General features: G+C 34.6%; 9 protein-coding genes across 28 annotated transcripts; 6 read left to right on the forward strand and 3 right to left on the reverse strand.

Annotated features, from left to right (window-relative positions):
• Positions 1-8,430: 8,430 nt before the first annotated feature.
• Positions 8,431-9,149, forward strand: LOC140805335 (uncharacterized). The gene is made up of 3 exons (XM_073161613.1): positions 8,431-8,710; positions 8,795-9,035; positions 9,119-9,149. The coding sequence occupies exons 1-3, from the start codon at positions 8,431-8,433 to the stop codon at positions 9,147-9,149; spliced, it is 552 nt and encodes a 183-aa protein (XP_073017714.1).
• A 44-nt stretch (positions 9,150-9,193) lies between these two features.
• On the forward strand, positions 9,194-10,314 carry LOC140805336 (uncharacterized). The gene is made up of 2 exons (XM_073161614.1): positions 9,194-9,820; positions 10,060-10,314. Exons 1-2 carry the CDS (start codon positions 9,194-9,196, stop codon positions 10,312-10,314), a joined length of 882 nt encoding a protein of 293 aa, XP_073017715.1.
• A 6,680-nt stretch (positions 10,315-16,994) lies between these two features.
• Positions 16,995-19,074, reverse strand: LOC140805782 (protein FATTY ACID EXPORT 5-like). The gene is made up of 3 exons (XM_073162088.1): positions 18,738-19,074; positions 18,115-18,202; positions 16,995-17,234 (listed from the first exon to the last, which is right to left on the reverse strand). Exons 1-3 carry the CDS (start codon positions 18,934-18,936, stop codon positions 17,162-17,164), a joined length of 360 nt encoding a protein of 119 aa, XP_073018189.1. The 5' UTR covers positions 18,937-19,074; the 3' UTR covers positions 16,995-17,161.
• Positions 19,075-19,915: 841 nt separating this feature from the next.
• On the reverse strand, positions 19,916-25,482 carry LOC140804938 (uncharacterized). 6 transcript variants are annotated; one of them, XM_073161094.1, is made up of 5 exons: positions 25,308-25,482; positions 22,197-22,262; positions 21,965-22,108; positions 20,423-21,472; positions 19,916-20,327 (listed from the first exon to the last, which is right to left on the reverse strand). In XM_073161094.1, exons 2-5 carry the CDS (start codon positions 22,197-22,199, stop codon positions 20,199-20,201), a joined length of 1,326 nt encoding a protein of 441 aa, XP_073017195.1. In that variant the 5' UTR covers positions 22,200-22,262; positions 25,308-25,482; the 3' UTR covers positions 19,916-20,198. The 6 variants fall into 6 exon arrangements, with proteins under 6 accessions (XP_073017195.1, XP_073017197.1, XP_073017201.1 ...); XM_073161096.1 differs by having other exon boundaries at positions 19,916-20,318; positions 25,308-25,480; XM_073161100.1 differs by lacking the exon at positions 22,197-22,262 and having other exon boundaries at positions 21,965-22,031; positions 25,308-25,479.
• A 10,905-nt stretch (positions 25,483-36,387) lies between these two features.
• On the forward strand, positions 36,388-39,805 carry LOC140804533 (uncharacterized). Its single transcript, XM_073160572.1, has 3 exons — positions 36,388-37,000; positions 37,449-37,577; positions 38,018-39,805. The coding sequence occupies exons 1-3, from the start codon at positions 36,608-36,610 to the stop codon at positions 39,515-39,517; spliced, it is 2,022 nt and encodes a 673-aa protein (XP_073016673.1). The 5' UTR covers positions 36,388-36,607; the 3' UTR covers positions 39,518-39,805.
• Positions 39,806-40,721: 916 nt separating this feature from the next.
• On the reverse strand, positions 40,722-46,540 carry LOC140804212 (uncharacterized). Of its 4 annotated transcripts, XR_012112111.1 has the most exons (11): positions 45,881-46,540; positions 45,296-45,341; positions 45,098-45,179; positions 44,955-45,000; positions 44,777-44,875; positions 43,936-44,004; positions 43,524-43,857; positions 43,097-43,245; positions 41,586-43,020; positions 41,385-41,489; positions 40,723-40,912 (listed from the first exon to the last, which is right to left on the reverse strand). XR_012112111.1 is itself a non-coding variant. In XM_073160069.1 (9 exons), the coding sequence occupies exons 1-9, from the start codon at positions 46,310-46,312 to the stop codon at positions 41,650-41,652; spliced, it is 2,628 nt and encodes an 875-aa protein (XP_073016170.1). In that variant the 5' UTR covers positions 46,313-46,540; the 3' UTR covers positions 41,049-41,649. The 4 variants fall into 4 exon arrangements, 1 of the variants encoding a protein (XP_073016170.1); XR_012112110.1 differs by having other exon boundaries at positions 40,722-40,912; positions 41,385-43,020; XR_012112109.1 differs by lacking the exon at positions 40,723-40,912 and having other exon boundaries at positions 41,049-41,489.
• A 9,827-nt stretch (positions 46,541-56,367) lies between these two features.
• Positions 56,368-73,860, forward strand: LOC140804472 (uridine kinase-like protein 3). Of its 2 annotated transcripts, XM_073160509.1 has the most exons (15): positions 56,368-56,505; positions 57,344-57,508; positions 58,821-58,912; positions 59,831-59,900; positions 61,149-61,264; positions 61,350-61,446; positions 61,576-61,655; positions 65,139-65,333; positions 65,508-65,591; positions 65,667-65,727; positions 72,442-72,502; positions 72,631-72,724; positions 72,822-72,894; positions 73,187-73,269; positions 73,462-73,860. In XM_073160509.1, exons 2-15 carry the CDS (start codon positions 57,358-57,360, stop codon positions 73,609-73,611), a joined length of 1,407 nt encoding a protein of 468 aa, XP_073016610.1. In that variant the 5' UTR covers positions 56,368-56,505; positions 57,344-57,357; the 3' UTR covers positions 73,612-73,860. The 2 variants fall into 2 exon arrangements, with proteins under 2 accessions (XP_073016610.1, XP_073016611.1); XM_073160510.1 differs by lacking the exon at positions 56,368-56,505 and having other exon boundaries at positions 57,368-57,508; positions 58,821-58,943.
• A 7,319-nt stretch (positions 73,861-81,179) lies between these two features.
• Positions 81,180-93,947, forward strand: LOC140804189 (uncharacterized). 11 transcript variants are annotated; one of them, XM_073160042.1, is made up of 7 exons: positions 81,180-81,641; positions 81,780-85,126; positions 85,251-85,322; positions 85,423-85,552; positions 88,563-88,834; positions 93,047-93,149; positions 93,719-93,947. In XM_073160042.1, exons 1-2 carry the CDS (start codon positions 81,473-81,475, stop codon positions 85,031-85,033), a joined length of 3,423 nt encoding a protein of 1,140 aa, XP_073016143.1. In that variant the 5' UTR covers positions 81,180-81,472; the 3' UTR covers positions 85,034-85,126; positions 85,251-85,322; positions 85,423-85,552; positions 88,563-88,834; positions 93,047-93,149; positions 93,719-93,947. The 11 variants fall into 11 exon arrangements, with proteins under 11 accessions (XP_073016143.1, XP_073016144.1, XP_073016135.1 ...); XM_073160043.1 differs by having other exon boundaries at positions 85,428-85,552; XM_073160034.1 differs by having other exon boundaries at positions 85,263-85,322; positions 88,533-88,834.
• A 13,822-nt stretch (positions 93,948-107,769) lies between these two features.
• Positions 107,770-108,474, forward strand: LOC140805337 (uncharacterized). The gene is made up of 3 exons (XM_073161615.1): positions 107,770-107,792; positions 107,853-107,957; positions 108,021-108,474. The coding sequence occupies exons 1-3, from the start codon at positions 107,770-107,772 to the stop codon at positions 108,472-108,474; spliced, it is 582 nt and encodes a 193-aa protein (XP_073017716.1).
• Positions 108,475-120,841: the final 12,367 nt, after the last annotated feature.

Below are 120,841 nucleotides of genomic sequence, written 5' to 3' on the forward strand. Positions count from 1 at the left end.
ATTAACAGTAATAGAAGCAACTCTAATTCTATCCACATCGATTAACAGTAATAGAAGAGCTACTAATCTATCCACATCGATACAATACTGATTAACAGTAATAGAAAAAGCCACCATCCTATCCACATCGATAGCCAAACATCCAGTGACAGTCTTTGGCACAACCGCCAATACACCATCTTATGACATCGTGCAATGTGCCCGTGGTGATCCCACCACTAACGGCACTTCTGTCATAAGATTACTCTTCTAATACATGTAATCTATAACTCAAGAAAACAAGTATATCAATCAATCAATGCAAGTATCAATGCAACAAAGTAAAGTATGTGATTTAGGGAAACCCAAGTCTAAACCGACTCAAGTCCATCTCCCAATACCACATTGACTTATACCTTTCTTTCGTCGGTTTCTAGCTCATTCGAAGTCCTGAACTCACAATCTGTCTGGTACTGACAATATCAATAATCTCATATCAATATACTAGTCAATTCCATAACAATCTGATCAATCTGGATTTAATTCAAAATCAACGGTATAACGGTACAATTTTAATCTCCCCGTCAATACCAATACACCAGATAACAGGTACAAGCTACAACGCATATCCAATACAATCCGTAATCCAATCACAATTCAAATCTGTCCGGTATAAATCAATATACCCTAAAATTCATAACAATTCCATAATCAGTCCGTTTCTTAATCTGACTTCGATTCTATGATGTCTAACATGTCAAGAACATCATACATGAATCCTATTCAATTCTGACAATAGCATAATTTCAAAGCATGTCAAAACGTAGAAAAACTTACGCCACGTTGTAGCCTACGTCGATAGGATTGCAGTACTGAAGTCTGATTACAATTCAGACGGACGGATTTCTCAGAAAAGGCGTACGGATTTTCAACACCTAAACAAGAACTTTTCTCGATTTCCTCCCTTCGATTAAAATGAATTCTGAAGGAAGATAAGTATATATATTCCCACGTTGCATGCAATGATACGTGTTCCTTTTTCAAATCTTTTGGGCGGCGCTCGGGCGGTAATAAACTACCGCTCGAGCGCGGCAGTTTCTGTCCGAGTTCTTTTCGGATCATACATTGGCGCTCGGGCGGTCATAAATTACCGCCCGGGCGCCATCTCTTCTGCCCGAAGCATTCCCCTACAGAACATTGGCGCTCGGGCGGTCGTAATCTACCGCTCGGGCGCCACTACTTATGTCCAAAACTTACACCAGTTATATGAACTCTTATTTCGTGTCCCGATTAATCCTTTCGTAATCATATCAAATTATAAATCAATAATTACCGATTACTAGGATTAAATTTCCGGGCATTACAATGTTGATCAGAACCCAACCATGGTATTTGGCTAAAATGTTTTGTTGATAAATTTGGCTATATATATATAATATAGTTGTTCATATTTTGTTCATATTAAATTATATAAAGTTGTTTATAATTTTAAATGAATATATCAAGTAAAATTGTGAATATAAAATTATTTAATGAAAAGTTTTTACTTATAAATATTCATATAAATATGGATAATTAAGTTAAATAATAATTATAAGGTGACGTAAGAAAATATGATCCGAAGCAGAAGCATATTCATGTAAGGACTCAAGTCGGTCACGTCCCCCACCTAAATTGTTAATTTTTTTAGTTTATATTAAATGTTTAGTTAGCTTTAAATTTTTTTAGTTTATATTAATTATGTTGGGCCACGGCCCTCCTAATCTTAGTACTAATCAAATGTTTAATGGGCTTTCAATTAAAATACTAAAGAAATGAATTGGGCCATCAATGAATTGAGAATCTCTTTGTAAAAGCCTATGTATTATTAAAACTGATGGGGGCAAAAAAAAAAAGAAGAGAAACTCGGCCTCATCAAAACTATAGCTCGGAGCGCCGTCTTCTTTCATCACAGGGAAGTAGGGTTTAGGAAGAAAATTTACTCATCTCCTATTTTCCTCTAATTTCTACTGTTTTAAGGTAAGCACAATTACTCTTTTGATTTGTTGTATTATTTTCGAAACTTGATGTATATGTTGGCAAATATTTTAGAAAGGATAACAAGTGAATTTGATAATGTTAAGTTTTGGTGTTCATGAAATATAATTTATTAATGTTGGTTTGATGATCCTAAGAACTGAATTGCTACTCGTTAATTTCAGTAATCAAGTTCATGAAATTTCAGAATGTTTACGGGAGGAGTTCCAATGTAATTTGACAACTTAGTATGACTTATAAGTAGAAAGGTTATTTAAATTTATGGTTAAGACTTAGCTAATGACATACACAATTGCCGATTTAATTAAATGGGAACATGGATATTTAGTGCTAATTCAATTTCAGTATGTGGTCTTGTTTAGAATTTGACTAAAGGTATATAATGAAAATGTCCAAATTCAGGCTTTGTCATTTATAGTCTTTTATAAATCGAATTATGATGTCTTGAGGGGAAAGGGTTTTGGTCCAAGTAGGTATTAAATTTAATCTTAAAACTTAATAATAGCAACCTAACATTGAGGTTTGGATAGAATGCTTCGGGGAGCTAGCTTCTCAATATTTAGGATGTTGTATTGTATGGATTTAAACAGTAATATATAGTTGTGCGGGAACTTTTGTTATTTACCAAACACCTAATCTAATAACCTTGGTTTTACCAAATCGAATTATAATGTCTTGAGGTTTGTTTGTTTATATTTTTTTATACACTTTGTTTATTATATTTTGTCGAGATTTTGAAGTTTAGCAGTGAGTATTGATATATATTATTGCAGATATTTTATTTATGGTGTTAGTATATTTAAATGACTAGATTTTATTTATTGTGTCAGGTGTGATTTTATTCATAAATGAGAAAATCTGTTACAATCGATAAATTCTTTCAAAGGAGGAGATATAATTGTTGGGGAAATACACCGAAGCGATGCCGACCGAGATGATAATATAGTACCCAAACTTGCGGAATAAAATAACTAACAAGAACACAAAGATTTGCGTGGTTCACCCAATATAGGCTACGTCCACGGAGCACTGCAACTATTATAACCGGAAGAAATTTTACAACAAGTGTATACAACAATACACTCAATATCTCACACTCCCAAACCCTGAGTATAACCGAGAAAATATTTTCTCTAACTCACACAAGAGAATACCCGCACTCAAGAAAAAAATACACTCTTTTTTCTATGCACTCTCTATTTATCAAAGCTAAAAAGCTTTTGATTTTGGGATACTAAAAACATATAAGGAAGGCTCAATGTATAACAAATTTTCCTCGTTCATTTTTAGAAACTTTCGATGTGGGATTCGTGATTTCTGAATATTTTATTTTGACGTGGGCCCCACCTTATTAAAATCTCACCTAACAATTCTCCCACTTGAAGACTTGATTTCAATCATGACTTCACATCATCATTGCAGCAGCTCATATCTCTCCATTTATACTTGCAGTCCGACTGAAGTTGAACACAACTTCAGTTTGTCAATGGTTACTGTCTTTGTGAGCATATCGGCTGGATTTTTACTTCCAGGAATCTTCTCAAGCATCAAGACTCCATCTTCCAGCACTGATCTGATGAAATGGTACCTTACCTGTATATGTTTTGTCCTAGCATGATAAACAGGATTTTTTGCTAAGTGAATAGCACTCTGACTGTCACAGTGTAATGTGTTATCTTCAAGCTTCTGACCCAATTCCTCCAGAAATGATCTCAACCATATCATTTCCTTGCTAGCTTCTGTAACTGCAACATACTCAGCCTCAGTAGTCGAAAGCGCAACAATCTTTTGCAGCTTAGACACCCAGCTTACAACTGTACCACCTAATGTGAACACATATCCAGTAGTACTTTTCCTGCCATCCAGGTCACCACCCATATCGGCATCGACAAAACCCTGTAAGCCCAATTTTGACCTCCTGAAGCATAAAGAACAACTAGCAGTACCTTTCAAATACCTGAGAATCCACTTAACTGCTTCCCAGTGTTGCTTTCCTGGATTACTCATAAACCTGCTCACGACTCCCACTGCATGTGCTATGTCTGGTCTTGTACATACCATTGCATACATGAGGCTTCCGACAGCAGAAGCATAAGGAACCTTATTCATATAAGCCTTCTCCTGCTCCGTCGATGGTGATTGTGCTTTGGTTAGTTTGAAATGGCTAGCCAAAGGAGTACTCACAGATTTAGCTTCATCCATATTAAATCTGCTAACCACCTTTTTTACGTACTCTTCTTGAGATAACTTCAAGAATCCATTCACCCGGTCTCTAAAGATCCTCATTCCAAGGATTTGCTTTGCAGCACCCAAATCCTTCATGGCAAATTCCTTTGATAAATCTTTCTTGAGTTTATCAATTTCTTCCGGACAAGCTCCAGCTATCAGCATATCATCTACATATAGCAGTAGTATGATATAAGAACCGTCAAACTTTTCACATAACAGCAGTGATCAGCTTGACACCTTAAGAAACCATTTTCACTCATGAATCCATCAAACTTCTTGTACCACTGTCTTGGAGCTTGTTTGAGACCGTACAAGCTCTTCTGAAGTTTGCACACCATTCTCTCTTTTCCCCGTACTTCAAAGCCCTGTGGCTGCTTCATATAAATTTCTTCATCTAGGTCACCATGAAGAAACGCAGTCTTTACATCCAACTGCTCCAAATGTAAGTCTTCCTTCGCCACTAGTCCAAGTATTGTCCTGATAGTGGTTAATTTAACCACCGGAGAGAAAATTTCGGTGTAATCAATTCCTTCCCGTTGTTGGAAGCCTTTTACAACAAGTCTTGCCTTGTACCGCTTGCTACCATCATGCTCTTCTTTTAACCGGTACACCCACTTGTTATGTAACGCTTTTTTGCCTTGTGGAAGTTCTGTCAACTCCCACGTCTGATTGGATGACAGTGAATCCATCTCATCTTCCATGGCCAACTCCCACTTGACTGAATCATCATTTTTCATTGCCTCTTCATAGGTCTCCGGTTCACCTTTGTCTGTCAGCAAAATATAATGAAGTGCAGGGGAGTATCTCTCAGGTGGTCTAATGGTTCTCAAAGATCTCCTGAGTTCAATCACCGGAGTTTGTGGGTCATCATCTTGTGCAGTTTCTTCTTCATCTTCCTGGTTACTGGTTTTCGATTCATTAACAGGAATATATGTCAATGGCACTTCATCGATTTTCTTGACTTCAGGACATTCATCTCCAGCTCCAATGTCTGACTTGTCCTTGTACAGAAGTTGCTCATTAAATATTACATCCCTGCTCCGAATGATCTTCCGATTTTGGTCATCCCAGAAACGATAACCAAATTCATTATCTCCATAACCAATAAAGAAACACTTCTTTGATTTAGGATCAAGTTTTGTTCTGCTTGCTGAATCAATATGAACATAGGATAGACATCCAAACACTTTCAAGAAAGAAAGATTTACTTCTTTGCCGTTCCATACCTCTTCGGGTATTCTGCAGTCAAGCGGTATCGAAGGTCCTCTTTTGATCAGATATGCTGCAGTGTTAACAGCATCAGCCCAGAATGATTTTGGCAATCCAGAATGCAATCTCATGCTCCTTGCGCGTTCATTCAAGGTCCTGTTCATTCTTTCAGCTACACCATTCTGTTGAGGTGTACCAGGAATGGTTTTCTCCATCTTGATCCCGTTCTGTGCACAATATTTCTTGAACTCATCATCTTCATATTCTCCACCATTATCAGACCGTAAGCACTTCACCTTCAAGTTGGTCTCATTTTCCACCATGGATTTCCACCTTTTAAAGGTCTCGTAAACATCAGATTTATTTTTCAGAAAATAAACCCAAACTTTTCTACTCGAATCGTCAATGAATGTGACATAGTATCTCGAGCCTCCAAGGGATGTCACAGGAGATGGCCCCCATACATCAGTATGAACTAGCTCCAACTTTGCTGCTTTCGGTTCTCTACCGCCTTTTGAAAAGCTCACCTTCTTCTGCTTTCCAAAGATACAGCTTTCACATAGTTGGTGTTCAACAGTCTTTAATTCTGGTAGCTTTCTTTTTGACACCAACATCTTCATTCCCTTCTCACTCATATGTCCAAGTCTATAATGCCATAGACTTGAATTGGCTCCAGCATCAACACCTGCTAATGTGTCTCTGCAACTGGAAGTCATATACATTGTTCCAGTTTTCTTTCCTCGAGCAACAATCATGGCTCTTTTGTTCACTTTCCAGGAACCATCACCGAATGTCACATTGTGGCCTTCATCATCAAGCTGTCCCACCGAGATCAGATTGCGTGTCAATTTTGGTACATGCCTGACTTTGTTGATTTTCCAGACAGATCCATTTGACATCTTCATCAATACATCACCCATACCAACAATTTCCAAGGGTTTTCCATCAGCCAGGAAAACTTTTCCGTAATCGCCAACGATGTAATTGTCGAACACATCGCGATCACCAGTGGTATGAAACGAAGCTCCCGAATCCATAACCCAAGAATCAACAGGGCTTTCCATGGATAATAGCAGAGCATCATGTACTTCCTCAGTTACTGCATTGGCATTATTCTTCGTTGATCTGCAGTTCTTTTTCAGGTGACCAGTCTCACCACAGCTCCAGCACTTCAAATTCTTTTCAAATTTACTTTTGTCTTTACCATTTCTTGACTTGGACCTTCCGCGCCATCGGTTAGAATTCTTTTCGCTACTCCTGCCCCTTCCTCTGTTCTCGATATTTAGAGCAGATCTCGATGATGTTCCTTCACCCGAATCCATCCTGCGAACTTCTTCAGCAAGAATTTGATCCCTGACATCATTGAATTGTAGCTTTCTTTTTCCAACAGAGTTGCTAACCGCTGCCCGCATTGGTTCCCAATTATTTGGTAAAGACGCCAAAAGAATAAGAGCACGAATCTCATCATCAAAATTAAATTCAACCGATGTTAACTGAGAAACAATCGTGTTGAACTCATTGATATGTTTAGCCACCGAAGCACCTTCTCCCATCTTCAAGTTGAATAACTTCTTCATGAGATGCACTTTGTTGTTAGCTGATGTCTTTTCGTACATGTCCGATAAAATGGACATCATCTCTTCTGTGGTTTTTGCCTCCGTCACGTTATGTGCTACATTCTTTGTTAGGGTCAATCGTATGACACCTAAAACCTGTCGGTCAACGAGCTCCCAGTCATCATCCTCCATCTTTTCCGGTTTCTTTCCTGATAGAGTTTGATGCAGCTTCTTACTGTACAGATAATCTCTTATCTGTAACCGCCAGAACGAAAAATCTGTTCCATCGAACTTGTTGATACCCGGTCCTGATCCATCATCTCCGGCCATCACTTCTCTAGCCTTAGCAAAAAATCTAAAAAATCTTTTCTGATGTAGAAGATCAGACAAAGCTGCAACCACAGAGCATACTCAGAATTTTAAAGAATTTTTTCACAACAAGGCTCTGATACCAGTTGTTGGGGAAATACACCGAAGCGATGCCGACCGAGATGATAATATAGTACCCAAACTTGCGGAATAAAATAACCAACAAGAACACAAAGATTTACGTGGTTCACCCAATATAGGCTACGTCCACGGAGCACTGCAACTATTATAACCGGAAGAAATTTTACAATAAGTGTATACAACAATACACTCAATATCTCACACTCCCAAACCCTGAGTATAACCGAGAAAATATTTTCTCTAACTCACACAAGAGAATACCCGCACTCAAGAAAAAAATACACTCTTTTTTCTATGCACTCTCTATTTATCAAAGCTAAAAAGCTTTTGATTTTGGGATACTAAAAACATATAAGGAAGACTCAATTTAGAACAAATTTTCCTCGTTCATTTTTAGAAACTTTCGATGTGGGATTCGTGATTTCTGAATATTTTATTTTGACGTGGGCCCCACCTTATTAAAATCCCACCTAACAATAATCAACTAGATCCTCCCATTTCTACAGTCCCATCTATACCATCAGATGATAATCTTCCACCAGAGATTCATTCTCAAAAGTTAAGAAAGGTTGAAAGTGCAGGGGTTGATCTTTACTTCTTAGAGCGTGATCCAGGATTACGTCGACAAATATGGGAATACTCTCCCAACGAGCAAGAAGAAATTCGTCGGGCTTATCTAAATCTGAAAGCATATCAGCCTATACTTTCAGAATATCCACTAAATAAAAACAATCTTCATCTCCGCAGGTTTCAATCATCCTGGTATGAGCTTTTTCCTTCGTTGGAGTATTCTCCAGTAAAAGATAAAGATTTCTGTTTTCCTTACTTTATCTTTAACAAGCCATCAGGATGTCTTAATCAAAATGCATTTACTGTTGTTGGATTTGATAATTGGAAGAAGGCTCGAAGTGGAAAAACATGCTCTTTCCAATGTCATATTGGGAAAGATAATGTATCTTCACTTCATCGTATGGCTGAAAAAGTATGTGAGGATTTAATGAACCAACCTCAACATATACCAAGATTTTTCAACAAAATTAGCTCAGAAGCAGTTGCAAGGAATCGCCTTCAATTGAAAGTTGGTATATATGTAGTTCGGTTGCTTGCGCTTCAGGACGTTCCTTTCAGAGGTCATGATGAGAGCCCTAATGCATCTAATCGTGGAAACTTTCTTGAATTTCTCGATGTGTGGTGGCCTTGTATAACGATGAGCTTTCAGATGCAATACATAAAGATCCGAAAAATGCCAAGTATACATGTCATGATATTCAAAAGTAAATACTTCACATGTTCTCAGTGAGAGTGAAAAAATGTAATTCGTGAAGAAATTGCAGAAAGCAAGTATTGCATAGTGATCGATGAAGCCCGTGATGAGTCAAAAAGAGAACAAATGTCTATAGTGTTGAGGTTCGTGGACAAAAATGGATGCATACAAGAACGTTTTTTTGGGCTTGTTCATGTGTCAGATACGACAGATTTGAAATTAAAGAATGCTATATATTCTTATTTGAGTCATTACAATTTGGATGTCCAAAATATTAGAGGTCAAGGTTACGATGGTGCTAGCAATATGAGGTGAGTTCAATGGATTGCAAGCTTTGATTCTGAAAGATTGTAAGAGTGCTTATTATGTTCATTGTTTTGCCCATCGATTGCAGTTGGCTCTTGTTGCGGCAGCAAAAAATGTAACTCACATTCATCAGTTTTTTGATAAATTAACTTTCATAGTTAATATGGTTGGTGCTTCGTGCAAGCGTAATGATGAATTGAAAGAAGCTCAGGCATATGACATTGCTTATTTGATTTCTATTAATGAACTCGAGACAGGGCGTGGACTTAATCAGATATGTAATTTACAACGAGCAACTGATATGCGTTGGAGTTCTCATTTTAGATCATTATCGAGCTTGATCAAGATGTTTAGTGCAGCATGTACTATATTGCTCAAAGTTATGGAAGATGGACTTCCTTCCCAAAGAACAGAAGCAATGTCTGTTTATGATGAAATGAATTCATTTGATTTTGTATTCATATTGCATCTAATGAACGAGATTATGGAGATCACAGATGTGCTTTGTCAGACATTGCAAAGTAAGTCTCAAGATATTTTGAATGCAATGGAGCTAGTTTCATCTACAAAAACATTAATTCAAGAGCTAAGGAATGACAGATGGGATGATTTTCTTGAAAAAGTGAAGTCTTTTTGTGTGGCTCGTAACATTGATGTTCCTGATTTTAGTGCTCAGTATGTTGATAGGCGAGGTCGAGCCCGTCGTCATCAAGGCAATTTCACCATTGAGCATCATTATAGGGTGAACTTTTTTTATGCCACTATAGATTCACAACTGCAAGAAATTAATGTGCGTTTAGTGAAGATGCGATGGAATTACTCATGTTTAGTTCTGCTTTAAATCCTCAAAATACAATTGATTCATTGAGATATATGGATATATACAAACTGGTTGAAAAGTTTTATCCACAAGATTTTACTAGTGAAGAAAAAGAACGGTTAGAGATGCAGTTGAAGCACTATGAGCATAATGTAGTCAAAGGGTCACACTACAAAAGTCTTTCAACCATTTCCGAGTTGTGTCAATAGTTAGTGAAGACTAAGAAAGCTGCTACATATGACCTTGTTTTTAGAGTGATCGTGCTTGTGCTGACTCTTCCAGTTTCTGCCGTTACTACAGAACGGTCATTCTCAGCTATGAATATCGTCAAAACTAGGCTTCGGAGCAAAATGGAGGATAATTTTCTCTCGGATGTATTGATGATATTTATTGAAAGAGAAATTGCTAAAAATATTTGTATAGATACTATTATTGAAGACTTTGAAAATTTTAAGGAACGTTGAGTTCCTTTTAGTTAGAAATTTTCTTGTTAAAAATGTACTATTTATGTTTAGTTGAATATAACTGATGGAATTTTTGTCTTTCTTCTTTTAATATTTTGTCTGTATTTTGAAGCGGCCCCCACATAGGGATGGCAAGTTTCCCCACGGGTTTGGGGCCCCGCGGGGAAAACCCGAAACGGGGATGGAGATCCCCGATTTTTTCGGGTTTGGGTTCGGGGATGGGGATTTTTTTAAATCCCCGATGTATTTCGGGGCGGGTATGGGATTACTATCCCCATCTCCGAAATCCCCGAACCCGCCCCAAAAATAATATCAATAATAAAATAATAGTATTATTAACATTAATAATATAATAATAATAATATTTTTTAAAATATTAATAATCTTATTATTATTAATATTGATATTAATATTAATATTATCTCTAATAATAGATAATAATAACTTTGGTTTGAGAGAATCTCTGAATTCGTCATCGTCTTGCCATATTAATATTTTTGAAACGGGGATGGGGACGGGGATGGGAAGTTGATCCCCGAAGTTTCGGGTTTGGGGATTCCCCGAACCCGAAAAAGCGGGGATCGGGGCAGGGATGGGGGTGGGGATGGAATTCGGGGATGGGGATGGTAATGGCAAACCCGCCCCCGCCCCGGCCTATTGTCATCCCTACCCCCACAGTATAGAAACTAGATCCGCCCCTGATCCGAAGGAATTCTTCATAGATCGGTTTAAAATGAATTGACTTGCCACTGGTCTCCCTGAGAACTTTGCTCTGTCTAGGAGTTAGGAATTTAAAAGGCCTTAGCCCTACCTATTTTTCCCGAGAGCACTCTTGGAAAGTGTTGATTGTATCACTAAATAATTATTATATAAATTATTAAGTAAAGCCAAAATTTTGTTCAGTGAATTGTATAATTTTAAATAATTGAGGAATAGCCCCATCATCCTTAATTATAAAAAAAAATTATGCATTAAATGATCCAATTAATTGTAATCAATTATATGAACATAATAAATTTACCCTACAGAGATTTTTTTATATTTATATAACTAATTAGGTTAAATATCAAAATTATATTTTTCTTAATTTATCCAAAAGAGTTCACGAAAAAATATTTTAATAGTTTTATCATAAAGTTTCAGAAAAATCTTATTGAATTAAAATTTTAACTAACATGTAAATTTGATGTTACTAGATTTTTAAAACATGATATTACCTCAAAATTTTAAAAAATAATAAGCATATTATATTTTTATGCAGTTATGCAACCTGCGAGTTTTTCTGATATTAAATATGACATTCCCGAACTGAAGAGCGATAATTATAAAATATGAAAAGAAAAAAATTCTTCTTCAATGGGGGTGGATGGATATTGATTATGCTATACAAAAAGACGAACCACCTGCTATTGCTGAAAACATCATTCCAGATGATGTTGATCTTTATGAAAAATGAGAGCGATGTAATCGACTCTGTAATGTTCATAAAGATCAAAATCTCTGTTGGCATGCGTGGTTCCGTCGATCAGCATATATGTGAAAGAATTACTGAAGGCTATAGATGAACAGTTTCAGTCTTCAGACAAGGCACTCACCAGCATCCTAATTATAAAATTCTCTTAATTAAGTCTCACCGGTATGAGAGCTGTGCGAGAGCACATCATGAAAATACGAGACATATCAGCTCGACTCAGAACGCTTGAAGTAAAAATGTCTGAAACTCTCATGTACTACATTTTATGCACTCTTCCAAAACAATATGAACCCTTCAAAATTTCATACAACGTACATAAAGATAAGTGGTCAATAAATGAATTATTTACCATGTGTGTTCAAGAAGAAAGAAGGTTGCTAATTGAAACGAGACATAATATTTTTATGACTGCACAAAGAAAGTATAAGAAGCAAGCCAAATTCAAGAGAAAAGGGAAAAGAATAATTCCACCACAACCTGACATGAAAAAATAATCCAAGTGTTTCTTCTGTAAAAAGACGAAACACATAAAGATAGATTGCAATAAATTTAAAGATTGGCTTGAAAAAAAAGGTATTCATATTTCATTTGTTTGTATGAATCTAATATGGTTGATATGATTTATAACATATGGTGGATTGATTTTGGTTCTACAATCCATGTTACAAATACCTTGCAGGATATGCAAAGTCTAAGAAAACATCTAGGAAATTAACGGAACATCTATTCAGGAAACAGGATGTTTTCGCATGTGAAAGGTATTGGGACTTGCTGCCTTATATTGGATAGTCATTTTATATTAAAATTGAAAAAGAAATTTTAAGTTTCTAGTTTTTCTAGGAATTTAATTTGAGTTTCAAATCTTGTGCCCCTTGGTTATTCATTTCAGTTTTTGGACAAATCAATAAATTTATTTTATAAATCAAATATTATTCGAAATGATATAATGATTAATGGTCTTTTCTCTATTTCTTTACAAAATAATAACATTATTATGCATATTCAGCGAGGTATTAAAATATGTGTGATAAATGAATATTCTTCTATATTATGGCACCAGAGATTGGCACACATCTCCATAGAGAGGACTAAAAGATTAGTGAATGATGAATTACTTAGTACTTTAGATTTTACTAATTTTGAGACTTGTATGGACTGCATAAAGGAAATCAAACCAATAAGTCTAAAAAGAATGCCAAGATGAGTATATAATTATTAGAGATCATACATTTAGATATTTGTTGTCCAGATATGGATAAACAAAGTACGAAATACTTTATCTATTTCATTGATGATTACTCACGATACATGTATATTTACATGCTTCATAACAACATGCTTCATAACAAAAACGAAGCACTTGAAGCCTTTAATGTTTTCAAAGCTGAAGTGGAAAAGCAATGTAAAAACAAATTAAGATCATGAGAACCGATAGAAGTAGAGAATATTACGGTAGATACACTGAAAATGGAAAGTCACCTGGTCAGTTTGCGAAATTTCTTCAAGAGCATGAGATTGTTGCCCAATATACTATGTCTGGTTCTCGGGACCAAAATGACATAGCTAAGAGAAGAAACCGAACATTATTGGACATGGTGGGGAGCATGTTTAGTAGCTCCAAACTTTCTAAATCCTTGTGGACTGAAGCTCTTAAGAAATTTGTGTATATATCAAATCGAGTTCCAACTAAGACTGTCCCAAAGACGTCATTTGAATAATTTAAAGATTGGAAACTGAGCTTACAAAATATACGCGTTTGGGGTTGTCCTTCAGAAATAAGAGTTTACAACCCACATGAAAAAAATTGGACCCAAGAACTATAAGTTGATATTTCAACGGGTATACAGAAAAATCCAAATGGTACAGATTCTATTGTTCATCTTACAACACTAAAATTCTGGAATCAAAAAATGCAAAATTTCTTGAGAATGACTTGATTAGTGGGAGTGATAATTCAAATGACATAGTTTTTTAGAAATATCACATTAATTCACAATCATCTTATTCAAATGATAGATTTGTCATTATTCACACCCCTCAAAACCAAGCGGGTGTTAGTCAACCGGTTATTGAAGTTCCACAAATCGCTGATAAAAATCCAGTAGATCGAGTCGTTAATGAAGAGCCACAAGAAATTGTTGATCAACCAAACAACCTAAGGATATCTACTAGAATAAGAAGATCAGTTATATCTAATGATTATATTGTATATTTACAATAACATTTTTACATGTCATGAGTTGTAATGAGCCAAAAATAAGGTTTAATGTTATGAAAGAAGAGATGAATTTTATGGTATTAATGAAGTCTAGGATCTTGTTTAGTTACCTGATGGTGTAAAATTCATTGGATGTAAATGAGTCTTCAAAACAAAGAAAAACTCATTAGGCAACATTGAAAGATATAAAACAAGACTCGTAGCTAAAGAATTCACTCATCAGAAAGAAATTGACTATAAAGAGACTTTTTCTCTTATATCTAAGAAAGATTTTATCAATATCATTCTTGCATTAGTTGCAAATTTTGACTTAGATTTACAACAAATGGATGTGAAAACAGTTTTCCTCAACGGAGAACTAGAGAAAGAGGTTTATATGAAATAACCTAAAGGATTCTCTTATAGTAATAGCGAGCACTTGGTATGTAAGCTCAAGAAATCTATATATTGATTGAAACAAGCATCCTGTCAATGGTATTTAAAATTTCATGATATTATCTCTTCATTCCAATTCGTAAAGAACCCCATGGATCAATGTATATACCAGAAGGTCAGTGGGAGTAAGATTTGTTTCTTTATTCTATATGTGGATGATATATTACTTGCAACTAACGACAAATGTTTGTTATATGAGGTGAAACAATTTCTCTCTAAAAACTTTGATATGAAATATGATGCATCTTATGTCATTGACATTAAGATATATAGAGACCGAATTAGATGTATTTTAGGTATGTCTCAAGAAAACTATATCAACAAAATTTAAGAGAGATATCGGATGAAAAATTGTTCACCAAGTATAGCTCTCATTGTGAAAGGAGATAAGTTCAATTTAAGTCAGTGCCCAAAGAATGATTTAGAGCGGAACCAATGAAAAACAATCTTTATGCTTTTGCTGTCAGAAGCTTGATGTATGTTCATGTTTGCACTAGACCTAACATTGCATTTGCTGTTGGGAAGATATCATAGTAATCCAAGTTTAGACCACTGGAAAGCTGCAAAGAAAGTGATGAAGTACCTTCAAGGGACCAAAGATTATATGCTTATGTTCAGATGAACTGAGAATTTGTAAATAATTGGCTACTCTGATTCAGACTACGCTAGCTGCATTGATTCGCGAAAGTGCACTTCAGGATATATTTTCATGCTAGCTAGTGGAGCTGTATCTTGGAGAAGTTCCAAGCAAACATTGACGGCTACTTCCACTATAGAAGATGAGTTCGTATCTTATTTTGAGGCAACCTTACATGGTGTAAGGTTGAAGAGTTTCAATTCGAGACTTAGAATTATGGATTATATATCTAGGCCATTAAGAATATACCGTGACAATTCAGCTGCTGTTTTTATGGTTAAAAATAACAAAGTGGTAGTCGATGCATGAAACATCGACATTGAGTATTTTGTCATACGAGAACGTATTAAAAATAAGAAATTAATTATCGAGCACATTAGCACTGAAATGATGATTGCAGATCCTTTGACTAAAAGCATGCCACCATCGAAATTTAAAGATCATACAGAAAGAATAGGACTTTGTTCCATTATGTAATTTTGTTGTAAGAACAAACTAATGGAACTATGATATGATATTTTCTCATATTTATTATGTACACATTAATTGATTCGAGAAATATCAATAAAATTTGATCTCGAATAAACATAAGTTTTATTCATTAAGTTATATAGATTTGAGAGAAATAAATCATTGTGATACATAGAAGGTCATACTCGTTTTAAGATGACATATCGTCATGATTAATGTATTTTGTTTCTTCTATGGAAAATAAGATATGAGCTAAGTGGGGGAATGTAAGAAAAACAGTGGTACATATCAATTCAAAATGAGAATTATTAAAAGTGTCGACAATGGCGATGATCATTACCTACATCTTTTGAAAAAATATGTGTACGTCGCCTCAAATTTAGAAAATTGCGACACGCATTCTCACTCTCTTTTTGACAATCAAGCTCCCGCGATCACTTTTTGATGGTATGAGACATATAAATATCAGCGATTAAGGTCTCTAAACACACATCTCATAAGAACAAAAATGCATCATCTACAGAGAGTTTGAGTGCTTAGAATGCTTCAATAGGAGGAAAATCGAAAATTTACAAATTATTCGATGGCCCGAGGTACGCTCGATCCGCTTCTGCATATTATTTATCATGTTCATAGATGTGTAGAAGCATGATTTTGTTGAAAAAACTAATACACCCTATACTCAAGCGAGCTCGACTAAAGATATTCTTTGGAATTTGAGTTCAATCTGAATGAATATTTTTACTAGTTTGAGTTTCTCGAGTATCAATTGTGATTCGTCTATTTTTTTTTAATACTATTTGATTGATAAAACATACAGTTGATTTCTAATAATTATGAATAAAATATTAATTAAAATCATATTTTAAATATTAAGGAATTATATAAGGTTAATTCAAACTAGAGATTTTAACATTTAAAATAAAGGATCTTATTCCACATAGTCGCAATCCCTCTTTTTTATATAAAAAAAAAAATGGCCTCGTTATATTTTTTTATTGAGAAATGTAATAAATTTTAAAAAACAATATATGTAAAATTTATATTTCAAACCAGCACATTTCATTTTCAAAAAAAAAAAAAATCAATTTCCTAAAAATATGCCTAAATATAACCTAGTGGCATTTTTAATAAACAATCATATTAACCTCAAGATTGGCCATTTTTTTTTAAAAAAAAATATCATAGTTCCTCGAATTTAATAGAATTGTTATATTTTAAAAAAAAAAATTGTAATATTTTATTTAAAAAAAAAACCCCAAGACTAGCCGATTATATTAAAAAAAATTATTGTCACTTGTTTAAAAAAATATCGCCACTTTCTCCATATTAATGTTTTAAGCTATTACTCAACTGAGTCGACTCGCAGTTTCAGCAAAAGAAATGAGCTTTAGCATTTTTTATTTATTTTAAATATTAACTTCATTTAATCCGATAATAGCATATAACAATAATAAGCATTACATGGTAGAAGCTGCAATAATCATAATTCTCATGCTTGTATGAATACAATACATCTCATCAAATTATCGTGAGTCCAAAGCCAAAATTCTAACATGTCTGTATGGATACATACAGTACGAAATTGTATGGGACTTACTTATCGGTAGACTCAGTCAGATTTCGGAGGGATATGGTTGCCACCATTTGCAATCTTGTACAGATAAAATCCAGTCATGAGAAAACTGCAAACAAGAAACCAATGGTTAACAATTCTGCTTGTCTAGTTAAATCGAAATGCTTTCTACTGTATATTTAGTTAGTATCAGATAAGTTGCAAAGACAAATGCGGGAGACGAGGGTTGACCCATTATGTAGAACGATAAAGAAAGAACGTTGCAAATGGTATCCAGTGGAGGCGATACTTCGGCACATTCTAAAGGAAATGAGAGTAGGGTTGAACTCCGAAAAGGTTTGAGAACAGAACAAGGTCTCGTCCCAACATTTTGGATAAGAAAAGAGTTCTAAATATTTACAAATACATTTCCATCCATAGTATTCGGACAAATGAGAATTGCTCTGCAAGTCGAGGGGCAGCCGTAACGGAAGACTATAACTAGAAATTATCCAGCAAAGAATTGCTTAGGTCATTAGGTGTGTGAGCTTTGATTCTATTTTTAACGCAGCCCACTCTCTCTCTGCTGGGTATCAGTTAGCCAAGAAACACAAACATCCAGAATACCATGAATAAATCAACTCAACAACGTAGGCATGCCATAGCAAATTATAAAGCAACAAGATACAGCCAACTGCCAAGGCTGGCTAGCAAGGGTGATTTCCCCAATAAATTTTTTCTTGTAATCGAGTATATTTTAAAATATAAAACGTAGCCCTCGTTGTCTGCAACATAAGAAATACTTGGTTAAGTGCAAGTTTCTCACCAACTGGCTCATCACTTTCTTAGAAAGGGAATGGGCTGACATAACACTCAGCCTCTTCGAGTTCATCTATAAACTAGCTCAGATAATCGTAGACGCTATTTTGTGAAACTCAAATACACTAACAATATGCACAAAGATTTTCAAATCAATACAAGTTGCAACTGCACATTTGAGTTTACTTCACCTGATCCCAGCAACCATACCAGCCGGCATTATCTTCGAAGTTTGCAGATACCTCTGGGTCATAACCCACGTTAGCAAGGCAGCAATAGCTGTTCCAAGAAACGTCAAAATGAATGAATCAATACGCAATGCAAAACCATACAAAGATTGAACTCAAAAAATGACAAATATCAATATTTCTTTCCTGGTTAATTAAGCATTTTCAATATGGTGATAAGAAGACTTCATATCAAAAAAGGGATATTTCTCAAAGTCGGATCATGAAGAGATTCCAAATTTAAGTCCATTCATTTTAATATGAGGCCCGTTAATTTGTTATCAGATTTGTAGAACAATGGAAAATAACTTTGATACATATTTTCTTAATTTGAAATTAGAATCAGATTAGTACATAAACTATTGTTAATGATCGAGTTGGCCATTATATTATGGTTAATTATGATTACGATACATTAATAGTAAAATTATCAAATGGATTCATAAATTATTGAAAATAATTAAATCCATACATATAATAATTAATTATTTATCCTCGTTTCAATATTTCACTTAAATTCAATTCATATACCAATTTTATTTTTGATCTAAATAAATAAAACAAGTATCGATTAGAAAGAAGAATACCCGTCTCCAGAATCAACGCAAAGTAGGAATTTTTGCGCTTGTGGTAGGCTTGGAGGCTGAGAAACCCGGCGAGGACGAGCAGCAAACCGGTGCCGGCGCCACCAGCCAGCGACGCAATGCTGCCTTTCTTCGCGTATCCAATTACGCCACCTACCACCAAAAGTAGCCCATACGGGATCGTGAAGCAAAAATCCAGCATTTTCCTGAACTGGGTTTATGAGAAATTTAGGGTTTTCCAAATTTTTGAGATCAAATTTAAAAGATGGAGGAAATGAAGAAAGATCTTGAAAGTTTCAATGGTGACGGCTTGCTTGTTGAGTCGGTCCATTTGTTCATGCTATCAACTCCGTTTGACCGTAATTTTTTTAGTGTATTTTTTATTTTAATCTCGATCAACAATTTTTTTTAAAAAAAATACTTTAATATTTAAAATATATTCGAAAAGTTCAATTTTTTTTAAAAAAAATCGTTGACTAAAATTATCTCATAAATTTTCCCTAATTTGTTCATATAGAAGTTGACACAATGAAATTTTCATAGGAATTTAGTTACTACTAAGCTTGTCTAGGATATTATTGGGCATCAAAAATAATAAAAGAAACATGCATTTATTTACCACCCTAATCGGGTGTACAAATAATAACACGTTGTCAAACACATGAAATGGGAGTTGAAATTGCCCTATTTAAGATCGAGTCAAAAACTTGTTCGACACGATCTCACGGATCATATTTGTAAAATGGATCTCTTATTTGGGTAATCCATGAAAAAATATTATTTTTTATGCTAAGAGTATTACTTTTTATTATGAATATCAGTAGGGTTGACCCGTCTCTTAAAAGACCTACTCTAAGATAGATAAGCCAAACAAACAATACGATATCAAACGGAATGTCATGTGATTAGACCAATCGATTGAGGCGACTCGGCAGCATGCTTTGCAAAGGCAGGGGCAGACTTGAAAATTAATCATAAGATATTTAGAAAACCAAAATTTATATTTTAAAGAAATTCAATATAAATTTTGAATTTTTGAAAATTTATGAGCCCCGACTATTCTACTCATCATCTATTGAATCTGCCTCTCCTCAAGAATGCTTGCCTGACAAAATAATCACAACGCAAAAACATGTAACAAAAGTATAAATAAATGAAGCATACCAAGCAAGAAAACGAAATGAGGAGAATCTGAAAGACAGAATAAAAGTAAGAACCGGATTTTAAGACAACAAAGTCTCAGCAAAGTGCACCTATAATGTAAATGAACATTAAATTGCTTTTGACTGCAGATAAACAGAGCATACTCCTAAATCCTTTTGCTAGTGAGAAGGGTTCCCACATGTTCGCCGATATATGAACCACGAGAAAAGTAAACATACTCATTCAGCTGTCTAGACTCTAGAATGCCGTTCCACTCGTTCAAACACATATTTGTTGCTGTACGATCAGAAAGATTTCCGATCATGGAATGATTGTTTTGTTTTCTAAATCCATTTGAGCGGCATAAGTTTCTGGAAACTCAATCTCAGGTATGGAAGTTGGTTCTGCTGCAATGTGCACCTCGTTCTCTTTCATATTTTCCTGTTCAGCCTAGAGCAGGTTATGTAATCAAAGAAAGACGCGAGAAATCACCACTTGTATTGTGTTAAACAAAGATATTTGCATAAGTTAAGGTTTCTTCTTACCTTTAAAAGCTCCGTCATCTTCCCGGTTTCGTAATCGAAAAAAGGTTTTGCACCAGACACAGTTTGTAAGGACTCAGATGAAAAGGGATCAATGGTATTTCCCAAGTCTTGTTTTGAAATGCCATCTAAATCCTCTGATAAGCAATTTGATGTTTCCTTACTGTTCTCTGTCTGAGTATCCGATGTTTGCGAAGAGCCTGATGTATCGGTATCTATTGATTTCATTGGTTGGTCACCTTTTTCTAGTCCGCTGTCATAGATGCTGGGGGCACCTTCTTTAACAGAACTGGTGTTAATCTGCTCGCTAACTATGGACACTTGGTGGCCGTGATGAGGCGGTGTGGCCATGAACATCTGGCTAACTGGTATAGATCGGTCCGGTGGTAACATGGCTAAAGGTTCGACCATATGCACATCATTGTCTCCAAATTCCAACACGTGACCAGATTGGGGTGTGTTTAAAGGTATTTGATCGGAAGGTGATATCTCATTCGAAAAATCGCCAGGTTGAAGTAAAATAGGAACCACAGTGCCTTTCACATCGACTGGAGGAACACGAGGAGCAATTTTTGGCGATGAATATTTGTGTTTTAGAGGAACTATTGCACCTGGTTGAATAGGAAGTTTCTCGCACCGTGACCAACCTCGTTTTTCAGTGGGCATGCGGACTTCATTTCTCCTGATCATTTTCATATGCGGGGCCACATCGTTAGCTGCTGTGACTGGAATAAAATGTCCAGGTTTGAAAACAACACCCCTTAAATTTGTATCTGAGTTACCAATTCGAACAGTAAGCAAATAACCAGCATCAAATGTAGCCTCAACAACGCCACTCACTGGCTGGCCAACCATTATATCAACTCCATTGGTTTGATCAGCTCTCTGAGAAAGGTATTCTTTCGTTCCTACAAAACCAGGTGGTGTGTGAGCAGCTTTAGCATGCTTTGAACTGGGATCTTTACGTGGACGACCACGTTTCCGCTTGGCAGGAAGGACTGAAGGGCCAGCAGAGCTCTCCCCTTGATTAAGTTGATTCATTTTGGGAAATAGCTGCAAAGTTTATTTATTTCCTAGTCAATTCAAATAAAGAAAACTCTTTAAGTAATAGCTAGCGGTCAGGCCTCAAACGTAAAGAGACACTTCATTGTAGGTAAGAAAATAACAATTCGTGCATTCTTTCATGATTAATGATGATAACAAGCAACAAACATAACTTAAATAACCAAAGGATATATTAATATGGAACCGTGTCTAGGCACTTTGTTACCATGAAATTTATCACTTAATTAATTCTTGTGCTACTTCTTCAAGGCAAGAAATTCATATGCTCAACTTAAAGACTGAACGTTATGTTAAACAAGGTTATCATCTCAATCTTTCTTCCTTAATATGGTGCTCCTAGAAACTTATTTTAGGTATATTCTCTCTTGGCATTAATTTCGTCTAGATTTTTTTCCTCTATTATAGAAGGTCCTAGAAATTCTCATATTCATCGACATACTTTCCACTTTCAGCCGTGATGGAGAGAATAAAAATACTCACACAATTTGGACCCTTCAGCAGATTTATACGGCAGAAAAACTGATACCAAACAATGAGTACAACAAGACTGCAGATACCAAACACACAAATCCCAATATCAGCTCGGTGGAAGTGTTGGTAATCAAGAGTTAGTCCTACCAGCCACTGCAATTCCATGCACTCACGTGAACAACTTTTTTTAATCATCTTTTATATAACATCATGTTTGAATATATAAAGTAACCATACATACCATCTAAACAAAAAAATATACTCATTCTCGACTTCACTATGAATTTGGCGGTTGACATTTCAGACTCTGGTCTTGGAGAAAACATTGAGATCAATAAGTTCATTACTAAACAAATAGCTGCAAATAATAGAGCCAACAAAAGGATTAAAAAAACTATAGTTTTGTGAGTTTATGAATAAGCGCTTTAAAACAAGTGTTGCTACCAGCACAGGAAAAAAATGAATCATGAAACTTTACACTTAAGTATGTTATAACATGGGGTGGCAAGAATTGCAGCCCAGTAAGGAATTGGGTCATTCAGGTAGCTTATTTTATTCAAAAGTTTGAACAGCCAAGAGGTTTTGGATTTATATTTATAAGTCTTGGCTTGGGTTTAGAAATTACAACCCCTCAGAAATTCATTATCCAAGATGCATCTATATTTGATATGGATCAATTCGAATACAGTGCTTGAGAAGGACTTTCTTTCACTCTTTCTTATGAGAAAGATTATAAATTTAAGCCTCTTCCCTAATTTCTTAATGGAACAAATTCCCAGATATTTTCCTAAATTTCTCTCCATGATTTTTTCGAGAATCACCAAAGGAAATGTATAAACCTGAGTGTAAGAAATGTAGATAGCTCCTGTAATCTGCAATAGCGAGAAATACTCAAGTTTTAAAGGGATCGTTAACGAGCTTATTCAGACGTGGTGTATGATGCTAATAAATATATTAACCTACTATTCCTTAAATTCTAACATGAGGGATTGAACAATTTAGTGTTATGTTTTATTCATCACGTAGTTATTTTCATTTGAACACTTAATAATATAGCTTAATAAATCAACTAAGTCTACATGATTAAAGATTATTTATTTCCAAAAAAACAACATTGAACAAGCTCTGAAAAATCCAGCTATGTGCCAGCACTGAGTGCCATTCATGTCATCGTCCAACCACTGACTCACTTTTAACAAGATTAAGAAACAGATAAAATAAGGGGGCAATGGGGCATGCAATATGAAGACAATGATATGGAAGAAGACCAATAACACCAATTAAAATCCTCCTTTCCAAAGGCTGGTTGAGAGCATCACACCATCAGGCATCAACATTATTTGATAATCTATCATAAGGTGGAGAAAGATTATAGATATAAGCATCTCTCCAAAGTATACAATTATACATACTACAATGTTTAAACTTCAAAATTGTAAAACATTGATGTAAACGACCTCTCCCATTCCTCAAAATATGGCAGATTTTCAAAGTCATTGCTAACTGTTTCTAGTAATGAAATAGAACAGTTTACATACCTTATAAATAAACAAATCGAGTAACTGAAGGCAAACCAGCACATTAAATAAATACGGAAGAGTATACCTTGACGAGCGTCTACAAATATTTCTTCGAGAGAATAGGAAGTAAAATCAAAGAAACTAACAGAAGAAATTTGGGGATCTGAAACAAGGATTATGAAAATATTGCCATGAATAGAATGACAAAATCACAGTGAGGGCACAGTGGCACACACATTTATAACTTGAAGAGACAGACTTTTGAATTAAATTTTTCACCAGCTCGAGCGATAAAAGATGCTTTTGACACTAGAAAACAACTACTATTATGAGTAGGTCAAAAGAAAAATTAATGTGATGACGTCTCAAATAACAGATGTTGAGTGCCATATCAAATTTTTAGCCACATAGTATTTCACCGTCCTTGAAAAAATAACAGATGCTCAATGTTGTGTTTTTATTTATTTTATTATCAATTTATTTTGTTAGTGCATGCTAAATACACAAAAAGTTTGTCATTGAATTATTTTTGAAGCAAGTCAATTAGCTTTGAGAAACATAAAGAAAATGATAAGAAAAAAACAAAAATTAGTACAGAAAAATAAGACAATAAAAAGTCTTCCTTAACAAGAAAACAGAAACTCAACGGACACATTCGTTAATACCAAACTTAAGCCATTATGCATATTTCCATGAAACACTTACGAAAATCCATATTATATTTAATAAAATCTCGATTAGATTTTGGGAATCTCGCAATGGATTTGAGATAATTCATCCACTGGACATAGAAAGCTTGTGACAAGTAACAAAAAAATGAGGTGGTTTATTAAAACTTGTTATTGATATTGCAAATTTCATTTTTGAACAATATTGCACTTTCATTTTAACTTATAAACATTGATATTTAATAGAATATGATTGTGAGTAACAGGACGACGATCGAAGGGTAGTAGCAAAGCATATAGATTAGCTTCCAGAATTCTGAAACATTAGAAGGGAAAGGACTCGATGTAAACAATTTATCCAATCGGATCGAGTCATTGACACATGCCGGGAAATTCAGCCTGTTTCCAACATTTTCACTCGTGCATTTCAAAATAAATATCAATTAATTAGCCAAATGGCAAAGCAAATGATATTCCAAGCTTAGATCCCAAGTTCGAGTTGCACCAAGACCAGGTGCACATGCGGCTGAACAATTAAACTAGAATATGCCAAGCAATTGTGCTTTTTCACCTGATTTAATATCATTTTACTATATGACAATACCATGTAAGAGACTGTAAGTTATATCAAATTGTGTAATCAAACTTAACCTTCGTTAATTAGAAAATGTCAATGGATATGAAGCAGCGATTTGCGAATTCACGATTCACAATTAAACTAATATCCACATTGCATTAGTATCTGCACCTCATTGCAATAAATAAAACTGATAAAGAATTAGAAAGAAATAATCAAACGAATCAGACACCAAAAAAAGTAACATGACTCTAAAATTACACGTCAACTCTATAATAGTTATAAGCATCAAAATCCACTCTTTCCATTTTACGATTAGCCATCTTCACACAAAAGCATACCAGAAAAAATCTCACAAAACCATGCAACAACTAAAATCAATAAGAAACAAAAAAATTAAATCAACTAAACTAAACCAGCAACGTCGACCACATCTGATATAATTTTCACAGAACAGAAAAATTATCACCCGTGTAAAACAACGAAATTTCATACAACTGATAAAATATTGTTGTGCAAAAAAAAAAATTTAAAAAGAAACCAATTTTGAACAAAATAAATTATGCAGGCTGGTGAAATGGCAGTACCTCTGAGAAGCATTTGGAATTATTTCTTCTGAGTGAAAAATCTGAAATCCAGACTGAAATTCTGCCCGTTAAACCCTAGCGAGGGATTGAATTCAAAGTTTTTGGGGGCTTAGAGAGTATTAATTATAATTTGGCAGAAGATTATTTTTTTATTACGAGCGTAATGAACAAAGCTTTTTTTGGAGCTCGGCTTATTAAAATGACCTGACTGTGACAGAAGTAAAGCACAGACGAATTGTAATGTGAAACGTGTCTTCAATGAGCCGGGTTTATTTTTCATCTGGCCCAACTATATAGAAAATGGGCTTTGTAACAGATTAGCCGAATGGAAAATATTTCGGTAGCCCAGCCCAGTATAAATTTAACAAAACAATAAATGAATTGTAATTTTAATTTTGGAGAAGTAAAAATATATATTCCTAAATATTTAAACTAAGTTTATTTATTTTTTCTATGAAGTTTGAGTTATTTGTTTTTAAATTTTGTTGCAATTAAATTAAATTACCGATTAAAGAAGTTGTACTTTGATTAATTAATTTTATTGAATAAATGAACTACTTTTTATTGCTCGGAATTTTATTTTTTTTTTAGTTTTGTTGGAATGAAATGATTTTTTTGCTGGTTCGCCATTGTCGAAATGTGGAATTTGAGATGTTGTAAAGTTTAAAATATTGTAGATATAGGAGTGGTCTCATGTGTGACCGTCTCACAGATCTTAATCTGTGATACGGGTCAACCCTACTGATATTCACAATAAAAAGTAATACTCTTAGCATAAAAAGTAATACTTTTTCAAGGATGACTCAAATAAGATATCTATCTCACAAATACAACCGGTGAGACCGCTCACACAAGTTTTTGCCTATATACAGTGTCACTATCAGTTATAGTTTTTGATAAATTATGTCTATTATATATATATATATAAACAAGATTTCATTACTAACCTTCGGAATCAAATAACTTTACATAAATGAAAGATACAAATCAAAAAGGATTTCAGATTTCTGGGTAATGGTTAAATGGATTTGGATTTGGATCTGGGAATGAGTAGTTTAGAGAGAGAGAGAGAGTGGTAAAAATTTTCAGTAGAGAGAGAGAGAGTGAGTGGTAAAAAATTTCGGTGTCTTCACACTGAGGTATTATCCCCTTTTTATATACTTTTTTGGGGGTATTTTCGGATTTTTTTTAAACATTTAAAAATGTACATATCAATACAAATACGAATACAATGTCATACAATCTAATACAAACATTTATACACCACTATTTCCAAATATTGGTCCTTGGTCATCTGGTCCAAGGAGGCCATCTTCTTCCAGGTTAAGCGAATCATCAGAGGATTCTGCTTGAAGGTCCTGGTAAAAATTTCATTAGTATAGCTTGCATTTCTTCAGGAGTTTTGGTAGCTGCAAGCATTGCCGTCATTTGGGATTTTTGTGTCAGGAATTCTGTCTGTTGTCTTAGTGGAATCCTGTAAAGCGGTTTTTGAGTTGGACTCTTGTATTTTTATTATCGGTGATCCAAGCTTGGACATTGGTAGTTGTAAGGCTTGGAGGAATTTTAAATTTATCTCACCATTTGAGTCTAAATCTTCTCTTAATTTATAAAAAATTTTCGTCTGAAAATTCAACAGTCCAGGAAAGGGAACCAAAGGAAGATAAAATTTCATGCAAAAAAGGGCAAGTGGATGGAATCGTTTTTCTTCTGCTATTGGGGCATATTGGGTTCTAAAAAGATTAAAGGAATTTTGGACAGGGTGTTTGAGGATCTCATAGGTTGGGAATTTTTTGGGATTGTAAATCTTAGTATCAAAATAGAATAACCAGGTGTGCTTGTGTTTCTGGTTTTGAATTAACAAGGAATTGTACCAGGCCTGTTGATAGTCCTAGTAATTAAAAGGTATTTCAAAAAATTATGCTTCTTTATATTTTTCTGGAAATAGTATAGGTTTTGAAAAATCATAACCCCAGTCAATTGGAGCAATGACTTTTAGGATTTTGCAGGTAGAATAAGCAGGATCATCATGGCTTTGGTCTAAGAAGAAGTTTTTGAACAATGCGGAGTCAGTAGTTTCCAGAATTGCTTGGTAGAAATAAGGGGTTTTATTTCGTTCCAAGGTTTATAATATTGTCCTTTTCCAAAGTATTTTTGAAGTGTTTTAAAGGGATCTTTTCATGAAATCCTAGTTCAACATGTATTATATTTTGCCAATTATATTTTTCAAAGTAATCCGAAAGAGGGTTTAATGGTGGTTGTGTGAGAACAAGCTGGGAATTTGTAGTGTGATAAGAGGTTTTTGAGGAATTATCGGAAAACGAAACAGTTTGGAAGGAACCTTTGGTAAGAGTTTCTTTATAGGGTTTCTTGTCGGAGCTTTCACTTACCTGGGTTTTGGCAAAGGCATTTTTTATTTCAGGTGTTTGGAGAAAGGATTCAAGGATTTTAAGTCTTTTCTCCAAATCATCACTTACATGTGGTTTTGATTGTGCAGTATCTTTAAGTTCCTCTTCTTCTTTTTTTGTAACGATGTCATACCAGGTTTTGGTTTTTGCTAGTTCGGCAGGAGTTTGAACAGGCTTTTTATCTTTTTTGGGTGGCATTTCTGTTTTGGAGAAATTCTTTCGTGAGGAAATCAGGTAAAGAATTTGTATCTCCTTTTATGAATTCGATTTCGAAATCAAATATACTAAGAATAGCTTGTCATCTTGCAAAAATTTGTTTTGAGGCAAGATTTTAGACATCTTTTTGTAAAATTTCTTTTGCACTCTTACAATCTATTATTAGTAAAAAAAAATTTGTTTAAAAGGTCACTCTGGAATTTTTGGATGCATAAAACAATACTCAAATTTCTTTCTTTATAGATGAATAATTTTTCTGGGTATCACTCCAATGGACAGATGTGTACTGTACTATCACTCTTTGTTTTCTTGTTTTTGTTTTAATATTCCTCCATATCCTAAATCTGACACATCTGTTTCTACGATTTTTTGTAGGTTGGGATCTGTGATATAAAGATATGAGATTTCTAACACTTGCTTCTTGATGTTTTTTACAATTTCTGTGTATTTTTCTGTCCATGGTTTTGGGTTTTTTCGGAGTCTATCATGTAGGAATTTTGTTATTATATTGATATTTGGACAAAAATCTAGAATATAATTTAGATTTCCTAAGAATCTTTGTAGTTGGATTTTATTTTGTCTGGAAATTTATTTGTGAATTCTAAAGATCTCTCAATGGGAGTTATGGTACCACGAGATATGTAATGACCTAAAAATCTTATCCTAGTTTGAAAACAACTTATTTTTTATTTTGATACAACTAGACCATTTTGTTTTGTGATATAAAGAAATGTTTTTAGATGTTTAAAATGATCATCGACATTATTAGAGAATATTAATACATCATCAATATAAACAATGCAGAATTTTGAATAATCATTATATATTTCATTCATAATACTTTGGAATTCAGAAGGGGCATTTTTAAGTTTAAAAGGCATTACATTCCATTCATATTGTCCAAAGGGGGACAGTAAAAACAGTTTTATATTTATCCTTTTGAGAAATTTGTATTTGCCAAAATCCAGATTTCATATCAAATTTAGAAAACATATAAGCATTGTGGAGTTTTTGTAATAAGTTTTTTTTATTTGGTAATGGATATCTGATCCATTTTAATGTTTTATTTAATTGTTTGTAATTAATTACTAATCTGCGCGTTCCTTTTTCAATTTCTGAATTTTTATTAACATAAAAGACAGCACAACTCCAAGGAGGTCTAGATTTAGAAATTAACTTTTTTTTTTCTAAATCTTGAATTTCTTTTTTACAATGTTCTTCTAATTCAAAATTCATTTGGATTGGTCTAGCCTTAGTTGGTATTTGCCTATCATTGAAATCTTCTTCATAAGGAAGATCAACAATATGTTGTTTTCTATTCCAAAATGTATTGAGAATTTCTGAACAAACTTCTGTTTCTAATATTTTTTTGACTTTTTGAATTTTATTTTGAATTTCTTTTGTTTCTAGTTGGTTGTATATTCTTTTTAAAGAAACATTTTTTTTAAGATTTTTTAATTGAAAAGTCTTCCCTTGGATTATTGTATTAATATTATTTTCATAAATTGAACATGTTTTTATTAAGTTAAGGTTTCTAGTTCGGGGTTTTTCTAAAAGTTCAAATTTTAATTTTTTATGATTGAATTTAAAAGAAATATAGTCATTGTTTACTTTATACGGAGTAATTAAACTTATAAAAGGAGTTCCTAATATTACAGTGTGATGAATATCATTTACCAAAACAAAAGTGGTTTTTATGAAAATACTATTATTTATTATAGATGCGTCTGTTTTTGTATTTACATTTAATCTTGAATTATTTGCAGCTGAAAGTTTTTCTTGTGTTTTTTGTTGGAATTCAGTAGGTACTATTCCTGATTTGATACAGTTTAAGTCTGCACCAGTATCAAATAAGGCTGTTGTATCCATTTTGAAATTTTCTGAAAACGTTAGATTTATTTTTAATATGTATTTTCTAGAAGTTATTTCTCTTAAAACGAAAAGAAAATCTTCAGGAATTTTTTCAAGATTTTTAACTTTTTGGGTTTCATCGTTTTCTGTTTCTGAAGAATTTTCAATGTTTATATTTTGTAGAATTAATTTTATTGCTTCAGAATTTTGAATATGTTTTTCTCTTAATTCTCTTATTTCTAATTTTATTTCTTTTATATCTTTTTGTAAGTCTTGGATTGTGATCCTTTTTTCTTTTTTCTTTTTCTAATATTTCAGTTAAGTCGTAAGTATGTTTTGAAGTCCTTGGAAACTTTTTATTTTCTTCTTTGTCATTTAGAGATTTTAGAATTTTTTCTAGATATTCTTTTTGGATTGTTGGGTCATTAATATTTTTCAATATATCTAAGAGAAGTGATTGATCTTTGGTGAGCATATTAATTTGTTTTTCAGATTCACTACCGGTTATGATTTGTTCATCTACTCATGATTCATCAATCTTGGTAGAGTTTTCAGTTTATGAATTTTTTTCAGAAGAATCAATCAAGAGATTAGAAATTTTATTTAATATTTCTTTTTCTAGTTCTAATCATTTAATTTCCTATTTAACCTACAATAATTTGCTGTATGACCTTTTTTATGGCATCTATAACATTCAATATCTTTGAAGGATTTTTTGAATTCTTGCTTGTTATTTTTAAATTTCCTAAATGGTTTTCTTTTTGGTTTTTTGTAAAATTCTTCTTTTGGGTTAAAATTGTCTTTTTGATTTCTTCTAAAGTTTTTCTTATAGGGTTTTTTATATATTTTTTGACAATTTTCTGAGCATTTTGATGAGGATGGTTTATTAGTATTTATATCAAATTGATTACAAAAAGTTCCCAATTCTTATTTTGTTTTTTCATTTCTCATTTTAGGTGTTTTTGTAACTTTAAATCTTGGCATATTTTTAACCCTTCTTTTGGGTTAGACTAATTAATTGACCATAAATGTATTCATTATAGGCTATATTTGTTTACCGCTGTTTTCTCTAATTTTATTTCGTACTTTATCTCTTAGAGGAGTTGGTAATCCTGCAAAGAATTTTTCTTTCCAAAAAGTTTGATTAGAATCTTCTCTAAACATTATTCTAGTTAAAAAATTATTTTTATACCATTGAAAATTACTTAATTTTTTACATTTTAGATTTGATAGGAGTTCTGCATTTTTATCTTTTAGATGTGAAGGATCTCCAATAAAATGTAAAGAAATTATTAATATTAAAGTTGCTACCGCATCTTGTTGTGGATTACTATTTTCATCTAGAATTGGTATTCCTTCTTCATATGTTTTTATAGAGTTTAAAATATCTTCTTGTTGTTGATTTGTGAGATAGTAATCCCACCAAACTTTTATTTGACCTGAGAATCTGCTATGAGAAGTTCAACAATAGTTTTATCAGTCCCCACTTTGGGTTTTATAGGCATTTGCAGTCATAGTCATTTGTTGTAATAAATTCAAGATGTTATATTCTGTCATTCCATCTATGTTCCAATTGTAGACTGAAGATGTCTTAAAACTTGGTTGGGTTAATGGTTTTAATACTCCTAAATTAGGAGCAGGAATAATTTGTAGGGATTTGTCCCAGATTATTTGTTGATATTTGTAGAATTTTGGAATTGTTCTATGGTTTCACCAATATCAGAATCTTGACTTAAAGTATTTATTCTAGGGATGGATGAAGGTGTATCCGGAACAGTCCGATTCATTGTTTCATTAGAAATACTAGTTGTTGCCATTATTCTATTTAATTGATCTTGAAAGATTTTTTTATAAATTGAGACTTATTATCTTGAATATTTTTTACACTAGGTTTAGATATTTGGTAAGGTTTAAAAACGGGATTTTTAAGTTTAGTATCATTATTTTCAAGGTTTATTATTGGTTGTTTTTGTAAATGTTTTTTTAATTTATCTAATTGTTTTCCTATGGTATTTAAATTCACATTTGTGAAATTATTTTGTGTTATAATATTTTTTATGTTGATCTTATCATTTTCTCCTGAATTTTTTTTATTGGAATAACTTATATTTGATGATTTTCCATATTTATTTTTATTCTTTGTAAAGGAGGATGATTAGATTGGATTATCCTATTATCAGTAATTGTTTGTCATTCTTGTGTTTTATTTTTTATTGTAACAGGATTTACACTTTTAGAAAATGGATATTCCAATGAATTTTGAGAAGCATATATTTCAAACCAGTCAAAAAATAGAATATGTATTTTATTTGTATCTACAAATTCATAGAATTTTTCTTGAATAGATTTTCTAAAATCTATAAAGTGTTGGAAAAACCATAATCTTTTTTCCAAGTTATGTTTGGCATACAAATCATCATGCAAATTTTTTTTATTTATTTGAAAGTCTTTTTCTATAACATTTAATTAATTAGTAATATTTTCTGTGATTGCAGAAAATGTTAGATTTGTTGGTTCTTGATATGATTCTGGAGTATGAAATTGTTTTTGAGAGCTTTCTTCTTTTATTTTTGTATAGATTGGTCTAGAAATTTCAGAGGCGTAGTCTACATTTCTTAAAACTAAATTAGGTAAATCTAAGGTAGAATATCTATTGTGTTTTATAGGGAATGTTTATAACTGAAGGAATTTGTGATATTCTTCCTAAATTTATGGTATCAGCAATAGAAGAATCATCATATCTATTGCCACTACCAGATTTTCTATTAAATGAGAGTTTGACTTTTCCATTTGCATATTGAGTTATTTCTTTTAATTGGGTGTTTGTTTCTATGTGTCCTATAGGCTCTGGGTTAACAGCACCTTCTAAGATTCATTCTTCAGGTAGTGTTATATCTTTTCATTGAATTGGTTTTGGAATTATAGTATTGGATTTTTCTAAATCTGTTTGTAGTAAAAGGGTTTCACCTTTTTACTATGAAATTTTACTTTTGTAGCAAAGGCCGAATTCATAGCCTTGTAATGAATTCTAAAAATAACAGCAACCGGTATTGATCTTTTAAGCATATTATAATTATGAGTTTTTATTTGTAAAACAAAGGATTTTAAAATGTTTTTATCGTTTAAGGATACTGAGAAGTTTGGATAGCAATCAAAAGAGATTGGTCCAGTACACAGACTGGATTCAACATAACTTAATAATGAATTTTCGAAATTTGTGAATCTGGCATCTCTTAAAATAGTACGAATGGAAGTATTTAATCCCTCTTTAGTTAAGAGTTTTATTCCTACTTGAACCAATCTTATGTGAATGTATTTATAGTTTTTATCTCTATATTTTCGTAAAGAGTTTTGAGATAATAAATTGATTGTTTCAAAAGGCTTTGTAAGTTGTATATATCTTTCTTCTGTTTTAATTGTGAAATCAGATTTAAATATTTGGAATCTGGAGTATTTGTAAATCTGATCCTTATTTATTATAAGAATTTCCCAGTTATCGATGGATTTATAAAAATCTTCTATAATTATTTATTCGGTGTTAATTATTTTATTATTGTCATAAGAAGATGTAGCAGCAGAGTTTAGAGAAATAGATCTAGAGAAAATTGAATCCATAATTAAAAATTTTATTTTTGAAATTTATTTTCTCTCTACAATCCTAAGCAATTCTTAAGTGTTACGGCCTTGAAGGACTTACTACCCATACTTTCTTAGGCAAAAACAGTCAAGAGAACCTAAATTTCTAAAAAAAAACAAATCTATAATCACATACCCCCTGGCTCTGATAGCATACAGGAACAGGAAATTAACACCAAAAAAATTATTCTAACAATAAAGCAACTTAAAACAACGATGATTCTCTATAGAAGGAAAACCACGAATATAGAAATTTAAATATGCAATAAAGTAAACTCAGATGGTTTCTCTATTGAGGAGATCCACAAATTGCAGAAAGTAAATTGCAGATATTAAAATTCTTTAAGACCAGGTTCCTCCCGTTTCTATATATATATATATATATATATATAAAGGAACTATTTATTTATTTGTATATATAATAATAAAATAGAAGATGAAACAATAATTGAAATACCAGAAGATGCACCGGCGGTATCAAATGGATCCAATGAATGTATTTAATTTATTGCATGTGGTAGCCAATGCATGTACCATATATCCTAAAATTCTTGGATGCTCTGTTTTATTTATTTAAATAATGTTTCTTTTACCACTATATAATAAATTATATATTAATTTGCAACTTAGGACTAGTTTCTACCAAATTCATTAATTAATTTTTAATTATCTCATAAATAATTTAATGAATGAATAAATTAATAAGAACTCCCAATATTATGGAAAATATTAAAAGAGTATTAGTTTAGTGAAACCATAAAATAATACATATTAGTAATCATGTACATAATTTATATAAATATAATTAAATTTTTTTAATAATATTTTTTGGTGCTAAGTATTTTTTATTCAAAAAAAATTAAGATTGTAGTAAAATCGAGACGACTAGAGATAATTTTTTAATATATTTTTATAATTAATTATTTAATCATGATATTTTTTTGTTAATTTTAAATTTATATTGCTTTGTAATAATTTTTTTAATGTGATATAATCTTTTTTTTTTTGGTTGCTATACTATGGACATTGGACGGTCATTCTTCTCATTTATTATAAAATTAAATAATAATATAATTTTTTTATTATCCGGATGTGGTATAGTCTTCTTTGGACGTTGTTTTCTCATTTTTTTAAAATAATTATTTGGAATTATCAGTTTTTTTTTTTTTTTTGACAAAAGGATTATTATATTTTTTTGTAATTAGTAAATTATTCGTTTATTATTTCATAATATTTTTTAAATAGCCAAAATTAAGGATACATTATTTATTTATTTATTTCAGTTATTTTATAAATATATTTCTATTTCATTTCACATGTGTTTCCATGGACTGCATTTTCAAACTTTAAAATCCCTTACTAAAATCAAATCAAATTATGTGACTTGGATTGATTTTAAAATCATTCGAATCGTAAAAAATATTTTGGTTCAAGTTTTGAATTAAAATAAATCAAACAAACCCAACATTAATTTTTTAAATATATATAATAATATTTTTTAAATTTATTGTGAGTTTTCTTGGATATATGTATGTTTTATTTGATTTTTTGTTTGTATTCTATTATTAGTGACAATTATAACAATCCAGTTACACTGAAAATTTATTTATTGCAAATTTTAGTCCAAATAAACACAACCACCCTAAATGTTTAAGATTTTTTATAAGTCTTAAAATTTTGTAACATACATAAATATTTTAATATATAGTTTTTACTTATAATCATTTTAATTCACGATCAAATAAAATATTTATTTCACTTCTATGATGCTAATTTTCCAAATTGCGATATCATATGCATCAATTCACCGGGAAACTTAAAACTCAAATTAGTCATACAAACCAAACCAAAATTCACGAATTTAGGATGGATTGGCTGTAAAAGTTTCATGGTTTGGTTTGGTTTGGTTTGGATTGAAATTTTGTAGACGGATAAAATATGATTTGGTTCGAATTTTAATCTATAATCGAACTAAACTGTAGTTGAATAACTTACTAACTTTCTTTATTTAAATGTAACTTCTCGTAACCACACTTTTTCAATTTTTTGTTTCAAATTAAAATTCGAGAATATACATTGTCTTAGGGCACCCACAATAGTCGGTATTGAGGGTGTCATGTCATCCAAATATTTTTCACCACCAAATATTCACAATTTGTGTCCTCTTGATTTGTGTCCAAAGTAAATAACCGATTATAAATTTGTAACCGGTTATTCATATATATTTTTTTTCATTTTTTAAATATCTTTTAATTAAACTTTCTAATTTTAATAATCATTTTAATACTTTTTTAATATTCAAAAATATTTTTAATATTTTTTATAAAATTGTAAGTTATTTTATTTAAATGAAAATAAACTATTAATTAAAGTGACAGTGAGACTCATAAATATTTAATTGGTGAGATATTTGATTGTGAAATGTGAGATATTTGAGTAGTGAAATATTTGAGTGATGATGTGGACTATAGGACCCACAAATATTTGGAGAAAATACATTTACTACTCTGGATGACCTTATTGTGTAGAGAAAATATCATATATATTTTTAAATATCAAGTAAAAGATTCTGTTTCTTCCAAATTTAGATCAATAAATTAAGGCAAAAATTTGTTTGAGATGGTCTCACAGGTCGTATTTTGTGAGACTGATATCTTATTTGACTAATCAATGAAAAAGTATTACTTTTTATTGTGAATATCCGTAAGGTTGACCCGTATAAAGATTCGTGATACCGTCTCACAAGATACCTACTCAATATTTTTTTATAAGTTCAAAAAATTCAATTAGTTTAATTTTCTATAATTGTGGTTTGATCTTATAATAATTGTGGTCACTTTGTAAATATATCTACGATTTTTTTTTTTTTAAATAAATAATTGATCAAAAATTTAAAAACAAATTAGCAAATTTTCTCTATTATTATTATTATTATTATTATTACCTTATTAATGGTGCAGTACGACATCGTTCCTAAACAAACGCAATCCAAGGTTTAGATTGATTCCGATGCAGTAATGACTGGAACGTTGACCGTACAAATCGTCTCTCACGCAACGTATACTTCCCCCACCCCTCGATTCTCTTCCCCAGAGACATCTCCGGCCCCCCACCTCCAGTCTTGCGCTTCACACATGATTAAATGTGAAAGTGAAGCCAGACTGTAATGGCGGAGCCTAGACAGGGAAAACTATGAAGATCACCGTTGGAAGAGCAAATACCCAAGAAACCCATCTTCCGGGACAATCTGTAAGCCACCCGCCGCCGCCAGATGTTTCCCAGAAGTTTACTTTTACACGCAAGCAGCCTCGCCGGAAATCGAGGATTCCCGGCGTCGGCGTGTTGTTGAGGAGGGAGGTCGGGGTTTCGTCGGTCAAACGGAGTAGTCGCCCGGAGACTCCTTTGCTTAAATGGAAGGTTGATGAAGGGAATGAGAAGAGTGAGTCGGTGGAGAACGAGAAGTCGTCGCCTAAAGTTGGCCGCAGGGCTGGGGAGGTAGTGTCGGCGAGGAAGCTCGCGGCCGGGCTGTGGAGGCTGCATTTACCCGAGTCTCAGATCAATGGCGGCCGAAGCTCAGGGCTTCAGGTAGTGTTCCTCGGTAAAGATTGGATTTTTCATGTTTTTTCTTAAATTCGATTCAATTGTTTTGAGCTCAAGTTCTTTCAAATGAATGAATGGGCGGATCATGCGGAGGGCGAGCTCCGTTGCTCATACTTATCTGAGAAAAAGATTGAAACTTCATATATAATTCTTAAAAATCAGTATTTCTATTCCCAAATTTTATCATGTTGCCCCTTGGTCCGTGCCGTAGAGGCAACCGTGCATTACAGTTCAGGAATTACTGAATGCATTTGGGATTTCGTGTTTAACTTGTTTTGGATGGGATCGAGGTTGTCATAAACAATTTATCAGTGTTAATGCGAACACAAATGTGGAAGAAGATTATGAACCATTTTCATGAGTTTGGTCACTGTAAACTTTGTTATATAATTACTTCTCATTTCTAATTTTGCTATTTATTTCTCAATCGAAGTCAGGAGATGTCGAGTTTAAGTCCGCAAAACGTGATCATCACCTTGCTAAAGATCATGCTTCTCCTCGAAAAGAGTTGGTGCATAGTCTGCATTCTGTGTCTGGCCAAAGAACTGGACTATTGCACAAGGTATACCATACTGTTTTTTCTATGAGTTTCTTTGCCATTGTTACTTTCACATGTGATTACGGATCGAAACTTAGAAGTAATAGAATGAAAATAAAATAGCTAATTTCCATCAATTTCTCCGGGAAAAAAAAACATTGATATATTTTATTTCAAGCCATAAAGTTTCATTGCAAGATACATGGCTTATTACATGATTTCAAATCTTCTGATATTCTTGGTACTATAATTTTAACTATTAGCTATTAGTTATATCAAATTAATATATATATATATATATATGGCACATACCGAACCACGAATCAATACAATTAACTAATAAAGAAGTTTCACAATGCATCACCACTGTATTGAATTGTGAACTTTTGATATTTTCACGAATGTTCTTTTTCCTTTTATTTTTGGTGTTGGCTTACCTCTATTTCAATCCTTCCTTTTTTTAGTTCGAGCCATCATATCAATATTCCAACTCTGAAATGGAGGGTGTTACGAAGTGGGATCCTATTGGTTCGAAAACGTCCAATGCATCAATGCAGGTATTTGACCAACCAAGGCACCACGACCAACAAGCAAGTGCCGCCTTGTCCACCCTCAAGACCGAACTTGAGCGAGCAAGAGCTCGAATCAATGAACTTGAAACAGAGCGTCGATCTTCCAAAAAGAAACTTGAACAGTTTTTGCGCAAACTCAGTGAAGAAAGAGCTGCATGGCGAAGTAGAGAACATGAAAAAATTCGTGCTATTATAGAGGATATGAAAGCTGATTTAAGCGTAGAGAAAAAAAATCGCCAGAGGCTGGAGATGGTCAATTCTAAGCTGGTCAATGGATTGTCGGATGCCAAGCTATTAGCAAAGAGATATAAGCATGCATATGAAAAAGAACAAGAGGCGAGGGAATTAATAGAGGAGGTATGCAATGAACTTGCTAAAGAAATTGGAGATGATAGGGCAGAAGTGGAAACGGCGAAAATGGAGTCATTGAAACTCCAAGAGGAAGTTGAAGAAGAGAGGAAGATGTTGCAGATGGCTGAGGTTTGGCGTGAAGAACGAGTGCAAATGAAGTTAGTTGATGCTAAAGTAATGCTCGAAGAGAAGTATTCTTATATGAACGCTCTTGTCACAGATATTGAGTTGTTTTTGAATTCGAGAAGTACAACATTTGATAGGGAGGAGTTGACGAGGGCGGAGTTCCTTCGACAGGCGGCCAAATCTGTCGATATACAAGATACCAGGGAATTGACGTACGAGCCCGCGAATCCTGATGATTTTCTCTGTGTATTTGAAGATGTTAATTTTAGCAAATCCGACAACAGGGAGGAGGCTGAACCATGTGTTGGATACAGTCCAGCCAGCCGTGCACGAGAGCCTTCTGACATATCTATGGATCAGAACAGTGAACGTGAAGAAGACGCTAGTGAGTGGGAAACTGTAAGCCATGCTGAGGATCAGGGCTCAAGCTATTCACCTGGTGGAAGTGATCCTTCTGTGACCAAAAACTTTCGGGGCAGCAACGTCTCAAGAAATAGAGGGGAGTGGGAAAAAGACGGAGGAGAGGAAACGCCAATCAGGGAAATAAGCAAAGTTGGTCAGATGCCACCACGAAATTTGAAGAAGGTTTCATCTATTTCTAAGCTATGGAGATCATACCCGAGTAACGGTGATAATTACAATATTGTGTCAATTGATGGAATTAAGGGAAGGCTTTTGAATGGGACTAATATGTCTCCCGATCATGGTTCGGGAAAAAGTGTGACTTATCCCACGGATTTGACTGGACAATGCAGCTCGCCTGACTCGGGGGTTCCACAGGCAAATCGAGGGACGAAAGGATGTATTGAGTGGCCACGTGGCGCACAGAAGAGTAGTTTGAAGTCCCGACTTTTGGAAGCGAGGATGGAATGCCCAAAGATCCAGTTGCGCCAGGTTTTGAAACAGAAGTTTTAGAGGCAACAAGCACCCATTCTGCTCTCCCTTTGCTGTCTGGATCATCTTGAAACTCATGACAAACCTTGTAGATACACGCTTATAACCAGGCTTGGCAAATGCTTCATCCATAAACTACGTGGAGCCAAGTCGTGTATGGTGTCGAATTCAATGTTGCCGCAACAGAGGTGGCCGGAAAACGTGTTAACATTTCAATTCCTTATGACATTATTGAGATTCGTCTGTATTTGTAATATGAATTTTAGAGAGCCACTTCAAATGAAACATTTCTTCTCGGTCCCTAAATAACATTGTTGTCTGCTATAGCTAACAACCATGTTTGTTAAAACGGTGAAAGACTACTTTGCGGGATAAAACACATCACTGCCCTCGACAGATTTGTGCCTCCCTCACTTGTATGTTACACAATCCAAAAAAACAATCAGCCCAGTTGAGTAAAAGAAAATGGGGAAAGACCCAGGATGTCGGACTGCTCTGGCAAATCACGAGTAATCAAATATTCAATTTCTGTTAAATTGAATATGTCAAGCTTTGAAAATATTGTAAATGGATCATAACAAAAACCTCTGAATATTCTTTGTCGACTTGACTTTTTTTTCGACTTGGGTTGTGAGTCTTGAGACTATGCAAGAAGAGTTGGATTAGTTTAAATAAAAAGACCAGAATTCAGTATTCAGTCCCAAAAACAAAGCACTAATTTAGGACACCATTGCCGAATTATAATATCAATAACTCAGTTCGAAATATTTGAGGTGTTCTAATATTATTTTTGGCAGCACAAATCTTTATCTTCTCTGTGCAGAGAGTTTTCAAAGCTGATGTAGACCAGATTTCACATCAGTTCGTAAAAATTTGACAAAATGAATTATAGATAAACGTTCAAAACAGTTTAATTGTTCATTAAAGTTCAATGTTATGTAAAATAATGCATTTTGAGGTGGTACTACTAGTGTTCACAGCAAGGATGGTTTGAATATTTTCAGTAATCCTAGCTTCAAAATGAAATCACTATCTTGTTTTTATTCGTCAGTCAACAAACCAAACTACTCATACTTTAGCTAGAGCAATTGGTTCTTGAACTGATTGGAAAGGCCGAGTTATACCTTCGCCTTCCTTTTTTTTCTCAGGTATTGTATCTGATCTTATGTAATGATATTTATGATTATGTTTAAAAAAAAAAAAGACTTGTTAGTAAAGACCTAGGACAATCTGTAATGCGATAAGAGCTGATAATAGTATAGTTGTCGAAGTCGAAATGAAACAAGAAACGCCCTTCGAAGTACAGAACATTTGCTCCAAAAAAAAAAAGAGTACAGAAGAACAATTAGGAAAGTTCTTTTCTAAATCAACCAAATTCTTCATCAGTCTATCGATCCCCTCCTGCTTGTTTCTTGTCTGAAAATGGATCGTAAAGCCAAAATTTAACATATCTTATACGTCAAACTACGCGACGCGTTCAGTTATCATGCAATATGCGTAGATAATTTTAGAACAAAGAAATATCTAAAACATGCCTATTCTACTCCATACGAACAATACAATACTCGTATTAATTCAATTATCTTGCACCTTTCCACAAAGAACTCTTGAACATGAAACCAAGTTTTCGACTAAGTTCTTGAAATGACAAATCTAAAAAAATAACAAGTAATGAACAACTCGATGGATCACAAGCTGCAGAAACAACATTCTCAGCATAAAATAACTTCACTCTCTGAGGAACATTGCTATTGCATAATGTGCAAAAATCCACCACTTATCCTCCGCTTCACATTGCTGCTTCCAACAAATATTTGCTACACCGCAAATACATGTTTTACATCTTCAACCTACTCTAATGCAACACAAACAACAAGAATCGCCATACCAGTCAAAAATCCACGTATTATGACAGACGCTCTTCATGTCACTTGGTGGTTAGTCTACAAGCCCAGATATATTTGCCATCCCCAAATCTCATTGGGCTCCTACCCTGCGAGAGAATAGCATATGGAAACATGTTATCATTCACTCTGGACATGACTCTGAATGCCATTTCAAAAAAATTATAAGTTGGTAACCATGTTACTTCGAAAAATGTAAGCTGTGAAACAAATAGAACAGCCTTCTTTTGGAGTCGAAATGTCAGTGTCTCAGAGTTGCAAAGCCAAATCAGGCTGCTGCGACTCAACCAGGCCACCTGAAGAGGGATTTTTTCCAGGAGACCCTGGTGACTGAAAACCAACGTTTAAATCCGGGGGAAGGGATTCCAACATCTGTTTTGAGTTAGGAGGAAAAGGTGGAAAGGCCATGGGTTGGTTTTGAAAGTTCACATCATTTCCAACTCTCATAGGTTGTGGGCCGCCTCGAGATACAAAAACATTGAATGGAAAATTGTTTCTATCTGGCCGATGGTGGATTACAGAAGCTGGGGACTCTTCGCGAAATCGTGATCCTTGAGAATGCATATCACGGGTAGAAATGTTGAGGAAATTAGCATGTTGGTTCTTGAAAGTATTAGTGTTTTCACCAATTGGTCTAAATCCACCGGCTCCAACAGACCTCAGTGCATGAGAGACAGCTGTGATAGTGTTATTCAAATTATCTTTATTCGGATCTGGAGATAAAATGCTAGGAGCATCGGTGGAAGGTTGATAAAACGATTTTTGTTGATTTTGAGCCTTTTCAGCCAGCATTCTCATCAGATGAACAGGGTCACTAAGACCCTGTCCTTGTTCCTGGGAGTAATACCCAACTCCTTTTGCCAAATTAGAGGATGAACTCGCAATTGTATTGCTATTGATCCTATCAACTTTGCCATTACGCAATCCTCCAACAGCAACTTCTTTAATATCAGGCTGCTTAACAGATCCAGAAGATGTGAAGTTGATGTTTCTTGAAGTGAAGACTGACCTCGTAACTTCCACTTCTGAACCCTTCGAAACATGCCCTTGACCCATAAAATCAACTACATTTTTATTGAATATAGGTGGTCCATTGAATTCAACCTGTTTCTCAGATTCGCCAGCATTCTTGGATTTTGATTTTTCATGGTGGTGATTAAGATTAGAAGTACCAGGTTTGCTACAAGGATCTAAAAAGAAAGATGCTTTCACTTCTGATACATTCTCCCTATCTGGTTGTGCCTTCATTGGAAAAGTGATAGGAGCAGAAGCTGATCTGATTTTGGTAGGACCAACAGACTGCGGATTCTTCTCTATGAAAGGCATAGTTCCCTGGATTTCCTTGGAAGAAATTGAAACAGTAGGTATCTTCTCAAACTTCCTAGTATCAGCAGGTAATTTTTTCGTGAAAAAAGGTGGCTCCTTCAAAACGCAATTTTCCAGCATTAATACAGGAGTTGAAAGTGGCTCATACTCTCCCACCCAACCCCGCCCGTACTTTACTTCTTGAGGCAGTGCTTGTTCAATTCTCTTGGAAGAAATTTTCCAGGCAACAGGTCCGAGAGCAGCAGCAAAACGAGCCAGGCTTCTAGCATACGAATGCTCAGCATAAGCCCCAACCTGAGGAAAACTGCAACCATTGAGAAAGATGATCCCAAATAAGAAACAGCAAGATACACATTCCAAAATTATGTACCGGAACCAGCTGCTTGCTTTCTCCATCAAAAGTTGAGAATAGAGATTCCGAGCAGGCCAAAGGATGAGTTAAAGAAATGTCATAAGTCGCACGACGGTTTTCTTCATGTGCTGACAATTTTCTACCAGGTTTAGACAGTGAACTGTTTCCTGCACAGAGATGGCTAACAAGTTAAACGTACTAAATACCCACTAAAAAATTCATTTTGCTGTCAGTGAAACCACAACAAGCACATATGAAAGGAAAAAAGTCTGTTTCCTCGAGAATTTAGTACGTGAAAGAAAGGGTTTTCAACAGTGCATTACTGAACCATAGAAAATCAGTTAGAAACGCTTTTTTTAAAAAAATAATCAATTGAAAAAATTGAAAGATATGTGAGTTTTGAGTTAACCAGCCAAACTCTGTCCTAACAGGAGGCAAGGAATACCTGGCAGTAATGCTTCTCCCTTGTCAAGATTGTTGTGATTTAAGAAAGAGTTTCTCTCGACAAGTCGATCAACACTGCAAGGTCTTGAAGATCCAACAGCTAGGATCGCATTTGAGACTGGGTGGATATCTACCGCAGCCCCAAGAGTGACTCCATATGAGAAATCAGAGCCGAGAGAGTCTTGCACAGTCTGGCTAACTGGGTTTTTTACTTGCCTATTTAGAATGGAGCTAGATCTTATATTCTGCTCACACTTGCTCTCCTTTTCTGAACTGCGACTATCCAAACATAACTCAAAAAATTTCCTTTTCGCCAGCTCATGCATGACGCGTGCCTTTTGCAAATGAATAAATAAATCAACAATCGCTCAAACAAATCGGAATAGCGAAGAAGGAAAGTGCAGGCTTTTTACCTGCTTGTAGTATATGGTATCGGGTGCATTGTATTGCATTGCATTTGAGCATATGAGATAAACATCACTCTGCACGACCGCATGCACGAAATTTGCACAGGAAAAAAAGGATATAATCAGTGGCTCTCCATGTCAACCAATTCAACCTCAACAGGTTAAACATCAAAAATAGCATTTTATAGTTCTTGCCAGACATGATATTAGCTTACGGTATTCAAAATTACAGATACCAAATTGCACAAGAGGTGTTTTGAGTCAATATTTCACAAAAAGTGTTTTGAGCACACTTCATAAATAAGACAATGAACATGTGCCAGCAATGAAAGAATATTATCATTCAAATCATTTAAGTACCTTGAAATTTTAATTCACCTACATCTTTTCTATAGTTTTTTTTTAATATGCACCAGGATCTATCATTGCCATTACTCAATGAATCCAGCCATACACGGGAAAATGAATATTATGTCTGAAAATGTTGCCAATTTTTTAAGCTAAAATATAGTGAAGCTCGACCCTGATTCCATAATATATATCAACATAACTATGCATGCAGGTAAGATATCAGAACAAAAACATTTGAATGAAGATTTTACAACAGCGGAACAATTAAATACACTAACATGACAAAGTCAAGCATTGGTACAGGTAGAAGAAGTCAAACACTAATGCAGCAAACCCCAAAAACTACCATGATTTACAAGAAACTAAAAAATGAAAATTAATATATATATATATATATATATATATATATATATATATATATATAAAGTACTTCACCATACATCATATATTGGACAGTACCAAGGACCAAGCCCAAACTGAGAGAAACTAAACTAACCTCAATTTGTTCCAAAGTTGTATATAACCCGTTACTCAGCTTGTTCCTCACAGTACCAAAGTCCATAGGATTCTTTATCACTCCGTGATAATCGGGAAGCTATAAAAAGCACCAACAAACCACTTGAGAAATTTTAACCTTGACAAGCTAAATTTAAGGCACACATTATTGCTATTACCTCTTCAGGATCAACAGGTTCTGCAAAGACACCATAAATATCTTTCCTGCGCAAAAACGAAACAAAACACTTCAAAATTTAAATTTTAAAAAGAAAATCCATTCGCATGGAACCTAATCAGTCAATTTATATACAACACGTACCTTTGAATTATGTTCAAAATCAACTCCAATGTCTTCTTGTCAGGCAACGGTAGCCCAGATGGAGCAGCCCTTGTCTGTGGCCCTGAACCATAATAATCATTTAAATTCAACAAATATCCGACCTATAGCATCAAAAAACTAAAATATGGGAACTCATTAAAAGCCATCATTAATTTTTTTAAAAAAAAAAAAACAGGCCTGGAGCCAAGATTTTGGCTTTGAATTCTGACTTCCTTTCCCGGACCTGTCAAAACCAAAGAACTCATTCAAACTTTCAAAAATAACACGAAACCCAAAAATAACGAGAGATTCAAAATCAAAAACAAACTTATAAATGACTACTCCATTTATACACAACCCCATTCCACCTCACTCGGTAATCTAGGAGAAACGAACAGAGACGGCGTGTTTATGTGGCATGCGTGTGTGTATGAGTGCACTTCTATCACATTGGATGTGTGTGAGTGTGACGCTGCAAGAAAGAAAGGTGTGAATGAGAGAGATGGTTGCGTAATTAAATTCCGTGGGGGTTAGTTTATTTTGACAGTTACATATCTATACATATACACGCAAAGAAAAACAACTATGCCCCTCATTCGCCAACAAACACGCGGCTATACATACACCCACACCTCAATCTATAGACCCTTCTCTCATAACATACTATAAATATATGCCCATAAATATAACAAAATCACTTCCCAGTAGTTTCAGTAGATTTGTTTTCTTTTTACTTTATTACCATTTTCGCAAGTTTCCATTCAAGAATGAAATGATGGTCACCTCTACACGGTCGTCGTTACAGTCATCCCCGTAGCTGGCTTCACCATTTTCGTCATCAGTCCCCTCGTTCATTTTTCGCTTTTTAGACGGAAGGTCAACGTCGGAAGAGAACGACGATGACGGGCTCGCAGGGTGGTTCACGCGCCGCCCAGGGCGACCCGGCTTAGGACCTGCTGACTCTGGTTGGGCGCCACCGCCAGTGCCCTTGCCTTCCACCTTGAGCAATAGCTTGAGCTCCTTCTCTCTCCTCTGCTGGTCCTCGTCATCCTCGAAGAGCCCTAATTCGTCGAAGTAATCGTCAAGCTCGAACATGTACTTCACACTCCGACGGCGGTTGCTCCGCCTGGGCTCCCTTTGCGACGGGGGCGTGCCGCGGCCTGCAGGATCTACCTTTGCTGGCCTACCTTTCTTCTTCCTCACGATATGGCCCATCTCTTTCGGGATTTTTGCTACTTTGCACCTTTCTCTCTCTACACCAAACCCTCGGCTTCTCTCCCCTCCCCGGATGATATCTGATTTGCTTCGGGTGCCTTAGAAAAGTTTTCCTTCGGCTAACATCGACCGTGCCTAGGTCAGTACCTGAGGCTTGGGTGTTCTTTTATAGTGGGGTCTGGTCCCATCCGTAATGAATTTTGCACGGCCTCACTTGTCAATCATTAATAATATCAAACGACCCACTGTGATTTATACTATTTATTTTGTACATGTGTGTTTATTTTATTTTATCATTATCGATAGACTAAAATGAAATTTGACAAATTATAAATGTGTTAAATTGATATTTAAATTGTTAAAATAATAAAAAAAATGTGTGTTGAAATATAAAAAAAAACAAAAAACAAAAGTGTAATATTAGTATCATATAAAGATAAAGTTGGAAGAAAAAGTTGGTGTCCTTCCTAGGTGATTACTATCATATCATCACTTTTAATAAAATAAAATAGATAATTATAAGTAAATTATATAAAAAAATGTTATTGGATACTTTTGTAAAAATAATTGGCGTCACAAAATCGAAATACTAAAAATATCAGCATTTATATATAGTATAAATTTACATTTGACTAGTTGGTAAGATAGGATTATTTTACTCGGCAATCGCCATATTTAAGGGTGAGATGAAGTTCGTGATGATATCAGATAATTTTATCTCATGTTCTTAAAATGGTGAAAACATGTTGCTATTGAAATATTAATTTTTTGTTTAATTAAATAATTTATATTTTTTTAAAAAATGTACATAATTAAAAAAAATTATAATTTGCACATAATTAAATTTTAAATCTTATAAGCAATCTAAAAAATATGCATAAATAAAAATGATACATAATTAAAAAGTAGACTATATATTAGAGAATATTAATTAAATTGTACCGTAGATGTGTAAAAAGAATACTGAAGATTATGTGTGTAAAATGAAGGAAGAATGTGATATGTTGATGGACAAATCAACACATTATTTTGTGAGACGGATATTTGGTTGTTATCGTATAACACGCATAAATAAATCAACACATATGGTTAATATTGAAGTTTTCTTTATCCTGAAAATTAACTTAGGACGAAGATTATTTAGTTCATGTATTATGTATACAGCTTTGAAAAACTTAGTATAACTTATGGGAGACATGTAACACATCAATCTCACACCCATGAATGAAAAACGTAAAGTTAACAAGAGCGACTCATTGTGAAGATCAATATATGATGATGAGTTTGAGCTATGATATTATGTTAAAATTGAAATTTGAGATGAAAATCCACCTCGAAAGTTAGTTCAAGGAGAAGAAGATTGTTCGAATCCATATATAAAAAGACTTAATTTTTTTGTGAGACGGATATTTGGTTGTTATCGTACATTGATTTTCATCGGAAGCTCGATATTCATCTGCCATTGGAGGCCGAGGATTACAGCTGGCACTTCATAGCCACTGTACATGTACCAGCGAAAATCGGAATTCATAAATGTGCCCCTTTTGTGTATTTTGGGTGACAAAGTCAATGTACTTTTTATATCTGGTAAACCCAAAAAAGGACAGGAATTGCAGTTCATGGATACCCGGATTCAATTTCGAGGGACTTAAATTGTAATTGTTGTGATGTTGTTGGATTGAGATCGAAAGGTTTAAAACTGATTGTTGCTCCAATTCAGCACCATTTTTAACGCTGGATTGGAGCAAATCTACAATTTTCTCTACATGTAATTTTTTTAAATTGTTTTTTTAAATTTTATTATTTGATATTTTAATTAAATAATAAATGTTATAGTGTTCTTTGTTTTTTTGTAATTTTAAATAAATATTAAATTAATTTACTTTATAAATTTTGAATTTTAATTATAAAATTTTCGTAATTAGTATCTAAATTAATTAAATTTAACTGTTATTAGGAAATATATTAATATTGAAATAAAAAGATATTACGAGAATATTCTTTTGTGACGCAGAACGTAGAGTAGAAAAATTGATGATGATTTTTATGTGTCATATGTATAACACAAAATATGGTATAAATTGTAGTGTAATAAGTTGAAGATAGCTTAATCAATAGTCATCACACTTGCATATGATAATTTCAACTCAATACAAATATCACAACGGAAAGTTTTAATTAGTTTCTTTGTGTATCAAGCTCATCTAAGCCACACATCGAATATGAGCATCAACAATTTACATATAAAGATGTATGAAACTTGGCGTCAATAATACTATAAAAAACAAAGTCTGAAAGCTGGTTGTACGACATAAAAGTATTGTGAAATAAATTGATTGCGTGTTTCAGAGTTAAGTGTTAGTGATTCAACACCTAACACAACATACAATGAAATATTTTAATATACAAAACTTTAAGTAAATAAATAAGACACAAAGAATTATGTAGAAATGAACATAGTTGTGCGGTACCTCGGAACAAAAGGTTCACAAGAAAAATATGTCAGTTTACAAAATCAATACTAGTGAATAAAGAAAAGCTAGCTTCCTTAACAAAGTGAGGGAGTAAAGTGTATCCAAAACGCTTATCAAACTAAATAATCAAAACTATGAATGCAACATTTGTGAAGCCTAAATTATGCTTAATATACAACATTAATCAATACAGTAATTAGATGTTGTGTATGAATGTAACACCTTTGACTCAATCAAATAAATATATGAACTTTTATGCGTAAGCATAACTAAAATTGGAGAAAATATATATTTTAAAAATTTTTGGCAGAGTTTACCTAAAATTTAAACTCATCAACTTGCCAAAATCGAAGCTCTTTAAACTAACAATCCAACTTAACCATTAAAATAATACACAAAATAAACCATAAGCATTTAGTAAAAGAACCAGTACCCATCTAAAACTTCATACAATCTTTCTATACATGTTTAAAGTTTTAATAAAAGATATCATATACATGCATAACAAAATATCTCTTGTATCTGTCCAAAATCTTTCTATATAGCAAAGATCATTCATCTCCAAAATTTGGCATATATAATTTCCATCTGCTGCAACAACTCCGCCAAAACTAATCTTTAGGACCTGCATCCCATAAACATAATTTGAATGAGTTTATAAAACTCAGCAAGTAGATATCATACTAACAAATACATATATCATAGCAAAATCAAAGAATCCATAATATTTCTTTTAAACTTTATATACCATCATTCAATAAAACCATAGATAACAATCTATCATAAGATGTCATTAATTTGTTTTCTTTGTCTGTATTGGCAATGATAGTTATCGGTCATTGGTATACATGTACTTTTCAGTCAAATCAGTCATCTACATGTTCTTTCGCTGATCAACATCAATCGTGTGAGTTTAGAATTACCAAAGGTAACACTACTATATCATTTAACTATCAAGCCGTAATAATATTCATCGAAACTATTCATCAAACACATTATGCACATATTAAAACATTAAGCTCCTTTTATATTTCAATGATATAGAAACTATTTCCTTTCCTTTTCAATCAATACATAGATACATAAACATATTACTTTTGAATAATTTAAAAGGAGCTAATCATTTAAAATCATTTCAATAAATACATAGTTCATGAAATGCATTCAATAACGATGTCTACTTATAACCAACGATAAGAATGATAAACTTAATCATTTGATGACGCTCCTACAAAGTCAAATCCAAGATATAATCTATCATTACATAAATAACAACATTCATTTAACATTTAACTCATAAAACCTCAACTTCTTGAATTCTAACTCAAAATCCAAAATAAACAAGAATGAATTTCTTACCTTAAACCCTTCAATCCTTAAAGATAAATTTCCTAGCTTGGATTGCAAGATTGTTCCTTGAGATGAAGAGATTAGAAGAAGAAAGAAGGAGAAATTGAAGGAACCCTAGGTTTTAAACCGATGGAGAGAAGTGGGAAGAGAAGAAAATGACTAAAAATGAAAACGATGTGTAAGGACCGTGTATCATATTATCGTAAATCTTATGTTGATTATCGATAATTCATGAAATTTTTATGTGATGACGTGAAGAATGACACATGTTATGATTTTCGGTATAATTATCTGAGTATTAGTCCAAATGAAATGAAACCAATTTTATTGGAAATCTAATACATAGATCTACAAATTTCATGTTGATTATTTTTGTTAATTTGGACCCTAGGATGTTGGACAGAACAGTTTGCGCTCATCCGCGATAATTTACAGCCCGAGCACGGCACAACTAGCACTCGGGGGCAGAAGGTCTCGCGCTCGGGCGCGAGATGTTACTGCCCGAGCGCGAGTTCGGTGGAGATGATAAGAACGAGTTGCTATTACGTTTTCTTTCATTTTCCTTCTGAAGTTTCGAGAGAGAAACGAGATAACTCGATTTATATCGTACGAAATCACCTTGAAACACTGTCTAAACGCGAAACAAATTATATATTCGGAATCCTCGCGTTGAGGGCTTTCTTTTGAGGTAAGTTTCTTCTAGTTTCAGCACCTTTATTTATCGAAGTTCTGGAATATCATGCATTTGAAGCCGATTATCATATATGTAGTGGAATAACCGACAAGAAACTAATTTTTGAAGTCAGAATTGAATTTTGTTCTGATTTCGATTTGATATGAATTTTCAAAGTTTCAAAAGATATTTGAAACTTATATCGTTGATTTTTAACGATGTTATTGATTGAAGTGAATATGTTATTGATGTAGATAGAGTATTATACTGATATCTTCAAGCTACATCAACTGGAACGAAGAATTGAGGTATGTTGCGACCGAGTAACATACGACATTTATCTGTATCATATGATTTATATTTGATTGATGTGATTGAGAATACATGTCTATATGCATTATTTGTTGAGATGATATGGCATACATGACATACACGTTGAGCTATGATCCTTAGATACCTTGATATGATTAGATTTGATTATGGGGTTTGTGAACATGATGCTATGTTTGACATTATGTGGCACTTAAAACATAGTCATTAGTGGCCCCGATGATTGATTGAGATTTGAGATTTGATAGCGCTTTGTCGTAGTTATCATACGAGTATCCTTGATTGAGGCCGTTGTGCCAGCTCTAGCATTGGTTTGATATCGATTCGATTGATTCTGATATATGATATGTGGATGCGCATTTGACCTGATACCTCCACGACATACATGCATTGTATATCATATATCATTGTTTAGATACTTGTCGTAACACCCTTACCCCATGTCATTAAAATATAAATGCAATAATGCAGAAGCCTTATAAAAGATTCGGAGAAAAATAATAATTAATAAAATTTTGGCAAAGTTTACCCATAAATATAAACTTACCAAATATTCTCAAGCAAACAAAATAAATATTACCATAATCAATCTTTCCAAAAGACACATATATTCTCAAAACCTCCACTAAACACATAGACCCCATCTCCAAAATTACCAAGTGTTTGACAAAAGTTAAGACGCAATTTTCTTGTTCAAAACATGAACCGAATTACAATACTCAAAACCATTTTAAAATTGCCACATTTAATCAAAACATCATTCTCCAAACTTTTGGCACATTCACCTTCCATGCCTCGACACTTCTATCGATATTCCTTTTTATCTGCATCACATGGCATAACTGGAATGAGTTTACAAAACTCAGTAAGTGGAACTTTCAATAACAAATACATAAACAATAGTGTAAGGAATGAAATCATCACAATTGGACCATAGGAAATGCCATCGGTCAATGGAATATATAGATAACAATTATAAGATGGCATTCTATCAACCATTTCTTTCATTTTCCTTGTATGGCATTGATAAGTCATCCGTCGATGGTATACATGTACATTTCATTCAAAATTAGTCACTGTACATGCTAAATGTTGATCAGCTTCCTTTATGTAGGTTTAGAAGTGCTAGAAGCACCACCACTACCATATAAATATCAAGCCATAAAAAGAACCATTTAATCATTTTATCAAACATGTGGTGTGCATGAATTAGAACTAGCTCTTTTCTTAGCATTTGACATCAAAATTTCTTTCTTTTTCTTCCAATCAACGAACCATTACATAGCAAGTATATAATCAATGGATTAAAGGAGCTAGGAATAATAACAACATCATCCATCATATATATATATAGGCCATGAGATTCATTCAAGGAAAAAGCCCACTTACAACCAATAGAACTTGTTGTGATAGCTACTTGTAGTTTATTCTACAACACAAGATCAAAATTATACCATTAACTTCACATCTTCAACCTATAAATTATCATTCAAGCCTAAACCACCATTCCTTTCACTTCAACCAAATACCCAAAAGATAATTTACCTTACCTTGGTTACTTGCTCTTTAGGATATGAAGATCACCTCCAACTCGAAGATCCAAACCTTGAAAAGAAAGTAACTAAGAGAAGAAATGAAGAACCCTAGCTCCCCAAGTCGATGGATGCAAGAGGAGTAAGTGAAATGAATAACTTAATGGCTTAGAAACTCTTAAAAATATGTTTTCTACGCCATAGACACAGACCACGTGCCCCCCTCCGTGTATATTTCAGTGTACACACTGAAAATCACAAATTTCGTTTGGCAAGACCCGAACCCCGTGCTTGGGTCCGTGTAGGGGTCCGTGTACTCTCTGTCCAAGACCCAAAACTCAACTTTTTCTTCCGAATTAGTCAAAGTGGTATACATAAAATTTGTAGCCCTATGTCGTTTCTTGAATCTCCCACTGGTTTCAGATCATTTGGAGGTTTGAGTAAAAGGTTATGCCCGTTCTACCAAAATGTGTCAGTGCAGGAACGACGATATACATAACACATTTCGGGCCACTTTTGACTCATCTTCGTCAACTATTTGAACAAAACTCACAACATGAAAGTTGTGGCCTTAGATCTTAGCTTTCTAATGCAATTGGCCTCATGTCATTTGGATCAATATCCCATTCATTATGCTAAAAACCGTAACAAATACCAAAATTTTTATACCGTTTGTGCACCCCAATTACCTATTTGGCTCAAACCATCCAAACCATCAATCCAACTCCCAACATTATACCTTCTTGACAACAACAACTCCTCAAATACACAATCATCTACTTAACCATACCAAAACCATACAATAAATAACCATGAATACAATGCAATAACCATATTGATGCTATAACATGAAATACCAACCCTTCCATTAACTATACTCATAAACCATAACAATAACCATGGTCACTAATAACTTAACCATATATCCCTAACACCAAACCATAGAATATCATCATTGACAATAAAAGGATAAAAGGTTGGGATATTACATTTGTGGTATATATTGTGGTTGTTTCAGATTGAGCTTTGCTCACCAGAGGGGGCTGTTGTTGTTTTTGTATGTGGACAATGACATGTACTCCAGGATATCAGGAGGCCAGAGATGGTGCTTCTGGAGGGAGTCACAGTTTGAGCTGAGGTTTTATATTTTTTTCCCAGTGTATATATGTATCTATATACCGGGCCATGTCCCAAAGATATGAGTTGTTTGTATGTGGTTGGTTTTGATTATGTGTGTGCATATTTTATGATATGAGATGAAATACTATTTTAGTATTCAAACAAGATTTTTTGGGCTCATTGTAAAAAAAATTTTAATTCATTTTCCGCTGTAATTAATTAACCCTAATCAAAATGCATTGTAATAACAATTAAGAGTAAAGAGCCCCACACGAAGTCTAATAAATCCATTCCAAAACCTAAAAACATGCTTTTTACACTTAATTGGGTGCTCGGGCGGTCATATCTTACCACCCTAGCATGGACCTCTTGGCCAATACTCAAAAATTCAGAGCTAGTCGTGCTCGGGCAATCAAATCTTACCGCTCGGACGCACTCTGTGCATTGCTACAACAAATATTGCTTCTGAAACGCTTCTTCCCTTCATAATTAAAAAAAATGGTAATCATGAAATTGTAGCCCTATGTCTTTCTTGCATCTCCAGTTGGCCTTATGTCATTTGAAGGTCTGAGTAAAAAGTTAAGCTCAATCTCCCAACATGTATCAGTGCAAGAACAACGATACACAAGACACACTTCGGACACTTTTGGTTTGTCTTCCACATGATTGAACAAAACTCAAAACATAAAAATTGTAGCCTTATATCTTAGATTTCTATTGGTAGTGGCCTTATATCATTTGGATCAAAATCCAAATCATTATGCTAAAAACCACAATTACTGCCACAGTTTCATATAGTTTATGCACTTCCATTACCCATTTTACTCATGACCAACATTCTATTCTATCCATCCATTCTAATCATTCTTACGCCACCCTTTTACATCACCATCGACTTCATATGTAATATAGTTCAATAAGTATAACATTACTTCACACTTTCATTTGTAAACCACATGATATACATGCGACCAATTATATCTATATCCCATTCTATCACATCATTACTATTCATACCATAAAGTAAAGCCATGAACTATCATCATATAATACCATAAATCATTAATAAAAGAAGAGAAACGATCGGCTATTACAGTGAATATCTTTAAAACTTCACCAAAACAATTCAATACGCTTTGGTTCGAGCACTTGACATCTTCAATATAAATCATCAATTATCGTGCTTGCTCTCCTGTGGCGTCTCTCAAGCTATACTTCTCTATTATTTATAAGCTTTTTCTGTGTACTAGAGTTAATTACATAAAAATAATCCTACAAAATATGTAAACAAGAGTTTCATTAGAAAATACAGTCTTTTAAATAAATTTTTGATGTCTAAAATTGATCTAGGATATCAATAGTCTAGAAAGACAAAAAACTGTATAATTTAATATATGCACGATATTTATCAAAAAAGAAAATATAATTAAGAAATATATGTCTTTCCTTTCAAAGTCCATATATAATCGTGTTTACGTATGTATATTGTGAAAAGTAATAACATACATTTCATTAATTCTGTAGAGATTTATTATGAAATAATATTGGATATGAGCTAGAAGATTAGTTTTTGTGCAAAATACGAAATTTTGAGTGACAACGCCAATTCTATATGTATTGCGGTCTGCGGATAAGTATGACGCATGTCACCACGAGACTTGGTGCTCGAGTGACTTCTCAAGGGTGCATATAAGTTGGAAACAAACATATGAACACATCCAAGCCACATCCATGTGCCCATGAATATCTATATTTCACTGTTTGTTTTGTTAAATAGTATTTTTTGGGTTTAGACTAACATCTCAGTATATATTCTCTTGCTCGTTTGTCCCTCATAAAATTCTTATCAGATTTGGTGGATTAACCCGAACCATCTCACCTAATTCACTAGAATCACATCAACTAGAATCCATCCACTGGGCTTGTGTATTTATTATGCACGTTGACACAAACACAAGATGTATACATGGGAGAGGTCCGCGTAAGATGAAGTAAACCCCGAGTTTGGATTCACCCAAGGTTCCAACTTCCACGGGGGCTTGCTTATGTATCATGCACATAGGCACAAACACAAGACCAATACATGGCCCTGTTTTGATTAGATATTTTTACTTTGAAGCAGTAATTTTTTTCAAAACCTTTTATTCCACGAAAATTATTATTATTATTATGTGAGTAAATATTTAAAACTATATATTTTTTAATGGCTAATTATTTTTAAAAATAAAAAATTATAATTCCTTCTCTGTTTAAGCTCGCAATAAACAACTTCCATCGAAATACGAGATCTTTATGTGTGAGATGAGTAACTCTATCGATATTCACAATAAAAAATAATACTCTTAGAATAAAAAATAACTCTTTTTCATAGATGATCCAAATAAAAAATCCGTCTCACAAAATACGACCAATCAAACTTACTCACACACATTTTTGTCTTAACATATCACCGGCGGCTGTTTTTCAGAGGAAATATATATCGAATGAGAGCGAAAATTCAAATTAGAAAGAGTTATTTTTCTCACGTTTTCATCGTGGTGGGCCCCACTCCGACAATTTATATTTATATATCTAAAATTTTCCGTGCGTTGGCTGATGTAACCAAAGTCTGCAACTGATTCCTCTCTGAAGTGTTCGAAAATCTCAAAATCGAGGCGAAGAAGCTAAAAGGCCACATTAATTGATTGTAGAAATCATAATTTATTCACTTGCCTGGTATTTAATGCCTTGTTGATGCAAAAATAGCTACATTAATTTTTTTTTTTTGGTGTACGAAGCTCTAAGATCACGTTTCTTACCAAGAATCTGATCATTATTTGTGAAAAAATCTGTTTGTGTTATGTTTTTCATTCCGATAAATCGGGTGATTGCATCTTTTGTCGTCTTCTTTTTTGGGTACTTTGAATATTCTATTTAAGTGGCGTAGAGCTGCAAATGTTGCAATGGCGAAACTTGGATTTATCGATGTTATGATTTGGTTCTCTGCGTGTAGTTCAGTGGATCGTTTCTCTGTTACTGATTTGGTGCAGTGGATCTTTCTTTCTTTTGTCTCGTCCCTCTTTTTTGGATACCTGGGGAAGCTTTTATTACCAAGTTGAGTGTTCAGTGGAAGAATGCTTCCGGATATTTTGTTTGTGTGAAAATACTTCTTCTTTTTTTGGGGCAGGGTTAACATTTTTTTTAATGTGTTGGATCTGGTGCCTTTTCTTAATCTTATAATCTATGGATGTGAAATATCTACAGCGTGGGAAATCAGCTTCTTAGATTTTTGTATTGGAGAAAAAACAAGAAGATGTGACAATGAATCTTATCTTTTTGCTTCCGCAATAAATTTCTTATGTGGAATATATCCCTTTTTGAATGACCAAGAGATGAAAGTTTGGCTTTGCTTTCTCTTATAGTGATGCCCCAAGCTACCTCTTGAATGGTAGAAGATTTTTGCTGTAATCATACTAATCCTATGCCTTTTCAAGGCTACATTTCTATAAATCTTCAGGTCAATGCCTTTTTTTCTGCATTTTTTATTCTTACTTGAGAGCGTTTGATAGTGCAGGGAAAGCTTGATAAATGGGTTCAAAGGCAATTGAAGATCTGATAGAGGCTTCATCCGGGGTTCATTTTTCTGGATTTCATTTAGAAACTGCAGATGCAAGTTCTTCAATTGTCGATCAACCTGTTATATCTTCTACTGAAGATGCCAAGCAACCATTTGTGATAGGTGTGTGAAATTACATTTCATTTTTGAGAATAATGAAAGGTTTAAATGTGGCTATCTTGGATTTGTGATTCTATGCAGGATGGAAGATCAATCCTGGTCTTGTCTTTTTAAGTCTCTATTGTGTTAGTAAGATCCAAATAAATCACTTTAGGAAGATCTGGACAAGCTCTAAGTGATACTCGACCTCTTCATTTAGGAAAAAAAATGATAATCAAGCTCAAAGGTTGCAAATTTCTATTTTGTGAGCTGATTTCAACAATGAAAAACAACAAGTGTCAAGATTTTCCATGTTATCAAATATCAATGCATGCCAAATATATTAGCTTTGAAAGGATTAATAGACTGCATCAAAAATTTTTGTAAAGTATCTTTTGTTCTGTCGACTTCACCCATCCCAACACACACTTGCCACATAATTTGTGATACCTGGAATTTTATGATTTGAAACCTTTTTTTATCTGTGGTGAATTTGTTATAATGTTTCAAGACCACACATGTATGATTGATTCAGCTAATGGTGGTCAGTGGGTCGATAAGTGCAGGTGTACTACTTGTTCGCTATATATAAATTGTATCTAATACTATCTGATATTTGTTTATGGTCTGCAGAATGTCAGAAGATTTCAATTTGCAAGCAGCAAATTAGTTGTATAATTAATGTAGGAATAGTTGATGAATTGCAGGAACTAAATTGAAGAAGAGATCTCTAATGACGTAAAACATCCCCTGCCATGAATTGTATAAGAAGTGCCTCAAATTTGTGTTTTTGATAAAACCCTACATGTGGTGGGTGATTTGTTTTTTTGAAGAACTTCCTTTAGTTTTCTATTGCAAAGAGATTTGTGATTCAGTGAGATAAAATCTGGGTGAATTTACATGAGTTAACTCGACTCCATGGAATATTGCTTGGAACAAGTTAAAGTGTCTACAAGAAATGAAGATCTTAATTTGAAATCAAGCCTCTTGGTTTGCCTGTATGCAGTTAAGTGCAAATATTGCTGATCTTAAACTTAAATTTTAAACTGCTTATATTTGTTTTGGATTATTTTTTTAAAGAAAAATGCCACATAATAGATACTGACATCAGTTGAATTTTTCAACGGGGGTGCATGGTCCAGTGAGTTTTGAGTGGCCTAGGACATAGTTGTCATAATTACCTTAGACTTTCTGACTTCTTCTGGTGAAATTGAAGTAGTTTCTTATCTTTACCCCTAGTTTAAGTCCATTGTAATATTTTTTCTATGATCTCTTACACCTCATTCCTTTTTCCAAAGGCGTCTTGTTGGTAATCTTGAATGTTTTTGCTTCTCAGGAGTTGCCGGAGGCGCGGCATCTGGGAAGACCACTGTTTGTGATATGATTATTGAGCAGCTTCATGATCAGCGAGTTGTACTTGTCAACCAGGTATCACATTGTATTTGCATCTTCATTGAGAGTATAATATTCAGTTTCCTTTCTTTCCCTTTTAAAGTCGGAGCAGTTTGAACCTACATCTGTGGTTCACACTTTATTTTCATTGACCACTTGCACAACAATTGGTTTCCTGGTTTCTTTTACAGAATCAAAGAGGTTAAGGCTAATTCTATAACCTATAATGTTTCTTATGCTTTTAACTTCTATTTTCCTAATTTATGAAGTGAGGTTTAATGACCTCGTAATTGTTGATGTATGGAAGGAAAATTAATCGTCCATGTAAGATCAATTTATATTTCTATTGCCATTGTTTTTATGGGTTCTAGTTATTTTGTCAATATCTCTCGCCTTCTAGTCTGAACTTTAAATGCTGTCGCATCCAATTTGTCTCTAGCTTAAGCAGTTCATATATAGATACAAGTAATTTATTTTACCAGTATAGCATGCATTCTTTTTTGAGATTTCTTCTTATATAAACCCCCGATGGTTTTAGAGGTGTTGTTAATTGGTTTATTTTTCTTATTATTCATCCGGATTTTTTCCTAGTATTCTCTGATTAATTAGGTGTTTTTTTAATCACAGTGTTACATTTCTCCAGTTTGTTCAAGAGTTTGCAAAACGAGTTCTGTTATATTCTTCCCAAATGTTTTTGGAAAATAAATGACTTTTTTGTTGGAATGGAATCTCGTTCATTTTTCCGCTATTGAACTATGACATTGCTTCAACTTCATTTGTTCAGATTGTTGGTTATGTTCTGGTATGTAATTGTATCATGATATGTGTGAATTTCCGGGGAGCGCCCAATTAATTTAACTTGTATTTAAGTAATTTTTTAACATTTTTGCTATGTGGTTTTTGTGAATTAGACAACTAATTGTACAGCTAACACACTTAGTGATAATTTTGCAGGATTCTTTTTATCATAATTTGACACCTGATGAACTTCAAAGAGTTCATGAATACAACTTTGACCATCCCGGTTAGTTCTGTTTTAACTTGGAAAATTCGCATCCTTGAACCCGACATTTTTCGTCTCTTCGGTGACTTTTCCGCTTATTAACTTGGAAAATTCGCATCCTTGAACCCGACATTTTTCGTCTCTTCGGTGACTTTTCCGCTTATTCAAAATAAGTCTTAATTTTCATTTGGAAAGTCCACGTGTCGTGAATAGCTAGATAAGAATGAGTAACAATTGTTGATACAAAAAAAGAAAAAGAAAAAGAAAAGAGAGTATCAATTGTCGGGGATCTTTCCATCATGGTTAGCATACAATACAATACATCATATCTTGGCACTTACAAGCTGTAGCCGGAAATTTTCGTAAATTATTTGCTGAAAAAACGCATAGGTCAATCGGATATAAGGGTGACAAATCGTCAAAACAAAGCATAACTATGTAGGAATCATAACTGACCCGAGATCACAATCTTGCAATCCTCAGTTAATCAGATGTGCAACCAAAGTCCAAACCAATTTATAGTGCTATTGCACAAAATTATTACGATGTCTCTTAATGGTGCACACATGCAATTTGAAATTCTCTAGTATAACCTGTCATACCAAATGTAATGGTGCATTTGAGTTGAGTCATTCGAAAATCATGGATTTCAAATGCATTATAGTTGTCAATATATGTTTAATCACGAGGATTTCAAGTTCATCTCCTTTTAATTTTTAATAGCAATTATAAAAATTTCAAATTCATCCAATAATCGTGGCAGTTGAAATCCATATTTCAAAATTCCCAAATCAAATACATTCGTTCAAACTAAATCATTCCATCCAAACACAATAAAAAATTTATAATAAGGATATTTTAGTGACTCATTTTTAGTATTGGGCATTTAGTAAACTTATCCCTAATATTTTTTTCAATGGCAGTCTGAGGTTAATCATCAATACATGATGTCTATTAAAATGTTAATATAAATATATCACAATCAGCAATCCTTATGAGAATTTCATAAAATAGAATTTAAATAACAGATAGCCTACTATTGGCATATTGGGCATTTATGCTAACTCTTCCTGCTATGTTTCAGCATGTGCCCTTAAAATTCTCTGGTTGAGACTTGAGACCTATGGCTTGGTTATATGAATAAACAACCAAGCTTGTTATTTATTACTTTTTAAGGTGAATGTTTTCCTCATGGATTATCATTTGCAATTTTGGGGTTGGTTCATCACAAGAATTTTGAGCTACCTCTGATAGATTTATTTTTGACAGATGCATTCAGCATAGAGCAGTTATTGTGTGTAATGGAGAAATTAAAACATGGTCAACCGGTGGATATTCCAAAATATGATTTCAAGAGTTATAAAAACATCTTTCCTGCCCGGAGAGTAATTTTTTCTGGCAAAGTTTATTCAAGTTATCATTGTTTTCCTTGTTTCTTTTAAATCATACCCCTTTATTAATGTTTGGCAGGTTAACCCCTCAGATGTCATTATTTTAGAAGGTATACTTGTCTTTCACGATCCTCGTGTGCGGAATATGATGAATATGAAGATATTTGTTGACACAGGTTCTCTTTCTACCTTTTCCATTTGTTTTTGCATGGTTATAAATTCCTTCGGCATGTCAAACATCTTTTCTCATTTTCGTGACAAAACACTTGTATGGTAATTTTCACAATATCAAAGTCTCAGTGCAGATGCTGATGTACGCTTAGCAAGAAGAATAAAGCGTGACATAGTAGAAAAGGGTAGAGACATTGGTACGGTGCTTGATCAGGTAAAAACATACATTTTCTTCTACATAAATAATTAACGAATTTTTTTGCTCTTACTTTGTATGTGCATTTTTAATAGATATGATGCCACATTCATGTATGGACTCACTGTTGTTTTGAAAAAGTTGTGCTAAATTATTGTGTATTTAACGTTTTCCTGTAACTTCTTTTAGTTTTCTTAGAGTACTTGATAATTCTATAAATATAATAATATATGGTTAACATTTATTCCCATCTTAGTTTGAGACGCATTTGTCATTTTTCAATTATACTTTTATAAAGGCCCGGAAATTTGTGCTTGAAATTTTGCGGAAAATTAAAAATTTTCTTTTTAAATAATAAAAATGTCTCATTCATAACTAAACCGATAAACAAAGTTTGATATTCAAAAATGGCAGCGAAAGGAAATATTTGTTTGCAAAAATAACAATTTAAGAATATCCAACAATTGATAAAAATGTTTGCATAAAGCGGTAAGTGTTGTAAATGAGGATCCTCGGGTGCCACTACTGCCGACCCAAGCTGGCTCACTGGTTCCCGCCCTCGGCCCCATGCTCATCAGCACCTACAACAATCAAGTCTAGTGAGCCTAAAGACTCAGCATGCATATATCGTAGATAACGAGTAAATACTATATTAAAACTTGCATGGGATAAAATATCATGTCATGGGGCATACTGAAAATAACTTGAACTGAGCAATTATAATAAGTGCATAACTTGAACTGAAAAATCATAGTAAAAATGTTTGCTCCTTGGAGCCCTGTACTGAAATAATATGAAATAATTTTCTGTTGAGATTATGGTGTTCGCATGTGGCCTCTGCACTGAACTGAACTGTTCGATCACTGGCGACCGGGGTTCCAAACTGAACTGATCGGTCACTGGAGACCGGGTGGTACCAAACTGAACTAATCGGTCACTGGCGACCGTGTAAAATAATACTCCCATGATAGTGAATTGACCACAAGCAATATCGCATAAATCTAAAAAATAAGTATTTTTTATTTTATGCACGTAATAAAATTCAATGGCAAAAAGAAATATCCTGTATTATTTTACCAACTGGATTGGATCGTCCCCAGGCTCGCTGCGACCTAAATATGCCATGAAAAATATGCAATAGATTTTTCTTGACCAAACTATGCAATTGAGTTTGAAAATGCGACAATTACTACTAACGACTTCGTATTTAATCATGACTCCGAACCAACGCGAACCAACACTGAACCAACGTAACGTCATGATTAAAATACGCTTAAAATTATGAATTTATGCTCCTAAAATGATGAGGGTCGAAATTTAGGTGAAATGGAGGCCAAAACATGAAATGCTCTTTCGAGAGTCAATTTGGCACATCGCACCGTAAATTCTCGTACAACTTCAAAAATGATCCGAATCACGAACGGCCAAAAACGTGGCCTTCCTAACTCGATGAGGCACTGTCCAGTCCAAGACCATAGGCTAAAAGCCAACCAAGAACTCGAACGAGCCTCCGAACCGTCACAGCAAGTTGCTGTCAAATTCCAGCAGCAGCAACTTCGCTTGCATCGCGTCGTTTGCGAGACTTTTGGCCATTGGGGCTTGAACCACCGACCAGAGCCTCTCCACAACATCCCAAGGAATGATTTGAACCATGGCTAAGGGCCCTAGGCCAGCCACAATCCGAACCACACCAGAAACACGACCACACCCCTAGCCAAGAACGAAATCTGCGCGCTTGGGGGTTTCTGCTTCGTTCGTTGTCTTGTGTCGTTCCAGTGACCTATTTCATTGACCATGGCACGATTTAGACATCCAGTGGTAGGGTATGAACCGTGGCTAAGGGCCATAGGTCAACCAAGATCCATACCATTCCACAAAACTCGAAGCACAAGTTCTGTCAAAAACCGAAGGGCCGAGAAGGAGAGGGGGCTGTTCTTGCTTTTGATTCAAAAACCGGCGCACCATGGACCAAGCCACCAAAAGGGCGACTTAGTCACGTCATTAGACATGCTAGGGAAGTGATCTAACCATGGCTATAGGCCCTTGGGCAGCCAAGATCAGATCCTTTCTCCTTTGACAGCACACACAGAATTTCGAAACATAAATGGCAAGGAAGAGAAGCTGCTGTTATTTTCGATTTCTGTCATGCATGGGGCTTGTTTGAATGGACCATCACAGTCTTGACACACCCTAGTATGTGTCTAGATGTAGCCTAGTGAGCCTGGAATCGAACCATCCACCTGAAACCACAAAACTTGAGAAAACCGTGAAGCTGCCATGAAGTCGAAAAAAAATCTGCACATGCATTTCGAAAAGGCTTGATGTATATTTCGGTTTCTTGTATAAAATCATGTACAAGTGATGTTTAAAAATAATAGTAGGACTTGATTGAAGAGCAAGAAAGATCATAAACATGCCTGGTTTCGTTTTGAAAGAAAACGAAAGAAATACACGACGCGGCGCGGAGGAGACGGAGCGCTTTGCTTATCTTTTCTTTTACTCGATTTCTCTCCTATTTTTCTATGGCTCCTCACGGTTTCTTGGCTGGTTTTTCTTCTGAATATGCTCTGAATTTCGAGATTGGGGGAGAGGGAAATGTCTAGGGAAGAGTATGGGAAGTTTGCAAGATAAAAAGGAGAGAATAATTCTTGCTATCTATTTAGTTTGTGAGAATAAGGAATGATAATGATATGATTTGATTTGAGGGATAATTTGTGGGGTGCATGGCCGATTTCTAGCTTAATAAAGTGAGGGAGGATAATGCTTAATTGTTAATTAGTGGTGGTTAAAAATGGAGAGGAATTATCTCCAAGAAAAGATTAAGGAAAGAAATAAAATGAATGAGTTGTCAAAATCATTTAAATCTTAACAAGGGTGGCCGAAAATCTTAAGAGAATAAAGGGAAATTATTTCTTAAATATTGAATTTTAAATCTTTAATGCTTTATCTACTCATTAAATATTTTAGAGAATTTAAGGAATTAATTATTGAGCTTTATTTAATACTTATCTCCACTTATTTAAATAATTCCTTAAACCTTTTTTTACAATAAATTTACTTATTATTTACCTTAAATAAATTTTAGAAAATGTTTTCTTACTAATAAATTTTATCTCTTTACTCCAACTCCAGTCCGGCCTCACTGAAATAACTGAAAAGAATAAAATCTAGACTACTGAATAAAATAATTAACTTCAAAGAAAGCATTTAAATACTCATGCAATGAAGTTAATTTAATTTAAAATACTAGAATTATGCACGGCTTATACGCAGTCTAATTACGCGTTCTACAACTTTACTCCACCGGCTAAATTATCCCCATGTCTTTGTATCTTTATAATTTTATTTTGTTTAATTTCCTTTGTATGGTGTGGTCATGAACTCATAATTTTCAAGCTTCAAATTTTTTGAGTTCTTCACTGTCAATTTCTTTTTTCATTTACAGTTTATATTTTTTTGGAGTGATAAATACATCATTAATATCTGATCACCTGTTTGCAGTATTCGAAATTTGTGAAACCTGCATTTGATGATTTTATACTTCCGACAAAGAAGTATGCAGATATCATTATTCCGCGTGGTGGAGACAATCATGTTGCTATTGATTTGATCGTCCAACATATTCGGACTAAACTTGGCCAACACGATCTTTGTAAAATATATCCGAATTTGTATGTCATTCAATCAACATTTCAGGTATAGTGACATCCTTGCTAATTTAATTTCTCAGCTTACTACTTTTTGATGTTTATCTAGCCGATTATCCTTTGGTTCTACAAAATGAATATAATTTATGAATATAGTCTTGCTATCACATATTAATTTTTTTATTCACTTTTGATCATCTGAGATCCTTATTGTCTAATCTAGATACGTGGCATGCACACCCTGATACGTGATGCTGAAGCAACAAAACACGACTTTGTATTTTATTCTGACCGGCTGATTCGCTTGGTAGGCTTGTCTATCGAAGTTATTTGACCACAATTTTTTCAATATGGACTTACCTTTCTTCCACATGTCAATTAGGTTGTTGAACATGGTCTTGGGCATCTGCCATTCACCGAGAAGCCTGTAATTACTCCAACTGGTGAGGCCCCATCATGAATTATCTATGATCATTCGATCATCTTTCCTTGAACATTCAAAATGAATGTACTCTTTGAAGGCACTGCCATAGTCTGTTAATGAGTGTTCCTTGTAAAGCTCAAAGGTAGCTGTCAATTGTTGATGAGAGACATATTTTTCATACAAAATAACTAACAATTTATCAAAAATTGAAAAGATTCACGCTGAAATGTAATAACTTGTACCAGGGAAGTTATGAAAATTTACAAAGTTAACTCGTCTGAAACGTTTGAGATTTACCAGGGAAGTTATGAAAATTTACAAGGTTAACTCGTCTGAAACGTCTGAGATTTTTTGTGGCAGTAAATTCTTTCTCGGTGTATGTATTTGTTGCTTCTAATCTATTCTCTTTTCCTGCTTCAACTTATTCTGCTCGTCCTTTTTTTAGCTCTACTTATTTGTTTGCTGTGTACCATATATATCATCTTTTCAACTAGAATAAAAATCACAGTTCATATTGTTGAATAATATATTGAAGTATTATCTAATAAGTAGATAATGGATTATTATCCACCAAGTAGATAAGATAGTGATTTATGTTTTATTGTATTTTAAACTCTTTTAGATTAGGACATTTGAATTCTTCTAGATTAGGATAGCTTATGATTATTTCTTCTTTATATATTATGTAATGAAAAAGGATGGAAATACAATGGAAAACATTTGTTTTCTCTCAAGCCCGATCCTCAAAACGACATGGTATCATAGCTGTAAAAAAAATTAAATCATTACAGCATAACTTCTTCATTCAAATCTTCAGCTTCCAGCTCTGCAACTCCAGTAGTGCCCATCACTCTGGCGGCCGCCGATGCTTCCTCTATCCCGAATACTTGCCACAAATTAAATGGTCACAATCTAAATGATGTTCATCTGTCGAAGAGGAAAAGATGAATTCATCACCAGTACATCGAATCGCCCTGAAAAATCCGACTCCAAGTTTAGGGACTGGAATTCCGAAAATTATATGGTAATGTATTGGTTGATCAACTCCATGACGACTGAAATAAGTGAATTTTCTCCTCTATACCACAGCCAAAGACAAATGGGAGGCCGCCCGTGATACGTATCCAAGGATAATACATTAGAATTGTTTGCTGTAGAAAGCAACCTTCAGGACCTCCGTCAAGATGACTCCACTGTTACGGTGTATTTTAATTCCCTCACTCAGCTATGGCAACAGATTGACCTTTTCGAGGCTCATGAGTGGAAGTGCCCTGATGGTGTTGGTCTATGTCATGTGGTTGTGGAAAGGAAACACATATTCAAATTTTTATCGGGCCTCAACACTACATTGGATGAAGTGCGCGGACGGATGTTGGGAACAAAACCTCTCCCTGGTCTTCGGGCTGTTTTTTCAAAAGTGCGTCACGAGGAAAGTCGCAGGAAAGTTATGTTGGGTCCTCTAGTTCCTCCAAAGTCTGTCGATGGTTCTGCACTAGCTACGCAGAATCATTCGTTCTCCGCTGCCGATGATTTTGGTGCAATGCGACCCCCACAAACCCAGATGAAGACAGGTTGTCCATGGTGCTCCAAAGGCCGGAAACCCACTCATATGCTGGAAACATGTTGGAAAATCGATGGGAAACCTGTGGATTGGAAGCCAACACGTGAAAGACGAGCCAATGCAGCCGTAACAGAAGAACATCCTGTAAATCAGCAACCTCAACATCCTTTAACCAAAGAACAACTCGAACTACTCCATAAGCTGTTTGGTCAGAATACTCTTGCCACTTCTCCTTCACTCATTGGCACTAGTAACATGGCTCACACAGTATTTTCTCATTTCATTCGACTGCTCAACATAAACTGTTATCCTAGATAGTAGACTCGTGTGCGTCTAACCACATGACTGGAAATATGAGTTGTTTTCAATCCTTTAGCCCGTGTAATGCTTCGAATACAGTTCAAATTGCAAACGGATCCTTATCTAGAGTTGTTGGTTATGGATCAATTCAATTGACTGATGATATTCACCTTCGTACATTTTGATTTGTACCAGATCTTGCATGTACTCTGTTGTCTGTAAGTAAGCTCAATAATGATTCATAGCTAAGTTATTTGTTGATTCGTGTGTTTTACAGGATTCAGCATCGGGGAAGAAGATTGGCAGTGCTGATCTTTGTGTTGGACTGTATCTTCTCAAAATGAATGTTTCCAAGAGCTCCCCAACCCCAAGTCTTTCCCAACCTTTCTGTTCTCATTTTGTTTCCACGTTGAACGAGGATAGTGATATCTTATTGTGGCATTATCAATTAGGCCATCCAAATTTTTGGTATCTTCGCAAGTTTTTCCCCTTTTTGTTTAATATTAAAAATCTGCATTCTCTTAAATGCGATTTTTGTCAATTATCTGAACACACTCGTACAACTTTCACGCTTAATTGTTACAAACCATCAAATCCATTTTCTCTTATACACAGTGACATCTGGGGTCCCTTAAATGTAAATAATATGAGTGGCACTCGCTGGTTTATTTTATTTGTCGATGATCATACACGTCTTTCGTGGGTGTTCTTGATGAAAGATGAATAAGAGACTTCACAGATTTTCAAACATTTCCACACAATGATTCAGACAAAATTTTCTACCCATATTCAAATTTTACAAACAGACATAGCAAGGGAGTACTTCGATTCTGTTTGGGGGGTTACTTGCAAAGCATGAGATTATTTATCAAAGTTCTTCCGTTGATACACCCCAACAAAACGGAGTGTCTGAGTGAAAAAATTGTCACCTCCTTGAAGTTGCTCGATCACTTTTTTTCACTATGAATGTCCCAAAGTCCCACTGGGTGATGCCATTCTCTCAGCCACTTACCTCATTAATCGGATGCCCTCTCGAGTCCTAAATTTTCAAACCCCCATCCAATGCTTACAAAATTTTTCCCCAATTCACATATTCTTCACGAGATTCCCCTTCAGGTTTTTGGTTGCTCATGCTTTGTTCAAATCCACTCCCATAATCGCGGCAAACTCGAACCACGCGCTGTCAAGTGCATATTTCTTGGTTATTCTCCTCACCAAAAAAAGGTACAAATGCTATTCTCCCGTCACAAAATTTTTTTACTCTTCCACGGATATTACCTTTTTTGAGTCTGCATCATTCTATCCCAATACATCGGTTCAAGAGGAGTCTTCAAACGATGAACCGCTACATTGGGAAACCACAATACCATACATTGAACCGATCCCCAAGCCATCATGTCCCTCCATCAATGAGCAAGCTGAAAAAATATAATCAGCCCACTACCTCATGTCTATTCCCGAAGGATACATCATCAAAAGAATGTACAGCCTGTACAAAATCAACTTGTCCATGACTACTCAACGCTGTCCTGTATATCATGCTTTTCTATCCACTATAGACATGATTCAGGTTCCAAGGGACATTAACGAAGCTCTCAGTCATCCGAACTGGAAGGCCGTTGTTTATGATGAAATCAGAGCACTGGAGAAGAATAATACATGGCACATCGCTAATCTCCCGGCTGGAAAGAAACATGTTGGATTAAATGGATCTTCATAATCAAACATAAGTCCGATGGAAATATAGAGCGGTTCAAAGCAAGACTTGTGGCTAAAGGATATTCACAAACTTATGGTATTGACTACTATTGACTACCAAGAAACTTTCGTTCCTGTTGCCCGACTCAACACTGTTCGAGTTCTATTGTCCATTGCAGCCAACCTAGACTGGCCTCTGTATCAGCTCGATGTTAAGAATGCATTTCTCAATGGTGACCTTGAAGAAGAAGTTTACATGAACATTCCTCCAGGCTTTGAATCAACAGATACGAAAAATAAGGTGTGCAGATTGAGAAAGTCTCTATATGGGCTTAAACAATCACTTAGAGCCTGCTTCCATCGATTTACCAATGTGTTGAAGAAACATGGCTACACTCAACGTCAATCTGATCACACGTTATTTGTGAAAACTCTAAAGAAGGGAATATTGTACCATTATAGTGTACGTGGATGACATTATACTTACATGAAATCATACAGACAAAATGGTCCGCGTGAAACTGATTCTCTCGAAAGAATTTGAAATGAAAGATCTTGGCACTCTAAAGTATATTTTGGGAATGGAAGTGGCAAGATCATCTCTGGATATCTGAATTTCACAATGAAAATATGTTCTTGACTTACTGAAAGAAACTGGTATGTTAGGGTGCAAACCTGTGGGTACTCCGATGGATCCAAACATCAAGATAAGTATTAAAAAGGACAGTCCTCCTGTTGATAAGGGGAGATATCAAAGACTAATATGCAAACTTATATACCTAGCACATACACGATCGGATATTGGATTTGTGGTTCGTGTTATCAGTCAATTCATGAATATTCTGACGGAAAAACACTTTGATGCAGCATATTAGGTGTTGGGATATCTGAAAGGGACTTCTGGCAAAGGACTACTCTTTAGGAAATCATCTATCAGAAAAATCAAAGTGTATAGTGATGCTGATTCGGCTGGATCTCCTACAGACAGACGTTCCACGTCAGGCTATGGCACATTTGTATGGGGGAACTTGGTAACATGGCGGAGCAAGAAGCAACCTGTGGTAGCTCGTAGTAGTGCTGAAGCCGAGTTCCGTGCATTGTCTAACGGAATTTGTGAAGGAATATGGCTCAAGAGACTTCTCAATGAATTAAAAGTGGAAGATGGTTATCCTATAGAAATAATGTACGATAATCAAGCTGCCATTAGCATCTCAAAAAATCCAATCCATCGTGACAGAACAAAACACATTGAGGTTGATCGACATTTCATTAGTGATAAGATTGAAAAGGGGATGATAGACCTCGACTACACTTCTACCCAATTGCAAGTTGCAGATATACTCACGAAAGCACTTCACAGGCCCATTTATGAAGATTTGAGTTCCAAGCTTGGCACGATCAACTTATATGACAGGTTGAGGGGGAGTGTTGAATAATATATTGAATTATTATCTAATAAGTAGATAATGGATTATTATCCACTAAGGCTACGTTTGGTTTGGAGGATAAAATAAACTAATGATTAGTATGTAAATGATAAAATAAATGATTGTGATAGAAATGTAATATATAATGTAAAATTGTATTATGTTTGGTATGATTTTTAAGCGTGGGATAATTTTGAATTTTTTGATGAAATGACAAAATTGTCCTTTTCTTTTTAAATGATAAAATAAATGATTGTGATAGAAATGTAATATACAATGTAAAATTGTATTATGTTTGGTATGATTTTTAAGTGTGAGATAATTTTGAATTTTTTGATGAAATGACAAAATTGCCTTTTTTTTTTCTTCGTTACTCCGGCGGCGGCATCGGTGTGGTGGTTGGCGGAGGCGGTGGTCGGCCGGTCGGCTGCGGTGGCGGTCGGCCGTCAGTAGGCGGCGGTCGGCCGGAGGTGGTCGAACGACGGCGGCTGCGGTATTCTGGCGGTCGGTCGGCAGTAGGCGGCGGCGGGGTCGGACGGCTGCGGCAGGTGGTCGGTCGTGGCGGTGAGTTTGGATATAAGAGAAGGGTAAAATTGGAAAATATGATGGATTAAGAGTTGGATAAATAATCCTAGGGGGTGAGGAGTGATTATTTTATCACACCTTATACAACTTAATAATTTATAGGAGGGATTGAGTTGGTTAAATAAAAATCGTACCAAACGCTTGACTAGGTGGGTTTAACAATCATAAACCCACCTAATCCCATGAACCAAACGCCCCCTAAGTACATAAGATAGTGATTTATCTTTGATTGTATTTTAAACTCTTTTAGATTAGGATTTTGAATTCTTCTAGATTTGGATAGGTTATGATTATTTCTTCTTTATATATCATGTACTAAAAGTGGTTGGAAATACAATGGGAAACATTTGTTTTCTCTCAAGCTCGATCCTCAAAAACGACAATGATGCGATTTTTCAATCACGAAAAGCAAGCGCGCTCAAAATCGGACGATTCGATGAAACAAAGAACGTTGTGTTCTTATCTTTTTGAAACAAGTAATGGTTTGTGATATTCACCTCTAAGCTACGAAAAGCTTAGCAACAAATATTCACGAAGATGAAGAAATCGATCGCTATCTTCGTGAATATTTGTTGCTAAGCTTTTCGTAGCTTAGAGATGAATATCACAAACCATTACTTGTTTCAAAAAGATCTGAACAACACAACGTTCTTTGTTTCATCGAATCGAGGGCGTGACTCCGTTTTTGTGCGTGTTTGCTTTTCGTGATTGAAGAATCACATCATTTGATATCAGAGCTTTTAGGTTCCCTTCGATTCAAGTAGGTTTATCGTTTTTATTATCAGATCTGTGTTTATCCTTATTTTGTTTCCAAATCCGCTTTGTTCAATCGTTCTTATCTTTCGTGAATCTTGTGATTCTCGAAAATTTCGTGAGTCGTGTTGTGTTTTTTTTTGAGTTGCAATATAATTGAAATTTCGGATGTATTGTCTTGTAACTACGTTTCCATCGATCATGTGGCTTATGAATTTATTTCTGAAAACATTTAAACGTTCTTTAAAGTTTACTTGCAAAGTGCCGTGCTGCTGCTGTATTGTGCATCTTTTTAAAATGTCTGTTGGTTGCATTTGCTAATCCATGTCATTTTCGTGTTATTTCTCAATTAGCTCTATATTCTTAACGATGCTACACTATCTTTACATGATGGGCTCTGCTTATGCAGGATCCGTGTACACTGGAGTAGACTTTTGTAAGAGATTATGTGGTGTCTCTGTAATCAGAAGGTTCTATTTGTTTCAATTTTATTTTTCTGTGAGGATTTTCTTTATTGCCTATTTGATGGTTAATGGATTCCATTCACGCCTTGAGTATTTATGGTTTTAGCTTTTGACGTAATTTTTAACTTCCGCAGCGGGGAGAGCATGGAAAATGCTCTGCGAGCATGCTGCAAAGGGATCAAGATCGGCAAAATTCTGATTCACAGGGAAGGCGACAATGGGCAAGAAGTTAGTGAAAAAGTCACTTATTCTTGTGTGTGTGTTTTTGTTTTGGTTAAACTGAATTTACTCTCTTTTCCATTCAAATGCTTTGCTTTTTTTGCAGCTGATCTATGAAAAATTACCAACAGATATTTCGGATAGACACGTTTTGTTATTGGATCCTGTATTAGGCACAGGTTAGCCCATTTGTGTTGTAAAATTCATTTAGTGTGCTAGTATATTTCATTATGCTATCGATTTTGCATTTATCTCTAATTTGTATTTATTATCAGTAGAAATTTATAAAGTTTTAGTTCACATGCGCAATTTTTCTACACATGTTTCTCTCTCAAAGTGGCCTAAAAATATCCCACTCAACCAAATTCCCACATCCTTCAGTACTCGTTTTTATCTGGTTTTTTGTGATACTGTTTGTTTATGTATATTCTCTTTATCATTGTGAATCATTGAATCATCATCCATTTGCAGGAAATTCTGCAATTCGAGCTATTACTCTGATTATTAAAAAGGGTGTACCAGAGTCCAACATCATATTCCTTAATCTCATATCTGTAAGTTCAGTGGATCTTATTCTGTTTGAGCTTTCCCTCTCTCCCTAGCTTTTTTCATTTTCCTTTTTTGCTCAATTTTCATCCTGTAGCCATAGAGAGCTTTGTAGCTATTTTGTTGTTGGTTCATGCGAGTACTGAGTTTGGCTGATCAAGTATGATGAATGATCTTTCCAAATTACTTTGTATACGCAGGCACCTAAAGGAGTACATGAAGTCTGCAAACGTTTTCCGCGACTAAAGATAGTGACGTCGGAGATTGAACTTGGTTTGAATGAAGAACTCCGTGTTATCCCTGGTATGGGTGAGTTTGGTGACCGGTACTTTGGCACTGACGATGAGTGAAACACAAATGATTCGTCTTGAATGAGATTGCACGTGCGAAAAGTCTAATAGAACGGTTTTCTTTAAAAGAAAATTAAATTTTGACTCACATAAAATGTTTAATCCATTTCGGCATCATTATAGTGTTTGGATCCTTACTTTTCATATAATTTTTCCGCACGTTGTATTCTATTGTACGCTAGCTGATTGATTATCATTGATCACAAATGTAATATGAGATCTGATCTATCCCAGATAATTCCATTTTGTGTTCGGCTGGTATCTATAAAATATGTGTGTAGTGTATTATCGAATAAAAAAATTCAAAGCTGGAAAATATCAGTGCTCCTGGAGAACACAATGTAATAGCCACGAGTCTGCCGATCTTTTGGGTTAGCGATCACATTCTTATACATCTCATTATCATTATTCACGGTGGGATCTAACTCCTGACACACTGTTTTTTTTTTTCCTTTTTGTGCTGAGTTTGATGTAGAAAATTTTAATTTTAACAACCTGTTGCTTCTGGATCTCAAGAACAGCAACATTAACATATTTTTGTGTACCGTGCAAGGTCATTAAGATATGCTTAGTTTCAACATCTGTATTTGATATGATAAGAAATATTCCATATGTTAATTAAACTACTAAAGTTGACAAAATTGATGACACTATATAACTAAGCATGTCACATATACTAACAAATTTTACTCACCAAAACATATAAATTTCTTTCCCTATTTACTTATTCCCATAATAACATTGTTCTGTAAAAACTAAACACAACAGAAAAAAGGCTCAAATATAGAGTTTATATGCCATGGATTGTGGGACAACTGCAAATCTATTTATAAATGAGTAATGCTACATGTATAATCAAATAACAATTTTTACAATATAAAAAATTCAATACAAAAATTTTATTTATCGAATCACATTGTACGCTACTTGAAAGAGAATCCTGGACAAGGAATTCTATTGCGATCAGATTGTGATTTACATCTTTATGCTTGGTGCGACTCTAATGGGTGCATGATGTCCACTTGTCGTTCTTTGACGAGATGTTTTGTCCGACCAAGGTTCACCGATTTCATGGAAGACTAAGAAACACCACGCAGTGTCGTAGTCATATGCTGAGGCGGAATATCGGTCCATGGCAACGAGTCTTTCCAAATTGAAATGGTTAAAAGAGTTATTATCAGCACTCGATAAGGATCACTCATGACCCATGAAGGTGTATTGCGATAGCCAAGAATCCCTTCATAATGCTGCGGATCCAATGTTTGATGAGCTGACTAAACATATTGAGATCGACCATCGCTTCGTCTAGATGAGATACATAATATTAACGACGAAAACAAGATGAAATTTAGAACAATCGGTGTTTTCCCAATGCTGATTGTACGTTAAATTAAGATTGTCAATGTTTTCCCAATGCTTTTGTGATGATATATGTCAGTTGTTCTAATTGTAGGAATCATGATAGGTATGATGATAAAGATGAAATTCGGAGACATGGAAGAAGATGACAAACCGCCCCCACCCCGTCTCGTCCCATTGTCATCCTTAGATACTAGTTGCTTGGTTACTTGTCAAACTCCGGAAAATTAAAAAATAAAGGTTAGGCTTGTCTTGAGGTCAATAAAAAATATATAATTCATTTAAAATTTAATTATATAGAAGGGAGTTTGATTTTTTTAAATCAAGAAAAGAGAGTTGACTTTGTTATGTATGTGAGATCATTAATTAGCTTCACTAATTAGTTAGATTTAAGTTTTGAATTTTTAAAAAATATTTTTTAATTGCTCTAGTTCACATGTTCAGTTCAGTTCAGTCGTTTATCTCTTTTCATTCTAGCTATTTTTCTTTCCATTCTCGCTAATTTTGTGTTCCCTCAAAGGATACAAAACAAAATATAATCAAATATCATTTGAAGATTTGTGAGAAAAGTAAGTACTATAAAATTTGTATAGTAGTAATATTGAAACAATTTTACAGAAATAAGTTTCTTTCGAGATTGCAATTTGTTTATTGGGTAGAAGTGTGAGTGGGTCGAGCAATGTGCTTAATGTGCCGAGCAGGGTTGAGTGGGTCAAGCATGGGTGTAATGGATCGAGCATGATGCAATTCTCCAATCACGAGAAGCAAACACGCTAAAAAATGGAGTCACACTCTCGATTCGATGAAACAAAGAACGTCGTGTTGTCTCGATATTTTTGAAACAAGTAATTGTTTTGATATTCACATCTAATCTATGAAAATCCTAGCAACAAATATTTACTGAAGATAACAATTGATCTCAAACGAACTTTCAAATAACTCTTCTTTGACAACTCGACTGAAAAACAATCGGCAAACGCCACAAAGTGTTAAACTTTGATAAGTTTGATTTGAGAAACACACAAATGTTATACAAAATCAAACTTTGAATTTGAGAGAAAACTCAATGTTAATTTTTTATAATGATAAAATTCGTGTATATATTGTTTACAAATCTAAAAATATGAAAATCTAGTTACCAAATAATTTAGGATTCTAAATTAGGTAAAGATAAATTTTTCCGTAGGCGGGTGCGCTCGGGCACGAGATTCTACCGCTCGGGCGCAGGAGGTTTCTGGAAATCGTTGTCATGTGCAGTAAGTGTGATGCTCGGGCGCGACATTTTACCACCCTAGCGCCAGGCACATGCTCGGGGATGATATTTTACCGCCCTAGCGCGGAGCCCTCATGTCCGTGGTCTTGATTTGACATCCTCTTCATAATTTAGCAATTGAATAACATTGAAATGTATTTCAACTTTATTGCTATGCATGCCGAATTCTTTGAAACTTCGAACTACTCCCAAGTTTTGGCACGTCATGCTCGGCCAGATTCATATCATACTCTCCCCATCTTAATTTTTTTTTGTCAAATCTTGGCTACCTACGCAAAAACGAAGCACGTTATTAATAAAAAGAATTATATTATCAACATGCTTACCTTTCAACACTAGATTGTAGGCACTATCTTTGGCTCCATCAAACCAACTCAAAATTACAACGTCGTGGTTGCCTTTACTATCAACTCATAAACTTCAACATACACCAAATAACAAATGACATCAAATGATAAAAAATCATTAAGTATCACAAATATCAGATTTCTCCCTTTCTTAGACCTAGTTAACACAAGGATAATATCCATACACTTGTACGACCATAGTTCAATAGGAATAAGATATAGTTCATGCAATGCGTGTTTTATAATCTCGCTCAATATGCCTCTTCATATGCAACCAATACATATAATCATGCATTTTATCAAAGTTAAAACCACCATAATACTCCTCACTATCACGTAGCCCATGCAATGATATAGAATGGAAAATTTATTCTCTTGAAACATATATTAATCATGAATGAAGAAATTACCATATTCAACTGGCAATATATCAAAGCCATCACAACCAAATATAAATCATGCAAATAGAAAACAGTAAATGTACTATCATGTATTCATTTAACAAATCATAAAGGTTTGAGCATAATGCATATAATTCATGACTATGACAAAGTTTTATCAATTTGACAGCTTTTGAGAAATCAAAATCAATAACATTTGAGCTTAACTCAATCAACGCCTCACCACTCTCACTTCCATGGCTCCTCGACAAAAAACCTTAATTTACAGTTAGACCCTTAGACATCACATTTTCAACACACTCCAAATTCTTGATCACAACACAACAACGAATTAAGGTAAGGAAGCATACCATACCTCCCAGATGTTGCGTTTGCAATTAACTTTACCTAATCGCGATTGCACATGCATTCTTGAAGCTCAAACCATTGGGTTCTCCTTTCAACAAGACCCGTTTGTCTCCTCGTAATGATAACTTCAAAATCTTGCAAAGAAGAAATAACAGTGCTCGAGATTGAACCGGCCATATCATCATAATGAGTATAAACCACTTTGTACAAATGTACATGAAAGGGTTTATGCAAGGCTAAACAATTCTCTATCTCACTCTTTTGGGCCTTCAAATTATTTTGGCCTCTTTTTCTTTTTCTCTCATCTCATCTTTTTTCTTTTGATGGTCATCTCACTCTTTTGTTCTTTCTTTCTTTCGGCCATTTTGAATTCTTTTTCACTCTTAAGGAAATTCAATTTATCCTTGAGAACAACATTTGAATTCAATTGTACCAATGAAGCATTTTGTTCATCAAGAAATTGATGTACAATAATTGCTCCTTGCCTACTATCATCCTCCATAGTAGAAAAATTAAGCAATCATTCTCCATCTAATGATTTAGCATCCACTGTATATCGTTTAACATCATTCGACTCATCAACTAGTGGAATACTATCATCAACAACTTTCCCAACTACAACCTCATATTCAGGTTCCACTGCAATCTCAACTACATGTTCAAGTGCTACAACAACCTCAACTTCAGATTCATGTTCAACTACAACCTCAACCTCTATTTGAGATTTAAGCTCAACTGACGATTTTATTACTGCCATCTCCTCACGTATACATTGGCTAATACTATGACCAACTTTTAGACACCAACAAAATTTAATATCAACTGTATGAGGACTAAAAGTTTTAGAGGTACCTCGATGTTCATGCCTTGTATCTTCATGCCTCGACTCAACCATTGCCATTTCCACGATTTTCTCGTTTCTGTTGGACCGCCAGGTGGGTGCAACCGAATCATCATACAAGCCATGCTCATCTCTCTTACCACCTCTCATATTATCGTGATTTGGAACAAATTTCCTCATCACTCTTTTCATCTCATCCCACATAACTATAGGGTTATTATGCTCACATCGTCTTCTACTAGTACTAACTTATCCCACCAAGTAGTAGCATCATCAGTAAACTCACTACAAGCTCGTCTTACCTTCATTGCATCTGTATAATCTAGGCTCTCAAAAACACACTCCATCCTTTCCTCCCAATCATGATATTCATTCAGATTTACTTCCCTAAGGAAATATGGAATTGTCATCTTAGTATCACTTCTCCTGTACTCTCCTCGACTTATAAATCCACTATTCTTGTCATGTCGCCCATCATCATAATGATTTAGACATAACTTCTCATTCCCTTTGGCTCTCCACCCTCTACTATTCTCATCAACTTTCTAACACACAACTCCTCTTCTTCCCACTGCCTATACTCCTCACGTAAAGGCCTAAATGACTTCACCAACATCCTATCAAACTGTCTAAGAATTGTTTGAAATTGTCTATCATCAGACGTGTGTATCTGCAAGAAAATTTAGTAGAAAACAATATAGACTAGAGTTTCCTCACCACAAATCCTCACTAGTCACTCCAACGAAATCCACTCAATTTTCACTCTTTTTTTTCCTTACTACAAAACCTCACACGGCACTTGAATAAAACGCTCGCACTCAATTGTTTCACTCAATTTGAGAGTTCTCTCGTAGGGTATGTTTTCATGTTTTGTAGCTTGTGTACATCAAACTCACAAGTTTAAACTTCACGACGCTTGCAAGAAATTTGATTTTTTTTTAATTGTGAGAGGCATATGCATATGGCTTCCACAAGAGAATAGAACAAAATTCAAAAACTAAACAATGGAAAATATTCAAATTTTTGTTTTTTTTTGGATTGCAAAAGAATTCTTTGTGCACTCGAAAAAAGAAAAAATATAAAATAAGCACAACTCAAAAATTTCTAGAATCGCAAGATTCACGAAAGAATGATAGAACAAACAGATTTGTAAACAAAACAAAAGAATAAACATATCTGATAATAACAATGATAGCTTACTTGAATCAAAGGGAACCAAAAGCTCCGATACCAAATGATGTGATTCATCAATCACGAAAAGCAAACGCACTCAAAAACGGAGTCATACCCTCAATTCGAGGAAACAAAGAACGTCATGGTATCCCGATCTTTTTGAAACAAATAATTGTTGCGATATTCACTTCTAATATACGAAAAGCCTAGCAACAAATATTCACGAAGATAACAATCGATCTCAAACGAACTTTCAAAAAACTCGTCTTTGACAACCGGAGTGAAGAACAATCGACAAACGTCACAAATTGTTAAACTTTGATAAGTTTGATTTGAGAAACACACAAAGATATATACAAAGCCAACTTTGAATTTGAGAGAAAAACTCAAAAAATTATATTAAAACTCAATGTTAATTGTTTACAATGATAAATTCATGTATAGATTGTTTACAAATTTAAAAGTATGAAAATCTAGTTACCAAATAATTTAAGACTTTAAATTAGGTAAAGATAAATTTTTCCGCAGGTGGGCGTGCTCGGGCACGGAGGGTTCTGGAAATCGTCCTCTTGTGCAGTAAGCGTGGCGCTCGAGCACGACATTTTACCGCCCTCGTGCCAGGCACACGCTCGGGTTAGATATTTTACCGCCCTAGTGCGGAGCTCTCGGGTCTGGGGTCTTGATTTGACATCCTCTTTATAATTTAGCACTTGAATAACACTGAAATGTCTTCCAACTTCATTGCTATTCATGCCGAATTCTTTGAAGCTTCGAATCTTGATTGTATAATCTTGTCAACGTAGTTGTCTGGCTCTACTCTCAAGATTTAGCATGTCATGTCCGGCCAGATTCATATCAGAGCAAGGGTAGAGTCTTGTTGCATATTTCAAATGGGTCGTGGGTTGAGTGGGTCGAGCATGTTGCGTTTGTTAGTATTGCCCCCTATGATCAAGAGAAGACGTGGAATAAAAAAAACAAAACAAATTTCTTTCTATTGTAGAATTTGGTAGAAGATTTGGTTGAGTGCTAGCAATTTGTTTGAATTTAAAGACAATCAATTTTATTAACGTGTTGAGTTTTATCCCTTTCTTAACAGAGATTGTAATGTGTTTGTGGTGGAATGGGTCGAGTGGTGGAGTTTAGGTCGAGTGGGTGGAGTTTGAGTGGAGTTTGGGTGGAAAAAATTATTGTAATATGTTTGTGGTGGAGTTTGGGTGGAGTGAATTATTGTAATGTGCTTGTGGTGTAGTTTTGGTGGAGTGTGGGTGGAGTGGGTTGAGTTTGGGTGGAGTAAGTTATTGTAATGATCTTGTGGTGGAGTGTGGGTGGAGTGGGTTGAGTTTGGGTGGAGTAGGTTATTGTAATGTGCTTGTGGTAGAATGGGTGGAGTTTGAGTGAAGTGAGTTTTGTTTATTTTATTGACAGAGATTGTAATATGCTTGTGTTGAGTTTTAGTAATCAGAAATGCTACCAAATGTAATGCAAAGCCACTCACTCGACCAATAGGGCATAATGTTTAGTCAACCCATGTTTATTATGAATTGAATGTTTAATGTATCTCAATAAGTTGAGCCTCAATGTTTAGTCGTGTGAGCGTGGGTTGATGAGTCTCATTTTTAGTCGTGTGAGCGTGGGTTGAGCATGAGTCGATGGATTGTAAAATTAAATTACAATCAAAGAATTGATCTATTCCAAATTTCGTAGAGAAGTAAATCTGAAAAAAAAAATTTATTAATGGTAAAAAATTAATTTTTTTTCATGTTATAGTAAAAAAATTTGGCCGATATTCGACGTGAGTTTGGACCGAAAATTCCTTTTATGGAATAAACACTTTTAACGCTCAATTTCCTCAATTTCCCTCGTCGTATTCTACTACCGCTCACAATATCATATTGATGGGTTTGAAAATTGTTTCTTTCCGGTGGTACTCGTTCTTGATTTTCTCTATGTTAATTTCAAGGGAAACTGGTGGTTTATCAATAGAAGCGATTTGCCTTTCTTAAATTCCTTGGAATCATCTCGATAAAAATGGTACATATACAATCATGGAGCCTCTAGCTTCAGGGATTTTCCGTGAAGTTAAATTAAAGAGTTGCAATTTGCAAGCGGTAACATCAGTATGAGTTTACTGTGGTGGAGCTCTAAGACAACCGCAAAATTTTGTGTTAACGGCAAAAAATTATCGAAAACCAGAGCTTTCTCCCGTCTGGGCTTCCACAAAGGTTTTCGAAAAAAATTGTGGGATGATGACAAATGCATGTCACCAGACAACACGCGGAAGCTGCCTGGTATTTGTCTCTCTTTCTTTTTGATGTTTATGACTATCTTCATCTGTAATCTTACCCATTGCTCTTCATACGAGCTTGTTCTTGCTACAGTAACAGCTACGTCAATAATTGTGATTGTTTGGTGATTTTTGGAAACAGGTGAAGAAATGGTTAGTAGTATATATAGAATTCTCACAATTGGTCGTTGGGAGTCGTTGAATTTCATGAAATATAAAATGAGGCCGTTGAGGCCTGTTCATGGAAGGTTGGCTTTGAGATTCTTGGAGTGGGTTGTGAGGCGTCAAGATTTGGAGTTCACTCAAATAACTTACTTGTACTGCATTACGGTCCACATTCTTGTTAGAGCGAGAATGTATGATTTTGCAAGATCGATATTAATGAATTTATTGGGAAGGTGTTCTATATCAAGCTCAGTTTTTTCCGCTCTAATGGACACTTATTGTATGTGTGATTCTAACCCTGGAGTATTTGACCTCTTAATAAGGGTCTATGTAAGGAAGGGAGCAACTAAAGATGCTCTGAATATTTTTCGTTTGATGGGTTTTAGGGGATTTCTGGCATCTGTATTTACCTGTAATATGATCCTTGCAGCTATGGCAAAAATGCGCCTGGCTGCGCCCGTGTGGTTGTTTTTTGGGGAAATGCTTGCGAAAGGCATATGTCCAAATACTGGAACTTTCAATATATTGCTAAATGCCCTTTGTTTGGAAGGGAAATTGAAGAAGGCTGGTTATTTACTTAAGAAGATGGAGGAGAGTGGTTATGCTCCCAGTGTGGTTAGTTACAATACAGTGCTCAGCTGGTATTGTAAGAATGGTAGGTATAAAGAAGCTGTTGAGTTGTTGAATCACATGAATTGCAAGGGTATGGAATCAGATTTGTGTACTTATAATATTCTTATAGACAATTTATGTAAAAATAATAGGAGCGCCAAAGGGTATTTACTGTCGAAAAAGATGCAGAAGAGGATGATAATTCCAAATGAAGTGACATATAATATTCTTATAAATGGGTTTGTCAAAGAGGATAAAATTGCAGTTGCCAGAAAGATCTTTAACCAAATGCGTAAGGTTAACATTTTACCAAATTGCATCACTTACAATGCTTTGATCCATGGACATTGTCGTTCAGGCAATTTTGTTGAAGCGTTGGAACTTTTGGAAGAAATGTGTGAAATGGGATTGAAACCTAGTGAGGTTACTTACGGAGCGATTATAAATGGATTCTGCAAGCATGCTAAGTTTAATTTGGCAAAAGATCTTTTTGATTGGATTAAACTGGAAGGAATGGATGTTAATTGTATGATGTACACCATGCTAATAGATGGAGCATGCAGAAATGGGGCGCTGACAGAAACTGTACATTTACTTGGTAAAATGTTCAATGATGGGTTAAATCCTGACATTGTTACTTATTCAGCACTTGTAAGTGGATTTTGTAGGGCAGGAAAAGTAAATATCGTGAAGGAAATAATCTGTAAACTGTACAAATCAGGAAACAGACCTAACGACATTGTATATTCAACTTTAATTTACAACTTTTGCAAACATGGTGAGATAATTGAAGCAATCAAAGTGTACACAGCCATGCATCAGAGTGGTCATTGTGCTGATCTTTTCATCTGTAACTTACTGATATCCTCTCTTTGCAGAAGGGGATATGTACGACAGGCTGAGGTTTTTAGGCATCACATCCATAAAATTGGTCTAATTCCCTGTTCCATCACTTATGATGTAATTATTGGTGGCTATGCAAACATAGGAGAAGGATTAAAAGCATTTGAATTGTTCGATGAAATGGCTTGTTTAGGTCATCAGCCTAGCTTCTACACATATGGAAATCTGTTGAAAGGATTGTGTAGAGGAGGAAATGTTAAAGAGGCAGTACAATTCTTCTGTAAACTTCGAAACATTCCTTATGCTGTGGACATTGTTGTCTACAACACATTGCTGGCTGAGATATGTAGTATTGGTAAATTCAAACTAGCTCTAACCCTTTTATCTGAGATGATTGAAAATAATGTGCTTCCTGACAGTTACACCTATGGTTGTCTTATTTCTGGTTTATGTAGAGCTGGAAGAGTTGTTACTGCAATTCTTCTGTTGGAAAGGGGACTAAAAGGAGTAAATGTCTCTCCGAACCAGTTTATTTATTCATGTATCATCAATGGTCTTGTTAAAATTGGACATCCGCAAGTGGGTATTGGATTCTTTAAAGATATGGTGGCACGGGGTCTCAGTCCTGATATAATTACGTTCAATGCAGTTTTAGATGCGCACTCGAAAGTGGGACTGGTGGTTAAGTCACACAATGTCTTATCAATGATTGATGGTAGAGGTTTGTGCCCTAATTTGGCAACATTCAATATCCTCCTACATGGGCAATCAAAGCGCCATAATATTTCTGAGTGCTTTGCATTATACAAAAGCATATTAAGACATGGTTTTCTTCCTGATAAGTTCACATGCCACTCTTTAATTCTCATGCTATGTGAATCTGGTATGCTGGATGTTGGGGCCAAATTTTTGAAAATGATGATCATTCAGGGGATTCCAGCAGATCAATTAACGTTAAACTTGTTGATTACTGCGTATAGTGAGAGAGTTGAAGTAGCGAAGGCCTTTGACTTGTTAAATGTCATGAACTCTGTTGGGGTTTCACCAAATGCAGATATTTTCTCCTCTATTTTGAGTGGGCTTAAGAAAGTATCTCGTTTCCAAGAGTGTCGTACACTTCTTTATGACATGCTGAATAATGGTTTTATTCCTTCTTCTAGACAATGCTGCAGTTTGATCAAAAGTATGTGTAAATCTGGAGATATAAAAGGAGCATTGAAACTGAAAGATGAGCTGGAAGAACTTGATCTCATTTTGTGCCGTTTGTCACAGAGTGCCATTGTTCGAGGGCTTGTGCTGCGTGGAAAGACACAAGAGGGAGTTCTTTTTCTTAATTGTATGCTGAAGGGCCTACTCGTTCCTACAGTTTCAACTTTCACGACCTTACTTCATCAGTTATGCAAAGATTGTAAACTTTCTGAGGCACTGAATGTGAAATACTTAATGGAACTTCATGGAGCAAATCCCGACGTTGTTGCTTACAATGTTCTCATAACAGGCCTCTGTAAAATACATGATACTTCTCATGCCTTTAAATTGTACGAGGAGATGAGACAAAGAGGCATCTGCCCCAATATCACAACATTTTCTGTTCTCGTCCCTGCTATTTATTCTGAAAATAATACTGCGATGGGTGAAAGCATATTGACAGATTTAGAGGAAAGAGGATTAGTCAGTCAGAAGTCAACTACCCAAGGATGGCAAGGAAAATTGATTGACGTCATGAAAACAATACACCTCATAAGACGAAGACCAAAGAAAGTGCCGTGCCATTAATACTGGCTAGAATTGTTACTTCTTATGGTTTATTTGAAAGACAGGGATTTTGTGGATTTCCAAAAACTAGACTGGTTTTACTGCTGAAACTAGGTTTGTTGTGTATTTTCAGCTTGAATCTTGTCTATATGACATATGCAAGTGCATGGAAAACAAACACACACACACACAACATATTATTTTATTTCGGGGTTCCTAGTTAATTTTTTAATCCCAGTCCTTAATGCAGTTATCAGCGAATGCCTGAAACAAATGGACATTTGGCTGGAGGCAGAGCCTCATTTTCTAGGTTTGGTCACTGATAAGCTTGTGGCTCTTTAAAATATGTTCAATAGTTTAGTATTTCATGCACTCAATCTTTTCGTGTGATTATGTTATTATTCATGCAGTTCAGAGAGGACCTTGATCTGCTTTGACTATGGCTACGAGCGGGAGATCAGGCTTTACATATGCATATTGGTTTAAGGGGTTTCTTTGGTTGCTATTTGTATGTGAGAAAAATCTAGAAGCTAAAGCCTGGTAAGCTACTAAGTTGCACATGATCTTTCACCTTATAAATATTCTTATGAATTTCATATGATATAATATCTTTTAATATTTTGCGTATGCAAGAGAAAAACAGGTTGGGAGAGGGCAAAGATGATAGAGAACTCAGGTTATAAGTCATGCCATGGTATACAAGAGAGAGTGAAACAAGAAATTGAGTAGGTATCAAATGTAGATAGTTCGTGAAGGATGGAGTAGCAGGAGTACTTAGGAAGGGAGAAAGGATTATAGCTCTCAAGATAGGAGTAGCAACAGAAAATATTAACATGATTAGCAAATAAGCACTTCAAGTAGGATTAGATAAAGCCACCAAATATAGGTTTCGAGAAGATCTACATGAGGTAGTACAAAAAAACCAACGATATGATTTTAACAGGAGGAGATCTAAATGGGCATGTAGGAGTAAGAGATGATGAATGTGATGGTGTACATTTTGTTCCCCTGAGGTTGATTTGATGTAAAAATCAATAAAAGACGGCCAAAATGGTTTTCATATCAATAATTGGGATGAAATATGTAATTATAATGTTCATAGAAGTACCCAATCTTTTTAGGTCGAAAACCAAAGAGTTTAAATTCATAAATCAAAGGATTTTTTCGTACATTGCCAATAAAAGGAACCAAAAAAATTTGAGGTTCAAACAATATAAGCAAAAAATTAATAATCCCTACAAAATATCAAATTTGATGAGTATTTACAAATTGATTATTGACAATTATCCTTAACCTGTTTAGAATTTAGCACAACATATTTCACATATCAGTTTGCCCATGGGTAGCATAAGAAACAATTTAATTTATCAAGGCATTATATGCATGGAGAGGTGGACGACCATTTGGCTGACCTAATGGCTGAAGAAAATAAATATGGACATAATTGGGATCCCCCAAACCTAGCAGGTTGATGTCACATATTTAAATTTAAAGTTACATATCAATTTGACAAAAGAAAATATGAAATTAGACTCAAATGCTTGGAATAAATGCTATAGTGTTGTAGAGATGTTCAATAGCTGAGTATGTTAACGGGATGAGGAACTGAAAATGATTGATATTACATCAGAGGAGTACAAACCGTGGAATGAATATATTGAGATAAGTATATAAAATACTATATATCTATCAAAGTGTGGATATATGACATTGTTTTCCAAGTATGCATTGTCGAAATTAGACTTTTATACTCACTTTTATGTTATATCATGAAACTCAATATGAGTATTTTCGTAAAGTTTATTATTTGTTAGGGATAGATGAGGGAAAAACAAATTATTTGTTTGGCCTACCAATTTCTAACTACATTGGGGTAAAATAAATTTATAACTTAAAGATTTAATATAAAATTAAATTATACCCATTATATTATGAGGAAAAAATTTCAAATTTCAAGTTCAAATATGATAGAGGTATAAAAAAGTAGTGGGGCATCTTTGAATTTTTTAGTCACATACATATGCTGAATTTTTAATTTTAATTGAATTTATATTGCTCTAGTGGACAATTGAATTTAGTCACATAATATAATAAAAACTAAGATTGAAGATGATGACTAATTGCTACTTTTATAAAACGAAAAAACACTAAACGGAGTCCTACGTCCAAGTCTCGAAGCCAATAAAACAAATAGAAATTAACTGGTGGCAAAAGAAGTACACAAATCCTGATTGAAAATGATAAAAAGATTTCTTTCACAAAGAGAAAGAGACAAATCAAAACTAGAAATGATACACAAAAGTGTCAAAACGATCACGCCATTCGAGCTCAAGAAATTTAATATCTAACAGTTGGAAAAAAAAAGGTGTTCTAGCTTAGGTCTTTGGGATGATTGTTACTTCCTTTTAATAGTTTGCAAGTAAAAAAGAAGCAGAAAAAAACTTACCAACATTGATATACATGTGTTTGATTCAAGTGTAGTTGGATTTAAAGGCACTCAAGTGTTCAAGGTTATTAAAAAACTAATCAATGATGATGTTGAAAAATTCAAGTAATTGGAATTACTTCTAGATGTGAAGAAGAGAATGAGTATATTTTCTTACCAACTCTTATCACATGGAATTCGAGTTACAGACTAACAAGCGAAAAATCAAGTGTACCTTTTTTTTATATTTTGGCGAAACAAATATTACTCTGTAGATCTTGTAATTTCAACATTACATCTTGAATTGGATGCTGCATTCTGTAGATAATTCTTTTCTTTTTAGAAATTATATGTGGTTTGTTGGACGTTTATTTGATATAAATATTAAAATATTGTATATTATGATTTTGGATTTGCTATAAGTAACTACCGTGTGTTTATGTAGTTGTATCGAAATTAACTTCTCATATAATTTTAATCCATATGAATCTTTTGTTTAAAATAAGTTGAAAAATACAAAATGGTAATTATTTAATTATTTTTTTTTCACATTTTTCCTCAAAGTAATATTATGTTTATCTCAATTTTAAGAATTTGAAATATACTCTGGCCACCAAACCCTGTAATAGTTTTAATTGCACATGATTATTCCATTAAAATAATACTTGCTTTATTTTCAATGGATATATAACAATAGAGGAGGTTTTTTTTTTTAAAAAGAAAAACATGGATTTAAATACAAGTTTTATGAAATTCTTTTTTAGGTTGGACATGGATTTTCAAATAGGATTACTTTAAAATACCTTGTATATGGTGAAGGATTTCAAATTTTTTAAAAACTCAGTTATTGTTATATATACATTTTAAAATAAAATAAAATAATTTTTATTCTAACAGAGTAATTATATTTGATTCAAGATATAAATAACTGGGTTAACATTTCTATTTATTTAATTTAGACAAATACATTTTCAAATAATTGGAGGTGAGACTAGAACACTTATCAAAGAAACATCCAACAAAGCACATATATTTTTGAAGATAGCAGATCCTATATCACAATTTTGTCTCCTTTTTTGTACTTTCTGATCGAAGCCACGGATCTGGTATGAAACACTGTTGTAGAATGAGAAAAAATCCTTAAGGAGGGAAGTGATTTGCATCCAATGTGCTGTGTGAAGATGACTTGCCCCAAAACAAACCTATAATATTGCTACCGTGAGGAAGATCATCTGCCAGCAACAAAGAGAGATGAAGTGCGGGGTTTTCATAGCTGATGTAATTTAAAGCCGACAACATTTCCAGATGGTTAAAAAATTGAAGCAAGCTCACCGGCGACAAACCAAGAGGATCTCCTACTATAAAAGTGGACTGGATGGAAATATAAGTATATTGAGGTATCCACATCTTCATTCCCACCACCTAATTTGGGTTTGGTTGCTCAAATCGGTTAGAGTCACATGTTTCTGCCATTTTTTTTTCACTCCTTCGCTTGCTTACTTGCGTGTTTGCAGTGCATACTTTGGTTGCTGTCCGCTTTGGTGAAAGGATTGATTTTTGTTGCATGCCTTGATTCCTTGAAGATGGTTAAAAAAGATTCTTTGTTGTTTGTCTGAAATGGCCTGTCGTGCATGTACTATAGCTTGCTGCGTGAAAATTTATCTGGCTCAAATTATGGTGACACAAGTTCCAAGCTCAACAGTTTGTGACTACTGTGAACTGCACTTAATACAATTATTCGAATGAGAGAAGTGGACCTGTGAATTATTGGTCATTGACCACAAGACGATAATTCCACCAAGGAGGTGTAATAGTTTCCACAGCAATACTCAGAATCAGACATGTTAAAACTACAGAACGTCTGTGTTTTGGCTGCAATCCTGGAATTCATTTTCCGTCATATCGACAATGTAGGTAGTGATGTAGGTGTTGTGTATATATATATACTAGGAATGTATACGTGCGATGCACGTAGATAACTAATAATGAAATATATAATAATGAGATTTAGATAATGTTTAAAATCGAATAACATATTGTTTATGAGTATTTATCAATCTAAATATATATAAAACACAAAAAATGAAAATATATTATGACAATAAATCATATATATTCATTTATTCATATGACACTTTCACTCCGCGTGATTATAACATAATGAAATCTCTCTCAAATTTAAAAATATGTTTTTCAACCAAAATATAATATAATTCACAATTGAAAAATAATAAAAATAACATAATAATGAATTTTATCAAAACCAAAATCACGATGTACTTAAATGAAGTAAACATAGACAAAATATTGTCAAATAAAATTCTCTTAATAAACTAAATTATCATAATAATGTTAAAATAAAACCAGTAAACATTTATTAAATTAAATATCAATTGTGATTTTGCTAAATAAAATAGATATATAAATAAGATAACATACTTAATTTTGTGAGACGACCTCACGAGTCATTTTGTTAGACGAATCTCATATTGATTCACTAATAAAAAATATTATTTTTTATGACAAAATATTAATTATTATTGTAAATACGGGTATAGTTGACCCATTTCACAGAAAACTCACTATGAACATTGATATAAAAAATCCGCAAACATTAAAAAAATATATATATAAAGCAAAATATAGTGTCACAAAAACAAAATGACATATTTAAATAAAAAGAATATGATGCTTCTTAATTCATATTTAAAAATCACCTTGTTATAAAAGTGATGTATTTATATGTAAAATAAAAAAAAGATAAGATAAAAATATTAAATATTCATTAACAACCATGAAAAAATCAACTCATTTTAGCAACCAATTTTAGTAGCAACAAAGAAAAACCATTGGTAGATTGATGAATTCAATATGCATTAATGTCCAAAGTCATTTAAGATGTACAATGAATTACCAAAAGAACCCATTAAAAAAATCATTGATTTAATTTGCAGCTTTAATGAATAAGGGTATATTAGAAAATTCACAATTAGAACTGATATATTTATATGTATGTTAGATATATATGCTCCTAAGTGTACTGTGATTCACGGGTTGGAGGATGTGCTTCTTCCCGTTTCAATGTACTAAGATAGAGTCTACAAAATGTGTAAACAAAGTGGAGACTCATATGTAGCTCATCAAATGGCATAAACCTGATCAAAACACAGAGTCGTGTTGTTTGGTACCAATGATTAAATAAAGTTAGATCTATAATATATGTCCGTTCATATGATCGTCGTTTGATTTGTATCAACTGAATCAATCGATATTTAGAGTTCTCATCAACACAGCAGATCTTGCCATTCAAGAATCACCATGTGATTTATTATAATTTCGTGAGTAAAAATCTTAATTATGAACATCCAAAAAAATATAGAAGTGTTCTGAAAAAAGCCATGTATTTTTTTAAGGTTAAAGTATTATGTCAGCGTTCTGGGCTTGGAAAATGAGTTATCAGAGAGAATGAATGAACTCTCTTTGGTTCGGGCCATCAACTCGTACGCCACCGCTCACCCGCTCCATCTGCTCCGCGCCCTCGGCTTCACCGGCTTCGAACACGGGGCTGAACAATGTGACGAAGTCGAACTTCGAACCGGCTCTAGCCGAGCTGCGGCGCCACGTGAAGGAAGCAGGCTTCGTGTCTATCGACTTGGAGATGACGGGGCTCACCTGCGCATCGTGGCGGGAGTCGTTCGAGTTTGACCGAGCCGACATACAGTACCTGAAAGTCAAAGATTCCGCCGAGAAATTCACTGTCGTTCAGTTTGGGGTGTGTCCCTTTCGCTGGGACCCTCATGCCCACTCCTTCGTCGCCCATCCGTAAGTTTTTCGGGATTTAATTTGGAGATTTATGTTAATTTATGAAATTATCAAAGTATTGGAGGTTAATTTTCTTAAAGGAAGTATCTTTGAATTTTAGAATATTAGTTTTCATATTTGTCCCGAATAGATTGAGTAATACATGTATACAATCACGGGTATTAGAGGCTGACATTTTGTTTAATTCAATTTGTTTAAATGCATTTGGTTGGTTTGGTTTCTGTCCTTAGCAAATTGATACCGTATGGATCCCAAATGTTCAGTTGGTTTTGATCGAAGATCAAATGCACCAGTTGCTATCGGATAGTTTTGGAAAGACTAAAGATAGAAAGTGGGCAAAAGTTTCGTTAGAAATTTGTATGAGCTTTTAGTATATGCCTCTTTACGAGTAGCAGGTAAAGAAATAACAAGAAGGGAGAATCCATTTCAACGACCATTTACTTCTAGCGATAACCAATTGCTTTTAGCTCCGGCAATTGACTTTTTACACACACACATTGGTGCAATATCTAGTGGTGGGCATTATGTCATCTGATCCTGCATTCCTGCCAATCTACATCTGCATAACATTCAACACTTCTTTGCTGATTCTTTCTAGAGAGTTGTAACCTTTTCCCTGGAGTACCTTTTTTGCACCGTAGAATTTGATTCATTGCTTATAGTTGTCTCAAGGTGGAAGAATGCATAAATTGTCTAGCAATGTTGACATTGTTATCTATAACAGTCAGAGTAGGATCAAGTTAGCTAGTAGATGTTGATATCTCTACGTATGTGCAGGGGTATCTAGTTGTGTCCTTGAGGGGCTGCAATCTGATTTTACCATTTCTCTCAATAATGAAGATGTACATTAATTGATGCACAAAATTCCTTTCATGCTTCTAGTTATTCCCTTTAGCAATTATTGAAGGTGGCCCAAATCTTTTACTCCCCCTATCTACTATTTACTTTTAAGGCTGTCAATTCCATGAGAAACATCACATATAATAACAATATTATCCACTGTGCAAAACTTTTGAGTCCTCACAATGTTGGTGTCACAAGTGCATACTAATGCTGAGTGACATGCAATAGCATTTGTAGCCATTTTGGGAAAGAGAATATCCCAAGAAGACGCCCTTAATTGCTATTGGATTAAATTTTCCTTTATCGGGATTGGAATTATAAACAAACACATCACACCAAAATATTTTAGGAGGAAGTAGTAAAGGAAGCTTAAATGTGGTGATCATCTTAAGGAATGGAGAGGGTTTTTGAATTAAAGAGTTGATAAGATAATTTGAGTTGAAGAATTTTGGTTTGAATTCCATCGATAAGATACATAGCAGTTACAGTTCCTCGACCGATTTTTTTCTTTTGAATATCAATAGTAAATGTGCTAAACAAACTACTTCAAGAATGTGACTATCTTTTCTATAAGAAATCCCATTTTCTTGCCATATGGCTATAGAGGTTTCTTGATTCAGCATTGGATTCTACGTTATTTGGTGAATGGTTTTCCTTTCTTTGACTTTTCACATGAATTTTCCAGCAGCTCTATGTGGTGTGATGAAATTTCCTTAAATATGTAGATCCTTGTGTATCATCCCTTCATGCATCTCTCTACAACAAGAAGTGTTTTCCATCTTGTGCCTCTGACGACTATGATGTTTCCTTTTTCATATGAATTTTTTGTTTTAGAATTGTAAAATACCGGCTGGATGGAATATATTTCACTTGCATCAAGATGGTAGTTAAAACCACATTTTTGCTGCTTTGACTGGTACAATTTTTACATATTTCCTCAACAGGAAACTCCAGGTGAATGTTCATCCTTTGAGTTCTTGTTCCAGACATCCTCGCTGGAATTCTTGGCAAAATACCAGTTTAATTTCAATGCATGTATATTTGAAGGTGAGTTGGATTCTCTTCTTATTACTCTTGAACTTGGTGACAAGCTTTTATGCTATATTGACATATGATTTGTTAAATGATTATGTCTACTGATTGAAATTCTTCGATGAAAATAGTGAAGCTTCCATAAGCAGCTCGAATGCTGTGTTTTGAAGTTTATTGTAGACGTGCTTCCTAACAATTGTTCCGGATCTCTTCTGTCCTTTATTTCTTTCCCATTCTTACTGAAAGAAGATGATATTGTAATTTTCAATTTAATAAATTAAAAGCAATTTGTAGAAGGCGTGTTGATTTTGAGCTACAAATTATCATATGCAGATTAAGTTTATTTGGAAGATATATGTAAAAAGAAATTTGAAATAGAAATGATGATTTAATGGATGCATTAGTTGTTTGCTTTTGATATATCTTTAATTTGGACAAGGAACATCCACTTTATTTTACAGCTGCTCCTCCAGAACTTGAAGTCCGACTTCTAAATTTATACAAAAGCGATCATCCTGGAGAATCTTCCTTCGCGTCTTCTATTTCTTTTATTTGGTAATTTCTTCTCTCTTAAATAATCTCAGGAATATCTTATTTATCCAGAAGCCAAGAGGAGGAAGCATTGAGAAGGTTTGATTCAGTACACCAGAATGACGTTTCTGATTCGCCATCCATCTTGAGAGATGTAACTGATACACAGTTGGTTAGGGAGTCAGATATACTATTTACTGAGAGAATGAAGAGTAAACTCGGTAAATGGCGAACTGAATTATTACATAATAAAAATGGAGCATCTGACACTTTGGGGAGTTCAAACAATTATCGTTTAAATAGTTTCTCCCATGGATCTATGGCCTATGGGACTAAAACACACTACTCGGTTTAACTATCACTAGAACAACTGTGATGTAGCAACATGACCAGAATTGTCTCCAGGACGATTACAAAAGAAGAATTCATCAATGCATTTCATATGGGCATGTCAAAGAACTTTGACAATCACTAAACAAAAGTAGCTTTCTGGTTAAGTTCTTTTGTGTAAAAATAAGTTAAAACCGAAACGAATGGTGATACCCCCGGGCTATAGTCATAGTGGACCTTAAAGATAAGTGGCACCATCCATCACGTAATATAAGATGATATTATATACTGATAGCAGCCTTACAACAGAGCTGATAGGCGTGAAGGTATCTGCCTTTAGCTGTGGTCCAAGGAAGTCCTGCTCCTGCAGACTTTAGAATGAATCTAAATAGGTAAAAATACTTCAAAAATGTGCATAGGGACAAGAAAGATGGCACCAAAACGAGTAAAACAACACTAAGAAAATAATTCAAAATTATTTCATATACAACTGATTAGGAATGGATTACTGCAGCTGAAAATATAATGCAAACCTTTGCAGCCGATCGGATCTCCCTTGCAGTCATATCTAAAGCAAGAGCATAACTTAGAACTGCAAAAGTTCAGCAAGTTCATCATGTGAAAATCCATACACAAATTAAAAGTATGCTAGCGGACCCAATTGCCCACTCATACAAAAACAAATCTGGATTTTTACATTTAATTTTTCAAAACTGATTTTTTGCTATCATAAATCCATTAAGCTACCTCCTCACCTCATCTTGCCCTCTTCTTTAATATCATAGATTCGTCCCTGCATTATAGGTCTTATAATCAACACTTTTCTTCTGGATGCAATGTAAGGATACAGTCCAGGACTATTTTGGTACATATCTAATAGTTGCGTCCAACAACAATGATTTTTGTGCTGACAGCAAGTCTGATATGCTGATGCTGAACTGGCCATTTTCAGTGGTCTCGACAATGTTTTAGAAACTCTATACCTCCCGGTCAGAAGGCTACTCAACGGCGACGAAACTTGGATCATAGCAAACATACGTGCATCAGCTTGTCTGTATGGGTTTGGTAAGAGTCATGCTGGTGAATCCAATTACATACTTAAGACTACGGAAGCACACAAGGAACATACACTTTTGGGGACGTTGAATTATTAGTAAACTTTTGAATGGAATAGGGTCTCATGGTTTTCACCTTCCTACAGGATTTTCTACTTAACAAATTGTTAATATGAGGTCTCTAAGTGTTTACTTCTTCAATTCTTCATATATATGTATCTGAATCAAACTGGTTTGTTGAAATAACTCTTTTAAACGGAACCAGTCAAAAAATTTAGTTCGAATCCATTCGAACCAGCTCAAAAACATCCCCGGTCAAAACTTGATTATTTCTTAAGTTGGGAAAATCATACAAATCTATTTCTTTTAAAGTACAAAAACAGTTAACAAAATACATAAGCATTTTAGATAGTGTTCAACATTCTGGTGCAAGCCCCATTTATCTCCGGAATATAGATACATATATATACTGGGATAAACATAAAATCTCAGCTCAAACTGTGACTCCCTCCAGAAGCACCATCTCTGGTCTCCTGATATCCTGGAATATATGTCGTTGTCGACATACAAAGACAACAACAGCCTCCTCTGGTGTGAGCAAAGCTCAGTCTGAAGCAACAAAATATATACCACAGATATCTAAACAATGATATATGATATGCAATGCATGCATGTCGTGGAGGTATCAGGTCAAATGCTGATCCACTGAGCACATGTCAGAATCAATCGAATCGCTATCAAATCAATGCTCGAGCTGGCACACCGGCCTCAATCAGGGATACTGTAGCGCCCTTACTCGAGCCACTACTAAACAGACTAATAAACATGCAACATTAAACTTAATGCCAACAATTAAACAGCGGAAACCAAATACTTAATCATCTTACAACCCAAATGGAAACAAAACAATAACAGCAGTCTTAAACGTTAATACAACCATAACAAATACAAAACATAACCCTGAACGAAAATACAGTAAACCACAGGAAACCTCCACTGGATCACCACCGAAACCCAACTGCTCTAGCCACTGCCCTGGTCGTCCGAACCGTCCAACCTAAGACCTGCCCCGTGGAATGGGGTGCCCAAGATGAAAACAAGGACGTGAGCGACAATCGCCCAATACGAGAATGTACGAGTATACAAACTGATATGATGCATGCAAAATGCAATATGCTCGGATATCAAGGATCAAGTCAAGAATCTCATGCTCAGTCTAGAGGCGCCTGAGTGTGTAGTCTCTGATCTGCCCTAGGCATGTTTTGGCTCCCACACTCATCATCAAGACGTGGACCTGCAATGTCCAGGTCATCAGAGCCCGCGGGTCCCGTCGGACACTGTAGCTCTCGATGCCCCATCGTCCACAATACAGAATAGGGCTGAGCGGCCCCAACAAACGAGGTATATCTCAAACGATATCAGGCTCAACATGATATGTCATGCATAATATGCCAAAGCAGTAAAACATGTATCATGCAACAGATAAATATGCAGCATATAAGTGTGTATACTACGCTTGGATATCTCAGTCAGTACATCACGTACCTCACTAAAACAATCTGACAGAAAGCTCTGAATGTAACGTCCCAAAAATTTAAAGGTCCACGTGAACCACGTGCATATAAATTTTTAAATTCCTTTGGTATTTTATTAAATTGTTTTAAAGCCTAAAATGCATGTTTCTTTCAATAATTTATGTTTAATTATTTTTATGCATTTTATGCGTAATTCATGCATGGTGGATTTAATTCATGAAAATTTAAAAGTTCACGCATTAGGGTTTCTAGGTGCATGTCACGTTCGAACGAGGATCGGAGACCGGAGAATTTTCAGGAAAATTATTTTATTTCACGATTTATTTTTATAAATTAAGTTGAAGCGTTTTAATTATATTTTTCAAAAAATGAGATTTTATTGGGTATTTTTACCCGTAGGATTTTATTTTATCCGGTACGTAAATTTTATCGTATCGGGGGATTTTTTGAAGGTTCGGTTAATATTTTTAAAATCTTTCCAAAACGAAATAGTTTTCCGGAGTATGTTTGGATTTATTGGGCACTTAAATATCTTTTTAAAACCTTTAAATAACATATAGGGCCCATTTATTTAATATTAAACCATATATTTATCACCTAAATTAATATTTAACCTAACCCTTTCCCCACCAACAGCCGACACCTCCTCCCTCAGCTTTTTCCATCGGTTTCATCATTTCACAGCTGAAGGAACCATCGGCCAAGCTCTATTCTTGAAAGAAAATTGCTCTCCGGCACTCGTTCTTCGTTTCCCTCGCGACTACATCATCAAGGCACGCATTGTATCATTATTTCTGCATCATTCACGTTATTATATGCTGTCATGTGTGAATTATTTATGTTTGGCTCGGTATTTTCATGACAAATTCTCATGGCTTCGGTTTTCATGATTTAAGCTTGCATCTTCTTGGCATCTCACGTTTTTTTTGTCTTTTGATGTAAAGGGGACTGCCGATGGGTGCTGAGTGCTGTTAAGGTCGGGATTAAGATGTCTAAGGGCTGGGGTTGAGGTGTGTTAAATTCTAGTAGAAGAATGATCAAGAGTAAGCGGGATCGAAAGTTTGAGGAGTAGATCGGTTGTGAGGTGTTAGGAGTTTCAATCCATGTTTTTCTGCTACACCAGCTGTGCGAGGGCTGAACCAAGCCTTGGATCAGGCCGTGCTGGGTCTGAGACCCGGTTTAGAGAGGCTTGACCGCTGCTGGAACCGCCCCCAAGGCCGGGCGATCGAGTGCAATTTCGAGGGACTAGGACTCGGGTGATGGGTGGTGTTGTTTCTCGGCTCTCAGCAGGTTGTAGCCTGCATGTAGCTGGGGCCTTGAGTCTAGTGGGTCCAGCAGGGTCCTAGGGTGGGCTAGGGGAGGATGGTTCATGGCTAGATCCGTGGGCTGAAGGCTAGGAACGCATTTATGGATAGTGCTAGAATTTAGGCTCGAAGGGAAGCTGCTGGAAAATTCCAGCAGCTGTTGAGGCTGTCTTCGTGAGTCTATGAGGGCTGGAACGTGGAGTTTTGGGGCTGATAGGGCGTGTTTTGGGCATGGTATAAGTTTGGTATAATTCGATTAAGTTTCGAGTCGATTCGGGTTAAAATCTGGACCCCGCTCCAAGTTTTAAAACAATTCGGTTAAGTTATGAATTGGGCTCGAGTTTACGTCTAGGAATGATTTTAAAAATGTTTTGGGATATTTTTAGGAGTTTGGTAAGCTTCAGATCAAAATAATGAGTTTTGGAATTATTCGGGATTTAATCGCCGCACGAAATGTTAATTAAAGGAATAATGGAAACGTCTAGATTTAAGCTTAATAAAATTATGAGAAATTATATTTAAGCTCACATCATTATTTGAAGTCTGTTTTTAATTTGGGAATTTTATGCTAAGGTTTGATTTAATTCGGGATTAAAGCACATTATTATGTTATATTTAAGGATTAATTTAAAGGTCATCGATTTAAGCCAAATAAAAATATGGGAAAATTTTTGTAGGCTTAAATAATTATTTGGGATGTGTTAGAGTCAATGGAATTAAGAAAATGTCAAAGAAGTGAAAATTTACGTCTATGGGCAAAATGGTAATTTTTGGGTTTCCAGGGGAAAAATAGTCATTTTTCACCCGAGGTGAGATTTTGGTCCTGGCAGCGCCCTGAGCACATATTATCATGTTTTAAATGTTTATGCATCATGTTTACGATTTTTACGTAATTATGATGAATACGTTGCGTGCTTGGTTTAAAGGAAAAATTATGTATATGCATGCTTTTATTAAGTGATGAATATGATGACACGTTTGAAGGAAGTGAATTAGTTGTGACTAACACGATGACACGATGATATGATTGGAAATATCGTGAGGGAAAAGGCCCCAGTGGGAGCCCGTTTACGGGAGAAGGCCCCAGAGGGAGCCCGACGATCGTATTTCCATTGACATGATATGATGACATGATAGGCTCGGGCTCAGTTGACGGGTGAGAGTGTCGCTGATGACCCCCGCCGCCGGGTACCGCGGTTACACGTAGATGGATCCATCGACTGACATGATGACATGATGATACGAAAGTCACAGCTAATGAACGGAATTCAAATTAAGATTTTAACACGTATATGCTGATACGATGATACATGCTATTACCACATTTTAACAGGTCACAGTTACGCATACAATATGATAACATGATTAGACACGTTTTGACACGATATGATTTTACACGACACGTTTACGTTATGATTTTAAGTTCATGAAATATATGTTGAGTATGATATTTTTCACTGCTGTGTGCTATGTATATGTACTTGTTATTCCTGATACAGGCGTGTTGAGTCTTTAGACTCACTAGGCGTGTGTGATGCAGGTGAGTTTCATGATGAGGAGACTTGAGGTGCCGAACTCTGAGTAGGCAGAACTGGTGGGGTGACACGACCCGAGGACCACATGTTTTCCGCATTACGATTTATGAGATTGAGAGGAGATGAATATTTTCAAACGTTGATGATTTTAAGTTTTTATTCGTTCACGTATACGTATGATTCTGGATAAGTTTATGATTATGAATTAAGTTTGGTTATTTTAAATTGCGCTATTTTTACGGGCAGATAATTACGATTATTTTAAATGTTATTTCGAAAATACGAACTTTTATAAATAAAAAAAAAAATTATTCCGCACTTTTTAAAACGAGTGAGACGTTACAGTTGGTATCAGAGCCAGGTTCCTGTATAGGGTTGTGCCACCGCCAGCTTCTGCCACTCAGTTTTCAAGCCTCAAGTCTGTAAGCTTTTATGATTTAAATGATTTACTCATATCACCTGCATGTTAACATGATTTACGCTTTATGATGATCTACGGTATATGTTTAACTGCTTTTATGATTTAAGGATTTACTGTTTTCAAAACTAGATTAAATTGCATGTTGGTTACGTTTGGAATTGGACGTGTCTAAGAATTTGAATATTGGGCTTTAGGAGAAGTTGATAATGATTTAATTACATTGATTTTAGGTTAGAAGTACTGATGTTCTACTTTTGGGGTAATAAGTTAATCTTGAAAATTATGAATGCTTTTGGAACTTGAATTGGTTCGTGGTTGCTAGTTGAATTAATTTTTTAGGATTCCATGTAAGGATTAATGATTTGAAAACTACGACAATCTTTGGAAGTAAAAAAACGTATAATTTATTTAGGATGCATGCTCTACCTAGTGGGACCTAAGGATTAAATTGAATGGATTGAGAATTTTAAAGACATAACTGTATTAACCAATAATTTGAGGACCTAAGTACAACAATAAACTTCTAAGGGACTATTTCGAATTTACCAAACTTTGGGATTAAATTTTTAGTTTTGAGAATTTTAAGGTTTAATGAGGCTAAATCGAAAATTTTAAAGGGACCAAGAATGCAAATTTCGAAGAGTTGTAGGGACAAAAATATAATTTTTGAGAACTTTTAGTGCCAAATTGCAAATTTCGAAAATTTTGAGGATTTAATTTGAACTTTGAGGACCACTTAGGTTGAATCAATAATTTTTCGAGGTTATGATAATTGATTTTGGGTTTAATAACTTAAAATTTCTGAAATTTATGTACGAGAAACCTATAAAGTAGGATTAGGAACGCCAAGAACTTATGGATAATTGTTGGATTCTTGAGATTTAGGACAAACAGATGTAAGAACTAATTTTGCAATTTTTAAGAAATTTGGGGGATTTGTTTGGCAGTAAGCGAAAAGCAAAGGGTTTAAATGACCGGAATTTTGGATGATTTAGATTTGAAGGGATATTTAGAAACTTGAGATATCTGGGTTATAATGTTATAAGAAACAAGGGCATTGTAGGGTGAATCAATCTTGGGCTTGAAAATTTAAGTGTTAGTGAAATAATGTTGTGGTAAATTAAGAATTTAAAGTGATGACAATTTAAGGTGAAGTTGATCAGTTAGCTAAGTTATAAGAATAGACATGGAACTAACAAAATTTTGGGAACTTAAGTTTGATGTATCATAAATTTTTAATCGTGATCTTAAGAGTTAAAATTATTACTTTGTTGGAATTTATTTTTTTTTTCTAGAAAGTTGGGTGTGATTGATGGTTAGGATATTTGATAGACGCATGTAAGAATTGAGGTATTCACCTTGTCTTGAGAAATTTTTTTTTAGTTATTAAGAAACTTGAGAATAAGTGAATATGTGCATTAGAATTATGTTATCCAAAAGTATTTGGGTTGCGTAAGTTTGAATTTCAAATGTATGGGATATGCGTTAATACGGAAATTTTGTGTGAAATTAAAACAAAGAGAATTAGTGGTGTTCAACATAGGTTACCCATGAACAAATATTAAGATTTTTACCGAATAAGAAATCTAAAATCTTGATATGGGAGTTCTAGAATTCTATGGGTTATAAGCGAAGATGATTTATTAGAGATAGTCTAAGGCTACCATGTGATAATTTATTAAGTTTTATATGCTAGAATTAATTAGGTATTAAGGATGCGTAAGAAAGACATATTCGTTTAAATGAGGAAAATCCAAGGTTTTAGACCTCAAATTTATTGCAATTGGGAAGATAATAGTTTAAATATGTAATTGGTGCTAGAATGATTTTATTATTTAGGTAGAAGAAGATTGATATTGTATATTTTGGGTGTTATGGATTAACGTTACTCGAGAATTTAGATTTGCAACAATTTTATATTGGTGATGTACTTGTAATTAGTTAAGTTACGAAAGTTTGGTGCCGTAAGATAAAGATTCGATTCAAGGATCTTAGGCTAATATTATTATGGGGTTGAGATAAGGTTTAACTTTCAATTGTATTATCGAGAATAGAAGTCGATCAGTAATTTTTGGTGCTTAAGTTTCTCAAGTTGAATTGCATAAATGTTAATATAATATGTCAATAAACATCCTGAGTATAGTGTAAGAAAGTAAGACGCAATAAAATTCAGACTGTCATTTCTAATATTGGGAAATTTAAGAAAAGTTGAAATTTGAGGTTATAGAAAAATGAAACTAGGTTACCATGGGTAGTTATAAAGTACTAACATCCAGTATTAAAGTTCTGCCTATATCTTCCAATATCTGGATAATATCCTCTGACTATCTGTCAATCTGTGAAAAATCTGCGAGAGAGAGCTCATGATATCTTCTATAATAAGTACAAACTCAATCATAATCACAATCTGATATAATCTACTTAAATGTTTTGTTCTATCTGAACATTTCTTTGACATCGATCTATGTCATTTAGTTCTGTTGGTACGTAATCTGGTACAAACTGATAGATATAGATTGAGTAATCTGTCACTCATAATCATATCATATCTCAATCTAAAGAAAATGACGGTAATTTCATTACGAAAGCCATAGAAATGTACTCCTATTTCTATTCAGAATTATACAAAATCTGTAATAATCTTCTGATTCTTATCTTTCTGTCCTCTTCTGTTAGCAATTCAGACATATCAGTACAATTTCTGCCAACATTTCGGTACAAATTCTACCATAACTGATTTAATCTGTTTATATCACAACTATCTGTTCGAATAACATACCTTATCAAACATCAGGATGAAAACTGAATCCACTACTGTGCATTTCTGACACTATCTGTGCTTTCAGATTCGAACTATTCTGTATAAACAATCAGTTAATAATATAAAATAAAGAAGAAATACCTACCTGGTATTCGGCTCTGATTACAGATATCAAATTCTGTTATACAATTCTGAAACATTCTGATATCACATTGCTGAACTGTTGCAATTCTCAACTGTTTACAATATTCTGTATCAAATATACATGCAAACCATAGTAATATCAATCAGATTCGAGATAAAAACAACCTATACAGATCTAGTGAGTTTAAGAAAACTCATAAAACAACAATTGCTGGCATATAGACATGTATTCGCAATCCAATCATTCAAACCAATCAAACATATATCATATGATACAGATACCTGTCGTATTTTACCCGGTCGCAACATACCTCAATTCTTCGTTCCAGTTAATGTAGCTTGAAGATATCAGTATAATAATCTATCTACATCAATAACATATTCATTTCAATCAATAACATCATTCAAAATCAACAATATAGGTTTCAAAAATCTTTTGAAACTTTGAAAATTCATATCAAATTGAAATCATAACATAATTCAATTCCAACTTCGAATACGAGTTTCTTGTCGGTTATTCTATCACATATATGTATCTCGACTTCAATACATGCTATTCCAGCACTTCAATAAATAAAGGTGCTAAAACTAGAAGAAACTTACATCAAAAGAAAGCTCTCGACGCGAGGATTCCAAATATATAATTTGTTTCGAGTTCTGATAGCGTTTCAAGGTAGATTCGTACGTTTGAATTTGATTTCTAACTTTTCTCTTTGAAGCTTCAGAGGAAGAAGGAGATATGTTATGAAAATCTCATCTTTATCACCTCTTATATCGTGCACAACAGGACGCCGCGCGCAGTGGAGCCAAAACACGCGCTGCCACGCGCCCAGTACCGCCTGCGTGCGTAGTTCTCCGTGGGTGCGCGCCTTGCTCTGTCTGAAACGATATTTTAGATTTCGAATTAGCAAAAGTGGTAAACATGAAAGTTGTAGATCTATGTCTTGGCTTTCATTTTCCACTGACCTCACTCAATTTGGATATCGGATGCGAGAGTTATGCTCATTCTCATAAAATGTGTCAGTGCATAAACTGCAACACACACGATACACTTCGGGATGATTTTGTCCCTATTTCCAAATGGATTTGGACAAAACTCAAAACATGAAAGTTTTAGTACTATGTATTAGCTTTCCAATGAAATTGGTCTCAAGTCATTTGGACTAATACTCAATTAATTATGCTAAAAACCTTAACATGTGTCACTTTTCTGTTGCGGTTCAGCACACGTTTCAAACACAAATCAATTTCTAATACAATCTTTTATTATCACAACCTATTTTCTCACTTTCATTGTCATGATATACATCATACACATAACCACATGACAATTTCATGAATATCGATAATCAACATAAGATTTACGATAATACGATACACAGTCTTTACAAAAACAATAAACTCCAGAAACAGCAGACAAATAAAATAGAAATGTATGATACACAAGCAAGAAGAAATTTCAAATTGAGACTTACCCCATGAAAACCCGAAAAACTGAAGGAGAAATCCAAATAGCGAAGTATCTTTTTTCATGAGTTCACCAAAAATTGGCTTCGGAGTGGCAGATTTGCTCTATCTAACATGTATGTTATTTGACATAACATTTTTATTTTAAATGTTCTGTTTTAGAAAAAATATAATTGATAAAATAAATGATCATATTTTATTGATCAAGAGGAATTGCTTTTATAAATTAGTTTGAGGCTCAAAAAAATAAGTAATCGTTACTAAAGACACAAGATATGTTTATGGATGTTCGGAGACTTCAACTGCTCTTACGTCACCCCTTCTACCACATCAGGTAGGATCTACTAGAAAAATTTGATTTATACAACACATTCTACACACCCACTCAGCTTAGGGCTTACGCTACTGTCTAACTGAACTCCTAGTCTAGAATGAAGGCAGCACCTTCTAGCTAACACTTTGTTTAACGCCTACGTGTTAAAGACTACATACACATGTTTAATGTCTTTGTGTAAGACTCACTCAACTAATCTTTGAAGTTTAACTCTCTTGTATATGTGAGTTATAGTGTGTGCGTGTGTGAGAACTAATCTATCAATACAACATGAAAATGTTCCCACACATTGAGGGAATTGTGCTTCTAATTTAATCTAATAACACGTTGAAGTGTTCTCTCAAATCTGAGCTATTGCTTCTTGTAAGCTGATATGAATTGAGTGTGCCCTCTCTTATCTATGTTCATCTGCACACTTGTTTTTCCACACCCCTCTTGTTTGTTGATGATCTTGATTTTGTATATATAGGGGCAATGTAACCGTACATAAAGACTCGTAAAATATGTTTGTTGCAGTATAAATCCGTTCCTCGAAATTTGTGTCTTATATTTTCTGACAGTCATTCATGAACGTCTTGACTTTAAGCTCTTCTGCAAAGTTCATTATTGTCCTTTGATTTGACATTTGCTTTCCTTAATGCGCACAACTGGATTCCACTTAGATAAGCTTGTCTTGTTCTGAAAACTGGTCGGCTCCTAACTTCTGCTCTGAACTAGTCAGCTGAACTGGTCTTGAACTGGTGTGGTGAAATCAGTTGGCTCGTCAGTGAACTGATTTCACTAATTCAGTTGAACTGGTCAGCTGGGCTTTTCGTCAGTGGAACTCTTCATCAGCTGGCCGGGCTTCTGAAGGTCTTCTGCTGAACCAGATATCAGCTGAACAATCAGTTGAACTGTTCTTTGATATATCAGTTGGGCTGGTTCAGTTTGGTCAATCAGTTGGTACTTTCAGTTCGCGTCTCGATAACTTCAGTTTTGGCTCGTAAACTGATCAATTCGAAGCCTGATCAGTTTCAGCTTTCTGCGCATTTAGGTAAATTCGTTAGAAACAAAATAACAAGTTTTGTTAATATCAAAATCAAGATTGCGAATATGAAATATTCCAACATATTTGTTACTATGAATTTTTAATGAAACAACTCTATACTAACCGGTTGAAATTCTATATAAAAATAAATTAAAGTTTGACGAATATATATTTGTGAATCTAATGCTTGAATTATCAATTATATTGTATTTTAGGAATTTATTGACTTATGGACTAGCAGATGAGCTTAAACAGTAAGTTAAAATGTGAGGGTTACTACCATTTTTTTAATATTTGGCATTTGACCTGGAATTTACGGTAAAGTTTTATCAACTACAGCTACGTTCATATATATTGTATCATATTGTGTATTTCTCATTTAATTTGGTCATATTTTTCGGCATATTTGATTTTCTGAATTGTTATTGGTTTCTGATTGGTTACCGATCAGCTACTCACTGAATAACTGATGAATTATCGGAGCCTTGAACAATGGTCAATGTACCATATTATAAACCACTAGACAACATGGTTTTGGTCCGGAAAGTGAGTCTGATGAGCAACGAGTTTAAACATGAGCACGTGACTTATATGAACAACGTGACTTGAGTCCGAAAATATGAGTTCACATTCGCTCCTATATGATCAATCGTACTAATTCTATGTGAGTACATGATGAAAAATGCTACATCAAAATTTGGTGGAAGTCACCTACTTAGCTCACAATATCACTTTAGAATCATAAACATTCAATGCATTATATTTTATATGATATTCATGAGAATATGTTAGTATTGCTAGATGTCATATTGAAATAATGCATTGGTATCATAACGTTTGACTTATTATAATATATAATCTTAATTCATTACCTCACTAAGATCTCAAAAACTTAATATCTATATTTTTTTTTATTTTAAATTTTATATTAAGAAATTAAGAAGTCAAGACCCTAAAAAAAATTGAAATATTGGATAAATCAGAAAAAGATAGTGCTCTCCTTCGAAAAGGACAAATCTTCCTATGAAATATTCATAAGAAATGTGGTTCCAGATAAGCGATAAAAAAGCACCCCCGATTGGGATGGCACAATAACATGCTTCGCAAAATCTTAATGTTGTTGCTACTGATGTACTACACTCGCATATTGCCACTAGCAACATCGTATATTTAGGCAATACTAAACATATCAAATAAATAAGCAATGATAAAAACTTATGTGAGACGGTCTCACGGGTCATATTTTGTTAGACGGATCTCTTATTTATGTCATCCATGAAAAAATATTACTTTTTATGCTACGAGTATTACTTTTTATTGTAAATATCGGTAGGGTTGATTCGTCTCACAGATAAAGATTCATGAGACCGTCTCACAAAAGACCTACTCATAAGCAATTGTCAAGTGGATTTTTGAAAGGAATATTGTATTCCAAATTCATTTTAGATATTATTTTGATTTTGCACTTCTAGACAAATTTAATATATTTGATTTTCCCGATATTTATTATATCCTATCATTAGGAATGATTCCATATAGTTGGAAAATTATCTATAAGATATAAGGTATGGTATCTAAATTGAAGTTTGATTCCTATTAAACTCTAGTTTCCTTGTTTATAAGTGTGAAGGATCCATGAAGATCTAGGTAAAAGGAGAGACTATATATACAAGGGTCCATTCTCAATAAATGGTGTTGATCGACGGCCGCTAAAGTTTTTACGTGTGAAGATTTGTATACAAAGCACGGGAGTTCTTCAGTCGAGTGGCTGTGTTGCTGTTTGGTGTTTCATGCACTAAAAAACAACACTGACACAGAGTGTTGATCGAAAAATGAATTCATTTGATTTTAAGCAATACGGTTTTATTTATTGCATCTAGTTTTTAGGTGGTTTATTTTGATGCATGTTTAATTCCTTGGAGTGTCAAGGGAATTGATTTTGTTTTTATTTTCACTAGGATTGTTTTTTGTGTAAACGATTGATATAAGTGTTCTAGTGCATTTTTTCCATGAGGCGTTGCACAAGTATAAATACTTGTGCATAAGTGAAATTCAAGCATTCATTTTTTGATGTTACGTCCATACTAAATAACAAATTTCCGCTGCTGTGTTGTGTGCCGTGTTGACAACACTGTACACAACACTCAATTCTGTCATACAAGTTTTTTTAATAATTATTTCCTGACAATTAATGCGCAATAATTCTTTCAAGTGGTATCAGAGCCCATCACTTGATACACTAAGTGTTTGATTCTGGTTTATTGCTGTTTACAGGAAATACACTGATAGCTTAATGGATCCACTAGTGTCTAACACGGTTTTTAGACCACCAGTCCTAGATGGTTCGAACTATGCTCTCTGGAAAGTCAAGATGAGAATGTACATCAAATCTATAGAAGAAAGGGCATGGCAATGAGTCTTAGATGGTTGGTCCCCACCAAGGATAGTTGATGATGATGGAGACAGTCGAAGCAAACCTGAGAGTTCCTGGTCCAATGATGAAGTTCAAACCTCGAACTTCAACTCCAAGGCGCTAAATGCTATTTTCACCTCTGTTTATATCAACATGTTTTGTCTAATCACCAACTGCATCTCCGCCAAAGAAGCCTGGGATATCCTTCAAAAGCACTGCGAAGGATCTGAGAGTGTTTGTAGAACCAAACTCAGAATGTTGACCTCTAAATTTGAAAGTTTAAGGATGGAGGAAAACGAGACTATTATGGAATATGATCGGAGATTGCGTGAGATAGCAAATGAGGCCTTTAGTCTCGGTGATTCTATGTCAAATGAAAGACTTGTTAGCAAGGTACTGAGATCTCTTCCTGAGCGTTTTAATATCAAAATCTGTGCTATTGACGAATCCAAGGACATCTCTAAGCTTAATCTGAGGATCTAATCAGCTCTCTCAGAACATTTGAGATGAATCTAGACCTACAGAAAAGAGATAATGAGAAGGCTGTTGCCTTACAAACTACAGATGATTCTGTGAATAATCTAATTCAGGAGGCAAAGGACTTTGATCTTGGCGAGGAATCAATCTCCTTAATCACAAAAAAATTTGGTGACTATGTTGAAACTTTTCAAGTTCGCAATCTTGATTAAAACTTGTTATTGTGTTTCTAACATATTTACTCAAGTGTGAAGTTGCAAAAACAAGAAGCAAGTTGAAACTGAATTTTGCACAAACTGAATTTCTGGCGAGCTTCGGTGTTTTGATGATATCTCCCAGCTGGATGATTCAAATGACAATCCGCTAAATGAACTGATTAGAAAACTTATTTTGGAACAAATCGTATTTCACGTCAGTTGGGCAAAATCGGATGTTATCATGGTCTAACTGATCGCTCAATTACCGAACTGATCACACGAAAACAGCAATCAGTTGGGTTTGAGCAGCTGCGATATTTTGGTCATATCTCTCAGCTCGTTTATCGAAACGAAGCGATTCAGTATGCGTTGGAAAGATAAGACAAATATCTACAAATCATTATCAGAAGTCAAAGTCTGAATCGAAGCTTACGATGCTTATAAATGACGATGAAGCTAATGATTATGCACAAACTGAAATCAGCTAGGCTGATTTCAGCACACCAGCTGAATCTGAACCAACTGAACCAGCTGCTGATCAGCTGAACTGAAACTGAACCAGCTGCTGACCAGCTGAACTGAACCAGCTGCTGACCAGTTGAACTGAACGACCAGTTGAGTTGACCAGAGTTGACCAGTCGAGAAAATGTCCAGCAAGACGAATTTGACCATTGCAATTCCAGAAACAGTACAGAAACTTTCCAACGGTCATATTCTTGTGTCTAACGTATATATTAGTATTGGAGCCTATAAATACAACATATTGAAGATCAAAAAAGAGCTTTTGAAGTGGATTCAAAGCATGGGCAGTTAGCATGAATATATTAGCTAGTTGAGAGCACAAGACCTTGTTTGAGGATACATTTGAGATGTACACTGCAACTGATATATTCCTTACACACGATCACTCACACATATACGAGAGAGTTGAAGTTCACAGATTAGTTGAGTGAGTCTTGCACAAAGACGTAAAACTTGTGTATGTAGTCTTTGCATATGAGACATTAAACAATATGCTGATTGTGAGGTGCTGCCTACAATCTTGAGTGCTAGGAGTTCAGTTTAGGTAGTGGGTAAGTCCTAGCTGAATGGGTTTGTACAAGGTGTTGTATAAATCAAAGTCTTCTAGTGAATCCTTCCCAAGGGGAAGAAGGGGTGACGTAGGAGTGTTGAAATCTCCGAACATCCATAAACAAATTCGTGTCTATTTGTTTATTGCATTTACTTATCATTTTCATAGTTTTAAAGATGCATTGTTGAAGCATTTTATGTGTTCTTCAAATACCAAAATATTGCATACCAAGTGTTTGATAATATGCTTCAACTGAAATATTTTTACTCATTCAACTTGCATATATTTTAAATGGTTTACAAAATATTTATTTTGTTTCTACGAAGGATTATTTCGAGTGTTTTCCGCTTGGTTTGAACACCAAACTCGATTTAATTCATCGGTGTTCAATATTTCAAGAACCGAGCTATTGTAGCTCATCGATTTACTCCCCTAACCGATCTTAACAGACTACCTAAAAAGAATGAGTGATAAAAAGAAGATTGTATCAACATCAAGACCACAATTTGTTCCTTATGAAAGAAATAAAATAACTGCATCAACACAAGGGAATTTCAGATCGAGAAATGATTCATCAGCTCGAACAGAAACAAAGAAACTTAATTCAGTCCAATGCAGAGAATGCTCTGGATTTGCTCATTACGCAAATGATTGCGCAGATCGGCTTCGTAAAAACAAAAATATGGCAGCTACACTGAGTGACGAGGATCCTGATGAGGATTTTGAAACCAAGGAAGGAGATGATTGCACCTCTTTATCCGCTGTCCAGGATAAAACCTACAAACTGCAGGTCAATCCCTTTGGTTTTGCCGCTGGTGGGCGCAACACTGTGTCAGAATCACTGTGTCTCAATGCCAACTCTCTGGAAGTTTCAGAAGCTAACAAAATTCAGGAATCTGACCAAGAAGAGCTTTCTATTGAAATTGTCCAAAGGATGTATGAAAAACTCTATGATGACTGGCTCAAAAGAAATAAGGCTTACTCATTACTGTCAAAAGAAAACACTGAGTTGAAGAACAACTTGTCTCGTCTAGAAGTTTTGCTAAGTAGAAAGGATCTCGAACTATGTAAAGTCAAAGATGATTTTGAGAAAACATAAAAAACTCTTGCCAAATTCAATACAAGCTCATCAAAACTTGACGCAGTACTGACAATGGGAAAGGACAGCAGATCTGGCCTTGGTTATGTTCCAAGTATGTATGAACATGGTGAGTCGTCTAACTCCAGTTCGAGGACCACATTATTTGTAAAGGTGCAGGAGTCGATGTTGTCACTAAAACAGAAGATTCACCAATGAAAACTGTACAAAGCTCAAAGCTAGTCTCTGAACAGATGCTGAAAACATCCAGTTCAGGCTCCTCACCGCAAAAAAATCATTCCTCAGCAAAGATGGCTCAAGGCAAGAAGCATGTATCAATCTCAAATCCCAAGCAACGAAAACATCATTTCATCTGTCACTACTGTCGTAAGACTGGGCACATCAAACCCTTCTGCTACAAACTCAGAACTGACTATCTCAGGTGGCATTCAAATCAGGTGTTGCATAAGGTGTTGTCCAACACCATGTCCAACACCACATCCAAAAGTTCTTCCACAAAAAAATTTGGGTACCAAAAACTGTCATTCAATGTTATGTCATTTATACATCGCTGAAAACTAACATTGCAGGAGCATGATACTTTGACAGTGGGTGTTCCCGTCACATGACAGGTTCTAAAGAACACCTCATTGATTATTCCGAACTAAAAAGTGGATGTGTAACTTATGGAGGTGGTGCAAAAGGGAGAATTGTAGGCAAAAGAACCCTAAATGTTGATGGACTTCCCATGCTTCACAATGTCTTACATGTTGAAGGACTTAACTCGAATTTAATAAGCATAAGTCAACTTTGTGATGATGACTTACATGTGAGATTCAACAAGAATAATTGTGAAGTTTTTAATGATGAAAATGTTTGTGTTATGACAGGAACACGGTCTGCTGATAATTGCTATCTTGTGAGAGATAGTGATGATTGTCGAAGTGCCAAGGTAAGCAATCTAGATCTATGGCATCAGAAACTGGGTCATGTGAGCTTCAAAACCTTGAAAAATCTCTGTAAGTATGAAGCTGTGAGAGGTATGCCTAATTTATGTTCTGATAATGCATATATTTGTGGATCATGTCAAAAGGGGAAACAAACCCGTGTTGCTCACCCGGTGTTGCAAAACTTTGGGACAACACGGTGTCTTGAACTTCTACACATGGATCTAATGGGTCATTGGGAGGTAAGAAATACTCACTCGTTTGTGTTGATGATTTTTCCCGTTTCACCTGGATAAGTTTTATAAGAGAAAAATCGGATACGTTTGGTGTTTTCAAGAAACTGCATGCACGAATAACCAACTTGCATGATGAGAAAGTTGTTAGAATTCGAACTGATCATGGGAAAGAATTTGAAAATTCTCTCTTTACTTCCCTATGTGAAAAGAAAGGAATTTCTCATGAATTTTCTGCCCCTAAAACTCCCCAACAAAATGGTATAGCCGAAAGGAAGAATCGAACTCTTCAAGAAATGGCACGAGTCATGCTGAGCTCAAAGAATGTGTCTAAAAGGTTTTGGGCTGAAGCCTTGAACACGGCTTGTCACATTTCTAATCGTGTGTTTCTAAGAAGTGGATCCACTATGACCTCTTATGAAATCATCATGGGGAGGAAACCAAACCTCAAATAATTTCATGTTTTCGGATGTATTTGCCACGTCCTAAATGATCGAGAACATCTCGCGAAATTCGATTCCAAAAGTGATAAGTGCCTGTTCCTTGGATATTCAATGAATAGTCGAGCTTTTCGTGTGTTTAACTTAAGAACAAGAACTACCATTGAATCTATTAATGTTGTTTTTGATGATCTTGCAGGACTAACAGGAAAATCTAAAGAGGATGATATTGAGAGACTGTTGGATTCAAGTGAGCCTTCAACCAGCATTGGTGTTGAGGTTAGTGTTGAGACCAATGAAGCAACACCATGTACAACACCGCCAATAAATAGATCTGAAACCATGGAAAATGAAAACGACGACGATGATGTGATAATACACAATGAAAGAAGAGACATTCCAAGAAAAATTCAAAAGGATCACCCATCGTCACAAGTCATTGGTGAAATACATGAGGAGGTGCAAACAAGGAAAAAAGGAGAAGATTGACTACCGGAAAATGATCGGATTAGTGTGTATGAACTCCACATTCGCCCAGGTAAGCCACTCATGCCTTGTGTCTTCAATTGAACCTAAAAATGTGAATGAGGCCCTTAAGGATGAATTTTGGATTAATGCCATGCATGAAGAACTAGAACAATTTGTTTGCAATGATGTGTAGGACTTAGTTCCCAGACCTTCGAACGTCAATGTTATTGGATCAAAATGGATATTCAAAAATAAAACAGATGAATCCGGTAACATTATTCGAAATAAGGCACGATTGGTAGCTCAAGGGTATACACAGGTTAAGGGGGGTGGATTTCGATGAAACCTTCGCACCTGTGGTACGAATGGAGTCTGTCTGATTGTTACTTGCTGTTGCATGTCATATGCCTATTAAATTGTATCAAATGGATGTGAAAAGCGCGTTCTTGAATGGAATTCTACATGAAGAAGCGTAAGTCTGTCAACCTAAGGGATTTGAAGATCCTCACCACATGAACCATGTTTACAAACTGAAAATTGCACTATATGGACTGAAACAGGCTCCACGGGCTTGGTACGACAGGTTAGCTGACTATCTGATAGACTTGGGGTTCAAACGAGGTGAGGTTGACAAAACCATTTTCATTCAACAACAAAATAATGATATTTTGATTTGTCAAGTATATGTTGATGCCATTGTCTTCGGTGCTTCATCCCAAATACTTGTGAGTAAGTTTGTGGACTGCATGGCATCTCAATTCGAAATGAGCATGGTAGGAGATTTAAATTTCTTTCTTGGATTACAAGTTAAGCAATTGCATGATGGTATATTTCTGTGTCAGTCCAAGTATGCAAAAAATCTGATCAAAAAATTCTCTACTGACAGCTTAAAACATGTGAGAACACCTATGGGGTCAAGTGACAAGTTATCTAAGGATGGTGTTGCCGAGGGTGTTGACAACACCATGTATCGTAGCGTAATTAGAAGTCTTCTGTACTTAACAGCTACTAGACCCGATATTATGTTCAGTGTGTGCTTATGTGCTAGGTACCATGCTGATCCAAAAATTTCGCACCTTAAAGCTGTAAAACGTATACTAAGATACATTGCAGGTACACTAGAATTTGGGTTGTGGTACACTCATGACACAAACACAAACTTGGTAGGCTTTTCTGATTCTGATTAGGCGGGTGACTTAGATGATAGGAAAAGCACTTCGGGAGGGTGTTTTTATTTGGGAAATAACCTTGTATCATGGGCTAGCAAGAAACAAAACTGTGTCTCCCTGTCCATAGCTGAATCTGAATATATGGTAGCTGCAAACTGTTGCTCTCAACTTATGTGGATGAATCAAATGATTAATGATTATGGGTTTCATAGTGACATAATGATTGTGTATTGCGACAACTCTAGTGCCATAGACATTTCTAAGAACCTTGTTCAACACTCTCGAACTAAACACATAGATATAAGACATCATTTTATTAGAGACTTGGTTGAAAAAGGTATTATACGATTGGAGTTTATCAGGACTGAAAACCAGCTGGCCGATATTTTCACGAAACCTTTGGATTTCGAGAGATTTTCAAATCTTCGAAAATCTCTCAGCATGTGTGTACTTTAAAAACATTTGTTCCGTGTTGTCCATGGTGTTGTCAACATCAGAGACAACACCCATTTCTGCATGACTATTTTTAGGATGCTAGGCATACTGCATAATCATAAACATCCTTTTTTTTTGGGTAACAGTGAAAAGTTGCTCTTCTCTATTTACTGTCTCACTCTCCTTCTCCGTCAAAACAAATGGCAGATCATCAATTCGATCCACACGACATACGAAGTGAAATGGCGGCAAGTCAAGGTGTTTCTCCTCCGGCAACAACACCGCCAACAACACCACCGTCTGAGAACCCTCCTGAAAACCCATTGCAGATGGTGGCTGTTGACCCCGAAGCTCTCTCGTTGGAAGAAATTCTCCCTGGAGAGCCTGGTAATCCATTGGATGTTGACAACCCAATAGACAAGGAGATTTATCAAAGGGTTTTTCCCACTCAACCTCCAGTATTTCGAAGGCAATCAAAGCGGCAAGCAGGTTATAGCCCTAACTTCGATGCGCCAAAGAAACCCCGAATGGACACCTATTTTACACTTGATCCAGATTTTTCGTCCGGAGATGACTCAGGTGATGACAATTTCGAGTTGGTCCATCGGTAAGCGGTCATCTCGTACCAAGAAAACATCAGTCCCATCATCCTCATCCGCTCCTCCAACTGATAAGTCTTCTGAGCCCTCGACCGAGATATGTTTCTCTTCTGAGGATGAACAATCACTGGCTGAATTTATGAACAGTCTAAAAGCGACGAAAGGTGCGCAGACAGTGGGATCTTCTAAGGATGAAGGCACCCCAGTTATCCCTAAGGAGACTGAACCTAACCATGAACCCACAGAATCAGTGAGTGACCCTGCTCCTGAAGTTGAAGTTGCAGACCCTTCTGATGGTGTTGACACTGGTGTTGCAGATAATGTTGACAACACAGACTACAATCTTGTTAATTCCTTTTCAACAAGATTCTACTCTGAGGCGGCTGTTAGCAGATGGGCTCTGTATGCACATCGTGAATTTATCGAAGAACGCAATATTGACTTTGAGGCATACGGAAGGTATAATGTCTCCACATTTTTGCAACAACGAAGGCTGAGTTCCATTGTTATTTCGGTCATGCCTTATGCTCGAAGACCAGTACTTGAATTCTACTGCAATTTGATCTCTGCTATTGGAGATGAGCGTTCAGTCAAGTAAGAGAGTATTTGTTCGGGATAGTATCTACGATTTCTCTCCGTCCTCGATAAATGAATTTTACAGAACCCCATCAGAAGCTGATTTTGCTGACCTTCTTCACATTGACACTATCACCTCTGTGCTCACTGGAGGATTTATCTCTACATTTCCATACCTACCTCAACGACTTTCTGCAGCAAACCTTACTTCGTTTTACTCTGTGCTACACAAAACAGCAATTCGAAACTGGACCCCATCTACAAACTCCACTATGGTCACACGGTCACAAGCCATTGTCTTGTTCTCTATAGGCACCGGGTGTCTTTTTAATTTTGGATAGTTGGTCTTCACCACTGTCATGCAGTTTGCTGAAGGCCAGATGAAGTCAGTGAAATTGCCCTTTCCCTCTCTTATATTTGGGCAGCTTGAATCTCAAGGGTTTGTGCCGGATGAAGATGATCAACTAACGGCGATCAGAGAACCTTTAAAAATTTATCCTGCTTTCCTCCGAGGTAATCGGAAAGTGGACCTTCCCTGGTCGGCCAACGTAGAGGGCAACACTCCTACCTCGTCCCACTCAAACTCAAATGGTTATATCGCTTTGATGGTCCCCGAGGTTCATGCACAAATTGCGTTTGGGCTTCAACAGATTCAACAAGCCCGAGATACCATTGTCTCCGCAACCAACCTGATCAGCCAATCCAATTCCACAATTACCTATTATGAAAAATTGATTGCGGACTATAGACTGCTCCTTGAGGTCGGTGTGCATTCTGGTCAAAAAGGGGGAGATGCTGAGGCTGGTCCCTCGAATGCTAATCAGGAAGATGAACAAGTTGATTAGGCTCATGTGTTGCTCCTTACCTATGTTGTTTTGTTTTGATTTATGCCTAGGTTGTTTTTGTTTCTAATAAACTTGTTTGATGCTTACTTCTCTTTGTTATTGTCTCTTCATAATTCAGGGGGAGAAACAAGTTACAACTCAGGGGGAGTTGGAATATTTTTGGCACGTTGTTAGTTTTTTTCAGAATTGCAAAAAAGGGGAGAATGAAAGGAATATTGTATTCCAAATTCATTTTAGATATTATTTTGATTTTGCACTTCAAGACAAATTTAATAGATTTGATTTTCCCGATAATTATTATATCCTATCATTAGGAATGATTCAATATAATTGAAAAATTATCTATAAGATATAAGGTATGGTATCTAAATTGAAGTTTGATTCCTATTAAACTCTAGTTTCCTTGTTTATATGTGTGAAGAATCCATGAAGATCTAGGTCAAAGGAGAGACTATATATACAAGGGTCCATTCTCAATAAAGGGTGTTGATCGACGGCCGCTAAAGTTTTTACGTGTGAAGATTTGCATATAAAGCACGGGAGTTCGTCAGTCGAGTGACTGTGTTGCTGTTTGGTGTTTCATACACTCAAGAACAACACTGATGCAGAGTATTGAATTCATTTGATTTTAAGCAATACGGTTTTATTTACTGCATCTAGTTTTTAGGTGGTTTATTTTGATGCATGTTTAATTCCTTGGAGTGTCAAGGGAATTGATTTTGTTTTTCTTTTCACTAGGATTGTTTTTTGTGTAAACGATTGATATAAGTGTTCTAGTGAATTTTTGCCATGAGGCGTTGCACAAGTATTTATACTTGTGCATAAGTGAAATTCAAGCATTCATTTGTTGATGTTACGTCCATATTAAATAACAAATTTTCGCTGCTGTGTTGTGTGATGTGTTGACAACACTGTGCACAACACTCAATTCTGACATACAAGTTTTTTTAATATTTATTTTCTGACAATTAATGCGCAATAATTCTTTCAATTTTTTTTTAAATATTGATGAATAAGTGTGGTTTTATACTTGTTAGATTAAAAGTTAACTGAAAAAATTTCGAGTTAATCGACTAAGCATATCTTTGAGCTAAATGTGGTATTTTCTGATACTTGTAGGTAGAATTTTAAACTTTAGAAGTTTTGTCTTGTTTACTATTACGGAGGTTTATTTGTTACTTTGAGTTTATGTGTGTATTAAATGATATTTTTAAAATGTTAATAATTTTAGCAAAACACTTGAGTGGATTTCTTTGGAATGAGATAAGAGATAAGCAGAAGAATTTAACATTTGAATATACATAAATCTAAACGTCATTTATATTGGAAATTTGAATTAAACTTACCGTTTGAATGAAAATTATGATGGTTTATGAATGTAAGAGTATCTTTTGGCTCTATTACATTATTGAGTTAATTGGAGACTTTTGGTTCTTCATATTCTTGAGTTAATAATTTCAAGATTAATTGTGTTAATTAATCTTGCATAAATTTCGGTGTGTATTTTGGAGCTTAAAATAGTGTGTTCATTTGCCCAATCCATAACAAACACACTCAAAATTTCACTCAAATATTCTCTTGCATTTCATATTACTAGCTTTTCATTTGGCACCAGTTAAGTTTTTGTCTTTTTGATGATAAAGTGAAGTTATATTTTCAATTCACTGGTATAGTTACTTCGTTCTAAGTTGTTACATGATTTTGTCGTTGTATCCTCGGTATCAATTATTCGTCATGATCCTCGAAGCACCTTCGGAGGAGACAAATATATTTAAGAAAACAGTATTTCGTACGGAACTCAGTTTGATTTACTGATTTTCTATTGTTTTATATGTTTCGATATTTATACTTCCAGTTGCATACTGCTTTTGTTTAGTGTTCTGCCTGTATCTATAAAATTCTGCTTTCGTTTACTGTTGTTGTTTTTGTACTTCCAATTTTAGCATTTTGACTAACAATTTACATTCCTTAAATTTTGATTTATTCCAAATCTGCACAACTACAATTTTAATGCAATATTTTTTGACATATACTAATAAAAAAACTTAATATAGTGATCTAATCATGTGAGTTTTGGTCTTTTCAATTGATAAAACTTTAAAATTTATTATATAGCTTTATTTATGATATAATAATATATCTTATTTCTTGACAGTATTGAAATCCAGTTAAAAATAATTACTATCCGAGGAAATGTAAAAATTGTTGGTTAAAATTTAAAAATATGGTTATACAGACATATATTAGCAACAAATCTCAGTTCATTTTCACTTGTCTCGCATTTATTGACTCCATCTCAAAAATCGTTCCAAAAAAAAAAAAGCAGAGTGGGAGGCCACCACCTTTTACTTTTTCATAAATAATTAGACAAGGAGTTGGTGTCCCCTTCCAAAAAAAAAAAAACAAGTATAATATCGTATACACAAACTTCTATGAAATCGTCTTACGAATAAATTTTGTAATACATATCTATTAAATGATTCGATATATGAAAAAAATTATTTTTATGTCAAAAGTATTAATTTTCATCAAATATGAATCGAGTCGACCCATCTCAAAAAAGACATATCCATGTTCGTATTCTCTTATCTTAAATTGTAGGATCATATCTTACTCATAAAATTATAATTTATCTATGGAAAATCAAAATTTATAATTTATCAATAAATGTTTCACTCAAATTTTCGAAAATATAAATAACATTTCAAAGAGAATTAACACACGCCGAGTTAAACATAAATAAAAAGTAATAAGAGCATATACAGATGCTAAAAGCAATCGTTATTATTAATGGATACAACAAACATAAACAATATGATTCTATTACATATTATAAATTAATTAATGAGAAAAATATATTTTCCGCCAGTAATTTGTAAGTCTGCATTTTTTTTATCATGTTATTAATCAATTCACAGTTTTATTCAGCTAACTTACAATTTTTTTTAAAATTTTAGTTCATTTTTAATCGGAGTATTGACATGACGACGTCAAACACATCAACAATGTCCACTGCTCGTTTTCCAATTATATGTCATAGTTACCGATATCACGTCAGCACTTTGATGAAAATGTTTAAAATCGAAAAATGTAAATTAGTGGATTCATACCATAAATTGACCAACGACATGACCCGAAATTAAAAAAAACCATCCAAATTAGGTATAAAATGGGTTGTATGTCAATGACATCCTCTTGGCTTACGACTTCTAAACTGACAAATCGAGAAACAGTTTTTTTTTTTCCTAAAAGGCAACCAACACATGAAGGTCCATGCCGTGTTAAAGAACCTTCGTGCGACTTGGGCTCAACGACCAACGAGGTGGATCCGATATTGCCGTATTAAAGAAACTAATTTTTTAATTTATTGTTTGGTTATATACTTTTCCAAATAACTAATAGCATTGTTTTCAAAACCGAATCGGATCGGCGTGTTCAATTGAGAACCGGTCACTGATATGATCCGAAACACCTTAAAAGACTGTTTTAATAGTCAAACTGATCAAGAACGGATCGAATCCGATAAAGAACCGATTGAATTGGCCATGTAATATTATGTTATATATATATACATATGATTATTTAGAATTTAGACTTCAAAAAAATAATATTTTAATAATATTAGAGTTTATTAATTTATTTTTTTAAAAAATTATAATTGATCTTTTGTGTGTGTCTATATATATAATTTTTAAATTTACTTTATTATTATAGTGTTTTTTAGGGGAGAAGATAAAATTTTATTTGGAACACCGTGGGCCCCACGAGAGAGTTTGCGCGTTGGGATCCTGCTGGCTGTTGACAGAGTAGCGCTGACCACGTTGTGGTCTCCATATAGCTCTCACGGCTTACAAGCGCCGGCTCAAGCCCCACTTAGCCAAACATCAAAATTTGCAATGAAAATTTTATATTATTATTAAAATATAAAAAAAAATCCCATTTGGGAAAAAAAGTGAATAGTTAAAGAGACACGAACGGATAAAAAGATAGAAAAAAATAACAAAAACAAATTTATAACATAAAGATAAAAATACAAGTAATAAATGAACTTATCAAACTATGATAAATCCAATTAAAACAACTGTACAACACGTCTCACCTCAATGAGTTACATAAAGACAAAAATTAATGCATCGATCTCATCATCATCGGTCATCGAGATTCATAACATTTTTAACGGCTTTTTTAACTTGTATCAAAAATAAAAATTACAATTGCAGAGTATTTCACAGTCAAAATCCGAATCCGATTGAAAAATATCTTATCTAATTCATAAGTTATCCATGAAGTATCATACACACATGGTGATTCAAA

The sequence above is a fragment of the Primulina eburnea genome, chromosome 11 (genome assembly GCF_022965805.1).
Source record: "Primulina eburnea isolate SZY01 chromosome 11, ASM2296580v1, whole genome shotgun sequence".
NCBI classification, from domain to species: domain Eukaryota; kingdom Viridiplantae; phylum Streptophyta; class Magnoliopsida; order Lamiales; family Gesneriaceae; genus Primulina; species Primulina eburnea.

Bases quoted from the DNA above. Each gene is read 5' to 3' on its own strand.
- LOC140805335 (XM_073161613.1), top strand. From the start codon at position 8,431: ATGGCTGAAAAAGTATGTGAGGATTTAATGAACCAACCTCAACATATA. The intron at 8,711-8,794 runs GTATACATGTCA...AAGAAATTGCAG, and splicing joins AAAGATCCGAAAAATGCCAA to AAAGCAAGTATTGCATAGTG. The intron at 9,036-9,118 runs GTGAGTTCAATG...CATCGATTGCAG, and splicing joins GATGGTGCTAGCAATATGAG to TTGGCTCTTGTTGCGGCAGC.
- LOC140805336 (XM_073161614.1), top strand. From the start codon at position 9,194: ATGGTTGGTGCTTCGTGCAAGCGTAATGATGAATTGAAAGAAGCTCAG. The intron at 9,821-10,059 runs GTGCGTTTAGTG...TTGTGTCAATAG, and splicing joins CACAACTGCAAGAAATTAAT to TTAGTGAAGACTAAGAAAGC.
- LOC140805782 (XM_073162088.1), bottom strand. From the start codon at position 18,936: ATGCTGGATTTTTGCTTCACGATCCCGTATGGGCTACTTTTGGTGGTA. The intron at 18,203-18,737 runs GTATTCTTCTTT...TTCTTGGAACAG, and splicing joins TGCGTTGATTCTGGAGACGG to CTATTGCTGCCTTGCTAACG. The intron at 17,235-18,114 runs GTGAAGTAAACT...TCTTGTTTGCAG, and splicing joins GGTATGGTTGCTGGGATCAG to TTTTCTCATGACTGGATTTT.
- LOC140804938 (XM_073161094.1), bottom strand. The intron at 21,473-21,964 runs GTGAGTATTTTT...TAAACTTTGCAG, and splicing joins TGCTGAAGGGTCCAAATTGT to CTATTTCCCAAAATGAATCA. The intron at 20,328-20,422 runs GTAAGAAGAAAC...AACCTGCTCTAG, and splicing joins AGATGACGGAGCTTTTAAAG to GCTGAACAGGAAAATATGAA.
- LOC140804533 (XM_073160572.1), top strand. From the start codon at position 36,608: ATGAAGATCACCGTTGGAAGAGCAAATACCCAAGAAACCCATCTTCCG. The intron at 37,001-37,448 runs GTAGTGTTCCTC...TCTCAATCGAAG, and splicing joins GCCGAAGCTCAGGGCTTCAG to TCAGGAGATGTCGAGTTTAA. The intron at 37,578-38,017 runs GTATACCATACT...TCCTTTTTTTAG, and splicing joins GAACTGGACTATTGCACAAG to TTCGAGCCATCATATCAATA.
- LOC140804212 (XM_073160069.1), bottom strand. From the start codon at position 46,312: ATGGGCCATATCGTGAGGAAGAAGAAAGGTAGGCCAGCAAAGGTAGAT. The intron at 44,005-44,776 runs GTTAGTTTAGTT...GCGGTCGTGCAG, and splicing joins CAACTTTGGAACAAATTGAG to AGTGATGTTTATCTCATATG. The intron at 43,246-43,523 runs GTATTCCTTGCC...ATCTCTGTGCAG, and splicing joins GGGAGAAGCATTACTGCCAG to GAAACAGTTCACTGTCTAAA.
- LOC140804472 (XM_073160509.1), top strand. From the start codon at position 57,358: ATGGGTTCAAAGGCAATTGAAGATCTGATAGAGGCTTCATCCGGGGTT. The intron at 72,725-72,821 runs GTTAGTGAAAAA...CTTTTTTTGCAG, and splicing joins AAGGCGACAATGGGCAAGAA to CTGATCTATGAAAAATTACC. The intron at 73,270-73,461 runs GTAAGTTCAGTG...TTGTATACGCAG, and splicing joins TATTCCTTAATCTCATATCT to GCACCTAAAGGAGTACATGA.
- LOC140804189 (XM_073160042.1), top strand. From the start codon at position 81,473: ATGAGTTTACTGTGGTGGAGCTCTAAGACAACCGCAAAATTTTGTGTT. The intron at 81,642-81,779 runs GTATTTGTCTCT...TTTTGGAAACAG, and splicing joins CAACACGCGGAAGCTGCCTG to GTGAAGAAATGGTTAGTAGT.
- LOC140805337 (XM_073161615.1), top strand. From the start codon at position 107,770: ATGCGCAATAATTCTTTCAAGTG. The intron at 107,793-107,852 runs GTATCAGAGCCC...TGCTGTTTACAG, and splicing joins CGCAATAATTCTTTCAAGTG to GAAATACACTGATAGCTTAA. The intron at 107,958-108,020 runs GTACATCAAATC...GTCCCCACCAAG, and splicing joins TGGAAAGTCAAGATGAGAAT to GATAGTTGATGATGATGGAG.